The following is a 141,958-nucleotide window of genomic DNA, read 5'->3' on the forward strand; positions in this document are numbered from 1 at the left end:
TTGGAAGAAGTAAAGGCATTTATCACCTGACCGGCTGAGGAATCGTCCCAAGGCGGCCAGGAAACCGGTGAGTCTCTGTACTTCCTTAACAGTGCGGGGTGACTTCATGTCAATTACCGCCTGTATCTTCTCAAGGTTAGCCTCTATCCCCCTTTGATCAATCAGGAATCCAAGAAACTTCCTAGACTCAACACCAAAGACGCATTTCTTAGGATTTAACATAACCTTATGCCGCCTGAGTGTGGTGAAGGTTTCTCGGAGATCAGCAAGGTGATCCGCCTGCTGCTTGGATTTGACTATCATGTCATCAATATAAGCTTCTACGTTCCTCCCAATTTGACTAATGAAGACTGTATTAATCATCCGTTGGAACGTAGCCGGCGCATTCTTCAAGCCAAACGGCATCACAGTATAACAGAATAGCCCCAGATCAGTGACGAAGGCCGTCTTCTCTTGATCTTTTTTCCACAGGGGTATCTGGTGGAAGCCGGAATAGGCATCCATGAAACTCATCAAGGCATGATCGGCTATTGAATCAACCAAGCTGTCAATTTTTGGAAGTGGATAACTATCCTTTGGGCATGCCTTGTTGAGGTCTGTGTAGTCTACACACATCCGCCAAGTACCATTTGGCTTCTTTACAAGCACAACGTTTGCCACCCAGTCGGGGAAATTACAAGGCCGAATGAACCTGGCATCCAGCAGCTTTTTTACTTCGGCAGCTGCCGCCTGACTTCTTTCCTCACCGTGGTTTCTCTTCTTTTGCCGGATGGGCTTCATTTTTGGATCCACGGCAAGTTTGTGGACAGCAAGATCCGGGCTGATGCCTGGCATCTCTTCCACTTCAAAGGCAAACACATCTTTGAATTCTTTAAACAAAAGGTGCAAGTCTGCACCCAAAACAGCATTAGCAACCGTCCCAACCTTAACAGTTCGCTCTGGACGGCTATCGTCCAGAACAAGATCAATACTTTCACCAGCCGGTTGGGAACGGAGCTCTTCTGACCGTTCACCGGTCAGTGATTGCTATTTTTTTTTCTTTATTCACCTCCACCAGCTCTGCAGCTTTTCTCTTTTTTCCGGCTGCTGGTGGGGGTGAATTGGCATCCTTGACATTGTCAAGGTCTATTGGTTCCTTCCCTTGGCCGTCTGAGGCCACAGTATCTTTGACGGCTCAGAGATAGCACTCCCGGGCCGTCTTCTGATCCCCATTCAGGGAACCAACAGAACCATCATCCCTCTCATACTTGATGAGCATAAGAGACGGGATGATTACCGCCTTGGCTTCGTTGAGGGTTGGCCTCCCAAGAATAATGGGATAGGCGGTCAACTCCTGTCCTTCTCAGTAATGAGGACATCCGGAAAAGTGGAGCTGGTAGACGCCTGCTCATCATCATCATTATCCATCTTTCGAAGATGGCTTTTGGTGCCCCGGATGGTAGGGCCACCACAAGAGAATCCGCCTGCTATGGTGTAGACCGGATCCCTGTCGGTATCCGAACTACTAGTAGGCTGTGGGGTAGCCTTGGAGGGCTGACCCTTGTTTTTCTTTTTTGCCCCGGTTGGGGACTTAGAAATGTAGGACTTTAGAAGCCCTTTGTCAGCCAGACGGTCCAACGTCCGCTGTAGACTGAAGCAGTCGTTGGTGTCATGGCCAACCTCCTCATGGAACTGGCAAAATTTATTTTTGTTCCGTGACTGGACGGAACTTTTCATTGGATTCGGCTTCTCAATGGACAGCCGGTCCTTTACCTCCATGAGGATGGAGTTACAATCTTTGTTAAACTCGTACTGGGGAACGTACGGTTTAAACTCTTTTTTCTTTTTCTGGGACGGCTGCTCAGAATCACTGACCGCCCAGACTTCTTTTCTTTTCTTGCTCTCTTCTTTTTTCTTTGCCGGCTGAGCAGACCAGCTCTCTTTTTGCTTGTCAGACTTTTTGGAGTCCGACTGGCTACCAGGCGTGCAGAGGTCAGTTGCTTGAATATAGCTTTCCGCCTCCCTCAGGGCCGCCTGTAGCGTAAATGCCCCTTTTTTGACAAGGTCGAACTTAAAGGTCGACCCGTCTCTCAGACCCTTGAAGAAGTCTGCAAATGCTACCTCGTCAGACAGCCCCTGGATCTGAATCCTGACCAGGTTGAACCGCCTGACATATGAGCGTAGCCCTTCTCTCTCTCCCTTCTTAATGGTGCTCAAGTCTAAACTTGTTTTCTTAGCAGGGATGTTCATTGAGAAGTTGGTGGCAAACAAGAAGGCTAGCTTCTTGAAGCAATCAATAGACCCGGCTGGCAAGTTGCCAAACCATTGTTGGGCAATGCCCTTAAATGTTGCCGGGAAACAGCAACACCAGGTGGCATCGTCCCAACCTTGTAAACACATTAGGTTGGTATATGCCATCAGGTGGTCTTCTGGGTTAGTGGTGTCATCATAAGCACCAACCAAAACATTTTTAACCTTGGCCGGCTGGGCCGCCTCGGTTATATTGGCTGCAAAGGCAGACGGCTGTTCGCCTAGCCTCATCAGCCGCAGCTGCCAGTCCAGTGGCTGGACATTGGTATATGCCGCCTGACCTCCAAATGGGGGTGGCTGCATAAACTGGAGGCCATATTGCCCATACTGCGCCTGGGGTGCGTATGGCATAAACCCTATCATGAGTTGAGGTTCGGTGTTGACGGATTTACCGCCTGTCCGACTCTCATGCAAGGACATGGAATTCCTTGCAGAAGCTTCCTTGAAGCTGTCTGGAAAGCTTGAGGTAGAAGCTGACTCAAACTATTGCTGTCTCCTTCGATTAATGACTTCTCTAGCATCGAAGGTAGACGCCTTTTTGGCCTCCGGCTGGGGTTGCCGGGGCTACCTCTGGGGCATCAGAATCTTGCTCCAGTCAAGTTTTGCGTCTGCCTTCTCCTTTGGATGAGGAGTTGGCTGCCTGTCCTTGACCGGCTTCTTCTTCTTCCCATCATTGGGAGTCTTTTTAGCCGGCAGACTCTTACTAGAGCCAGCCTTGTTGTTGATCATCTCCTTAATTTCACCCTTGAAGGAGTTCATGAATTTCATGAGCTCATTCCGGGTGACTGGAGCCTCTCCTCTGGTCTTCCGGGTTTCCCCGTCTGACCTCCCAGTGGGCCACCTGCTTGGACCCGCCTGGTCTAGATTTCGCTCCAGTTGATCTCTGGAACGAATGGATTTAGAGATGAGGGAGCCATCTTTGGTTATGTAGGTCTCCACATCATTGTCTTCTTCTTCCTCCTCCTCAGTGAATACCTCTGGTTGAGGCTGAGGCGGAGGTTGAGGGATTTCAAAGCCTTCCGGTGGAATAACCGGTTATAAGTCCTCTTGGTTACCCGCTTGAGTAACCGGACGCAGAGAAGTAGAGTTAAGAATTGGTACAGAATTTTGAACCATCTTGAGGTACTCTCCCCACAGACGGCGCCAAATGTTTTGGGTGTTTTTGTCCCTTGGGAGAGTTACAACTCGAAGACTGGTCCTGCTGGCTCTGTACCTTCAAAATCAACGAAGACACCGGTTGGGTGGTGTTCCGCCTCCAACGCTCAAGTTAGTAACTTGAAGGAGAATAAAAAGTGCGGAAATTTAGGTGGGGATCTGCTTGGATTCCAAGCTCAGGAGATCTCTGATGAGAGAGAAAGTAGGATATAATAAATGATAGTAAATTTCTGAATGTCCCCCAAATTAGGGGAATATCTCCCTATTTTAGGGTCATTGGGAAAAGTGCCCCTCACTGGGTCAGAATGACCTAGGACTGACGGGATGCGCCGCCAAATAGAGGATTTTGGGGAATTGGGCCTTTGAAGGCCGCAATTCTAAGAAAGTATCTGGAGAGGCCACGTGTCAGCTGGGGATTGGTCAAGGGTGACCTGCCAGCCTCTGACACGTGGCACCTCCTCATTGGTCCACTTGTCTAGGGTAAAAATACCCTAAACATCTTCAGCTTGTTTTAAATTCAGTTCAGGTCAGTTCAGCTCCACTCAGTTTTATTCAGCTCAGTTCAGTTTAGTTCAGTTCTTAATTTCCTTCTCTCATAAAATATTCAGTTCACTTCAGCTCAGCTCAATTCAATTAATCAGAACGTGCCCTAAAAAAACTTAAATAATTCAAGTTTAACAAAGAGAATTTCCACCGTTAAAAAAAAAAAAGAAAAAAAAACATTTCTTCTTTCCCCTCCTGGCCTCCACCAACCCATTACTACTTGGGTAAAGCTTAGCCCAGCAAATTGCTGGGGCAACTTTTCCCAACACAAACTAAAAATGAATAAACTAATAAAAAAGTGGGGTTATGTAATGTATGCCTATACGTATATACGTATATCGTGGTAATTTATACCAAATGGTGGGCTTCGTAACACTGTTGGTTTTTTCCTTTCCCGTTCTTTGTCTTGGACTCTCCGTTATACCCAAGCTTTTCTCTCTCCACTAACCAGTAACCCACCACCACTCATCGGCAGCTCCAGCTACTCTCCGGCACCACGCTTCAGCCACTCTCCGACCCCCTCCCCCGCTCCAGAACGGCACCGCCCTTCCCCCTACCACCTGTCGTCGTCCCAAACCCCAAAACCCCCGACATCCCTTGAAAGACCTTCCCCGAAATCCCTTAAAAACCTCCCCCAGTGGAAGTGGCGATGGGCGGTATAAGCGAAGGGAGTTTTGAGGTCGGTCTATGGTGGTTTAGGGGGAAGGGTGATGGCGGGAGCGGCGCAGGGGGGTGGGTCTCGGTGCTACCTTGGCTGGGCGGGGTCCGGTGGGTGAGGGTCGGGGAGGTGGCTGACACTTGGTTTTTTTTTTTTTCAATTAGCATTTTTTGTAAAGTGGGTAGTTAAAAATATTAGTTTTTTTTTTAAAGTTAAAATTTAATTAGTAACTAAATAAAATTTAAACTTATTTTGACCAATCATGTAGCGACACATGTGCATTAAACGTAAAAAAATTACCTATTCAACATTTTAAAGGTCACTTGGGACCATTGAAAGCAAATTGATATTAAAGTTCGGAATATTAAAAAATAATCAAAAGTTGGAATTATTTTGAGCGAATAACGTAAAGGTGAGATTATTCTTGTCAAATTTTCCTTTATTTTAATTAATAAAAATAACACTTTTTCCTGATTTTCGTAACGAAAATTGCTCGTCTAAGGTTCTTTTGGGTAATTTTAACAAAAAATAAAATAAATGCTTTGTTTAACGTATCGAGAAATATCTCAATTTACCTATTGCTATTTTTAATTGTCAAAATTGTTGGGGTAGGGTTTTAACTTTTATGGGTCTTTTTGACCCTAACGGGCACAAATTAAGCTCGAAATTGGAAAGAAAAAAAAAATGCCCTGTTTTTTGTGTCGAGAAAAATCTCGATTTGAGTGTCGTTTTTTTGAACTATGTAAATTGTTCAAGTAAGGATTTGGGGGTCATTTAGGCCATTTTATGGGTCCAAATTAAGCGTTTTGCTTGTCAATGTCCCGTGTTGCGTGTTAGATCGTTATCTTATACCGTGAAAACTGCAAAACGGGGCGATTACATTAATTTTTTTGCCAAAATAATATAACCCCTAAAACCTTATCTGATTAATTTTCATGGTTAAAAAATAACGACATGCAAATTGAGAAATTTCTCGAAACACAAAGCGGAGGGCATTTATGTTTTTTCTTTTGCCAATTTCGAGCTTAATTTATGCCCATGAAGGGTCAAAATGACCCACAAAACGAGCAATATTCATCACGAAAATCGAGAAACAAATGTTATTTTAATAAATAAAAATAAATTATTAAAATGAACCAATCATATCATGACATGTGTCATGTTTAATCCTAATTGAATCTAATTGAAAGTCAAATGCATTCACCAATCCTAATTGAAAGTCAAGTGCATTTAGCAATCCTAATTGAATCTTTTGAATCAACTTCATTTAACAATCCTAATTGAAATTCAAATCCAATTAACAATCTTAATTGAATCTAATTCAAAGTCAAGTTCCCATTTAGTTACAATCCTAGCTAATTGAATCTAATTGAAAGTCAAATGCATTTAGTTGCAATCCTAATTGAAAGTCTAATCCAATTAACAATCTTAATCGAATTAATTGCATTTAACAATCCTAATTGAATCTAATTGAAAGTCAAATCCAATTAACAATCCTAATTGAATCTAATTTAAAGTTAAATCCATTTATCAATCCGAATTGAATCTAATTAAAAGTCAAATCCAATTGACAATCCTAATTAAATCTAATTGAAAGTCAAATCCAATTGATCATCCTAATGGAATCATCTGCATTTAACAATTATAATTGAATATAATTGAAAAGTTAAATCCAATTAACAATCCAAATTTAACCTAATTGAAAGTCAAATGCATTTACCAATCCTAATTGAATCTAATTAAAAGTCAAATCCAATTGACAATCCTAATTAAATTTAATTGAAAGTCAAATCCAATTGACAATCCTAATTGAATCAATTGCATTTAATAATTATAATTGAATCTAATTGAAAAGTCAAATCCAATTAACAATCCTAATTTAATCTAATTGAAAGTCAAATCCAATTGACAATCCTAATTGAATGAACTGCATTTAACAATTATAATTGAATCTAATTGAAAAGTCAAATCTAATTAACAATCCTAATTTATCCTAGTTGAAAGTCAAATGCATTTATGAATCCTAATTGAATCTAATTAAAAGTCAAATTCAATTTACAATCCTAATTAAATCTAATTGAAAGTCAAATAATCTAATTAACAATCCTAATTGAATCTAATTTAAAGTCAAATGAATTTAGCAATCCTAATTGAATCTAATAAAAAAGTCAAATCTAATTGACAATCCTAATTAAATCTAATTGAAAGTCAAATCCAATTGACCATCCTAATTGAATTGTAACACCCCCAAATCTCCCTCTACGGAAATACTAGTATAATACGTTTAATTATACCGTAGAGATAGACTTAAGCGTATTATCGTCGCGTGATTACGCAAGGCTACTCAAAACTTACTAAATAAAAACCAATACTTTGCAGTGGAAACAACAATACTCTTTCTTTTATTAATACTTATAAAAATAGTAACATTGTTATGAGTACTCAAAAAAAAGACGAGACCAACATTCCTAAACTAGGTGAAGCAAATCCCGGGACTCCTATATGCTCATTCATGATTCCACCTGAAAATAGTTAACACTGCTTACCATTACGGTAAACAGGGCGAACCAAAACAAATAGGAAATATGGATTAGCAAAATATGCTAAGTACGATAAGTGCAATATAATGTAAACTAAATTCATTTGCAAACATGCTTTTAAAACCAATTCCAATGATTAATCCAATAATTCCAAAACTCATGATTCAAAACCAATTCTCAATAATCTCAAAACAATTCCAATAACTCAATAAGTCAATAGAAATGATTAATAAAACCAATTTCTCTTTTTTAAAACCAATGATCTCAAGATACTCAAAAATAATACCAATAACTCTAATTCAATAATAGTGATTATTAAAATCAATTCTTTTCAAAATCTCAATTTCCTCTCTAAGTGTGCACACCCCCCAAGCTAGTCTCCTACTATTTCAAGGCTATTCTTGGAGAAAGACTAGGTCATACAAAGTCCATAGTCTTCAATGAATCCGCATAGTGGGATTAATATAATAATCATGCTTGTAAAGCTTTTATAATAATAATTCAATAATTCTCGTGAAATTTCCCTTTGAATTAAATCAACCTTTATTATAGTTTAAATCAAAATTCCTTTTGTATTTAATTCAATCAAGCTTTCAAAAACCCTTTTAAAAACTCTTTAAATCAATCCAACATACTTTTAAAAATCCAAATTCCTTTGAACATAATAAATAATTTCAAACCATTCAAAACATGATTTTTAAAATAAATCCTTTTATTAAAAACAAATATTAAAATCAATTCCTCCAACCATACTTTATTCCATAAATCATAACTCAAATCAATTCAATTCAATCACTAATAAAGTCATATGAAACATGCTATTCAAACCAATCACTTTCAAAAGTATCTAGTCACCTAAACGTACCTTGATTCCGAATATCAATCAATACTTTGCACTTTCAAAGTTTAATCACGAATACACCTTGCAAATAACATAACCATAAGGTTATCACAACATAAACTTAAATCTAATGTGCATGGACTATAAAACTCTTTTAAAATAATACTTTAATATAAAATTATTATTGTAATACGCATCGTAATGCGTACTATGAACGCATTAAGGATACCGCCAAGCATCACCGTTTAGCTTCCCATGCAAAAGTAAATATTGCCGCTCAAAACCTCATGCTCGATTAGACATTTCACTGAATGTTTAATATATCGAGTAAACACTGTTCATGCAAGGGTACTATAAATCCCCGCATAATCTGAAGGAAATATACACAACAATTATCGGAGTATCTACAAGCTTTCTTTTGATCTCTTTGAAATCCTTTGTTGTAAAACACGTTATCAGCACCAATTTGCTCAAATTACTCAAAAGGTAGTTTTGCTTTTTCAAATTTTAAATTTAACTACCAAAATTATTCATTACTCAAAAATGGAACACTAATATAATGGCGTTAATACATTTTTGAATAATATATCACTTTCACATATATATTTCGTAGTAGAGCGTAATGACATACCTTGCGGTACAATACAACCAGCCCGAGGAAGTACAAATCAAGCCCGAAACACTAACGCCGCCGAAGCTGTCGAAATTCCACAAGTTGTCCCTAACCTCAATGAAAATCCCCTATTACCACCAACCGAAACAAAACCCCCTCCTCCAAATACTAATAAAAGAGGAAGAGATGAAACAGATACCGCCACCACCGCTACTACTCGTAGTAAACGTCGCCAAGACGACTAATTGGCCACTTTAAGCAAATTAGCCACCTTTATGGAGGGAAAGATTTGCATTTTAAGCCACCTATATGGACGGGCCAAACTCTCAAAATGCCGCCTTGATGGTCGACTTACGTTTTATTTTGAGAACAAGGCCACCTAAAATGGTAGGCAATTTATGGCCAGAAGTACGAAGACAAATTTCTGTTTATTACATAAATTTAGTTTTGCCTATTATTTCATGAAGCAAATTTATTTTTGACTATAAGCAATTTTCTTCTCCTAATTATTTTGTATGAATATTTTTTTTAAGGAGGAAGAAAGAGAATTAAGATATTATTAAGAAGGAAGAAAAAGAATAGGATGACTATAGACGCATGAATGAATGATACCTACCTTTTAGAGTTCACAGTTAAGAGATAAGGATGAAATTACATGCATACTCATCTACATGTGGCAAATATATTAGAAGACAGGAAATAAATAGCTGATACATGTTACAAGCCTTTCGGATTTTGCATGTACATGCAAATCTGACAAAAAAAAACACACACACACACACACACACACACACACACAAAGACCAATAAAGAACTATTGAAATGCATGTAAACGGGATTATCAAGTTTTTGATGTTGGAGAATTTGGTTGGCTGCATGCCAACGGTTATCTTAGTTATTGGGTTTTTTTTGTTTTTGACAAAAGTAGTAATTAGGTTTATGGGGAATGATTTGATAAGTATAATATTAATTAAACTTTAGTTATTTGGGTTTTTTGAAATTTATTTTAGTCATTTTATGTTTCGAGTATTATTCATGTTCATTGTTCGGATAACTGATATTGTATAAAAATAATAAGTACCATATTAATTAAAGTTAATAAAAAAAAATATGCAGCCTTTATTAATTTTGCGGGGTTTATGCTTTTACCAAGTTTCGAACCCCCAACCTCTTATTTGTAAGTTGGGTACTCGGACCACCACAGCTTGCATTCCATAGTGATATTTTCTAATCTTTAAAACCTTATATATGAAATACAAAAATATTTGACTTCCCTTTTACTAATCTCTAAAAATTTTCGTGTAATCAGAAATGGCTCGAATTGCAAACCGGGACTTTGAAATTTTAGACATTTCCGGAGGAAGATACCTGGAATGGCGGGTGGACGCAAAAGCCTACCTAAGGGCACAAAGCCTAGAACACGCTATCGTCGAAGAGGGAAACCCTACTCCTCTAGAACAAGCTAAAGCTTTGGTGTATATCAAACACCACATTCATGACCAATTAAAAACTGAGTATATTCTCATTGAGGATCCTAGAGAACTTTGGGTTTGCCTCCAAGACAGATTCGAACACTTATATAGAATAATTAGGCCAAGGGCCCAGCATGAATGGTCTACCTTGAGACTTCAAGATTTCAGCTCAGTACGTGAATATAACTCTGATGTACTCCGCATAACTTCACAATTAAGATTATGTGGAGAACCAATCTCTAAAAGAGCCATGATCGAGAAAACTCTAACTACAATGCACGCAAATAATATGGTACAACAAGAACAATACCGAGAAAGGCATTGTGAAAGGTTTTGTGACTTAATTTCCATAATGTTAGTCGCAGAACAAAACAGTCAAATCATGCTGTCTAATCATAATTAGAGACCAGCAGGTACCAGTGCAATACAAGAAACAAATGCCACAAAAACAGGCAAACGCTGGAACAACAATATTGTACGAGGAGCTTTTCAAGGCAGAGGTCAGTACCACAATAGGGGTAGAGGACGTTAAAACTAGCGTCAAAATACTTCCAATACTCCCACCCTGAGAGGTAGAGGTAGAGGAAGAGACGGTAGAGGAAGGGGAAATTTTCAAAACCAATGAAGGCCATAAGAAAAGTGTTTTAAATGTGGAATACAAGGCCATTGGGCTAAGGATTGCCGTACAGAAAAACACCTTGTGAACCTATATGTTGCCTCAAGAGGAGGCCAAGGGAAAAAAGCAGAAACTAATTTTGTCACACAAAGTTCCCCTAACCCAGAACTCGATGTAGCCGATTATCTTGTTGATGACATAGAAAATGTCTAGACTACATTGATCATGTGCTTGTCCCGTGGTGTTTGCTTCATCGACATTGTCATATATTTTTCGATTTGTTTGTCCGTTGTATTTGTTTTTCCTTTTCATCCAGAATCCTAAGTTTTCTTTAAGCATGTTTTTCCTAGTATCAAGTGTGTTTTAATATTGTAAAATATGCTATAATAAATATGTGTTTTTCTCATACGTGTTTTTATAGATGATAGTTTTACTAATCCTTTCTTTATTCATGTGAAGACAATGGAAAATAACAACACAAATGCTGAAAAATGCCTGATTGATAGCGCAACCACACACAGCATTTTGAGCAACAAGTCATACTTTACTCATATCAAGCCAATAAATACCAATCTCAACACAATTGCTGGCACCGTCAATATGGTTGAGGGCTCGGGAAAAGCTTGCGTAATATTACCAAAAGGTACAAAAGTAACAATAAAAAACGCATTATATTCTAGCAAAACACGACGTAATCTATTGAGCTTCAAAGATTTACGTTTGAATGGTTATCACATGGAAACCATTAATGAAAATAAAAGGGAATATATGTACCTCGTCAAAAGAAAATCTGGCAATAACAAGACTTGAAAAATTAGAAGCATACTCCTCAGGATTGTACTTTACTTATATCAGCCCAATTGAAACATATTTGGTGTCTAACTACAAGGTAGACAACCAGGAAATGTTTAATATATGGCATGACCGCTTAGGTCATCTTGGAACGAGCATGATGATAAAAATCATTAAAATTTCAAATGGACATTCGTTAAATAATATACGGATCCCACAATCCAATGAACTTCATTGTAAAGCTTGTTCACTTGGCAAACTGATTATTAGACCTTCAAAAAGTAAACTTGAAAGTGAAAATCTTGCATTCCTAGAAAGAACACAAGGAGACATTTGCGGGCCAATACACCCGACATGTGGACCGTTCAAATATTTCCTCGTGTTAATTGATGCCTCAACACGTTGGTCACATGATAGTCTTCTCTCCACCAGGAATGTTGCATTTGCAAAACTTCTTGCGCAAATCACACGTCTAAGGGCTCAATTCCCGGATTATCCGATCAAAAGGATTAGGCTAGATAATGCCGGAGAATTTACATCCCGAACATTTGATGACTATTGTATGTCAATTGGGATAGATGTGGAACACCTAGTAGCCCATGTTCATACACAAAATGGCCTTGCAGAATCATTAATAAAGCGATTACAATTAGTCGCTAGGCCATTACTCATGAAATCAAGACTCCCATCTTCTGCATGGGGACATGCAATAATACATGCCGCTGCTCTGCTACGACTAAGACCGAGCGCGACACATAAGTTACCTCCAATGCAACTAGTAGTTGGAAAGGAACCTAGCTTGGCACATCTAAAAACATTCGGATGTGCAGTCTATGTTCCCATAGCACCGCCCCAACATACTAAAATGGGCCCACAAAGAAGGTTGAGAATCTATGTTGGCTATGAATCACCTTCCATCACACGGTATCTCGAACCATTGACTGGTGATCTTTTCACAACTCGGTTCGCAGATTGTCACTTTAATGAGACATTCTTCCCAACCTTAGGGGAAGAGAAAGAGGGCCCATGCTGGAAAGAAATATCATGGAATGCCCAAAATCTATCATACCTTGATCCAAGGAAAAATGCGTGCGAACAAGAAGTGCAAAAGATAATACATTTGCAAAACATCGCAAATCAATTGCCAGACGCATTCACTGATACAAAAGGAGTGACAAAGTCACATATACCTTCAGTGAATGCCCCTGCTAGGGTTAAAATCCCAGCAAAGAAAATGGATAATCCACTTCCAGATAAAATTGCAGCATGCAAAAGACGTGGCAGACCCCTCGGAGCTAAAGATCTAAAGCCGAGAAAATCCAAAAGAGTGGAAATGAGGAATAAAAAGAGTGAAAACTCCTCAAATAGAGTGGATCAAATCCAAAATGATGAAAATATAATCAACCCCTAAGATGAATCTAAAGAGTCAGATGGTACATCTGAGGGGGAGCGCGAAAACAAAATCGTCGACAATCATGAAATTTCAATAAATTACGTCCACACTAGAAAACAGTGGGATAGAGTAAAAACCTATGTCAATGATGTATTCGCATACTCAATTGCCACAGAAATCATCACTGATGTTGAGGACACCGAGCCATCATCTGTAGATGAATGTCGACGAAGGAGTGATTGGCCAAAATGGAAAGAAGCCATTCAAATTGAATTAAAATCTCTCGCAAAACGCGAAGTTTTCAGTCCTGCAGTCCAGACTCCAAAAGGAGTGAAAACTGTCGGGTATAAATGGGTGTTCATACGAAAAAGAAATGAAAAGGACGAAATTGTAAGGTACAAGGCTAGACTTGTTGTAACACCCCAATAATTCTCTCTTTAAACCTGGGAGTAACCTGAACAATATTCAAGAGAATTACTGGCGTGCTACCGCCACGTGTTAAAACGTTCAGGCTATATCAGAAATTAGCAGCGGAAAACTAAATCAGTTATAAATAAGTTTCAAAACCAATAATAAAAACTAAATTAAATCTTACAACTTGGAACCATTAAGGCCCTTACTCAAAACCCAATTTAGTTAAAATAGTATAAAATGAAATTGAGTTTAATGAATTCAAAAGTAAATAGCAAAATGAATAGTGAAAAGTAACCAACACTCCACTCAAAATCCCACAACCTTGATGCGAATGCTGAATATGTAAGAACCTGTGGTTAATCTGCTCCCCAATATTACAAGTGTAAAAATTGGATCGTCACAGGGTCATTGAAAGGCGAAGGCCGTGACCAAAGAAAGACACACACAAAAGTACGCAATCAGCAAAGCTGAGTACATACAAGCTGCGAAACATAATAAGAAATCCCTAGCATGCTATTAATAATCAATCAACACACATCATTAATTTGTAGACTCAACACATGACTCAACTATCAATTTACTAAGACTCCATTAGTTAAAAGTAGTTAACTCATCATTTTTATTCATTGGATTAAGCAATAGACAAGGTGGTCCAACCCATGCTCCATTTGGAACATCAATAAAAGAAAAACCCCATGCCTCCTTTCGGAATCATCAATAAACATCCAACGACCACGGGCGCGACTCCGTGATCGCAGTTAGTATGAGATCTCACCTAAATCCTAGTTTTTTGAAAATTATTTGAAATAAGAGACTCGTAGATCAGACGGCCTCGGGAAAAGTGCACGGCTAATACCCCGTGTACCCCAACCCCTGTTTGTCATTACTCTAGATGTGCACAAATCCAGAGTTTTATTGCTCATCCATCTTACACTTTACGTGATTTACAAGTTTAGACTTGGTGATGACTCATATGCATAACAATACAAACATTCCAATATCAATTCAATCAAGCAAGGCAAGTTTCCAATTTCAATTCTTGATTTATAAGTGACAAACAACATTTATTATTTAATCCTTTAACTACCTCGGTGTATAAACACCTTGAGTGCATAAGGCACCCCACAAACTTAACATCGTCTCATAAGACTTGAATTCTTCCTTTACTCATTCTATTTCAATAATCATGAATGAGTAATAAATAAATCATTCCACATATTCACATACCTTTGCCTCTAAGCGCATCTTGAAAAGTTAATGCATAAATAATATTTGCAAAGTAAAATAGTGCACATCATATGGAAATCACAATGTATAACCAAACAATTATTCCCAGTCTTCTCTATACATGATACTAAGTTCTTGATACATCCCTAAACATGCATCTAAAGGCAAGGTTTCATAACTCGTACGTACCTTGAGTAAACAAATTGGTATGCCACTTTACTCACTAGAAATCACCTTCTATAAACTCCTCTCCTAAACCAAACAACGAGAATTAAAGTAATACCCAAGAAAATAAATTTACAGCAATACTAACTTACGTAAAAACCTTCAAAATCCAATTAAACAACACTTTAAAACCTTCCCTTTAGTTAAAATTGAAGGCTTACATATAGTTCTTTAAATTTTCTTCATAAAAACCTTAAAATATACTCTTATACATGAAATTACAGCAAGTTTAAAGTTTAATAAAAATCTGAAAATTATTTAAAAACCCCTAATAATCTCCCTTTTTAATGGGTGATTAAACCCTCTTTATAAAACATCAAAAGTAGTACTTAGAAACTATTTCCAGCACTTTAGATTAAATAAAAAACCCTTCAAAACTTTATCAACACATCACTTTAATACTCAATTAAAAGTCTCCTAGGAAATAATCACTTCCTAAAAAAAACAATAATTAATATTACTAACCCACGTAATTTCCAACAATATAATATGATGAAAAACCTCTTAAAACTTCAATAAAACATATATTTATGCTTAATTAACTTTAAACATAATTAATTTTATTAATCAAACTCAAGTAAAAAAATTTTAAGCATAAAAAACTTCGTTAAAAATAAAAAACTGCCCGAAAATCATATTTAGAGGCTGAATTTGGCCACGAGAGGGTGGTGCTCATTACCAAAGGTGTGAGTCTTTCTTAAAACGTTGTTTACACATGGAAAACACTACTCTTTTTATCAAAATCGGATGAGTTCAGAACCTGATCGGGATTAAAACTGGATTAATATTAACGAACGAAAATCTAAAAATTAAAACATGAGTTTACGTGTTCAAAATAATCTGGAATTAAGTTAAACTAATCATTAGTTATAATCACCAAAATTTCAAAACATCATTACTATAAAAGCCCTAAATCAATTGTTCATAAAAACCCTAAAATCATGATTTTCAATAATTAAAAACCCTAGGTTATAAAATTTACAAAATCTGAAAATTATGACATTTATAAAATCTGAAATTATAAAGTTTAATCATCAAAATACAATTTGATACTAATTAAATTAATTTCAAACAATAAAATCAAAACCCATAAATCAATAATTATAATTACACAAATTAATAAAACAAAGGAGAAAGAAAATAAGACTAACCTTTTTGTGTAGGAAATTTTTGGGGATTCATGGTGTATTTATAGAGTAGGGAGTGTAGGGTTAAATTTGGGCTTATAAAAATGTGGGTTTAAGTTATGGGTTTTGGAATGGGTTATTCCAATAAGAGTATGTAGGAATAATTTACATTGTCCAATAATTAATAAACGTTTGGTCCAAAATATATTTTACTTTTATAAAACCTTATATTTAAAATACTTTAACCCTTTAAAATATTTAATTAAAATACTTGAGCCTTTAACAATACATTTTATTAATACTTAAATACTTTATAAAAATGCATAAAAATACGGGGTATTACACTTGTAGCCCAAGGTTTCTCTCAAAGACCGGGAATCGACTATGAGGAAACATATTCACCTGTGGTAGATGCCACAACACTAAGGATCCTCATAAGCATATCAGCATGCAAAGGACTACAAATGCGTTTAATGGATGTTGTGACTGCATACCTTTATGGTCACTTGATACCGACATCTATATGAGAGTCCCCGAATGACTTGAACTACCTGAACCTTTGAGGTCACAACCTCGAAAGCTACATTCCATAAAATTGAAAAAATCACTCTACGGTTTAAAGCAATCTAGGAGGATGTGGTTTAACCGTTTAAGTGAGTACCTACTCAAAGGAGGGTATAAGAACAACCAAATTTGTCCATGTGTATTCATCAAAAGGTCCGAAAATGGTTTTGTCATAATAGCGGTGTATGTTGATGATTTAAACATCATCGAAACACATAACGAAATCGAAGAAACCGCTAAATGTGTGATGAAAGAATTTGAAATGAAAGACCTTGGAAGAACAAAATTTTGTCTCGGATTACAAATTGAACATCTAAGAGATGATATCTTAATTCATCAATCCAATTATGCTGAGAAAGTATTAAAAAGATTCTATATGGACAAAGCACACCCATTGAATTCACCAATTATTGTTCGTGCTCTAAACATCAAAGATGATCCTTTTTGACCCCGAGAAGAAGGTGAAGCTATACTTTGTCCAGAGTTGCCATACCTAAGTGCAATAGGAGCTTTGATGTACCTGACCATCAACACTAGGCCAGACATTGCATTTTCGGTGAACTTATTAGCAAGGTATATCTCTGAACCTACAAGCAGACACTAGAATGGAGTGAAGCACCTACCTCGCTATATACGTGGAACAATCGACTTAGGGCTCTTCTATCCAAGAAATGGAAATCATACTCTCATGGGATATGCTGATGCAGGTTACCTGTAGGGAATATTTCAAGCATTACCCCAAACTTGAACCCCACTGTGATCATACACTTAAGCATGGTGGCGTCCAAAGGGAAGGAAGCTAGAGCAAAAGAGTCGCCAACAAGTTTTAGGAACTTGTAAACCGTTCACAAGGTGAAGGTTACACCCCTTAACGATCCAGGAGATCGTCAACTCCAAATAAGAATCAAGCAACATAATAATTATCATCATAATTATAATCATAATCATAATAACAATCATAATAATCATAATTATCATAATCATGTTAAAGCATAATATTAATAGCAAGATCCTAGGCATGATACTAACAAGATTAACAACAAACCCCTAGCATGTCACTAAACAATAAAGATCAAAGCTTTAGACCTCGCATGATACTAACATGATATTAGATATGATATTAGAAAGCATAGGAAGCACCCTAAACATGATACTAGAAACAATAAAGACATCCTAAGCATGATACTAGGAATTAATAAATAATAAACATGCTTTCTACAAGAATAGAGCAATAAGACTACATACTTTGATGCCTCGTGCCTCTTTCTAATAACAAAATACACGCGTTAGTAACTTCAAGGAAAATATAAATCAAAACAATCAAATTAAATAATTGAAATAGAGATTTGGGACCAACCCTCAGAAATTATAACCTTTCACGTCTAGGGCGAAGGCAACTTCGAACTTGGCTAGGTGTGTCTAGATCTTGTGTATGCGGAATTGTGTTTGTGAAAAGCTAGAGAGATGAGAGCATAGAGAGAATTAAATGATTGTAGAATCAGAATTGATGGTAATTGATGATTGTCGATGAATAAAAACGGAGGTTCAGGACCCTATTTATAAGAAAACAGTCTGGAAATAGGTAGAATTTGATAAGGAATAAAACTCCACTCTGTCGCCGCAAAACCGACTTTGTCCCTTGGCGACAAGCTCTGTCGCGTGGCGACAAGGCTTGTCGCGTAGCGACAGGCCTGTCGTTTGGCGACAGCCTGGATTCCTACGCGCTTTCAAACACGAAGTCCACTTATCAATCAAAATTGACTTGTAAAGTCCGTATGAAAACTGAAATCGTATTTTTCATAAAATAATATTTTATTCCAAGTAAAACTTATCAAAATATAATTATTAATTCTAATTTTATTAGGACTTAAAAGAACCTTCTAGAGAATTCTAGAAGACTATAATTAATTCTAATAACTTTAGGAATAATAATTAACATTGGGCCCTCCCCTAAATCATTGGGCCGCATATAAAGATGAAACCAGGCCCAGTTTAGTATTTTGGCCATAACTTCCTCATTATTCATCGGAATTGGGCTTATAATATATCGTCGGAAAGCTCTTTGCAAGCCCCATCCAACTATACTATTATTGGACCCTTGTCGTGAACCAAAATAAACTGGAATGCATGTTTTCATAAAATAGAGTGAGAAAAGAAATATTTTCAAAAATAGAAAGAAGAGATATTTTAATAAAAACATCCTCATCACTAGACTTTTCACACTTTCGCTTTGTTTGATAATCAAATGACATGAAAGGTATTCATCACTGGGTTTGGTTTTGGGGAGACACATTTGGGTGTCTACATTACCTATCAGATCTAGTAAAATCAAAATCACAAACTGGTTATCTTTTCAGCTATGGCAATACATCAATCTCTTGGAAGTCAACCAAGCAGACACTAACAGCAACTTCATCAAACCAAGCTGAATTGATTGCCCTTTATGAAGCTGGTAGGGTATGTATATGGTTGCGATCTGTGACCCAACATATACTAAAAGAAAGCAGCATCAAAACAGTCGAAGAACACCCAACTACAATTTTTGAAGACAACACTGCTTGCATCTCACAAATTAAAGGAGGCTACATCAAGGGTGATAGAACAAAACACATCGACCCCAAGTTCTTTTCTACTCATGATTTGGAAAAAGAAGGCAAGATCGATGTCAAGCAGATCCAGTCATGCAACAACTTAGCCGATCTATTCACAAAGGCATTACCACCTAACAAATTTCAAGAACTCGTGAATATGACCGGCATGCGTCGTCTTTGTGATCTGTGCTAAATTAGGAGGAGTCCTATATGTGATGTACTCTTTTCCCTTCGTCCAAGTTTTTATCCCACAGGGTTTTTCTTGGCAAGGTTTTAACGAGGCAGATAAACATATAGGTACAATAGCGGTAATATTTATTTATTTATTTATTTTATTTATTTTTTTATTTTTTTTACATAAATGTAAATTTTAGATAGGAGTCATCCTATAGAAATCTGTTCAAGGGGGAGTGTTGTAATACGCATCGTATTACGTAATATGAACTGATTAAGGATACCGTCAAACCTCATCGTTTAGCTTCCCATGCAAAAGTAAATATTGCCGCTCAAAACCTCATGCCCGATTAGACATTTCACTGAATGTTTAATATATCGAGTAAACACTGTTCATGCAAGGGTACTATAAATCCCCGCATAATCTGAAAGAAATATACACAACAATTATTGGAGTATCTAAAAGCTTTCTTTTGATCTCTTTGAAATCCTTTGTTGTAAAACAATTATAACTTTGAAATAGGTATTTGTATTTTAGAAAACTAACCATGAAGAAGATAAAGGAATAGAATTAAAGAGAATTGAATTTTCGTTGGAAAGAATAGGCAGAACTTTCAGAGGCCATAACTCCTTCAATATAACTCCGAATCGGGTGATTCTTGAACCTAACCTCAAGGATTTTTCGAGACAAACAATCTTTAGTGAAACATTAATACCCCAAAAACTGACCAGAAGTGTCTGAAAAATGGCTTCAAAGGTATACGGGTTGATTTGTGTAAAAAGAGGAGAAGAAAGTATGAAAAAGTTTAGGGAAAAGAAGAAGAATAAGAGAGAAGAAGAGAATTGAGTTTTGGTGTGAAGAATATGAGAGGTGTGAGGGGGTATTTATAGGCTCACGAATGAAAGAATTATGGTAGGAGAATGTAGGAAGAATTATGGTAAAAAGTATTAAGGAAATTACTTGGAGAAGAGAGTTAAAGGATTATGGAAAGTTAAATATTAAGGTGATTAAGAATAATATAATTAAGGAAAATGTGTTGTCATGAAAAATAATATGGCAAAAGAGATTACTTGGGGAATAATCAAGGATGAAATAAGGTAGGGAAATAAGATGATCAAATCTTTGTGAGATGAAAAATAAAATTAAGGAAAATAAGAGATTTTAAGGAGATAATTAAAAATACAATTTACCAAAATAAATCACCCAAAAATCCATCATGGTGGCCAAAAATTTGAGCTTTCCCAAGCTCATAGTTTCGGACCTCCCTTTAGATATTTAGGGAATTAATTTACTAGTTTTAAGGAAACAATTGTGTAAATAATATATATTGTATAAAATAATTAATTAAGAAAATATCAATTATTCACTAAATAAATTCACTAAGAAAATAAGATTTTCTACACTTAGAAAATCCGAAAATCACAGCTTATTATTTAGGAAATTCAGACCTCCTAAAATAATTAAAATATAATTTTTTCTTAGTTAAAATATCCGAAATATATATAAATAATCAGGGGTTTTAAAATAAAATAAATGTATAATAAATCTTATCCAAAATCAAAAAATAATAATTGAATTTTAAAATACTTTTGGCACCAAAATTTAAATATCATTTTGGCTCCAAAATTCAAATAGTAAAATAAATTACTAAAATACCCTTTTGAGAGAATACTAATTAATTAATTAATTAGATAATACGTTTCAAAAATACGGGGTATTACTGTCTACCCCACTTAAAAGAAGTTTCGTCCCAAAACTTAGCCAAAATAAAAAGAAATTGATTTTAAATTCTTAGACTCATGCACATCCTAACCAGACTCAAGATCATAACTAAATCAAGAAAGACTCAAATTTACTCAAAAATGACTCGAAAAGCAAACGCGCGAAACTCTATCGCCCTCTACCCCCTTTAAAAGGAGTTACATCCTCGTAACTCGACCAACACTTTAACTCATTAAATCAACTATATTAACACTTTATCAACAATCATCAATCAAAGTAAGGAAAACCTGAAAGTTTCAAATCCAAAGAACTTAGGTTTTAAAATGATTTGTTTACAAAAGTAGCTAGTGAGATTACTCGTAAAATATTTTATGAGTCATTCGAAAAATTTAAAATACTTACATTAGGAGAAATCATTGAAAACACTATAAAAGTCTCATATATATTTAATTACAAGGTATGAACTGAAATCAAAATACTTAATACAAATGTTAAAAGATCTATGAAAGTTTTCAATCTAAACAATTATTTAAAAACAAGGAATACAAAACTTTATTTTGAAAATTGTATATTCGAAAATTCATTTTATATACTTGTAGTAAAATACTTGTTTCAATAAAATTCTTACTTTTTCGTAAAGAAACTCAATAATCACATATTCAACATCAATTCATAGCAAGCATTGTCATAGGTACCAAGCATAAAAGGAACACGTCTTATCTTGACTTTCTTATTGGCCATAGATTAGTAACTTGTCCCAAGGTATCCTCCAAAAGTATTTACAATTTCCCCAACGCATTCATAAATCCTGGTAATACATCCTTAAATCGTAATCATTAACTTTGATCACTTCATAATACTTCGGTTTAAACATTCCAAACTCGATCATCTTTTCTCATAACTTCAAACTCCTCAATCTGGTTGCTATAATCCATAACTCATTTTTAAGGCAATTCATTAATAATGCAATCATTGATTATTCCACCATTAATAACTCCTCACCTATATCAATTAACTTTGTCGTCAATCCCTTAGAGTAAAATCCTTTAAGTAATCATCTAAACAATTATTCCTTTAACTAAATTCAATAAATCCCTTCACAAGGTATTATTTCTTCAAAATAAACTTCGATTTAAAACAAATATCTTTATCTCAAATACATCCTTTCACTTTAATTGACTCAAAATCCTCTAACTTTTGTATTAAGTTTCTTCAAAGATTCAACCATCACAATTTTTGCTTTAAATAATCACCACAATACTCATCATCACACAATATGGAATACTTTCCACCTTTAGATATAAACAATCATAAATTAATGCTCAACACTTATCGTATCTCCCAAAAATACATACCTTACTCCAACACTTATATAGAACTAATTCAACTCATCATTACCACAAATAATATTTCCTTGCTCAACGTAAATTATATTCTAAAAATTAGGAAAGACTTGATAGCACAATTCCTCCAAATATAACTTCTCATTTATCCCATAGTAATCATCAAATCCTTTAATCTCAAAATAACAACTCAACCATATTGACCACATGTAAAACTTGTTCCAAATACTTGCCACATATCACATACTTATACAAAATTCACACTTAAATGGATAAACCAATACAATAATTTATTGAAACTCACAATCATTCCAAGATACAAAAGAAATTTTCACAAAAACACATAACATCTATTTCCATATAAGGAAATTATTTACCAAATTCAACATTAGGAATGCTTATTAAATAATTCTCATTCCACCAATAATCTTGGAATTCATATATTCCGTCATATAAACCATGTAAAAATCACACAATTTCATGATGTGCACATAATTATTTCCATCTTCCACTTGATATAAATATGTATCTTCCACCTTGGAATAAAATTCCGTAAAACTTCAACCTGCACTCAGAATTCGAACAATTATGTTTCTCATTCAAATGCTATCATAGTTCAACTTTTATTAATGAGAGTCGCATAGAAGGATTCAAAAAGCTTAAAATTCTAAAAACATAGAGAACATATTAAATCATTCAGAGCTTTCACGTTCACAATTATTCATTACGAAAACACGCCCCTTAGGAACATTCCCTCCATTATTACTGGTTCCAACTTGTGGTCCACTAGAGTGAGATGGCTTGAATGGATTCCTACTCTCTTGAATTTTCCCTGCCTTGACATCAGATTCCTTCTTAAAGCACTCGTATTCACTATGTCCTAGCTTTTGACAATAATGACAAGTCACTAAGTTACCTTCGCAGTCTTTTCCAAGGTGGTTCTTCTCACACTTTCTACAAAAATACAATCTCTTGGGTTTTTCACTGTTTCCTTGATCCCCATTTCCTCGAACAATTGTTTCTTGTCCATCATTTCCTTTCCCAAAGTTTCCTTTTTTGTCTCTCTTATCTCCATAGTTCCCCTGGTGGTTACCGTTGGGCTTATGGCTCTTTTCACCCCCGTGGAAAGAGTCTTGGTTCTTCCTTTTTTCTCCAAAATGCTCCATCTCTCTCCCTTTGATTCCGTACAGGTGGGTTGCACGACCATAGACTTCATCTAGGGTCTCAAAAGTAACTCCCCCTAGCTTCCCTTGGAGGGTCAAGGTTAGGCCTTGCTCAAATCTCTGAGCTTTGATGGTTTCAGTGGGAACTACTCCCGAGGCAAATCTTATCAACTCAATGAACTTGTTGTAGTACTCATTTATAGTCATGTTCCCTATTTTCGGGTTGGTAAACTCCATACACTTCTGTTTTCTCAGGTAAGAAGGGTAAAACTTCTCTCTCAAGGCTTCCTTGAACTCATCCCGCCCAAAGTTTGGTCTCTTCAGCAACTCATATTTTCTTTGGGCCCACCATAAGTCAGCATCCGCCCTCAAGTAGTATACCCCATTGTTCACCCTCAACTCACTTGGGTAATTGATAGCATCAAACAACTTATCAAACTCCCTAATCCAATTTTCAAGGCTGGCTGGGTCCTCCTTTCCCAAGTAAACAGGTGGCTTAGATGCAACAATTGTCTTAAAGACTTCATTGTAGGAGTCATGGTCAGGATTTTGATTTTCTCTGCTCACCACTTTCGTGATGTTTTCAGTAATATGGGCTAATTGTTTAAGGACCTTTCCTACTTTGGAACCAGATCACTTATTTCCCATTCTTGAAGACATAATTCCTGGTTATTCATACCATTCTTGAAAATTAAAAGGAATACACCATGAAAACACTTAATTCATTCCAAAATATAGAATAATCGAACAATAATCACTTCACTTAAGACATTTATTGAAAACATATAAAAGTAATTCAACCACTTAATCAAAATTCTCATAATCAAAGTCTTTATTGGAAAGATCATAATCTGGATCATCGTAGTTTGCCTTACCATTCACTTAATAAGCTTTAATAACTGGGCCAAGTGTATAGTAGGAATTTTAGTTAGGTAAACTGGGTTGTAATCACTGTAATTTAGAGTATGGCTTGAGCTTTGAATTGGGTTATAAATTGGGCTACAGTGTGGGCTAGCACATCCATAAATTGGCTTTGAAGAAATAACGTTGGACCTTTGGAGGAGGTGGATGATAATTTAGACTTGGTAATCTTAGATATGAATATGAAGCATCATGAACTTTGGGCCTTTTGCAATGTGAAAATTAGCTTTTGGGCGTGGATGCCTGCATGAGGTAGGAGTCTCATAACTTGGAGTAAGAGAAGGAGAAGGATATTTCTTATGCTTTTCAAACGGTAATATGGATTCATCAATGGAGGAAACAAACTCCTTGTGAAGTCTTGGATAAATGAAAGGGTAATTGGGAGTTTAAGTAATGAATTGAAGTTGGTAAAGTTATTTCAAGGTTTTGTTCTTCCCAACTTTGGTGGTTCCACAATTCTCCTCTTAGGTTCATAGTCAGATTTAAGGTAGTAAAACTTACTTTTGAATCGATTCAAGGTTGCTAGCCACTTTCCCTCATGATGGTGCTTCTCATTCTCAAAGAAAGGTTTATACTTTTTAGCTTTAGGTAAATGGGTTAGATATAATAGAACTAGCCATGGTGGTTGAGTAAACACTTTAAGGTCAAACTTCTCAATAAGGTATAGAACAAGGGTGGTTAATTTAGTCACAAAATCATTAACATGTACTAATCCCTTCACCTTTCAAATAATAAATGAGCTTGTCCCCATTAATCTCAGGGATAAACCAAAAATGTTTATCTCATAGTTGTTGGCCCACTTTATGTTGACACATGTGCGAAAAAGTTGAATGGTCTTTGAATGTAGGCAGTGTGGTCCCAGCTCAGGATTTGATGCCCGTTCTTCCGTTATTTTGCTTCTTAACCATGGTTAGAATCTACTTTTCTAATTCCCTTCTTTCAATTTTTGGTGGTTTCATAGTCATTCTCTTCAAGTGTTTCCTGAGCTGTTTAATGGAAGATTCCGGCAAGTGAATGCTTCTTTTCAATTAATCTGTGGCGAACGAATGTTAATTTAGGTATGTCCTTTATGCATTGACTTGTTCTTATGGTAGTATTACTTCTCTGCTTCTATGTTCTTTGCTGGGTTTCAGATGAATTCGTTGGTCGTTTAGGGTTTGTTTGAATAACATTAATTTCTTATTGTTTCTACTGAGTTGGGTTTTATATCAGCTTTGTTGGTTTCTACTCAGTTGGAGTATTAGTATTTGTATATGTTTGCATTTATGAATTCAATTAGATTATCCGTGATTAGTTTGCTGATTCACATTCTCTATTAAATGTAATTAGGTTTGGATAATTTATTATAATTTATTAGATTATCCGTGTTTAGTTTAGTAATTGATATATGTATGTTGTGCTTATTTTGTTAGTTGCACATCATATATTAAAGTTTGAGATTTATGTATGTTGCTATTTGACGCATTCACATATACTGGATACAATTTTTGTGGGTAGTGGTGTATTTGATTTGTTAGTTTGATTAAGTAGTTGAAATGAATGGAAGCAGTTTTGATGTTGACTGCTCTCCTAATCGGGGTTGTGTTGAGGGGGTTCCATCTATTTCCCCGATAGTAGATGGTGGGGGTTATGTAGATGGAAGTCGTGGTTGTTATAGGACGCAAGTTAGGACAGTAGAGACTGTCCACACCGTTGTTTCGAGTAACAAGGTTACTGTTGTGTCTTATGTGGAACCCCCCATGGAAGGAATAGTTTTTAAAACATGGCAGGATATTGAAGCATATTACAAGGAATACGCCGAACAGACAGGTTTTGGGGTGACCAGGATTCAGGGCTCATACACCAAGGAAAAGGAACGTAGGGGGATGAAATGGCGTTGTGAGTGTTGGGGTAGGCCTGATATGAGGGCAGTCAGGGAGGCAAAGAAGAGAGCAAAAAAATTATAGGTCTGTGGTACTGGTGGGGTTGTTGGAGGTGTAATTGGGGAGGATGAGCTGAGCCGTTGTAAGAGAAAAACAAAGAAGTGTGAGTGCGAGGCAAGGATTTATGCAAGTATGAATGGGGAGGGTGTTTGGGAGATTAAGACTGCAGAGTTAGAACATAAACACTTAACAAGCCCAGGTAAAGCAAAACTGGTTAAGGAGTACAAAATAAAGAATTACTCATCTAATGTTAGGAAGAAGTTGATGAATTACTATGAGCAGGGTGTTCCAGTTGGTAAAATTCACGGTTGTTTTGGGACTAAAATGGAAGAAAACATGACTAGACTATTGTTTTGGGTAAAAATACCCTAAACATGTGGACCAATCAGAGAGGGCCACGTGTCAAGCCTGGACAGGTCCACTTGGGCCAATTATCAGCAGACACGTGTCAGCCTCAGATACCTGCTAGAATTGTGGCCTTCAAGGCCCAATTCCCTAGAACGCTGCAAAATGGCGCATCCCGCCAAATCTAGGTCAGAATGACCTAAGAGAGGGCACCTTTCCTGATGACCCTATAAATAGGGAGATATCCCCCATTTTTGGGACATTCAATCATTTATTACACCTACCTTACATTCTCTCACAATAGAGAAAACACCTGATCTCGGAATCCGAGAGCATCCCACTTTACTTTCCGCATCTTTTTCATTCTCCTACGAGTTCTAACTTGATCGTCGGAGGCGGAGCTCCAACCAACCGGAGTCCCCGTTGTTTTGCAGGTACAGGCGTAGTCGGACTAGTCTTCGAGCCGTAACTCTCTCGAGGGACAAAAACACCCAAAACATTTGGCGTCGTCTGTGGGGAGAGTACCTCAAAGATGGTATAAGAGTTTGTACCACCTCCAGACCCCAAGGATCATCAGTCGGAGGTCTTTACAGACCAGGAGGATGATGATCCTTAGGTCAAAACATATGTGGCCAAAGATGGGTCACTCATTTCTAGGCGCATCCGTCCCAAAGATAACCTAGAACGAAGTGACAGCCAGGCGGGTACAAGTAGGCCCCCTGGGCAGCCGGAAGGGGAAACCCAAACGGCAAGAGGTCAGGCTCCAATCACCAGAGACGAGCTCATGAAATTCATGACAAGTTTCAAGGGTGAGATCAAGGACCTGGTCGAAAAGAAGACAGTTGGCTCTAGCAAGAGTCAGACGGCCAACAAATCTCCTCGAACTACGAGGAAGAAGTCAGTCAGGGACAGGCAGCCTACTCCACATCCCAAGGAGAAGACTACGCCTGCCCTTGACTAGACTAAAATCCTTATGCCCCAGACGGGCACAAGGAAGGTCATCCGTGCAATTCAGCCGGATGGCAGCAAGAAGACTTTCACCAATGCTCTGCATATCATCGAGCGAAATCGGAATCAGCAGCTGTCTGAGTCAGCCTCTACTTCGAGCTTTCCAAACAGCTTCAAGAATACATCCGCAAGGAATACTCAGTCCTTGCATGAGAGCCATACAGGCGAAAAGTCCGTCCATTCTAGCCCTCAGATGATTGGGAATGCCCCATATGTGCCTTAAATGGTATACGGCCCATATTCCCCTCATTTCATGCAGCCGACTCTCTTTGGAGGACAGGTGGCGTACAATGTCCAACCTTTGGACTGGCAGCTCCATCTGCTCAAACTTGGTGAACAAACTTCTGCTTTCACCAAGAAAATAACCAAGGCGGCACAGCCGGCCAAGGTTAAAAATGTGTTGATAGGTGCCTATGATGGTACCTCCAACTTAGAGGACCACCTCATGGCCTACTCCAACCTTATGCACATGCAGGGGTTGGAGGATGCTATGTGGTGTCGCTGTTTCCCGGCTACCTTGAAGGGCATAGCCCAACAATGGTTCGGCAACCTGCCAGTCGGGTGCATTGACAGCTTCAAGAAGCTTGCCTTCCTGTTTGCATCCAACTTCTCAATGAACATCCTGCCAAGAAAACAAGTCTTGACTTAAGCACCATACGGCAGGGAGAGAGAGAAGGTCTTTGCTCCTACGTTAGACGGTTCAATCTGGTGAGAATCCAGATGGGGCTGTCTAACGAGGTAGCCTATACAGACTTCTTCAAGGGTCTGAAGGATGGGTCGACCTTTAAGTTCGACCTTGTCCGAAAGAGGGTTTTCACCCTTCAAGAGGCGTTGATAGAGGCAGAGAGTTTTATTCAAACCACCGACCTCTGCTCGTCCAGCCATCAGTCGGACTCCAAGAAGTCTGACAAGCAAAAAGAGAGTCGGTCTGCTCAGCCGGCTTAGAAAGTTGAAGAGAGAAAAAAGAGAAAAGAAGTTTGGGCGGTTGATGAGCCTGATCAGCCATCCAAAAAGAAAAAGAAAGAATTCAAACCGTACGTCTCTCGGTACGAATTCAATAAAGACTGCCACTCCACCTTCATGGAGATAAAGGATCGGCTGACCATTGAGAAGCCGAATCCAATGAAGAGTTCCATTCAGTTGTGGAACAAGAATAAAAAATGTCACTTATATGAGGAAGTAGGCCATGACACCAAAGACTGTTATAGTCTCAAGCAAACGTTGGACCGTCTAGCTGACAAGGGCTTGCTGAAGTCCTATGTCTTGAAGTCCAAAGCGGCTTCCAAGACGAATCTGGGGCAATCGTCTAAGACTGTCCAGCCTACTAGTAGTTCGGACACCGACAAGGATCCGGTCTACACAATAGCAGGCGGGTTCGCAAGCGGTGGCCCGACCATTAGGAGCACCAAGGATCATCTGAAGAAGATGATCCACTCGGTTGATGATGGACAGGCGTCTATCAGTGGTACATTTCCAGACGCCCCCATCACTGAGAAGGACTGGGGTAAAGTTCGCCGGCCACATAACGACCCAGTCGTCATTGAGTGTAAGGTCGCCAACCAGCTGGTTGGTCGGATCCTTATAGACACGGGTAGCTCCTCTGATCTCATCAGCTACAAGTGTCTGTCCAAGCTGAGCTATAAGCTGGACAACCTGCGCGACGTCTCCCATCCACTTGTTAGCTTTGGGGGAGGGGTCGTGCACCTAGTCAGACAAATTTATCTACACATCCGGATAGGATTTAGGGTTACACTGTTCACATGCCCAGTCATCGCCCAATTTTTTTAATAAAATTAAATCACGAAATTCCTCTCTATAAATACCACCAGCAACACCCCATAAAACTTCACCAAATCCTAAATCACTTACAAAAAAAGTCAGACAATCCTTCAAATCCCTTACCTAGCAATGGCCTCCTTCGACCCAACCAACCCCACTTTCCCTACTGGTTGCTACCTTGGCACAACAACAGAAGAGATGACTTTTTAGGAGCCTAACTGGAACAACATCAATGAGGTTGATTTCAACTCTTACAGGTACTACGTGGAAAAAGAGAATGGGTTGCTCCTGCGTTTGAAGGATGAAGTCCTCCATGACATTTTCCGATCGCCTGAGAGTCCATGGGAGGAGAGGCTGAGCACTATGGTCATGATTTCGCCATCAGGTATTAAAAAACCAATCCACTTGCCTAATTTGTTTGACATAGTTGGGAGAGTTAACCTGGATGAAGTTTTTTTGAAATTACATAATTTTAATTTCGAGTACAAAGGTGTTTCCAAAATTATTCCAAACTTCTTGAAGGACATAGTTGACCCAGAGCCAGTCCTAGAATTTAATGGTCCCGTGTACTGTCTTCGTGACCAAAAATTGAAAATTGAACTAGGTTGTTACACTCATGCCTGAGGTCAGTAAAGGGGAGATTAATTTCCCTTTAGGTAGCACATTTGTAGTTTGGAATGCTCGGGGGGTTGACTAGGCCCTCGTTTGAAAGAAACTTTTCTAAGATTTTGTCCATCCACAACCCTGTTGTGGTGATTGTTACTGAGGTTCGAGTAACCGAAAAAAATTTTAAAAAAATGATGACTAAGCTAGGGGATCCTCTCGAGTGGTCCATGTATGAGAGTGTTGGTCTCATGGGCGGTTCCATTGTGATGTGGGATAAGAGTCGTGCATTTGATAAGGAGATTATGATCTCAGGGACACCAACTTATCCACTCCGTGTAATGGCATCAATTAAGGCAAGTGTTATGTTATACTTTAAATTATTTAGATCATAATGACATTTACTGAGCATATTTTGACTCATATTGTACGTTTTAATGTGCAGGCTGGTCAGGAAGCTAAGGGTAAGGGAGCTTAATCGATGATCGAGTGACCGTGGGTGGAGGAGTAACCACTGCTGGGTGGCTGGAAGTAGGTGTGGTGTTTCAGCGGATCGCTAGTTATGTAATAAATTTAGATTAATGTTTTTGATGGTTATTGTACTTAGTGCTTCCTATCCTAGAACAACTTCTGTTATCTGTGATTTAGTACTTGAACTCCTTATTTGATGTATTTCAGACTATTAATTAATATGTATTGTATATATATTGGGGACATAAATTATAGTTGTGTATTAAATTGTTGTTATTTGAATTGGTGAGTACTTTAAGTAATTGGTTAGATGGTTATTAAATAAATAACATAAATTACATGCACTAATTAATTTACCGGACTTGTAAATTAATTTTTTAATTGATTTCCCGTAAAGAAATTTTTTTTTCATTCAAAACAAAAATAAAATTCATTAAAAATAAAAAAATTAATTAAGCAACTAAAACAGACCATTAACACTAAACCAACTCGTGTTAATTAAGCAACTAAAATTAATACGTGCACGAATTTTGAAACGTGATTGTTGTGAATTTGTAAAGGTTAATTTTCTTGTTCCTCGAATTGTGACACGTGTTGCTCTACTTGGACAAATTTTCTTGTTGTCCCATTTTTCACAAACTCTGTTTTATGTTCAAATTCCTATTTTTTATTTTTAAATATTACCGTTTGCTAAGGATATATCTTTGATGTTGCTTAATACCAGGACAAAATATTTGATTCTCTCTGTGTATACGAGTATCACTGCCAACAACAGTTGTTGATATAACTATAAAAACTTTATCTGAAAGTACTATCCTAGCTTTTGTATAAATTACACACTTGATGGAGTTGTGGTTTTGAGCAATTTCATATTTCTTTAAGAAAATTAAACCCCATCTTTGTTCAACCATAGAAATGAGTTACTACCCATCATCAATATACAGACAGGTAACGGGGTTAGAGTTGTCTAATACTAACCCAAATTGTATTTTATTACACCCTAATCAACCAACAACCTACTTCAAAACGGTGGTACCAACTTCCGAGGCTGAACTTAAATTCAACGAGATTGAATACTACTACCGTGAGTCGGACGTTGACGTTGTTTCAAAGAAGATGGATGTGAGGACACTGCATGTTTCTTTGTGTAGTCCTAATGAAGGCGGCCCTAGATTTGTTTTTCCATACAAGGCAATGAAAGTCGGGCTAAACGATGTCAGACCAGCTTACATGCCTAACGTTTCCAATTGTGAAGCATACATGCATAAGGGTGCAGTTGTGTTCATGAGATGGTTCTATAAGCTTCAATGCCCAACAATTCCCGAATACATCCCAAGGGAACTCGTTCTAATCTTTGATATAAAAATTCTTATAAATCCGGAAGAGTTGCCTGTGTTTACGTTGCCCGTTCAACCCCGTGATTTATTCTTTGGGTCAAATAAGCATGGTGTTCATGTCATGGAGATCAAAACCAACTTATCTGTTGTGACCTTGTAAGTTCAAGCTCATATTACGGAGGTAAGTAAATCGCAATATTACAAAGTTAATGTTAGTTCTGAAATTGCAGATACGTACTCTAACATGAAGAAATTTCCGAAAGGGGCTGTCGTTGTTGTATGGAATGCTAGATGCGTGCATAGGCCTTCCTTTAAAGAAAATTTTAAGTGACTACATGACAATTTTGAGCCTATGATTATTTTGATGGCTGAGGCTAGGACTATAGAAAACCGGATCGAGAGTGTAAGGAAAACAATGGCTGGTATGTATAGAATTGAGTCCTTCGGAGCGGACTGCGACCTGGGTGGTGTATTATTAGCTTGGGATAACAGGGTTGAGCCGTATTTTACCCACAGGCAAGCAACTCTGTACGGCAATATCCTATCATTAACAACGCTGGTTGTAGACACCTAAAAATGTCTCCCCAAAACCAAACCCGATGATGAACAACCATTCACTGCCATTGTTGGTCGGGTTGAGTATTTAATCTTGGAGTGATTAAATCCATGTTCAATCCCAATACATTTCATAAACCAACCCAATTCCAAGCCCATTTCCCCAAACCATAACTTATTTTCCTCTTTTCGTGCCTTTAAACCCAAAATAATCTCATTTCGTGTCCTTTAAAATCATTCATTTCGTGTCCATTTTATAAAAATGTTTAGACCAGTTTATTTTTGTCCATAATATGAGTCCAATGATTTAATAGTTGGATGGGGTTTGAAAAGACCTTTCCAACGATATATTATAAGCCCAAATCCGAGTTATAACGAATAAGTTATGGTCAAAATACTAAACTGAGTCTAAACCGAACCTAAGCCCACCTTACCTACGACCCAATGATCATGTGGAGGGTCCAAAGGATTTAATCTCATTCCTAAACCAATTAGGATTAATTGGAAGCTTCTATAAGTTTCTAAAAGATCTTAATTATCCTTTATGAAAAGATAAAATTAAAGAGTTTGAAATTGAATAAAACTTTTCTTTTTAAAACTCCTAATTCTATTCGAATTGAGAGATGTTCAAAGATAGTCAAATATGATTTTTGTGCCTCATATTTTTTATCCAAATCTTATATGGTGGATACCCCTTGAAATTATCTTTCCAAAGATATATTACAATATCAATTCTGAGGTATAATGAAAAAGATATAAAAGAAATACCAAACTCTATCCAAAACTGATACCGTCCCACTATTTCGGCTATATCTTTTATTCTACAAAATATTGTAATCTGATTTCAATTGGGTTAGAAATTAGACTTCAAGAGATTTCCAACTACATATTATTTATCATATTCCGGTTTCTGGATCAAAAGATATGATAAAAACAAAAACCGCAAAAACTGTTGTCTATCGCAAGATTATTATTCTGATTCGAATTCTTATCTTTTCTTAATTCTTCGACCCTTCTTTTTTCCCTATAAATAGAGGTCATATCACCCCTTTTTCAATCATCAACAAGCTTGATCACCAAATCATTCTCTCTTCCTCTCTTCTACACCAAATCATTTTCTCTTCCTCTCTTCTACACCAAAAATCATTTTCTTCTCTCTCTCATATTCTAAACCTTAAACATGTATTTCTAATTTTATTATTCCTTCACTAAGCACTCCAAGGAGTCCATACTTAACCCGAGGTTCCGTCCTTAAACCAAGGCGTGAAAGGTATAATTGACTGAGGGTTTGGATCAAATCAACTCTACTTTTAATTTAATTTAATTTCAATTTGATTTATACTTTTATTGAAGTTACTAACAATGTATTCATGATGTAGCAATTTTAAGGAATAGGCGTAATGTGAGTAATTAATTAATTTAATTACTTATTTTATTTTCTTATTGCTAGTAACATGATTAGGGTTATTATTATTATTTTATTTGACTAACGTTATTATGGTTAAATTGCTTCCAATATTAATGTTAATTCTATTATATATTTATTGATCACAATATTGCATGTTTAAAGGGAATATGTAATTGAAAATCACACCTAATAAGATAATTTGGATGACCGGTTTAGGTTCCTTTAATCTTGTTATTAATTCAAGTGATCACAATATTTTAGAATTATATGTTGCATTAATATTCAACTAATTTAGCCTAATAATAGTTTGGAGCGAATTGAATCTTTGTTTGCATGCCTTTGAGATCGCAGGAATCACTTTTCACTATAAGAATCGAGTAGAGGCCAATACGGGCGAATGTGACTCCACGACTCACTTCGTACCATCATCCTTGATCCTCCTTTCGTGGTTCCGAACCATATGGAAATAGTAATCTCATGGATTATGAATGGGGTGTAACCTTCACGGGTCAATCGTTGTTGCCTATCATTGTCCCTTTATCGTGGTTGCCTTAAATGATCCGTGAATGGTTTACAAGTTCCTTAAAAACTTGTTGGCGGCTCCCTACTTTCCTTGTCCCTAATCGTATATGTCAATTCCCACTTCCTATGAGTGCCAAGCATATTCACAACATGCTTAACGTAGGCGCGCTTCGAAGGACGCCTACACTCGTAAAGACCATAATTGCTAGTTTACTGATTTACATGTTTTAATTATGTTAAATAATAAAAGTAGTCTTATTTGTTGACATCTAATGTTGCAGCCAAGTTACAAGCTATTTCTTCAACCACCGGGACTACTGCCACTATGAGGAGATAATCACCATGTCTACCAAACAAGAGTTATCATGGACACCCTAGTTTATCTATGTCTCTTCTGTTTATTATGTATTAAGACTAGTATATACACTTGTAGTACGAAATGGTGTAGTATTCTTATGAAATAGTTGTAAGAACTGATGTTTTCTTCTAATTATTGTGAACCAAAAAATATATTTGGTGCAGTGAGATCTGCACTGTACTTGGTTCCTTCCTTTTATTAAAAAACTGTTAATCAATTAAAGGTGTTTTGCTAATACTTTTGTCTTAATTTGGTTCTAGTGGGTCCCAATGATAAGTCAATCTTATATTTTACTTACAAACAATGAAAATTTGGCGGCAAAAGTTTGTATAATATCCCGCCTTATTTTCTAACATCTTATAAGCATATATAAGTTACATCATATGCAACAATGTGATTACCACACAAACCCATTCAAGTTTTAAACCTCTTTCTCCCTCAAAATATAGCAATGGAAGAATATCCAATTACATTACACGCATCCATTATTAGAACACTAAAAAGAACCAACACCCCAACAGTGCACGATAATATCACTCTTTTGTCCAATAAAAAAGTGAGACCAAATCGATATTTTTTGGTGAACACTGAACAACTACAGCCTACAATAGCTTAATCGCACCCGGTTATCAGTTTTCCTGGAAAAGGGCTCATAGCTGCAATTAGAAGCCCCCTGCTTAGTCCACATGGAAATCTAGAGCTGAAGGTGGTTGCTGCCAAAGAAGTTGCTGGTTGGATTGCAAGTGGTAATACTCCACTACACGACTTGGTCATCATAACAACAGATAACAAGGTGTACCCAGCACACTTGCCAGACCTCTCTGATTTAGCTCTCTTACCTACCACATAGAAGACTCTTATCCGGAAAGTTATACTGGAACAGGATGGTACGAAAGGCTTAGGTGTGCAGCACTTAATCCCAAGGTCTATTAAAGGATTGGTAGACCCACCTTCACAGATTCCAAATGTAATTGAAAGTTGTTGCTTGAAGCCAGGTAAACACTGTTTAGTTACAAACAGTTACAGTAACACCTTAAATATGTTTACGACTGACTGGGGTATACGGTTAACACTTATGGAGATGACATCTACATGGATGTCTAAGAATCCAATAAATGGTAGAAGAACTTGTTTGGAATTAACGGTTACAGCGACAAGTGAAGAAACAGCTAAGGCTAAAGCTACGTTTGTTATATGGAATTGTAGGGATATGGCTTGTGAAAGTTTCTTACCAAGTTTTTCACGGTTGTTTGAGATGCAAATGCCGGATGTGATTGTGTTGGCAGAAACCCGTGTTTTGATACACATGGCTCAGGTAATCTGTCAAAAGGTTAACACGCAAAGGATATGTGGGAGGTCAAGGGTTGGTGTCCTAGGTAGGTTGGTGATAATATCATTCAACAAATCATTGTTCTTCGAAAAAATTCAACAGAGTCCAAATTCAACGTCATGGAAAGTATGTGTCTAAGTGTGGGACTAGCTGGGTTTAAGGTGGGCTGGAAAAGGGATGGATCAGTTAGTAAAAATATCCACAGTTGTGGGCTTTTTATGTAAGGTAGCCTAACTAAATTGGGGCGTTGTTTTATTAAACTTGTAATGTGTTTAGTCGTGAAAGAATATTAATGAGAATTCCAGCTTTAAAACCAAAAAAAAAGAATCGCCAAATCTATTTATGTAGCCCATATGACTAAGGCCCATTTCATATGACTTATGACTAAGGCCCATTTCATATGACTAGGCCTAGTTAAATACACTGATTCGAAAACAAGAGGGAATATATCATACATATAAGGACTTAAAACTGGTGTAAAGTAAATAATAACTTATAAATTTATTAAACTTAGATGCATAACATGACATACATGACATACAGAAACCCGTAATTTCTAAAGCAACAAACAAGAAGTTCAGACAATACTGGAGTCTTAGGACATAATTGCAACATCAATATCTATCCAATGGAGTTACTTATGTCTTAAAGGGTTGTTACATATTTGCCTAATCCTCCAATACGAGCCTACGTTGCACCATAAGTAAAGCTGAAGCAGTCTGACCAAAGAAGGGACCTATCCAAGCTGCGACAAATTATCAAACAAACCGGTTAAACCAGAGTAATGAAGGATTAAATCACAATGATCATGAGCCAATACAAAGAAATGATGGATTAAATCAGAATGATTACCTCATTTATGAGGAATGCAAGAGTAATGGAATGCATCCCCGACTGCAAAATGATTACTTCGTAATGACGTAGTGATATGAACACAACTGACGGTTTAAAGGACATACTGTTTGATGATGTTATGAATACAACCTTCTTTAAACAGTTGGGAAAGAACACTGTGATTTCACACCAATCAATGATAGGATGAATTTCATGCAAACGCCCTATGAGTAATTTGAAAAGAGGGCATAAAAAAGACCCAGCGCATATGATGCTTTCACCAACCTGACAATACACACACATAGGCAACGTCAGTGTTCAGTCACAAATACAAACAATGTTAAAAATACAAACAATATTCAGTTAGTTACACAACTAATTGAGGTGTGCACATACCGCAAAGTTTGCCTTATCACGCTTCCGCATGAACGGAGTTTTATCAGTTGTTTCTCGCCTCCTCTTACTTAACCTCACGGATGAAAGACAAGCACCCTGTTCATTGGTCCTGGGGCTTCAATGTCTTTGGCACACCTTGGGTGATGCTCACCATACACGACATCTAACATCTGCAATCTCCAAACAGCAATATAACTAATATCAAATATTGCCTTTACAAATACAATTAATAACAAACATCTTACACTAACCCCCAATTTCCCATAGTCTCCATTCAGGGTAGTTCAATCAGTTGTACATGCACTGCAGATTATCTTCGTACTCCAACCCTTAATACGAGGAAACACTCCCCAATCTACAGGGTTCCTGTTCAACCTGTCCAAATAGAATAACTATACAGAAAAATAGGGTTATGCAATGCGTTAAGGGCTTCTTTATAACAATCAAACACAAACTTAGACATGTATGCAACGAGTACATATCACGACAAATATAGAACATCCACCACATCCAACCGTAAAACCTGAACCATAAAACAGGCATGCAAAACTAGAAACCGATTCCATCAAGCTATCGAGTACAAGACCACACCAGTCACAGCTTGCACAGTTTAGGGCACAAGTAAGAACAAGAATCAAGTCAACTGCTAGTCGAGGTGACTGTGTGGGACACAACACCAAATCAAGAGCTACTAATAGAAATAGAGTCTTAAATTCTTCTTCCTGATCATCTTCCCAAACACCCTCTAACAAATCCATTATCTTTGAATCAACAGCAATACTCTTAGAGTAATAAACACAACCACAATCCCCTGAAGATTTTCTCTGCGGCGACTTACCATACTTGCGAAGTATTTCATCAACTTTTTCCCTCTCATAAAAATTCATAATTTTGTAGCTAAGAATAGGGAGACCACCATTGGGTATACCAAGGACCCATTGCACCTGATTCTTTGAATAAAAAGAACTCTTTCCCATCACAGCCAATTAATTTCCTAGAGATAGGATCTATACGCAACATTAACCAATAGCCAATCTGCCTAGGAAGTTGCAAGTCACCAGGGATGCTCAACAAGCCACCAAAACCCATCTCTTTAACCCAACCACAACGTCTAGAATCAAATCTCTGAAGTATCCTCCCAAAAGTCTTAATTCGACATGTCAAGTTAGGAGGCTGAAAAAATCACCAAAAAAATTACTTCAGCCACAACAACAACCATTGATTAAAGAGTAAACAACAATAACCAAACATTACCCGACTACTCCGTCTCCTACGTTCTAAAAGGACGGCCTGATTTTTTTCATGCTACCACCCACAGACAATTCATTATCCTATAACACAAGGGAACACATTACTACCTTAATGAAAGACATCATAATACACATTCACCAAAAAAGCACATAACATCGAAAAATACCTAGAACAGTCCTGGAACTAATTAGGATTTTCGAAAACACAAGTCAGTGCCTAAAACCTTACCATCTCGCGCCTACAAAACAACATAAGGTTTACTTAAGGTGAGCGATTGCATATTAAAAAGGTAATCATATACATTCAAAATATGCATACAACAATGACAAAAAAAGACAAAATATACAATGCACACCCATGAATCAGATCAATACTTGTTCAAGAAAACAAATGAATATCTGATCACTTCTACTCCAAATGGAATACAAGTAAAGAAATCCAAAACTTAAAAAAAACAATTAAAGTATCAAAAAAATCCAATTCGGAACCAGCAAAATCAGGTCAAGATCATCACATTCAACTACTTCAAACAAAACGCTTCTGTATTATCAATTCGCAATCAACTACTTCCAATTTTCAGTATACAATCCAGAATTACAAATTAAATATTCAAACAAAACGCTTCTGTATTATCAATTCGCAATCAACTACTTCCAATTTTCAGTATACAATCCAGAATTACAAATTAAATATTACCAATTCACGACAAGCACAATTAATCAATTAAAACCAGACATTTCGGATTTCAATTTCAATAATTGCAAATCACAATCATCAAATTCAACAATTAAAGCAAGACAATCCATATTGAAAATGATTCAAAGAATGAAGAACGAAGAAAATCGATATTTCAGTACCTGTTCTCTTGCGTTCTCCATGGAAGACAACGATGCCGCTCGAAATACCAGTGATTTCAAGCACGGTTAAACAACGCAAAGGATGGATATTAAATCAGATGAATAGTTTGGTAATTCTTCAAGGATTCAGGAGAGCAACAGAGCTCATTCAATGCAACCAGCGTTCTGTATGGAATCAGCCACAAAGCTCATTCAATTCGCTTAACCAGGGTTAGATGTAATGGTCCCTACAAGCAATAACATGTAGTACACGGGGGTTACCATACGTTAACGGGAATAACCAAACGTTAACAACTGTAAACCACTAATTCCAAAGGTACCCCTTATACTTTCGAATAAAATGACTTTTCTACCCTAAGATAAACAACAAATGTTTATCCCTGTTATAAACTTGAATTTCCTCAATAATAAATATTAAAGAATCTACTTCTTTACTTCATCCAACATCTATTTAAACATATAAATAAATAAACACATTAATAATATTCCACATAAGCTCTGAAAATTAAAACTCAATGAATTCCTTGTATATGAAGTAATACGTATAAATAAACAAGTATAACTTAAGATGACTCAACTATGAGCATCAAAACACCATAATTTTCGAACTTCCCATCACCTTTCAAATAATACAAATCAAATAATTTATTCCTCATATCATCAACCATTTAAATTATCAATTCAATGGTATTTCACATAAGCAACTCAACTCATAAATTCCATTTGCATTAAGCAATTCATAACTCCATAATAAACCAAGCATACTCAAGATCACCCAACCATGGGTAATAACTCAAAAATTCGGACCATATGACCATACTCTATGGTGTTTTAACACCAACTCTAATGCACACATAATCAAACCACTCAATTTCAAATAGCTTCAATTCTTTTTGTTTTCTAAAATAATAATAATGTATTTGAGTCATGATATAGGACGGTCGAGCCTGCGTCTCCCAGGAAAGTTACCTACGACGTCGAGACGAGCCTTTCCTAGACAGAGAGTCGTACCCATTATTGGCCTCCGTAGAGAACTCGAGAATCCTTTTCTTATTCATCTTTCCGCAAATAGAAAAATAGTTTTTATGTAAAATAAAGCTTTTGACTCTCACACAAATGCGAAACTCTATATATCCTAGATGCCCTTCTTAAGTCTACCCACAATTTTTATTATTACTCCAATTTTAATCTTTTTAGGATCGTTAAAACTGATACCACTTTGTAACACCCCCAAATCTCCCTCTACGAAAATACTAGTATAATACATTTAATTATACCATAGAGATAGATTTAGGCGTATTACCGCCGCATGATTACGCAAGGCTACTCAAAACTTACTAAATAAAAACCAATACTTTGCAGCGGAAACATCAATACTCTTTCTTTTATTAATACTTTAAAAATAGTAACATTGTTATGAGTACTCAAAATAAAGACGAGACCAACATTCCTAAACTAGGTGAAGCAAATCCCGGGAATCCTATATGCTCATTCATGACTCCACCTGAAAATAGTTAACACTGCTTACCATTATGGTAAACAGGGCGAACCAAAACAAATAGGAAATACGGATTAGCAAAATATGCTAAGTACGATAAGTGCAAGATAATGTAAACTCAATTCATTTGCAAACATGCTTTTAAAACCAATTCCAATGATTAATCCAATCATTCCAAAACTCATGATTCAAAACCAATTCTCAATAATCTCAAAACAATTCTAATAACTCAATAAGTCAATAGAAATGATTTATAAAACCAATGATCTCAAGATACTCAAAAATAATACCAATAACTCAATAATTCAATAATAGTGATTATTAAAATCAATTCTTTTCAAAAACCCAATTTCCTCTCTAAGTGTGCACACCCCCCTCCCCAGCTAGTCAACTACTATTTCAAGGCTATTCTTGGAGAAAGACTAGGTCTTACAAAGTCCATAGTCTTCAATGAATCCGCATAGTGGGATTAATATAATAATCATGCATGTAAAGCTTTTATAATAATAATTCAATAATTCTCATGAAATTCCCCTTTGAATAAAATCAACTTTTATTATAGTTTAAATCAAAACTCCTTTTGTATTTAATTCAATCAAGCTTTTAAAAACCCTTTTAAAAACACTTTAAATCAATCCAACATACTTTTAAAAATCCAAATTCCTTTGAACATAATAAATAATTTCAAACCATTCAAAACATGATATTTAAAATAAATCCTTTTATTAAAAACAAATATTAAAATCAATTCCTCCAACCATACTTTATTCCATAAATCATAACTCAAATCAATTCAATTCAATTCAATTCAATCACTAATAAAGTCATATGAAACATGCTATTCAAACCAATCACTTTCAAAAGTATCTAGTCACCTAAACGTACCTTGATTCCGAATATCAATCAATACTTCGCACTTTCAAAGTTTAGTCACGAATATACCTTGCAAATAACATAACCATAAGGTTATCACAACATAAACTCAAATCTAATGTGCATGGACTATAAAACTCTTTTAAAATAATACTTTAATATAAAATTATAACTTTGAAATAGGTAATTGTATTTTAGAAAACTAACCATGAAGAAGATAAAGGAATAGAATTAAAGAGAATTGAATTTTCGTTGGAAAGAATAAGCAAAACTTGCAGAGGCCATAACTCCTTCAATATAACTTCGAATTGGGTGATTCTTGAGCCTAACCTCAAAGATTTTTCAATAGGAACAATCTTTTGTGAAACATCAACACCCCAAAAACTGGCCAGAAGTGCCTGAAAACTGGCTTCAAAAGTATACGGGTTGATTTGTGTAAAAAGAGGAGAAGAAAGTATGAAAAAGTTTAGGGAAAAGAAGAAGAATAAGAGAGAAGAAGAGAATTGAGTTTTGCTGTGAAGAATATGAGAGGTGTGAGGGGGTATTTATAGGCTCACGAATGAAAGAATTATGGTAGGAGAATGTAGGAAGAATTATGGTAAAAAGTATTAAGGAAGTTATTTGGAGAAGAGAGTTAAAGAATTATGGAAAGTTAAATATTAAGGAGATTAAGAATAATAGAATTAAGGAAAATGTGTTGTCATGAAAAATAATATGGAAAAAGAGATATACTTGGGGAATAATCAAGGATGAAATAAGGTAGGGAAATAAGATGATCAAATCTTTGTGAGGTGGAAAAAAAATTAAGGAAAATAAGAAATTTTAAGGAGATAATTAAAAATACAATTTATCAAAATAAGTCACCCAAAAATCCATCATGGTGGCCAAAAATTTGAGCTTTCCCAAGCTCATAGTTTTGGACCTCCCTTTAGATATTTAGGGAATTAATTTACTAGTTTTAAGGAAACAATTGTGTAAAAAATATATATTGTATAAAATAATTAATTAAGAAAATATCAATTATTCACTAAATAAATTCACTAAGAAAATCAGATTTTCTACACTAAGAAAATCAGATTTTTTCTAACTTAGAAAATTCGAAAATCATAGCTTATTATTTAGGAAATTCAGACCTCCTAAAATAATTAAAATATAATTTTTGCTTAGTTAAAATATCCGAAATATGTATAAATAACCCGGGTTTTAAATTAAAAAAATGGATGATAAATCTTATCCAAAATCAAAAAATAATAATTGAGTTTTAAAATACTTTTGGCGCCAAAATTTAAATATCATTTTGGCTCCAAAATTCAAATAGTAAAATAAATTACTAAAATACCCTTTAGAGAGAATACTAATTAATTAATTAATTAGAAAATACATTTCAAAAATATGAGGTATTACATGAATCAACTGCATGTAACAATTATAATTGAATCTAATTGAAAGTCAAATGCATTTTACAATCCTAATTGAATGTAATTAAAAGTCAAATCCAATTGACAATCCTTATTAAATTTAATTGAAAGTCAAATCCAATTGACAATCCTAATTGAATCAACTGCATTTAACAATATAATTGAATCTAATGGAAAAGTCAAATCCAATTAACAATGCTAATTTAACCTAATTGAAAGTCAAATGCATTTTACAATCCTAATTGAATCTAATTAAAAGTCAAATCCAATTGACAATCCTTATTAAATTTAATTGAAAGTCAAATCCAATTGACAATCCTAATTGAATCAACTGCATTTAACAATATAATTGAATCTAATGGAAAAGTCAAATTCAATTAACAATCTTAATTTAATCTAATTGAAAGTCAAATGCATTTATCAATCCTAATTGAAGTCAAATCAATTAACAATACAGTTTAAATCTAGTTGAAAGTCAAATCTAATTAATAATCCTAATTGAATCTAATTAAAAGTCAAATCTAATTGTCAATCCAATATAGGAAGATTAAAATCACGTTAATATGAATTTTAAATGAAATCTAATTATGCACACATATTTATTCTACTGAAAAAATGACTTCAGGATGATTCTTGTTTCTTTGTACTCTATTATAGTTTTGTGACTTTTGTTCATTCGCCATATCAGGTTATGCTGAATTATTAATCCAAACATAATAACGTTACTAATCTATTTTGTTTTAGGCTATAATATTTGGACCAAAATAATCTCATTCCCCATGTCCCTAAATTTCTGAATTATTCCTCCCCTTTTTATTGTTGGTTGGCCCACTAATTTTGGCATTTACTCCTCTATCTCTATGCCATATTCTCTATCTCTATGCCATATTCTCTCTCTCTCTCTCTCTCTCTCCCTCTCTCTCTCTCTCCATCATCAATAATTTTGGCTCTTGAGCTAAATCCGTGTACTTCTTTGTGAATAAATATGATTGGTTCTTTTATTTTATTGAATGAATGTGATTGGTGTATTTTAGGAGGTATGGATTGCTGCAATGGATTTTCCTCTTTTTTCTGTTTTCACCATATAATAGTCCCACTTGCTTTGGACTTCCAATTGTTTATTTTAAGGAATCTTTGTCTATCTTGATTTTTGTGTATGTATAATGAATTGATAACTATCAATAATTGTATGAGATGATTAGAATTTAAATGCTATGTGTATGTATAATCAATTGATAAATATAAATTTTTATGGAGTAGTGACAATATTTTAATACTGTTGTATGACACAAGTAACTATAACTAAAGACAGATACCAAATAGTCAATCTAAACTATACTTCCTTCGTTTCTTTTTAGTTAACACGTTTCTTTAGTCATATTTACCAATGCACAAATTAAATCATTAATATCTTTAATTACCGATAAGCAAAAATTATAAAAGAAGTTGATATTTTGAAAATATACATTATGACGAATTTAACAAGATCCCACTTAACTATAATTTTCCTTACATATAAATCACAAAACGTGGGCAAAGGAAGGTGTGTGAATAATGCTAAAGTCAAAACGTGTCAACTAAACGGAGGTAGTATATGAAGAAAATTAATTAGAAATAATGACAATAAACTTTTTCAAATGACTACAATGTTTAAGCAAGTTTATTATGTAACTTAACCACTACAACAAAAATAAGCTTTAGTGGCGTTTATATAGTGGCATTTATATCAAATGCCACCTAAGCCCGTGAGTACCGGTCCAAAAGAATAGCTTTGGACGGCATTTGTAAATAAAACGCTGGCTGAGCCCAAATTTCAATTCGCGGGCTCGTCAACCTTGTGGCGCCTGAATTAAATTTTCACGCTCCTAAAATAAAAAGTCCCAAAATTTTACTTTCTCTCTCTCTCTCACTCACACTCCTTGCTAGTTCAGGTACTCTCTTCTCCCTCCATGGTGTTCATCATCTTCATCCTTTCCTCTACCATCTTTTTCCCCTTTTTTCTTTGATTTTAACATTCTCATTTATATGCTTCTTTAAATTTTGATCTTCTTTACTTCTAATTTCGAAAATTCATTTTCTAGGGTTTGGGTACTTGTGGTCTGCTATTGGAATTTTGAAGGTAAACTTATTAATTACTCTTTTTCTCCTACTTCTATTGTTTTTCATACCCAATTGCATTTTTTTCAATCCCCTGCATGTGAAATTTATGAAAACCCCTTTCTAGCAACATACTAACGGAGTATTAAATTAAGGCTCCATAAAAATCAGTATAATTTAGCCAATAACTTACAAATTCATAGCTCATTATAATTATAATGTCGTTCTTTAAATATTACAGGAAATTGTTGTTGTAAAGTGAACAACTTGGACATATATTTAAAGATTAGTAGATTATCAAAATTTCCCAAACCCCTGATGTTTTCGTGCATGTTTTGTGGTTATGTTTGACTTTTTTTCCTTTTTTTTCTCCAAAAATTGTGGGTAGGTGGAAACTACTTATTTTGTAGATTACAAGTTTCGGAAGAGGTTATTTTGTAGATTAAGAGTGGTACTAGCAACAAGATTGTCAAGGTATATTCACATCCTTTGTCATTTTAATATTGAGAAATTCTATACTTTGTTGTTATTTGAGATATGCTACTGTGCAAATTAATATTTGATAGATTTGTTTTGCATTGTGTTTATAAATTAGCATTTAACTTTATGTAGAAAAAAATTGTATACATTTACTCAAAGTGTACATTATATAATATATGTTATATGAAAGTTGATTTTAAGTTGTCGTTGTTGTTGTTATTGGTTGGGAATATCTCAATGTTGTGTATTCTATTAATATATAAAAATTTTATAGTTAGTCTAATCTTTTTCCATCTATGTGTTGTTGCCTTGGCTTTCTTGTGTAAACCACCCCATATTACTATTATTGAGTTGTTAACTTGCATTAGATAGAAATAAAGAAAGATGCGTATAATTTATTTATTATTGGGTTGTTAACTTGTAGGCATGTGAATATCTACTTTTTAAATAAGCTAAAGGTGAAGAGTGTGCTTGTGTGATTTGTTGTGGTAGCCACAACATTATCATAGTAATAATTTCAGGTGTTCTCACTCAAATTGTATGTGATGCATGTCTGACATCTAATATCTCTTTTGACTGCTCTTATGCTTTAGCTTTAGTCCTTTATCATTGTTGGAACTAGTGTTTGTGATTTATTAGAGTTTTGTTAGGAGACCTATAAATGTATATATATAGGTGAGCTTGTTTAACTAATTAATTATACTTGTTAATTAACTATATTGCTTTTAAAAGTGTCGTTTCCTTTTTGTTAGTTTTGATAATTACAAGAATTATAAACATATAATTAATCAATTATACTAAATATCAATGAATCATCTTAGTGTAAATAGGATTCATTTGTTATTGTTAAAAGCTTTGCTAGTTGGTGTTATGAGTTTAAACTCCCCATTATATCAATAATAGCATATTCTTATATTTTCATATCAACCAGTGTGACTAATGGATCATAGGAAGCACAAATGGATTGTTAGTAATAAGTGGGATGAGTATTTGAGTGGGGTAAATGAGTTTTTGAACTTTGCTTTTAGAGATGATGAAAATGGGAAAGTTCCATGTCCATGCCAAAGGTGTGTAAATCGGTTTTCTAGATCTAGAGAAGAAGTATTTACCCACCTAGTGGAGCATCGGATGCTTGAAGGCTATGATACATGGTATTGTCATGGGGAATCTTTATCTGATTTTATTCAAGTGCAAAATTTGAATGTAGATGAAGGAGTAACTGGTCATAATGATAACCAATCTACAGACAAAGATATGATGGAAATGTTACATGATATTTTTGGAGCTCCCACTCAACCTCAAAATATGGACTTGGATGAAAATCTAGTTGATGACTTACAGTTAGGAGATGTGGCTGAAAATAGTAGTGCTTTTCTTCCTCATGATATTCAGAGATTTAATGATTTTATTAAAGATGTTGATTCAGAATTATATCCAGGGTGTAAAAAATTTAACCGCCTTTCATTTTTATTACACTTGTACCATATCAAATGTCGTTATGGATGGTCAAATACGTCTTTTGATGCGTTGGTGAAGTTATTGAAAGAAGCTTTTCCTGATGGAGCTACTTTACCAAGTTCATTTAGAGAGTCCCAAAAGATAGTTGACGGATTAGGTCTTAATTATGAGAATATAGACGCATGTCCAAACGATTGTATGTTGTTTTGGAAAGACAAGGTTAATGACGAGGAGTGTTCTATATGTCATGCTTCTAGATGGAAAGACGGTGATAAAAATGAAAATGCCTCTGTTAGGAAGAAAAAGAAGATACCTGCAAAGGTGTTGCGCTATTTTCCTTTAAAGCCCCGGCTACAAAGGCTATTTATGTCATCTAAAATAGCCAATGACATGACATGGCATGAGAATGAACGTAAGAAAGATGGAGTGTTAAGGCATCCAGCAGATTCTGAGGCTTGGAAATGCCTTGACACTAATTTCCCCGATTTTCATGCTGAGCCTCGTAATGTGAGACTAGGGCTTGCAACTGATGGTTTTAATTCATTTGGAAGAATGAACAGCACACGTAGCATTTGGCCTGTAATTGTTATTCCCTACAACTTACCTCCTTGGTTGTGTATGAAGAAAGAAAATTTCATTTTGTCCTTACTTATTCCGGGCCCAAAATCACCGGGAAATGACATTGATGTGTACTTACAACCTCTCATTGAAGAATTAGTTGAATTATGGGAATTAGGAGCTCCTACACTTGATGCTTCAACTGGAGAAGTATTTCAAATGCATGCAGCACTTTTGTGGACTATAAATGATTTTCCAGCATTGGGAAACTTATCAGGTTGGAATGTCTATTCAGAATTTGGTTGTCCATCTTGTAATGTGGAAACTCATTCTAAGAGATTAAAATATGGTCACAAATTCTGCTTTATGGATCATGATCGTTTCTTAAACGATTTAACTGCATCTAGACCACCTTCAGGGGAGAAAGTATTGGAGCAACTAAAAAACATCAATTTTACTTTTGGTAAATTAAGTGATGAAGCTTCAGGTGTACCTGATGGAACATGGAAAAAGAAGAGCGAATTTTTTAAACTTCCTTATTGGAAGCATCTTTTGATCCGTCACAACCTTGATATGATGCATGTGGAAAAAAATGTCTGTGACAATATTGTAAACACTTTGCTGAATATTGAGAAGAAATCAAAAGATAACTTGAGTGCCCGGCGTGACCTTAAAAAATTGCGTATAAGGAAGAGATTGTGGCCTCAACGACGTGGTCAATCTGGAAGGTGGTTCTTACCGCCTGCTTGTTTCAACATGAATAAGGAGCGAAAAAAGATTTTCTATCAAGTTCTGGAAAATGTTAAATTTCCTGATGGATATGCATCCAACATATCACGTTGTGTAAAAAAGCATCGAACTTTGGCTGGTTTAAAAAGTCATGATTGTCATGTATTGATGCAATGTCTTCTTCCGATTGCTCTACGAGGGAATCTTGATGACAAGGTTGTCTCAGTCCTTGTTGAATTGTTAACATCTTTCGAGTGTTGTGCGGGAAAACCCTTTATGTCCATGAACTTGATTTACTCGAACAGAAAGCTACAAGGGTGCTGTGTTGTTTAGAGAAGATTTTCCTACCTTCATTTTTCACAATTATGGTTCATTTAGTTATTCATTTAGTATACGAAGCTAAAGTTGCAGGTCCGGTGCATTATCGGTGGATGTATCCAATTGAAAGGTAGTGGTAATATACTCTATTTCTAATTCTAGTTTTTAAACTTGATATATACAATTGAACCTTATATATATATATATATATATATATATATTTATTTTTTTATTTTTTTTGTTTATCTACTAGGTATCTGAAAACTTTGAAATCCTTTGTGCGAAATAAAGCTCGACCAGAAGGGTCTATTGCTGAAGCTTATCTTGCTGAAGAGTGTCTCACCTTTTGTTCGAGATACTTGAAAGGTTTAAAATCTAGAAGTCATTCTAGAAATAATGTTGACAATGAAGAGGTTGAACACATTGAAGATAATGAACCAGACATTCTTTTCCCTGTAGATGGGAAGCCATATGGTAACATTCGTGGTTTTAAAATGGATGAAAAAATGTGGAAGCAAGCACATAGATATATTTTATTTAATTGTGAGGACCAAAATATTGATTCATTAAGAAAGTAAGTGTATACATTATGTTTTATTGTTGAGTTATGATATTATATATAACTAATATATGTCATCTAAATGTAGGGATCATATGTCTCACATAAATAGAATAACACGTAGAAGGCGCCCATCACAACGTGAAAAAGAGCTATTACATAATGAAGAATTTAGTGATTGGTTGAAGGATTATGTATGTATCAATAATTTCAACTTTAAGATTTTTGTTAGTGATTAAATATATATTGATCATTTTTTCTGTGTATAAAATAGGTTAATGATCCTCAAAATGCAAATGATGAGCGAATCACAAGCAAAGTGAAATCACTTGGAAGGGGACCAAATCACATTGCTAGAAAGTTTCAAGCTTATGATGTCAACAATGGTTATCGATTTCGAACTAAAGAGTATGAGAAAGAAATGAGTACTCAAAATAGTGGAGTTGTGGTGGTTGCTAAGACACAGAGCTATGCTAGCTCTAGTGATACAAGGCCTTTGCTAGGGGATTTGACTTATTATGGTCGTGTTACTAGTATTATTGAGATAGACTACTTTGGAGACTTTAAGGTAGTTCTATTTGGGTGTGACTGGGTTGATGTTGTCCAAGGGAGAGGAGTTAAGAAAGATAGTTTAGGTTGCACATTAGTTAATTTTGGTAACCTGATCCACACTGGTGCTCGAACGAATGACGAACCCTTTGTATTCCCATCCCAAGTGCAACAAGTTATATATGTGCAAGATCCCAGGGAAATAGATTGGTTTGCTCCAGTACCTATGAAGCCAAGAGACATATATGACCTAGGAGAGGATGACGATCAGCTTTATCATGAATCAACATTATTTTCAGGCAGTGAGCCTTTTTATTTTGGTTCAGGGGAATATTTGGAGGATGTTGATAATGATCTCACAACTATTGTTGGATTAGAAGGGACATATGTTGATGACAACAGCATACAAGAATCTGATGAAGAAAATGAAAATTCTTAATAGTATTGTATGATTTTCCTGCTTCAAAATAACTTGTTGAAATTGCATTGAGTCCCTTAATTCTTTTTTTTTTTTTTTTTTTTTGGCAACCTTTAGAAGATTTGTATTTATGTATCTTTTCTTATATGATTTTATTTTGCATTTTTTTTTATCTATTTGACCAAAATTTTATGTCCATTTGATATATAGTAAGCAATGGGAAGAAGAAAAAGGCCACAACTAGTAAATGTCACTTCTGTAGCAACACAGGAAGATACCATGGAAGTAAATGGAATAACAGGAACATGCTCTAACACTCAAGCAAATTCTCCCAATGAAGACAACGAAGATCATGACCTTGAAAATTTTAGCAATGAAGACTTACAAGGTAAAAACTTTTTCTTTAAAAAAATTTATTATTATAGTTAGCAAATTTGGTAAATAATGGTCATATTGAAAAAATGAATTGTGTTACTGTTAGGGTCTCCAACTCCAAAGCGTAGGGGAATTACATTAATGGCCCACATTTGGAATCAACCTAAGGAGAAAAGAATAGTTGTGGAGTGGAATAAATATTGGCAGCCAATTAGTGGTGAACGATCAGATCTTGCTCATTTTTTGGGAACTATTTCTAGAAATCCTAATTTATGCTCAATGGCTTACAATGACTGGAGGTTACTTCGTAAAAAGGAAGATGGAGGATTACTGAAAATTGTTAAGGTATAATTATATTCCATTAAGCTGATTAAATATATAATTTGCATTGTACTACTTATTAAATGTTAAACTTGAAGGGACTTTCTTTTTCCTATTTTGAATAGTCAAAGTTCATCATTCCCCACCCATTAGCAGAGAAGTTTGTGATGTCATCTATGGGAAAAAAGTTGAGCAACTTTAAAACTGAACTCAAACTCCAATATTGTGAACCATGTCGTGGAAATATAACCAATGTGCTTAGCAATAAACCTGATATTGTGCCTAAAGATCAATGGGTCTCTCTGGTTACATATTGGTTTTCAGACAGTGGAAAGGTATGACATTTAACTCTATATAGAAACTTATAATATGCATGTCCACCTTAATGTTCTAATTGTTTAATTTTAAACTTAGAGACATAGCTTAATCAATCGGAAGAGCCGTGAGCAGCAAGTGATGGTACATACTGCTGGAGCCAAAAGTTTTGCTGTTCTATATGCTGAAAAGGTCAGTATTTTTATTTAAATTTCTACGTAATGTACATTTTATGTTGCTAAACTTAATGTGCTGCTTTCTTTTACTAGACTGTTAATGGAGTACCACCATCACGAGCTCATGTGTACTTGGAATCTCACAAGGACCGAAAGACTCGACCTGCTCCAATGGATGCAAAATCACAACAAGCTGTGGTATGATTTGAACTCTCAATTCAACTCTTTTCCTTAGTATTACCAATATGATTACACATCTCATTGTGTTAAGAATTTGAATAACGATTTTCAATACATAATAAAGAATGGTAAGAAACTTAACAAAATAATTAATTTTGAAGACTTCTATGGATGTTATCCTTTATGTATCTTCTAATAATTTCATTTCCCTAGTTAAATTAGTTGCAACATCTAGCTTCTTCGGCCATTAAAATAGCATATTCACTCATTAAACATGTTTAGGACATGATAAAGGAAAAGTTGAGCCAACTTCCGAATGGCATTGAGGTTACGAATGGAAATGTTGCATGGGATGGTGATGTATATTCTCAAGTGATGAAGGAGGTAATAGGTCCAGAGAGAAGTGGTCGTGTTCGTGGCCTTGGTAGAGGTCCATCATCTTTGGTATCTATGTCACCTAATCAAGAAGAGCACATAGATACTGAAGATCATGACGTATGTGATGAAAGAATTGAATTCTTGGAAGTTCAAATTGCAAAAATGAAAGAGAAACAAGAAGAAGATGCTGAAATACAAAATCAACTTCTTAATGAACTGTCAATTATAAAAGCTATGTTGCTTGGAAGGACCCCAAATGATCATGTCCCAAGTTGATGAAGAGGTATGTTCCTCATATATTGAAATTATGAATTTTTTTGCGAATGTTAAATTATTATTCATAGTATTTTTCTCCCATAGATTTGAAATTGGTGCAGTATATATTATTGAAGGTGCTGCAAAACAGATTCATGTTAAATAATTTAGTTAGCACAATAAAACATATAAATCTTCTCCCCAACCCCTCTTAAGTTATTTTGGCATTCTATGGGTCCCTCTTCCTCTATTAGCCATTTGAGCAACATTATATTTTGGTTATTGATATCAATATGCATAATATTTAGCCTCTGCATCTTATAAGCAATTAAAATGCATAAAGCTTCTATCATACTTGGCTCTTTACATGCTACGTTAAGTAAATTCTAATGTTGTATATGAATTCAAAGTGTATCCATCATCAGTGTACCTGATTTGTGCCTTTTCCTTAATTGGAGATTTCTTTTTAGGTAGCAACTAATTAGAAACATGTCTTACATATCAAATTGAAAGACTAATAATTTTTTTATTTTCTTTTACAGGTCATTAGGATTCGAGTGATGAAATTGCATCTAAATGAGCATGAAGCTGTTTAAAATATCATGCCTTAAATTTTTTGTTAAGTTACGAACTTTATTGGGAAGTGCAAGGCTTTTATTATTTTTGAGAAAGTCGTACCCATAACTTATTTAGGGTCCAGAACGTTGCAATGATATTAAATGCAACGTATTTTGTATATGAAACTACCGAAAAAAAATACCAAAGTTTGATTCTTTGGATTATGTAATATATTTTAATATTATAATGAAAATTTAAGCACTTGTTTATATCCATTCAAAGTTTAAACATTCTGTTTTCATAATTGTTTCTTATAGATTGCACCAGACTAGTAGAGTAGTAGTAATGCAATTTATATTGATGTTATTGATTATAGGTGATGAGAAAAAGTATTATTAGATCATGAAATATAGCAGAATAGGGTGAAATTAGTTAGAATTGAAAATAGGCTTTAGGCGGCATTTAACTAGAGCTTTACCAGCGAATCAAATAAATCCCGCGTAATGTTTAGGCGACATTGGATCTAGCGGCATTTTTTTAAATGCCACTCCAGGTTTTCGCGGCATATATATATGCCGCCTAAGACTAAAATAAATGCCGCTAAAGCTTATTTTCGTTGTAGTGAACCCACTGATAAAGAGTTAAGATTTCTAGTATTTTGACTCAACAGATTCATGTCAATCATTTCCATGCATGTACATACAAAGTCATGAAATGACAATTAATATACAAAACCTGACAATGAATCCTGCAAAAATGACATCATACATTTTGAAAAATGATATCAAACATATATTAAATGATAATAAACTTTTATCAATAGATAATAAAGATTTATCAAATGACAATAAAAATTATTAAAATAAAGACAAAAGCTAATGAACGCCCCGAGGGCGTTAGATAAGCTAACTAAAACTATAAATATTAAATTAAAATGAACATTAATCACACTGATCGAAGCATAATTTTGGCATGCATTCCCAAATTAATACGTACTAATTTAGAAAATGTATTAAATGCTTATCTAAAGTCATGGGGGCGTTTATTAGCAAGATCCTAAAATAAAATAAACTTTTATTTCAAATCACACTACATATATGTAGTATATTATTTCAACCCTAAACCGTAAACCCTAAACCTCTTAAACTCGAACCCTTAAACCCTTTCAAACCCTAAGTAACTTCTTATTGTAAATTTTAGAATGAAGCTTATGAAAATGTGAAGGGTAATTAAGAAGATATGAATGGTAATTATTATGATGATATCCTTATAAGGGTAATAAAGATATGCTCTTTTAAAATGGATAATGAAATAAATGAATATATATGGGAAATATATTAATATAATCATAAGTAACATAAATTGACATATGATCATAAGTAACTTAAATTGGCATATAATTACTAAGAAATTTGGCCACATAATAGAAAATAATAAGTTAACAAACTTTTCATGATCTCACTAAAACAAAATTTAATTACAAGGTGTTTTACAATGATTACCACAAAATTTAAGTAACAGTATAATTTTCGTTAATGACAATCATTTAAATCATTGACAATCAAACTTTTGTTTATGATAATAATACTCTAAGACAATCATATTGTTGCTATTGACAATAATATTCAAAATGGATTACAAGGGTAATGAGTGTATTTGATACTTGTATAAGATGGTCATTTATAAATTTGTGTATTTCTTAACCATTTAATATATTCAAAATGGATTGTTGTACTCCATTTGAAGACAATTACAAGGTTAGATAACTATTTTCTTAACCATTTTGAATATATAAGAAGATTTCTTAACTATACAATATTTTTGTTTTATTAATCAATATTAGGTATAAATGTCCGTAAATGTATATTAAGTGATAATAAACTTTTATCAAATGACAATAAATATTTATCAAATGACACGAACTATATATTAAATTATAATAAACCTTTTATCAAATCACACTAAATATATATTATTTCAACTCTAAACCTTTCAAACCCTAATTAACTTCTTATTGTATATATCAGAATGACTTATGAAGATATGAAGGGTAATTATGATAATGTCTTTACAAGGGTAATTAAGATATGCTCTTCTAAATGGATTAAAACTATGTTGGATTATAATGAATTATTATATATGGATAATATATTCAAAACTAACTAACACAAATTGGCATATAATTATTAAGAAATCTTGTCATATAATGGAAAATAATTATTACGTACTAATTAACAAACTTTTCATGATATGACTAAAACCAAATATAATTACAAGGTTTTTTTACAATGAGAACCATATTGTTGCTTAAGGCAATATAAGTAACAATTAAGATAATTTTGCTTATGACAATCAAATTTTTATTTATGACAATATAAATATCATAATTACAATTTATTTTACTATGAGAACCATATAATGGTTATTTAACTTTAGAAGTTTTAAAAATGAATAACAAACAGAAACAATATTACAATATGACAATCATTTTTTTATTGACAAAAATATATATAGATTGTTGACAGTTATAAGGCAATTTATAACAATATAATAAAAAGCATGATAATAAAACAATAATATATTAAAAAAATACTTGATTCTCATTTAACATTTGTTAAACTATTTGTTTCACTAAACACTGATTATTTAGGCCTTAAAAGGCACCCAATTTGTTGCATGCCTAAGTGATTTTTGCCTTTTCACATTTAAGGCACCAATTCTTCTTGAATGCCTTAAAATTTTCTTTCAATTAAATTGATAAACAAACATATACACAACCTAGATATTTTCATTAATAAATTCTTGTATTATTACAATTTCATCCAAACATAAATAAAAATTCAATATTTTAAGGCTGGGTTTAAAGCACATTAGAAGCAAAATAGCAGTATCGACACGAGTAGTAGCATCATTGCTCGAGCAGCAGCAGTATCATTGATGGATTATGTAGCAGCATCACCATCAAGCAACATCATCATCGAGCAGTAGCAGTATCATCAACGCGAGTAATAGCAGCATCGCCTCCGAGCAACAGCATCAAGGATCAACCGGCAGATCAACAAGGATGTTCAGTACATTGTTGAATCACTACACAAATAAAAAAGATTTGACAGCTAAGGACAAGATTGGATGTCATCAACAAGAAAGTTAGTGTCTTCTTCCATTAATTATTTGTTTTATTTAGTTTCAACTTTGATTAGCTATTTTAAAGCTAATCAAAATGACAGTGAACTGTGAGGCAGTTTTAATTTCTTAATATGAGGAAAATACCTCTGGGAGATTAGGACTCATGGTATTTGTCGAGTAGAGACACAAGGCGTCTCTCCTGTGTATTCTCTTCCAGGGCCTATAAAAGAGAGCAAAATTAAGAGTTGAATTACAACAAAACCTACACTATTTTTATTTAACAAAACCACAAGCCAAACCTCTACTATTTGCATGGCACTGTGATTGACAACCAAATTCAAGAGCGAAGCATTCCATGGTAAAAAAAAGACTTGGGTTGAGACTTGAGACTTTAAGATTATGCAATTGATAATCCAGAGCAGCTTATCTAGTTCACATTTCACATCTCCGGCTTAGATATCCTAAAACAAGATGCTCCTACAACACCATTGACCATACCATAATGATACTTTTTAATTTTTTAAAAACCATATCATAATAGTTTAAGATTATCTCAAATTCTCAATTCTTCAAAGTTTCTAATATACTCCTAATCACAAACCTAAGTGTAACATCCTAGAAATTCCTTTCTTTTAAAATACCTGTTTTGCCCTGTTTAAAACTTTAAATAGGAATATCTAAGACATTACCGCCACCGTGAAAACGGCTAAGACAACTATCAAAGACACACAGCGGAAGACTAATTTCAAAACCATTCAAAACAAGTCAACTTGAAAAGTCAATCAACGAAAGTAAAGTCAAACCAAAGTCAAACAAAGTAAAATAAAATCAACCTACAACTTGGAACCATTATAGGCCCTTATTAAAACCAAAACTGAACTCAAAACTCTTTTCGTTAGTCACGCATAATATTCAAGTCATAAATAATTAAAGCATTAAACACATCATATACTTATAGAAACTAGCATGATTCGCTCTTCACTCATGCCCATTCATGAAAATGCTTCATCACCTGAAAAGCTTATCTCTACTTATTTCCACTACTCTCCATTAAAAATGGGTCATCATAGGGCCAAGATAAAGACAAGGCCAACAAACACACAAAACACACAATCAGCAAAGCTGAGTACATAAGCGTAATTAACACACTAGCATACAATTCCCTATCAATACACAACTTACCTCGTTGCACCTGTTTTTCAAACTTACAACAATCAATAAAAGTTCTCACTAGACACTAAACAATTTATTTAGCGTTGATTACGCATCGAACGGGTTTCCCACTAACCTCCCTCAAATAAATTGAGGTTACTGACACGGGAGCTAACCGTGCCAGCATCAAAACCACTCGTAAGTGGCGAAATTCCTGCGCATAATAATAATAAAAGGAATGTACAGCGTCCTGTACTACAGTAGAAGTTATGGTTAAATCTAAAACCCCATAACCCCCCCCCCCCCATAAGTTCATACTCAAGGTATATACGTTCCAAGAGTTTTGGTGCGTAATCTCTTTCACTTTACGTTATTTACAGATTATTAAACTCGGTGATGACTCTCAAATTATAATCATTCAATCAAAAATAATTAATCAAACAATTCAATATACCAATTTAATTCTTGAATAATTAGTGACCATATAATATTTAATGTTGAACCCTTTTTAATTCTACCTCGGTGTCAAAGACACCTTAAACGCATAATGCGCCACAAATCCTATCCCTCGGTGTTGAAAACACCTTAAGTACACTAAGGCACCAACATACAATTTATTCCTCGTGTACATAGACACTTATATAGCTCCTTCCTCATACTTAAAGCATCAATAAAAATTATATGAACCATAATAAAGTTCCTTTTCAATATCTCAAACCAAATTAAACATTTAGTTTAATTAAACATGCTCTCTAACATGCCCCAAATAAATATGAGGTTCATAAATAATACTCCAAACTATTATTTTCCAATCAATAATCCATCACAAATAAATCATGCCTCATAATCCATTCACCAATAACATCCAAATCATAAATTCCATTCCAAACCTAGCATGATACTACTTATAATCAATCAAAAACATTTAGCATGCTACTACATCAATATAATTATCCTAAGTACGCGAACATACCTTGTATACGATCTTAATATCGCCACAATTAATAAAAATCGCTCACTTCAAAGTCTCCTACAATTTAAAATTATAGAAGAGTATTAAAATCCACTCTACACAAATTTCCAGTAATATATACTATTATAAAACCCCTCATGATTTATTTAAAATAAGCTGAAATTATATTTAAAACATCATACTTTAATCCCAATCAATGGGTAATTAAAATTCCTTAAAGAAACTTGATTTTTAATGCTTTACCGAAAATTCCAGCACTATATTTTAATTAAAACTTGCTGTAATTTAGTCTTAAAATACTTTAATCGAAGTTTTACACCATTATATATCATAATCCTTCAATAATTTATAAATCAAGAACCTAGGGTTTCAAAAATTAGGGCTTTTTAATTAAAAACATAATCTGAAAATTAATTAACATAATACTCATAATCAAACATCAAAAATCAAATCCCAAAACTCATAATTAACAATTAGATTTAAGCATAGATTATTTTTTAACAATAAAGATTAATTTTTTTTCTTTTTTCTTTTTTACATTCGAAAAAGGGGAGGAAGAAGGCAGCGGCAACCACCATGCCGGCTGCCAGCGCCGGTGGCTGCCTGCTATCGGCGGCTGATGTTGCTGGTGGTCGGCAGTGGTGGTGGGAGGAGCAACCGAAAAAAAGAAAAGGGGAAGGGGAAAAAGGAGAAAGAAAAAGAAAAGAAAAATAAAGAGAAAAGGGAGAGAAGTTTACCTTGGGTTTTCTCCACTCTAGGCAAAGTTGATTTACCTCATATGTGGGATATTTATACCCCTTCTCTAGAAACCCTTCTCCCAAAACTTTTCTCTTATAATTTTCCTAATCCCTTCCCTAATAAAACTTTACTTATAATAAAATTTTCCTAAATTAAACCCCAACTTAATTAAAATAATTAATTAAATAAACTTTCCTTTTATAAAATATTTCCAAGCTTATTAAAATAAATAATTAAAATATTTTAAATAAAACATTTCAATTTAATTAAATACTTCTCAAAATACTTATTTTAATTAAAATACGTATAAAAATACGAGGTATTACACTAAGGGTGTCTAAATACTCCTATAATCATATTACTAAATCCATTATCATTACGCAATGGCTTATAAGAGGTAGACAAAATAGAAGGATATGTCACTGTTCCACTTGAATTAATGGCAACAATAATTCAAAGCTAAAAATATACTCCATCATATTACTCTATAATGACTATTGACTCGCTTAGCTCCATTAGCTCACAAAATGCTCCTCTAATCAGCAACTTGTGCTATTGTACTTTAATCCACCAGAGCTTTAGTTACACATACATTAGATTGCCTCACATACACTAGTAGTAATTAAAGTTACACATTAACATGGGTATTAGCAAATACAATTGGACCAATCTATTGGTAAACCTTCAATCAAATTCCAACGACCCCAACTCCCAACTAGTTCTAAGCAATCAGTAAAAACTTCACCTAATTACCACTAATTACCAATTATCTTATCAAATCAAAAAAATAAAAACTTCAATAAAAAATCTCACAAATAAAAAGACATACTCCTTCCGTCACTTTATTACATGACTATTTCTCATTTTGCACGGGAATTAAGAAAGTTAAAATTCTTAAAACTAATAATTGAGAGTATAAATATGCATGTGGTGTTAGAAAGAGATAGAGGGAAAGAAAAAGTGGGTGGGAATTAGGAGGGAGAAAGTATTGAGAATTGATGTTAAAGTACAAAAAAGAAAAAGAAAAAGGATGACAAATCATCAAAAAGAGAATAATATTATAAAAAAGTACAACCTATAAATGGAAATAGACACTTAATTTTGATGACCCAAAAAAGGAATACAGACATGTAATAAAGGGACGGAGGGAGTATTACTTTACCTTATACATATACAAGCAGAGACATGAATTTGAATTAATCAACAATAAATTTTCGACCATGTATCCAATAAGCTTGTTAAATTTCATAAACTACAACTATTTTTTTCAAGTTCAACAACAAATCGAAAGAGTATAGAGGAGAGAGAACAGAACTAGAAAACAAATAAAATTGGGGAAGATGAGGAACGGGAAACACAAAGCCAAACAGGTAGAAGAGTTATATAGTTATATATAGTTGTATAATAATACGTACGATGTATTTCAATACCAAAATAAAACCAACTTAACCCACCGAAATGACAACACTGCCCCTATGCTGGGAAATTTTACCCCAGCAATTTGCTGGGCTGAGAGCCTGAGACCGACTCATTACTGCTCCTCTCTATCTCATCCCTTTGCTAATTAATTTTCTGTCTCTTAGAATTCTCCCCCAAATTGTTTGATGAAAGGTGGATGATCTAAGCGTCTTCCTTGAAGCTTACTCTGACACTCTGAGTTCTCCATGGAAGCGGCGTTTGAGCTTTCTCTCTTCCATTGAAATAGTTTGTGAGGTAAGATGGTTTTTGTAATCATCGAATATCAATTTCCCTTTGAAGCGTAATCCACGTTCTCCTTGGTGGTTCTATTCCTATGTGGGGATTGATTGGGCTAAAATTGGAGCTTGCGGTGATTCTCGGTAGTGCTGCTGGTTGCGAGTTGGTGCGACGGTGGTTGATTGTTCGGCAGCTACTATGTGGCGGTTGTGGGGAGCTGCCCGGTTGCTGGCTCGGTGCGTGAGGGAGCAGGGGAGGCAGCAGGAGTATTAGTGTGGAGGGACGGCTGGGGTGTCGGGAATGAGGCGCAGGCGGGAAAGGGCGGGCCGGCGCCGCCAGCGGAGGGGGTGGCTGGGCTGGTTGGGGGAGGTTTTTTTTGAATTAATCAAATTATAATCTTTGTTAAATATTTTTAATTTTTATAAAACTAACCTCACTTAAACTTTCTTAACAGCCAGTTAAACTAATACAAAGCACTATATTGCCTATTGAAGCGCACTCAACGTTCTCCATTGAAGCGCAGTTGACGTTCTCCGTTGAATCGCACGTCGCCTTCTAATAACTTGTATCCCCCATTGAAGCAGCTTCTCAGGTAACTTGTTTCTTTTTGTTATCATCGTATCAATTTCACAATTTTAGGTTTATCTTTGATCTAATATAATTTCATTATTAGTGCATTGAGTGTTCGAAAATCTCAACTATTGGTTCTAATTACTAAGATTATGAAACATCATAACCAAAAGAAAAGAAAATTATGAGCCTAATTTGATTATTTAATCAAATCTCCCTAAATTTATGTATTTTTCAAGATAATTGAATCAAATTTGGTTGCAAATGCATTGCACAACCCTTTAATCTTACTTTCAACTATGAAATTTGGAGTTTACGGCCTACGGCAGTGTGTTTTTATGATTTTGTGGAATACTAGTTGTGCGACCGCGCGCGATAGATCACTAATGTGTGATTAGTTAGTGTTATTAACAAGTATGTCGTATATATGTTGTTTGTAAAATGTACTAACAACTATACCATATTAAAATGTCCGAGTTTGGTTTATGTTAATTGGATTTGTTTTAATGATTGTAATGTTTAGGTTTGTACGTGAATGGTAGTAGCAACCTACTGGTTAAAGTATTTATCTAGGACTTCCTATTTTCTAAATTAAATTCTTCTGATTTGAAAAATTTTACATTTCTTTAACTGTGATTGTTCTACAGCATCTGATACGTAATGTGTTTCTTATTTGTAGTCATCAGAAATGAGTTCAATAATTTGTTCATTATTGAGTTTTATTTTTGTTTTATTTTGATAAAATTGTATATTGATATTATAGTGTTTTATAATTCATTCTTATTTTCACTCTAAATCTCTTAAAATTTAAGTGATCCTCTATTTTTCTCTCCATTTATTTTTTTTATAAATTTGCAAATATTACAGTAAATCCCTACTTGCATATATACCTTCTTCAATTCGCATGATTTCATAAATATGAGACGACTTATCTCTCTTAGTCTTATTAAACTTATCAAAGCTCTCGCCCTTACACACACACACACACTCTCCCTCTTTCTCTAATCTCTCCCTTCCTCCTTTTATTTTTCGAGATATATAGCTATTTATGGTATTCTTATCAAATTTTTATGAAATATGCAAAGCCATATCTTTCCATATTAGTGGCTCTACCAAAGTTGACAAATTGAAGACAAATCTTCATGCATAGCCCCCCAATTTGGTGAAATAAATTGACCGCTTGCTCTCGGGAAATGAGTTTAGCGATTGAGCGTCTTCCATGTATAAAAATCCGTAATTTTTAATATATGTTTATTTAGATTTAACATGGAAGGCATGATGATTTGTTTTTTCCTCATATAACTACTCATTCATTTTCTACAATTTTGCAAATTTCAAATAACCTTCTAAGATTTGTTCACATCCTTCCACCTCACTTTCATTCTTACTCGTTCTTTATGGTTTTGCATATTTCATAAATATTTGATTGTGTATTTTGTTTAGAATTTAGTTTTCATGAAACAAATCATTTTTTTCTCCCTGCGTTGCTCCCTACTTCCTTTCTTTATCTTATAAGTTGCAAAATTTACAAAGGTAATCCTTATTTGCCTTCTCAGTCCCCCTCCTCATCCTTTTTCATCTTCCTTTACATTTAACACTTGACTTGTATACTTTTATAAAATTAAGAATCATTTCAATAATTTATCCTTGATTACATAGTAAAGATGGTCTTCTAAAATGTTCTTCATTTCTTTCTCCTTACTTGAAGCCCTTCACTATTTTTTTCCCTTCATTTCACATTTCTAATTTCTCTTCCTCCATAGCTTCTCTCTTTCGGCCTACCCTCTCTCTCTCTCTCTCATGGCCTCTTTTTTTTCTCCCAACCCTTCTCTATCTCTCTCTCTCTCTCTTGGTTGGCTCCCTTTCTTTCTCTCTCGACACATCTTTTCTTCCGACCCCCTCTCTTCCTTTCCCATCCCACCTCTTTTTTTTGTCTTTCTACCTCTTTCTTCCTCTCTAAATCTCTTTCCTTCCTCTCTCAAGTCTCTCGCACTCCTTCTCCCCCTTCCTCCCTCCTATCATCTATCTTTATAAAGTTGTCTATTACTATGGTTGTACAAACATAAAAAAAGCCGTGACTCATGAATCTAATACGGTTCTATCTTAATGTTGAAAAAATTATTTTAAAGGTGCTTCTAATTAGTTGAATGTCTCATAATTGTCACAAAATCATGTTGGTTAATTAATAACATTTTGTTGATTATTGAAAGAAGTTTGTCCAAATCTAGTTGTCAAACTCTACTCTTTCCATCTTGCTCTTTTTTTTCCCCTTTCCCTTTAGCTTTCTCTTTCACTCGTTTATTATGAATTTGCCCATTTTAGAAAGTTTCTAAAACGTATTGTCATCTCCTTACTCAATTACACTCTAAAAAGTACTTCTTCTCCTTGCTTTAATCCCCAAAACTCTCTTTCTCTAAAATTTAAATTTGGTATAATTTATGATTATCAGACTAAACTTAATTTTCAAATTTATCTTATCACACTAATTTTAAAGTGGATAAAACAAAGCTTATGCCTACATTTTTCATATTATAAAATTAAGAATAAAAATAAATCTATGAGCTCAATCATACTCCTAATTGGATTAGCCACTTCATTTTTTTTTTTTTCCCTTGAAATATAGCATTGACTTACCAAATTAAAAGTATGCCCATAGATTGCCTAAAAAAATATTAATTCAAGGGTTCATGGTTCTACACTTCTACTTAGTTTAAACAAGATAACATGCATGGGATGAATGAGTCAGGTTCAGATTAGATATTGTCTACAGTGGAAAAATAGTTTTAAAAAATTATCAATACTGTGATAATTGAAATTATTGTAAATACCTGTGTAAAAAGTTCATGAAAAAAAAAAACAAAGCAAAACCCCCAATCAATGTATAATTTTGCCCCAAGGAAAATTGAACAAATACTGAGATAACTTGTAAGAACTCTTATACTCAATAAGAAACAGAGAGTAGTACAATGATCCTTGAAAATTTTAGTGTTCTACAAAATGTTCCCGAATTACATACGTTGAGATTTATCCAACAATCCAACAAAACAATGAACGGATAAAGAAATTGAAGTTACATGGTTTGTATACATATGCTACTGGTTTCTGCATACTGCTATAGATGCATCTAATAATCAAAATAGTGACTCACTTTAGTTAATCACTTAATTGCAATGAGAGGAAGCCTGGGGTCTCTTACAGACTGAGAACCCTCTTGTCCGTAAATATAATTCACATCACCGCTTGTCTGCTTTCTAGACTTAAGGTCCCAAAATGAATTCAACAAGTCTTCGAAAGCAGGTGTTCAGAGTTCTTCTATTGATGTCATGCTTGGTAGGTTGATTGATTTCTTCCTTGGTGTTGAGCAAGTTGGCTTATCCTCCTATTCAAACAAGAAGAATTAGGGATAGTCTATAGATTTACTGTTAAATTACAGTTAAAAATGATCTTATTCAAACAAGAAGAATTAGGAATCTTACTCTTCATAGAAAGAAGCAGTGACTTGTTCAGAGTTTCAGCCGTGAGTATTTCTCATAGAAAGAAGCAGTGACTTGAGAATTTAAAATCCCTGTTTAGAGAAATACCTCGACTTTCAAGTTGGAAATTGCTACTCTAAAAATGTAGGACATGTAGTATAGTAAATCTATTCATGTTAACAATTACTATGCTAAGTTCACAACTTAGGAACTGTACCAATATAATATTATTTGCTTTACAGTAAATCAATATCAAATCATTCAACAGGACAGTGCTCTTTTTAGTAATGCTACAAAATATTTACATTGCTGCAATCATTCCCATGACATGAACTTCAAATCACCACCACTTTTCCTAAACCCTAAATCCCCAGACATCTGCAGCAACCACCTATCAACAGCAACCCTAAACTCAATCACTTCCCTCCTCTTCTCATGGTAGCCTTCATAATTTCAATTGAGCTCCTCACATTCAAATTTCTCAAAATCAAAAGAAATTTCTCAATTTTGATCACAATTCAGTTGAATCAAACTTCCCAATTTACCTAATCTTTCTGCTCAGAAAAGCTAAAATTCCCTTTTAAACTCCCATATTTTATCCTATAATTTCTCACCAGTCCAAGAAACCAAACTACTTTACATTAAACACCATTACACCACTCCTTGGCTTTCCCTTCTCAGCTGCAAACAATCAATACAACCTGTTTATGGGAGTCCTCTCCAATGTTTGACAATACCATGGGAAAAGAAGAGAGCATATTTAGGGGAGGTGCAGAATATATGTAAGAAATAAAACATTCACCCCAACCAGAGTAGAAAAGTGTAGGATTTTTACGCTCTACCTAAAGATAAGAGTATAAGACAGTTTAAAATAGAAAATCAGGATATAGCTAAAGTAAAAAAAGAATTTATCAGTGAGAAGGATAATTTGTGCTGAAATTGCAAGTTTCTTACCTACGTGTCCAATCCTTCAGCAATAGCAAGTCTAGCTAGAAGTGACATGGAAATTTGAGTAACGGCATGAAAGAAATTAGAAAGTCATTAATAACAAAGAATAAAATTAAGTAGCCATAAGTTAGTAATCATAGTCAAATTTAAATCAGGTCCATATAAATAAAGAAAATCTTCAATACTTTGTATATGGGATCACATATCAGACTTCATTAGCAAAACAAGAAATTGCCTCAGAAGCATATCCAAGATGATAAGTAGGAAATTTTTTTTTTTCCTATTGATAAATGTAAGAAAAAGGCGCTAGCACAATGGGGAGCATGAAAATTTAGTGCAGAACATGGCTATGGTAAATAGGAGATAACAAATTAGAGAAAGATGAAAGAACCATATGTAAGTATACCAAATTTAACAGCTCCGCATACTACTACCCAAATCAATAGAGGCCATGTAATAGGTTGTTGAATCTCCCATATGTTCTCTAGCAATAGAACTTGATAGTCAAATTGTGATAAGCATACATTAGACTAATAACAATTATAATATTAAGCACTAATTATCAAGAACATGCTTCTTATTGTCACTATGAACACTTATTGTTGATATATAATGAAATTTCACCACTTTCAATCATATGCAAATCACATGATGAGATGATAAGTCATACCATGTAATTCTGCTCAGAATTTGTGACTGCAATCGAAAAGAGTCGAATTAGTGGCCAGACCAATATTTCTTCTGTCCAAATCCAATAGAAAGTAAATAACATTTTCCACTATGACACAATGTAGGAATTGTTAAAATCACCAAAAATCCAAAAGAACTTTATATTTCACAAGACACATACAAATAACCTAAATAACCATTCAAACACACATTAAGTGTAAATATCATACTTTGTATGATCCTGCATCCTTTTTTTTAAGCGAAAGTAGTAAATTTATAAGCCAATTGCAGAATCCTTGTAAATTCACAGCCTTGACCATCCAAAGAATCTGCATGGGCCAAAACTCACAGAATAACAATGTTATAGAATAACAATGCTGTACATCACAAAACAACATGCACAACAAGAACTCAAAGATTAAAAAAAAGAAAAAATTAAGAATGATACTTAACAGCGTGAGTTATCAAATCTCATATATAGCCATTTAAATAAATAATAATGAACATATTGAAAAAGAACCTTGACCACCAATTAGATATGGATGCCGAACTCCCGATATCCCGCCCACAAACTAAACAAGTGCCCTTATATGTGATTAGTACTAATGACACTAACATAAACTTCAACTAACAAGCTAATTAAGAAGGAAATAGAAACCTCGGGTGATTAATTAACTATATGCATACCGATGACTATTATTATTCCCTTACCAAACACAAAATTCAAACCCGCAATATAAAAGTCCAATAAATATACTTCCACTGTAAATACAAAAATAAGTATTACTCTGACAGACAATTCTGAAATTATATACCTATATATATTTGCTGAGCTTTGGATACCACATAGTATATAATTTCAATAAAAAGGTAATACTCCTTCCTCTCTTGAGCTTTAAAAACACACACATAATTCATTCATTAGTCAGTTCTTTCCTCAACAAAAAAATCACATAACATAATTGATCAAGCTCCTAAAACACAATATCATAATTTTAGTTGTTCCGGAAACATTCAACAGTCTATCCATACAAAAATTGATCAATAGAACCCCTCATGAGACTGGAGATGCAGAAATTGTCAGGCTCATCATAAGTGCAGGACGGTAGTAACTTCCATGAGCAAAAATTACAAACCAGCCACAATTGGGAATCAACAAGATCAATCCACCTCTGTGAAGCTTCCTTTTCTACAAAGCAATCATTATCATGAATGAAGATACATGACATCACTTTCAAAAGCTGTTTTGCTCGCATGAGCTAAAAATCTAAAATTTATGTCTCGAATCAGCTGATTGAAATATCTGTCTTAATAATTGTGCATTATTCACTTCAATAAAGTAAATATGTCAAAAGGGAGGGAGCTACATTGCTGACAAGTAAATGAGGTTTAATCTTCTGTTAGTGTAAGTATGACAAAAAAAGCATTATGTGGATTTTGATCCATAGCTTCTTAAGTTTTCATCATACAGGGAACAAACTGAAGAGAGGACAAACCCAGAGTTTTAATTGCAATTAAAATAAATAGCAAACAGTTTTTGGATGCAATCCATAATAAACAGAACACTTGGAGGCAACTTATATGGTATGAGGTCCCTGGCTAGCTCATCTCATTTGATATACCTTATCTTGCACTTACTTTGTCATCAACATGGCTTCAAAACCTCACATACAAGGCATTATTAATTAACAGGAGCACATAGCCACAATATTGACAATATTTCTATGGCAATACCAATAAAAAAAAAATCACACAAATTAGAGACTCCAGGTTATGAAAAAAAAATCAACAGCCAGACATTATTGTTTTACTGAAGTTGACAATAACAGAATGTGCAAAGGTAAATATCATACCTTCTTGCCAGGCCTCACAAGCCTCAAAGCAACTTCAGTAGCAGTGTTGGTTGCTGCAAGAACATCAGCTTTTCTGCCAGTTATCGGGCCTTCTTGAATGATATAAGGGATATAAGGGTGTGCGACAACAGCAATGAAGCCATAAATATGACAACCCATATCACTGCAACAAAACAAACATCCGACTTTCAGTACTCAATCAACAAAAACTCAATAAGTTTATACTTAAACACGATTAATTGAAAGAACAATTACGCATTAAAAACCTTACATTTTCACTAAGTAACCTCCTTCGAGAGCATTGAGTCGTCACTCGCAAGGGGTGAAATATGACAAACAACATTGTTGACAGATAGATAAGCATGTTGGGAAAGCAACACCTCATTCTATCTTCTTTTTCACATTCTTGTACATGTTAGTATGTTATCAGTTTGCCTATACATTATAAACAAACACCATTCAAAACATTGCATAGCCACTCAACATTCTATAGATGTCATTAAAACAGAATAAAACCTTTACAGCAAAAGTCTCATATTAGTACAAACATTGTATAAGACCAAAAAAACCAACATTACAACCAAGGATACCACACTTTCAATCAAACAAAATATTCCAGAAAAAATAAAGGGAAATTCTCAATGGTGACCCCTAACTTCTGCTATGCGTACATGGTGACCCTCTCGAAAATCAATTATACAAAATGACCTTTTTTAGAACTTTAGCCCGATTATAACCTTATTTCATTAAAATGCTAATTAAAATTAACTATGGTAAGATTTATTTTTTTAAAAGAAAAAAAAAAGAAAACACTTATGAAAATCAACAACCACCAACTGTCTACCTCCTTCACCGAAACCCTAACCCTACCACCTCACCTAAGCCATGGCAAAGGGCTAGGTTATCAGAGGAGAGAGGAGGGAGGTATTCAGGAGGAGAGAGAGAGGGGGGAAGGTCGTGGGTTGGAGGAGGAGTGGCACGGTTTGAAGGCTGCGATGGTGGCTGTAGTTTGGGGCAATGGTGATGAATTAACGACTGGTGGTGCTGGGTAGATGATGACTGCTGATTGGTGGCAGCGGGGTTGATGTGACTACGTCTGTCGCTGCAATTTGATGTGGGGAGCAGGGGAATGGTGTATGCAGTTCGGAGGTTGGTGGTGGCTGCGAACTTGGTTGTTGCGGTGGAGATGCAGAGAGGTTGCAATTAATGTTGAAGCAAGGCAATGTGAGATGGTGTTTGTGTGATGGAGGTGGCATAGGAGGAGGAGGAGGAGGAGGAGGAGGAGGAGGAGGAGGAGGGCTATGGGCAGAGTTTAGGGTTTTGGGTTTTGGCTGGCAATGGTCACGTGGAGCTGAGGCAGCGCCGCCGACTGTTGGGGGAGTATGGGGTAGCGTCGCTTAAAAAGGGAGGGCAAATGGGGAAGTTCGAAGTTGGTGTTGGGGGTGGCTGCTTTGGTGGTTGGATTAATTTTATTTTACTTTATTGATTTATTTATTTTTTTATATAAAATAAATCTAACCAAAGTTAATGTTAATTAATTATTTAATGAAATAAAGTTATAATTGGGCTAAATTTCTAAAAGGTCATTTTGTATAATTGATTTTCAAGAGGGTCAGCATGTGTGCCGTGTGCGTAATAGAAGTTGGGGGTCACCGTTGAGAATTTTCCAAAAATGAATTATAACCCAAATCAAGAAACTATTATGAGAAGGTATATTGCTTAAAGGAGAGAGAAAACAAATGGAAAATTGCCTATACATCATTAAAAAAAAAACCATTCAAAACATTCCCTTTGTTTCTCGGGATTTCGGATCCTCCAAATTCAACCTCACCGGAATTGGCTTCTCTTCGACGTGAAACTATACCCAATTCTGCAAAACCATCACACTAATTGTCACCTAGGGTGCATCGAGCAAAAGGAGTATTGTCCATTAAATAGTTGTGAAATTAAACCAAACCCTAGATTGTCAAATTGATATTCCATGATTATAAAAAAAAGCTAAAGATCATACCTCTGCTTCAATGAAAAACTTGGACTACGCTTCAATGGAGAAGAAACTACCCTAATATTCTCAAAGTTTCTGTTTTCGGTGTTGTGTTAGGTGTTGTGTTAGGGTCCTGAGATATGTGGAGAGTGAAGAGAGAGAAAATGAAGTGAGAAAGGAGATGGCAAAAAGAGAGAAAGGAGAGATGGAGTGAGAGTGGGAAAGACCGGTTCAAAACATAGAGAAAGCAAATGGAAGAAATGAATGGTGGAACATAAAAAGGGGAAAAGGCAAGACTGAAGGACGACTAAGGACACAAAATGCTGAAATCAAGTATCAAAAAGCACGGAGGGCAATTTCGAAAATAAAAAATAGCTTGAGGGCATAAATGGAAGCACACTATAAATTTCAAATAGTAACACATATTAGGGCTATTGAAAGGGTTGTAGAAGTAATTTTATTTTTTTATTTTTATTTTTTTTTTTTTTTTGTGTTTTTTTCAGCATTCTTGTGTTTTTGATGATTTTTTTTTGTTAATTTATTAAAGATTTGAAGCGTGTATTATTAGATTGAATTGAAGTATGAAGTTAATGTTTTAATGGGTTAAGTTGAAATTATATACGATATAATTTTGTAAGTTGATGAGTTAATTGATTGGATTAGATTGTTGCAAACTTGCTTACTTGTAAATATAAAACATTTTCTAATAAAACATAGGAAAATTTGACAATTATCACCTACAATTGTTGCTATTTTAGCAATTACCACCTACAGTTTTTATTTTATTTTATTTATTTATTTATTTTTTATTTATTTTTAAATTTACCACCAACTATTTTTCAAAACATCGAAACTTCCCACCTACTTGGCTCTCAATTCAAATGTAACGTCATGTGGGGCCCACTAACTACCTTTTTCCTCCCTTTCTTCCTTTCTTTCTCACTCGGTTTCTCATTCCCATGTATTGTATTCCTCTTAAAATTGGGGAAACACTTCAATTCGTGAAATAATTAACATAAATATATAATTTAATTTGAAGTTTTTCCTTGATTGTAAGAGGATTACAATATAGGGGAATGAGAAACTGAGTGTGAAAGGAAGAAAGTGAGGGAAAAAGGGTGGGAAGGTAGTTAGTGGGCCCCACATAATCACATTTGAGTTGAGAGCCAAGTAGGTGGGAAGTTTTGATATTTCAAAAAATAGTTGGTGGTAAAATTCAAAAAAAAAAAAAAAACTGTAGGTGGTAATTGCTAAAATGGTAACAATTGTTGGCGGTAATTGTCAAAAAATCCTAAAACATACTAATAACTAATAATGCTACATATATCAGAAGTCTAATTAAATGAAGAGATCACAAGAAAGAGGTATTTCAAGTTTTTTTTTTTTTCAAAATGAACACAAAGAGAAAGTTCTCATCCGCCTAATTATCATCCTTCCAATCATCAGAACCAACACTTTTTAAATTTAGTTTTGTATTAATTAATTTGTCTTAGCTCATTTTGAACTTATTATACGTTGCGTTACCCCTCTCTCCGGATCCACCACTATTTTATGAGCCTTATTGTTGGAGTCAATCTGTAATTTGCTAGAATTTAATCAAAATTTTTTTGCTATTGTGTTGCAGGCTGTTGTTTGCCACCCTTTATTGTAGGACGGAACTATGAAAATAGGCCTTTGCTCCGACCCAGGGCGGCTGCCTGTCCTGACCCGGCTCAGGGGTGGGCCACAATGTTCCGTTCGCTTTCGATCTTGCATCGGCCGCCCTAGGCCTAGGGGCGGGCCTCAATGTTCCATTCGCTTTCGACCTTGCATTGATATACACAAGGTTCATATTCTTTATTTTTAAGACTTCCAAAATTTATGATGAAAGTTGTGAAATAGTTGATTTTATTGGTAAAATTATGGTGATTTCATGTATTTTTGGTAAATTAATGGTGGAAATTCTTATCCTTGTTTATGTGATTGTATGATTTACAATGGTTTTTGATGGGGTTAATATACAGACACTGTTATTGGCCTAGTTTCGGAATTGCTATTTTATTTTTAAATGGTGTGCACTTTGATTCTTTTTGAGTTACACTATGACTGATTTGTTGGTTTTATGTTGTTTTTTCTTTTCCAAATTGATGGTGGAAATTGTGAACCTTGTTGATAAGAATGTAAGATTACCGTAGGTTTTGATGGTAGAAGTGTCAATTCTTATTTCACTTTTTGTTGGTTTGATACATTTCACAGGGAAAAGTGAAGCAAATTGTTGGTTCCACCCTTTTGGATTTGAAAGAAGGAGGATCATCATCATCAGCTCTTGTTACCAATTTTGTTTCTGATAAGCCGTCAGCTGAATATGCTAGGTTGTACAAGGATGATGGGCTTTTGGGTGGTCATGTTATCATGCTTGGCGCAGACCCTTTGAGCGAAGCTGCTGCAATTGAAGCCTTGCATGCTTTTCCTGGTGGGTTTTTTAAATTTTGATGGAAATTACTATAATAAGGTTAACAATAACAAGATTATCGATGTTACTATTATAATACATAGGTAGTAATTAATTCCATTCTATTCAACAGTTTCTCTTTCTCAATTGTTTTTGGACTATGTCTTCTTTATTAGTCTTGGCCTGATCTTCTCAAAATATGAGATTCTATTGTCCTTTGGGAAATAGCAGCTTGCTCCTTACAAAGTTTCTTAGTAGCCTCATCTAGACAACCTATTTATCTTTCTTTTGCTTCATAAACTTTTCAGTATATTTTTTGTTCTGTAAAAATGTTATATCTATAAAAGAGAAATTTAATGGCTAATTTCATTATGACCACCTTCTCATTGTTGATCAATATCAGTTCATAATCTGATTATTGAGGGGATTGTTACGTGTGTATTTATCTCAACTTGATTCGGGTCTTTGGCCACACAGTTTCAAAATCGTATCTCTAAAGATATGCCAAGAAAGATATTTCATCTACTGAACTAGAATGGTAACCTTCTAGGTGGTATGCAGGTTGGAGGTGGGATTAATTCCAAAAATGCGTTAAGTTATATTGAAGAGGGAGCCAGCCATGTCATCGTAACATCAGTAAGTGATTTCAGTTTGGTACTAACTTTATGCACCTTTTGTTTTTATGCATTGTTGGTGCGGAGATGGGGCAACCTAGATAGGCGTAAATTTTGCCTCACTGGGATTTGAAACTGATTTGAGTTGAGCTATTGAAAAGTTTTGTTGACTCACATTCTGGGTGTCATTGCTTTATTTATGATGACTATGGTTGTAACTCTTGCAAGTGTTATAGTATGCGTCTGCTGTGTGGGATAACTTGCTATATATAAAACTAGCTGCAATATATCTGAACGAATATTTGTAATGAGTTGACTTATAAGTTGAGTGGAAAAAGAGACAAGGCAGAAAAAAAAAAGAAAAAGGCTATGCAGCTTAGCCTCGACCTATGTTAGATGGACTCGGGAGCGGGTGTTAGACACAGACACAAATCCAATTGTCTGTCCGGCAAGTTCCAGAATCCAGAATTTTAGGATATGGGGAGTTGGGGACTCTGCCCAATGTATGGACATACGTAATTTTACCTCCGTTTGAAAAGAAAAAAACAAAAATCCTGTCCTTTCTTCAAAATAGAAAAGCCCACTAGCCCAAGCTATTACCTAAATGCCACCCAATAAAAATAAAATGAAACACTCCTGATACCTTCTAGCCCCACTTATCCATTAAGAACCTTCACAATTGAAAGCACATAAATCTAACCCATGTGACTTTTTTACTCTTTGAACTTCCACTACTAATTTATTTTGTCTTGTTTTGTTTTTTGTTTTTTGTTTTTGTTTTTTTTATATATTTATTTTATCTCTTTCTGTAAATGTGTTCCTATCTTTCCCCCAAATATCCTATTTTCTCCTCCTCCTCCAAGAAGCATTTTAATTACATTCTTCTCTTTTTTCCACTCTGAATGGAAGTGTCCAAATGCACAGTGACAAACACGGATTTCGTACCCATGTCTGTGTCATGTTGTGTCGACATAGGTACTATGAGCTATTTGCCGTGTCCTTGTAACTTAGACCCCAACCACTAAGGGTAGTTATAAAATGTGCATAGAAGACTCACAATTGGCCGTCGCATTTTGTCCTCACTCTTGCGCACTTGGATCTTAAGCGTGCTTGGCTTGGAGTATTCTTGGGATGGATGACCTATTAAGTTGCGTGAGTGAGTACAAAATGTGTGGGAAAAACTTATGTTGGTTTGTGGGCCAATTGTCACTATGCACATGTAGTAGATAACAAGATATCCTTGGTTGTTGGGGTGTCACACTTAAAATGTTTGATTATTTTTATGTAAACATTTTTGTAATTATTAAATTATATTTGAGCTTATTCACTAGGCTTTTGATGTAGGCTTACTTAATTTGGTTTGTTAATGTTTTGAGCCAAACATGAACTCAAGTGAGCCAAGCTTTATTAAGTCGATCTCAAATAGTTCACGAACACGTTAGGCTCATTTTCACCCCTAGTTGGATGGGTGGGGTATTGCATACATATTTCAATGTTCATACCCATGTTAATGTTAGTGCTTACCAATACTCCTAATATTTAAGTAGTTAGTGTTGCTATGTACACCCAGCACCATGAACTTAATTTTTAGATGGTGTCATATAGGTTAATAATCCTTGAATTAGAGGGGTATTTGTAATTTGTTTTATTTATTTATTTTAATAGTTTTACAACAATAACAAAGCCTTAATCCCAAAATACTTGCTTTTTTAACAAGTGAAAATTATTGACTTTTGGAGGGCCATGATATAAGAATCTTTTTATGTTTGTGTTTCACCAAAAATGTTTCTACCGACGTGAAGTTTCTTATTACTTCTTGTTCTTTTCCATCAGGTGTCTATTAAAACTTTGCAAAGAGCTAAATGATTATATTTAGACTATTTAAGTTGAAAATTTTAATTTTTTGTTACATGCAAATGGGAATTTAAAACCCTAATTGTAGAATATCTCTGCAAAAGTTTACAGACTACTAGCTGAAGATGTTCTTTTTAATGTTTGCTATCCGGAGAACTAGACTTTCTATAAAATGATTTTTGATTTGAAGCACAGAAACAATTAGATTAAGTGATTTTGTCCTTTTTAACTCGTTATATTATAGTGCATTGTTAGATGTATCATGTATGTAATGCCACTTGCTTATCCTTTTAATGCCATTAAATAAGGATTTTGTGGCAGCTATGTGTCATTTAATAGACGAATTGACTTTTTAAAATGCAAGTGAGTTGGATAAATTTTACAGTATCGGGTTTGAATATCCTGTTTTACCACTGCTTATATGTATGTGATTGCTTTTTAATCTCCGCTAATGGTGCTATAAAATTTGCCATGATGCTCTAAAATTTTCCCTTGTGTTTATTGCAGCTTTCTTAGACTGTCTTATTCAATTCATTATTTGTTCCATTGATTTTATTTGTTCAATTGTGCTTAACTTCTCTTAAGCAGAAACTAGGTAGCTTCAAATGACTACTGCACAGTATTTCTTCTATTTTTGGTTTCTTGAAAATTCCCTTTTCAAAGCGTATTATGCACTACATGTTGACTTTACCTTACACGTGATTGCAGTATGTGTTCAACAATGGGCAAATGGACCTTGATAGGCTTAAGGATCTGGTCTGCACTGTTGGAAAAGAAAGGCTTGTGTTAGATTTGAGCTGCAGAAAGAAGGTACAGCTCTCGTGTTAGATCCTCTCAAATCTAAAAAATGTGATATTCCTTCCGTGTTTTTTTTTTACAAGCTAGAGTTGGGATTTTCCACTATTCATATGTCATTGACTTGATTTTTTTACCCATATATAAAACATAAATATGATCATATAATATCTTGTTGGATTTGTTATAATGTCTACTTTTAAAAATTAATTTTTTCATAATGTTTACTAACCTCTAATTAAAGATATTGATGGTCAAAGTTGCGTCTCGGCAAATATAACTCTAGCTTAAAAAAAAAAAAAAAGGTTAAAGGAGGCTCACTTGATTAAATGAAAGCAATTTTGATAACATTAATTATTATTGAAATACAAATGAAGAGGAAAATATCTCGACTTCTCATTTATTTGAATTAACTAGGCGGCTAACGTGCGAGATGCGCGCGTCATAGCTAGCCATGTCCGGATGTTCTTTCGGTTTGGAATTGTTAGTAGCGCTAATTAGGGAAAATATGTGAACAAATATTTTTAGGGTTATAAAATGTCCACACACTATTTTTAAGAGTTACAAAATAAAAACCAATTAACATTAATGAGGGCAAATATATAAATAAATATTTTAGGGAAATTATCATCCTATTCATAAAGTGTGGTCATTACTTTAAGGGGTATATATATAAATAAACACTTTTAGGAGTATAATAGTCTTAAAAAGGTAGGGATTAAATAGATTAAAAAAATTGACAATGATATATCATTTTACTATGATATAGTAAGATTGAAACAACAACAACAACAATAACATCAACAAAGCCTTAGTCCCAAAATGATATGATATATTAAGATTGACAATGTTACAAAATTATACCTATGTTAGAGATATATTTATTCACTATGTTCTCGAGATGGAATAAAATTTGCACATTAAATAAAGAAAAATTTGCAAATTGCAGCCATTTAAAGTATAAGTTTTGCAAATTGCAGTTTTTTCTTCTCCAGTAACATTTTATTTATTGTTATAAAATAAGGGGAAAGGGAGAATATAAGAGAGAGAGAGATGTAGATTGTAATTGTGTTATATCTCCTTTGATTTGCCCATGCTATATATATATACATAATGTAAGTATGTAACCTTCATGGAAATTAAGATTCCATTTAAGTGGGGGTTACAATAGAGGTAATTACATATGGGGGTTACAATGGGTGGCATAATACTAGGGAGTTACAAATGATAATAAACATCCACATTGAATATATTTTGTAACACTTCCCCTTGGATGGACATTATCTAAAATAGATTTAATGCACATATATGCTGCCTCATTAAAAACCTTTCCATTGGGGAAAAACCATGGATAAGGGAAAAAGAGTGCAGTGTGCAATTACTCCCCCTCATTATTATATCACTAAAGATCTTTGAGATGGCGCAATCCAATACGATAAACTAACTTTTTAAATGTTGCGGTCGGAAGAGCCTTAGTGAATAAGTCTGCTAAATTCTCACTTGAACGAATCTGCAATACATTTATATTTCCATCCTTCTGAAGATTGTGAGTGAAGAAAAATTTGGGTAAGATGTGATTTGTTCTGTCACCTTTGATGTATCCTTCCTTAAGTTGAGCTATACAAGCTGCATTATCCTCATGTAGAGTTGTCGGTGCCTCTTTCTCAGATGATAACTTCTTTTATATGTTGAACTACCGACCTTAACCATACACATTCACGACTAGCCTTGTGAATTGCTAAAATCTCAGAATGATTGGAAGAAGTAGCTGCAATGGTTTGTTTCATAAAACGCCAAGAAATGGCTTTACCACCATGTGTGAACACATATCCAGTTTGCGATCAACCATTATGAGGATCAGATAAATAACCTTCATCTACATCCGCAAAACCAATCAAATTTTCTTTGGATAACTTTGGGAAAAATAAACCTATATCCTTCGTACCTTGGAGATAACAAAGTAAATGTTTAATTCCATTCCAATGCCTTCGGGTTGGACATGAACTAAACCTTGCTAATAAATTAACTGAAAATGATATGTCGGGTCGTGTATGACTTACAAGGTACATTAGTGCTCCAATTGCACTAAGATATGGTACTTCAGGACCAAGAATTTCTTCATCATTTTCCCGAGGTCGGAATGGATCTTTCTCTACATCAAGTGATCTTACAACCATAGGGCTGACAATGGATGTGCTGTATTCATAGAAAATCTTTTAAGAATTTTTCCTATTTATGTTGATTGATGCACAAGGATTCCATTCTCTAGGTGCTCTATTTGTAACCCTAAGCAAAATTTTGTCTTTCCAAGATTTTTTATTTCGAACTCTTTCTTTTAATAATTGACGGTCACCGAAATCTCTTCAGGAGTTCCAATGATATTCAAATCATCAACATACACTGCAATTATAACAAATTCCGATCCAAATTTCTTTATAAAAATACATGGGCTAATAAGATCATTCTTATAACCTTCTTTTAACAAATACTCGCTTAGACGGTTATACCACATACGCCCAGATTGTTTCAATGCATAAAGGGATTTGTTCAATTTAATACAGAAATGTTCTCGAGAACCAGACTTTGCTGCTTCTGGCAGCTTAAACCCTTCTGGGATATTCATATAAATATCATTATCCAGTGGGCCATATAAATAAGCAGTGACTACATCCATCAAACGTAAGTCAAGTCTTTCTCTTATTGTCAGACTAATCAAAAATCTAAAAATCGTTCATCCACCACAGGAGAATATGTCTCCTTATAATCAATACCGGGTCTTTGTGAGAATTCTTGTGCAACTAATCGTGCCTTATATCTTACAACTTCACCCTTTTCATTTCTCTTTCGCACAAAGACCCATTTATATCCCACTGGCTTTACACCTTCAGGTGTACGGATTACAGGTTCGAATACTTCTCTTTTTTGAAGAGATTTTAATTCTGCTTTAATTGCTTCTTTCCATTTTGGCCAATCATTTCTTTGTCTACATTCTTCAATAGATTTTGGTTCATGATCCTCATTATTATCCATAACATCTAATGCTACATTGCATGCAAAAACATCATCGACGTCGATTTGATTTCGGTTCCATGTAATTCCAGACATGATATAATTTATTGAAATTTCTTCATTATCAGGTACCTGAATTTCTTCTTGTATCATGTCTAAATTCTATTCGGGAGATCCTTCGGAAATTGTTTCTTCAATTTGACCATCATCAATCAATGCTCCTTTTCTTTTCCGAGGATTCTTATCTTTGGAACCTATTGGTCTTCCACGTTTCTGACGTGGTTTAGACTCATTAGCAAATTTATTCTGTCCTTCCGGGACATCTATTTTAAATGGAGCATTTACAGCTGGAATATGTGACTTGGTCACTCTTTTTGGGTCAGCAAACGAGTCTGGCAATTGATTTGCTAAACTTTGTAAATGAATTATCTTTTGAACTTCCAATTCACATTGTTTAGTTCGAGGATCAATATAAGATAATGATAATTCATTCCATTTAATTTCTTTTTCCAGCTCTCTTTTCTCCTCCTAATGTTGGGAAAAGTGACTCGTTAAAATGACAATCCGCAAAACGAGCCGTAAATAAATCCCCTGTTGTAGGCTCAAGATATTTAATTATTGACGGGGATTCAAACCCAAAATATATTCCCAACCTCCTTTGAGGACCCATCTTAGAGCGTTGTGGTGGAGCTATTGAAACATAAACCGCACATCCAAAAATTCTGAGATGGGAAATATTTGGTTCCTGACCATAAACCAATTGTAATGGGGAGAACTTGTGATAACTTGTTGGCCTAATGCGAATTAGTGCTGCTGCATGTAATATAGCATGTTCCCAAGCAGAAATTGGGAGATTGGATTTCATAAGCAATGGTTTAGCAATTAACTGAAGACGTTTAATTAATGATTCTGCCAAACCATTTTGTGTATGAACATGTGCTATATGATGTTCAACATTTATCCCAATGGACATGCAATAATCATCATTGAAAGCTTGAGATGTAAATTCACCAGCATTATCAAGTCGAATAGTCTTAATAGAAGTATCTGGAAAATGTGCCCGTAACTTAATTAATTGGGCAAGTAATCTCGCAAACGCCAAGTTACGAGTTGATAACAAGGACACATGTGACCATCTAGTTGATGCATCAATTAAAACCATAAAATATCTAAATGGTCCACATGGAGGGTGTATGGGCCCACAAATATCTCCTTGTATGCGTTCCAGAAAACTAATTGATTCAAAATTAATTTTAGCCGGTGATGGGCGAATTATCAACTTGCCTTTTGAGCAAGCAGCACATGAAAAATTATTATGAAGAATCTGTTGGCTCTTCAAAGAATGTCCACATGAATTTGTAATTATTTTTCGCATCATTATTGAACCGGGATTGCCTAACCGGTCATGCCAAACAACAAAATTATCATTAAACTTGCATGAGTTTCAATAGTATTAATTTTTTTGTAGTACAAACCAATGGAGAAAACATGTTTTGTGCCTCGAGTTATATTCGTGATTTGAAGGCATTCGTTATTTTCTTCATTAATTGTCTCAATATGATAACCATTGTTGCGAATATCCGTAAAACTTAATAAAAGGTTTTGAGACAATGGGGAGTATAAAGCATCAATTATTTTAATTTCAGTTCCCAAGGCAATTTTATAGTGGCTCTTCCGAAGCCTTCAATGATATTTGTACTACCCGATATGGTACTCACATTAATCCTTTTCATCATCAAATGAGAGAAATATTTTTTATTTTTAAGTATTGTATGAGTAGTTGCACTATCAGCAAGACATAATTCTTCACCATTCATAGCAAACTGAACTTGAGTAATATCCATGTTCTTCATGAAATAAAATATATGTCAAAATATTACTCATAAAAATAAAGATGATAAATAAATAAATCAATAAAAACACCCAAATAGTTCATAAATTCATAAAACATATAAAGTCCTTATTACAACCATAGAAAATAACTTAAGTAAATCATTAGAATAAGAAAACTAAGTCTAATACTTAAAACTGACACAAATCAATATAATTTTAATTATTCCCTTCTAGCAGTGAAGAAATCAGCAACTTCTAAGTGAGTTGTACTGCCAAAATCAAAATTATTTCCTTCCAGGGAAGCAGGAAATCAGCAACATCGAAATGATTTGCATTTCCAAAATCAAAGTCACCTTCACCATCTTCAAGAACAAGGTTTGCTTCAACTTTCTTTCCTTTCTTCAATGATTCTTGGTAAAGTTCAACAAGATGCTTTGGAGTTCTACAAACCCGAGACCAATGGCCTTCTCCTCCACAATGGTAACATATATTGGTCTCACTTTTCTCTTTATCATCCCTATGTTCCCACTTCCGGTGAGAATGTGAGTTTGTGAAATGACTTCCACGACCTCTACCATATCCACTAAAACCGCGCCCACGACCGCGACCACGCCATTGGCCACGACCGCCATCGCGACCTCTACCTCGACTAGTACTGCTGGAATGGTCTTTGTTTTTAGTTTATTTCCCGTTATGGGTTGTCACATTCATTTCAGGGAATGGAGTAGAGCCAGTAGGACGTGATTCATGATTTTTCATTAACAACTCGTTGTTTTGCTCGGCCACAAGAAGACAAGATATTAATTCAGAATATTTTTAAAAGCCTTTTTCTTTATATTGTGTCTGCAGGACAATATTATTAGCATGGAAAGTGGAATATGTCTTTTCAAGCATTTCTGCGTCAGTAATATTTTCTCCACATAATTTCAATTGAGACGTTATTTTAAACATAGCTGAGTTATAGCAGATTTAAAATCTTGCAATCTCAAATTCAACCATTCATAACGAGCTCTAGGGAGTATCACTGTTTTTTGGTGGTCATACCTTTCCTTTAGATTACTCCAAAGGATTTGTGGGTCTTTCACAGTTAAATATTCATTTTTTAGCCCTTCATGGAGGTGATGGCGAAGGAAAATCATGGCTTTAGCCTTATCTTGAGGTGTTGCCTTATTAGCCTCTTTGATTGTTTCACCAAGCCCTTTAGCATGTAGGTGTATTTCAGCATCTAGCACCCATGATAAATAATTCTTTCCGGTAATATCAAGGGCCACAAATTCAAGCTTGGCAAGGTTCGACATTTTTCACTATACAAAATATTGTTCAAAATTAGATCTCATAAAGTACCAAACATATACATATCAAAACATAATGGTTGATAATAAAAGTGTATACAAATAAAATAAGGATAATACTTAAAATAAGAATAAAAGCATGAAATAATAAAATAAAATACTACTGTATATTATAAAACTTGTTTACGCATAACCTCCAAAATTCCAAAATCATTGTAATGAATACTATATGATTCATGAATATATTACGGCTGTTTTCATAGACATGATTCATTAATAATTAGAACCTTGTATTGCTAAATTCATGAATAAATTGCCTAATTCACAATGTATACAAATAATCAGATTATTAGTGCACACAAGTCAAACATAATAATTCATCCAGAATATTAACATGATTATTCAACTCATAATTATTTAAGATACCAACAAAGAACAACCAAAATCTTCAACACGAGTATGTAACTTTATCCAAATTAACACTCACTACACCTATTGGAATAAAATGTCATCAACCAAAATAACAATTAGGACCAAAAATTCATGATTATAATCAACGCATGATAATGATAATTGTATCTATGATAAAATAATGATAATTGTAATCAACTCATACAATATTTATCCATGATAAAATAATCTATTAGAACAAAATAGCTTAATAATACAAAGTGAAGCTTACCTCAACGGGAGAAAAAAAAAATGTGTATGAAGTAGTGTATATTTCGTCAGTAACTCGGTTGATCCTCGTTATATTGTTTGATTAATGTTTTCTGCGATTCCTGATAACTAAAGTAATGGTGCTGATAACGTGTTATAAAATAAGGGGAAAGGGAGAATATTAGAGAGAGAGATGTAGATTGTAATTGTGTTATATCTCCTTTGATTTGCCCATGCTATATATATATACATAATGTAAGTATGTAACTTTCATGGAAATTAAGATTCCATTTAAGTGGGGGTTATAATAGAGGTAATTACATATGGGGGTTACAATGGGTGACATAATACTAGGGAGTTACAAATGATAATGAACATCCACGTTGAATATATTTTGTAACATTTATGGTAATGTAATAATCTTTTTTTTTTTTTTTTTCTCTCGAGTAACATTTTTTTTTATGGTAATGTAATCGGATGTAGCTTATTTTGGATATGTATTTGAATTACGACAATGATTTCATTCGACGTTGTGTATTAAAAATGCACATGCTATCAAATAAAATTAAACTATCAATGGAGTTTTCCCCTGCTAACATTGAATTTTCAAGAAATTACATTCCAAATGTGACGTAGTAGGATAGTACCTCAAAATCATACCAAAAAAAAAAAAAATCTATTGAAAGTTACATTAAACATACTACAGCAACAATACTGCATTAGATTTCAAAAAGATTACGCCATCCTTTTAGCAATACTCTGACATTAAATGACTGGGCTTTGTGGCGGATGTGAAGAACTTGCTGCGTATGCAACTTGGGAGCACGGTTCTACAATTATTTGTTGGGAAGGAACCTCATTGATAGTTTTTGCAGTAGGTTGGGCAGCCTATCAAGAAGATTGACAGTTTAGCTTCTGTTAGTTTATAGCATATAATTCATAAAAGTAATAGGAATGTATGTATCTATATGATTAGTTACCTGATAACGTTGTTTTTTCTCTCTTCTATGCTTGCATCAGGGATCATTAGAAAGGGGTTTTCCAGACTTTTGGATAGGTAATTCAGCTTGTGGATTTTTGCATGTTTTGATATTATGACCCAATTGCTTGCAATTACTGCACCTATTTTGCTTCCCTCCCAACCTAGTGGCTTTTTCAGTGGCATTATCTCCAATTGGTTGCTTCCCTTTTTTCTTTTGTGCGGCCTCCTCCGCTTCTCCTGGTGCAATTTTCCTCTTCTTCTTAGATGGCCTTCCAGGCATATTTTTGAAAGGTGGGGGTAAAGGCTCGGGAAAAGGTGTTCTCTCCCACTGTTTGGGACCGGGCATTGGTGGAACAACCTAGCTCATATGTGGCCGTGTACCTCTCCTTTGAATACCATTGCTCAACATAGTCCTCAGGATCAAGCCTAGTGTACACAATGCAAGCATATGCATGGTGACAGGGAATACCCGTCAATTCCCAACTATAACAACTGCATTTCTTTTTACCCAAATCAACAATAAAAATGTCATTAAAATACTCCACTTCAAACATAGTGTCACTGCTCTTAATCAACAGACAATACCTCCTCTGCTTCTCAGCCCACTCAAACTGTTTAGAAACATAAGGCATGTACCTCCCTAACATGCCTTTAACTCCCTCCCTTTTTTTACAAAATCTTTGCATTGTATATCTCCTCATCCATTCCATGTGGGTTAATATTGGTTTATCCCTAGCTGGCTTCAATACGTTGTTGAAACTTTCACACATATTATTACGCAACATCTTTGATTTAGGGATTGAGCTAAAGGCATGCCTACTCCAACACCTATTAGGAATTGCATCCATGTAGGCATGTGCAGCCTCAGACATTTCTTTTAGCAACTGCATTTGCTTATTAAACTCACACTACATCTACAAACAAACAAAATAATTAATCTCTTTAAAAAAAAAAAAAATCACCTTGATTAATTTGCAACAATTTCAAATAGTACCTCTGTTGTTGCTGTAGCACAACTCCACAATTGCTCTTTAAATGCTTGTCCTGGGAACTTGTCTTTGAAATTGGACCATATATTCCTCCAACAAAATCTCACTTCCGCCTTAGGCACAACATTTTGGAATGCTTCAAGTAAACCTTTTTTACAAATACATTGAAACATGACATTACCTATTGAATTTTTGTTTAAGAAAAAAAATTATTAATACAATGCAATTTGCGCAAAAACAAAACTTACTTTTTGTCTATCTGACATAAAAGTCCATCCGGCACCATCAATTGTACCGAGAGCAGAGGCAAGCAAATCAATAAACCAAGTCCAAGTATCTGTCTTTTCCACATCAACAACAGCCCAAGCAAGTGGATATATGTTGTTATTTCCACCGGTACCCACAGCAACCAAGCAACCAAACAAATCCCTGGATAGCTTCCTGCAAGGTGACACCCGTCCAAACCTATTATAGGCCTACAATCCACCATAAATCCCTCCAATACAGGTTTAAGACATATAAACATTCTTTGAAATATAGGTGGAGGCCTCTCAATGGACTCTGTATAGCAAATTGCCATACTCACTTCACAATATCTCTTAATGGCATGCACATAATCCCATACTCTCTTATACTGCTGTGCCCCATCCCCGTACAATATGTATTTTGCCCTAGCTCTAGCATACCATAACTTATAATACCCACATTGAACACCAAAATCTCTCATTATAGCTGCTCCGAACCCTTTAACTAGATGCCAATTTGGATCAGATCTCCATGTCTCTAAATACCTCTCAGCCAAGAACTCAGAAGTTACCTTCTTATTCCAGTTTTGAAACCTACAATTATGCTTCAGTCTCTGGCTTCTTATTTGAATTGTTTCCTCACCCTTCAATTTCCTTGCAACGATCTTAAAACTACACACATTTTTTCCACAAGCACACTCAACCCTTTTAGCTCTCTTTTCGTTCCAAGGACATGCACATCTATTGACACAATATGTAGTGAGCCTACTGTTATTATTGTGTAAAAGATAGTAGTCATAATGCTTTTCGACAGCATGTTGCCTTAATGCCTTCCTAAGGACTTTAACAGATGAAAATCTAAGGCCAGCTTTAAGATTTATAGGTTTGTTGAAATCTACCTCGGGATTGAATATAGGTGAGGGATCCACTTCTTCATCAGATCCACAAATACTCTTTGGATCATCAGATGCATACTCTACTTCACTTTCAAAGTTGAATTCACCCTCGAGATCTGCATTCAACCGAGCTTCACTTCTACTTGTTTGTCTCACAGGTTCAGTTAAGCCTATACTACACTAAACACCATCTAGTACATCATCAACAATGCTAACAGAAAATAAATCTTCCTGGAAAATATCGTCAAAGTCTCCCTCCTCAAATGGTACATCAGATTCACTATCTTCCGCTTTAGAGTTTGTCTCCCCTTCTTCACATTTATTAATTGTAGTTTGCTTGGGAGGTGCAGCCTTAGGCTTTCTAGGACTCCTCCTAGGAGGTAATTTAGTTGCGGGTTGCTTCTTTGGAGTTATCTTCTTCCTTGGAGTAAGCTTGTCTGGTGAGTTTGGGATGATGGTTTTCACTGGTGGTTCTTTTTGTGAGTTTGGGATGATGATTTTCACTGGTGGTTCTTTTTGTGAGTTTGGGATGATGGTTTTCACTGGTGGTTCTTTTTGTGAGTTAGGGAAGCTGTGTATCACCTCAACATGGTCAGGGACATGTTCTTTTTGTGAGTCTTGGTGGTTGGAAGCACATTGGGTTTTTGAACATTTATCCCAACCTGTTCCTTTTTCACAGTCAATAAAGGATGAGTTTGAGAAGGGGCTTTATGTGTTAATAAAGAGGATGGGTGGAAGATATTGGGGCCCACAAGATTTATATTCATAATCTCATCCTCCATAACAACAAATACAGTCACATATCCACTCTTATCTATGCTTTTTAATACATCCACAACATCATTGTCATCACACATCACCTTTCTTCCAGTGGTTAAATTTTTACCATACTTCCTGTACCAAAGCTTATATCTTCCATTAATTTTCAGTTTATCCCTAACAAAGTCATTTAAAAACCGTAAGCTAAAGCTCTTATAATTAAGTTGACCTTCCAACAACATTGCCCCCCCCCCCCCAGTCCATTCCACCATATTTTTATTAGTCTTAAAATTTCCACCATAAAACAAGCGTAGTCCAATCACATCAGGAGGAGGTTTAGTAATCAAATTCCTGTACAAGTACCAACATGCGATTGAAAACTATAAATTAACAATAACCAACCATTATTTGTTGTACTTACAACATATTAAACTAATAGAGTATACTGCAAAGTATATTCACACACCCAATTGCAAATATTAAAGTGCGAACCATAGATTAAAAAAAAATTAGGGCTTGTAATTAATTTAAATGTTGACATGCGAACAATATAATACTCCTACTGGGTATTAAAATAAAATTGACTACTTACTTTGTGCAAATCATGGCTTTATTTGTTGAAGAGCTTCCTCCAAAAGTGGTCCCTTTCTGTTCTCCATTGTAGACCCAATTGCATAGCATCGAAAGAGAATGAGAAGTGGAAAGAAGAAGAGAGGAGAGAGAGAGGAAAAGACCCGGCTCAGGGGTGGGCCACAATGTTCCGTTCGCTTTCGATCTTGCATCGGCCGCCCTAGGCCTAGGGGCGGGCCTCAATGTTCCATTCGCTTTCGACCTTGCATTGATATACACAAGGTTCATATTCTTTATTTTTAAGACTTCCAAAATTTATGATGAAAGTTGTGAAATAGTTGATTTTATTGGTAAAATTATGGTGATTTCATGTATTTTTGGTAAATTAATGGTGGAAATTCTTATCCTTGTTTATGTGATTGTATGATTTACAATGGTTTTTGATGGGGTTAATATACAGACACTGTTATTGGCCTAGTTTCGGAATTGCTATTTTATTTTTAAATGGTGTGCACTTTGATTCTTTTTGAGTTACACTATGACTGATTTGTTGGTTTTATGTTGTTTTTTCTTTTCCAAATTGATGGTGGAAATTGTGAACCTTGTTGATAAGAATGTAAGATTACCGTAGGTTTTGATGGTAGAAGTGTCAATTCTTATTTCACTTTTTGTTGGTTTGATACATTTCACAGGGAAAAGTGAAGCAAATTGTTGGTTCCACCCTTTTGGATTTGAAAGAAGGAGGATCATCATCATCAGCTCTTGTTACCAATTTTGTTTCTGATAAGCCGTCAGCTGAATATGCTAGGTTGTACAAGGATGATGGGCTTTTGGGTGGTCATGTTATCATGCTTGGCGCAGACCCTTTGAGCGAAGCTGCTGCAATTGAAGCCTTGCATGCTTTTCCTGGTGGGTTTTTTAAATTTTGATGGAAATTACTATAATAAGGTTAACAATAACAAGATTATCGATGTTACTATTATAATACATAGGTAGTAATTAATTCCATTCTATTCAACAGTTTCTCTTTCTCAATTGTTTTTGGACTATGTCTTCTTTATTAGTCTTGGCCTGATCTTCTCAAAATATGAGATTCTATTGTCCTTTGGGAAATAGCAGCTTGCTCCTTACAAAGTTTCTTAGTAGCCTCATCTAGACAACCTATTTATCTTTCTTTTGCTTCATAAACTTTTCAGTATATTTTTTGTTCTGTAAAAATGTTATATCTATAAAAGAGAAATTTAATGGCTAATTTCATTATGACCACCTTCTCATTGTTGATCAATATCAGTTCATAATCTGATTATTGAGGGGATTGTTACGTGTGTATTTATCTCAACTTGATTCGGGTCTTTGGCCACACAGTTTCAAAATCGTATCTCTAAAGATATGCCAAGAAAGATATTTCATCTACTGAACTAGAATGGTAACCTTCTAGGTGGTATGCAGGTTGGAGGTGGGATTAATTCCAAAAATGCGTTAAGTTATATTGAAGAGGGAGCCAGCCATGTCATCGTAACATCAGTAAGTGATTTCAGTTTGGTACTAACTTTATGCACCTTTTGTTTTTATGCATTGTTGGTGCGGAGATGGGGCAACCTAGATAGGCGTAAATTTTGCCTCACTGGGATTTGAAACTGATTTGAGTTGAGCTATTGAAAAGTTTTGTTGACTCACATTCTGGGTGTCATTGCTTTATTTATGATGACTATGGTTGTAACTCTTGCAAGTGTTATAGTATGCGTCTGCTGTGTGGGATAACTTGCTATATATAAAACTAGCTGCAATATATCTGAACGAATATTTGTAATGAGTTGACTTATAAGTTGAGTGGAAAAAGAGACAAGGCAGAAAAAAAAAAGAAAAAGGCTATGCAGCTTAGCCTCGACCTATGTTAGATGGACTCGGGAGCGGGTGTTAGACACAGACACAAATCCAATTGTCTGTCCGGCAAGTTCCAGAATCCAGAATTTTAGGATATGGGGAGTTGGGGACTCTGCCCAATGTATGGACATACGTAATTTTACCTCCGTTTGAAAAGAAAAAAACAAAAATCCTGTCCTTTCTTCAAAATAGAAAAGCCCACTAGCCCAAGCTATTACCTAAATGCCACCCAATAAAAATAAAATGAAACACTCCTGATACCTTCTAGCCCCACTTATCCATTAAGAACCTTCACAATTGAAAGCACATAAATCTAACCCATGTGACTTTTTTACTCTTTGAACTTCCACTACTAATTTATTTTGTCTTGTTTTGTTTTTTGTTTTTTGTTTTTGTTTTTTTTATATATTTATTTTATCTCTTTCTGTAAATGTGTTCCTATCTTTCCCCCAAATATCCTATTTTCTCCTCCTCCTCCAAGAAGCATTTTAATTACATTCTTCTCTTTTTTCCACTCTGAATGGAAGTGTCCAAATGCACAGTGACAAACACGGATTTCGTACCCATGTCTGTGTCATGTTGTGTCGACATAGGTACTATGAGCTATTTGCCGTGTCCTTGTAACTTAGACCCCAACCACTAAGGGTAGTTATAAAATGTGCATAGAAGACTCACAATTGGCCGTCGCATTTTGTCCTCACTCTTGCGCACTTGGATCTTAAGCGTGCTTGGCTTGGAGTATTCTTGGGATGGATGACCTATTAAGTTGCGTGAGTGAGTACAAAATGTGTGGGAAAAACTTATGTTGGTTTGTGGGCCAATTGTCACTATGCACATGTAGTAGATAACAAGATATCCTTGGTTGTTGGGGTGTCACACTTAAAATGTTTGATTATTTTTATGTAAACATTTTTGTAATTATTAAATTATATTTGAGCTTATTCACTAGGCTTTTGATGTAGGCTTACTTAATTTGGTTTGTTAATGTTTTGAGCCAAACATGAACTCAAGTGAGCCAAGCTTTATTAAGTCGATCTCAAATAGTTCACGAACACGTTAGGCTCATTTTCACCCCTAGTTGGATGGGTGGGGTATTGCATACATATTTCAATGTTCATACCCATGTTAATGTTAGTGCTTACCAATACTCCTAATATTTAAGTAGTTAGTGTTGCTATGTACACCCAGCACCATGAACTTAATTTTTAGATGGTGTCATATAGGTTAATAATCCTTGAATTAGAGGGGTATTTGTAATTTGTTTTATTTATTTATTTTAATAGTTTTACAACAATAACAAAGCCTTAATCCCAAAATACTTGCTTTTTTAACAAGTGAAAATTATTGACTTTTGGAGGGCCATGATATAAGAATCTTTTTATGTTTGTGTTTCACCAAAAATGTTTCTACCGACGTGAAGTTTCTTATTACTTCTTGTTCTTTTCCATCAGGTGTCTATTAAAACTTTGCAAAGAGCTAAATGATTATATTTAGACTATTTAAGTTGAAAATTTTAATTTTTTGTTACATGCAAATGGGAATTTAAAACCCTAATTGTAGAATATCTCTGCAAAAGTTTACAGACTACTAGCTGAAGATGTTCTTTTTAATGTTTGCTATCCGGAGAACTAGACTTTCTATAAAATGATTTTTGATTTGAAGCACAGAAACAATTAGATTAAGTGATTTTGTCCTTTTTAACTCGTTATATTATAGTGCATTGTTAGATGTATCATGTATGTAATGCCACTTGCTTATCCTTTTAATGCCATTAAATAAGGATTTTGTGGCAGCTATGTGTCATTTAATAGACGAATTGACTTTTTAAAATGCAAGTGAGTTGGATAAATTTTACAGTATCGGGTTTGAATATCCTGTTTTACCACTGCTTATATGTATGTGATTGCTTTTTAATCTCCGCTAATGGTGCTATAAAATTTGCCATGATGCTCTAAAATTTTCCCTTGTGTTTATTGCAGCTTTCTTAGACTGTCTTATTCAATTCATTATTTGTTCCATTGATTTTATTTGTTCAATTGTGCTTAACTTCTCTTAAGCAGAAACTAGGTAGCTTCAAATGACTACTGCACAGTATTTCTTCTATTTTTGGTTTCTTGAAAATTCCCTTTTCAAAGCGTATTATGCACTACATGTTGACTTTACCTTACACGTGATTGCAGTATGTGTTCAACAATGGGCAAATGGACCTTGATAGGCTTAAGGATCTGGTCTGCACTGTTGGAAAAGAAAGGCTTGTGTTAGATTTGAGCTGCAGAAAGAAGGTACAGCTCTCGTGTTAGATCCTCTCAAATCTAAAAAATGTGATATTCCTTCCGTGTTTTTTTTTTACAAGCTAGAGTTGGGATTTTCCACTATTCATATGTCATTGACTTGATTTTTTTACCCATATATAAAACATAAATATGATCATATAATATCTTGTTGGATTTGTTATAATGTCTACTTTTAAAAATTAATTTTTTCATAATGTTTACTAACCTCTAATTAAAGATATTGATGGTCAAAGTTGCGTCTCGGCAAATATAACTCTAGCTTAAAAAAAAAAAAAAAAGGTTAAAGGAGGCTCACTTGATTAAATGAAAGCAATTTTGATAACATTAATTATTATTGAAATACAAATGAAGAGGAAAATATCTCGACTTCTCATTTATTTGAATTAACTAGGCGGCTAACGTGCGAGATGCGCGCGTCATAGCTAGCCATGTCCGGATGTTCTTTCGGTTTGGAATTGTTAGTAGCGCTAATTAGGGAAAATATGTGAACAAATATTTTTAGGGTTATAAAATGTCCACACACTATTTTTAAGAGTTACAAAATAAAAACCAATTAACATTAATGAGGGCAAATATATAAATAAATATTTTAGGGAAATTATCATCCTATTCATAAAGTGTGGTCATTACTTTAAGGGGTATATATATAAATAAACACTTTTAGGAGTATAATAGTCTTAAAAAGGTAGGGATTAAATAGATTAAAAAAATTGACAATGATATATCATTTTACTATGATATAGTAAGATTGAAACAACAACAACAACAATAACATCAACAAAGCCTTAGTCCCAAAATGATATGATATATTAAGATTGACAATGTTACAAAATTATACCTATGTTAGAGATATATTTATTCACTATGTTCTCGAGATGGAATAAAATTTGCACATTAAATAAAGAAAAATTTGCAAATTGCAGCCATTTAAAGTATAAGTTTTGCAAATTGCAGTTTTTTCTTCTCCAGTAACATTTTATTTATTGTTATAAAATAAGGGGAAAGGGAGAATATAAGAGAGAGAGAGATGTAGATTGTAATTGTGTTATATCTCCTTTGATTTGCCCATGCTATATATATATACATAATGTAAGTATGTAACCTTCATGGAAATTAAGATTCCATTTAAGTGGGGGTTACAATAGAGGTAATTACATATGGGGGTTACAATGGGTGGCATAATACTAGGGAGTTACAAATGATAATAAACATCCACATTGAATATATTTTGTAACACTTCCCCTTGGATGGACATTATCTAAAATAGATTTAATGCACATATATGCTGCCTCATTAAAAACCTTTCCATTGGGGAAAAACCATGGATAAGGGAAAAAGAGTGCAGTGTGCAATTACTCCCCCTCATTATTATATCACTAAAGATCTTTGAGATGGCGCAATCCAATACGATAAACTAACTTTTTAAATGTTGCGGTCGGAAGAGCCTTAGTGAATAAGTCTGCTAAATTCTCACTTGAACGAATCGGCAATACATTTATATTTCCATCCTTCTGAAGATTGTGAGTGAAGAAAAATTTGGGTAAGATGTGATTTGTTCTGTCACCTTTGATGTATCCTTCCTTAAGTTGAGCTATACAAGCTGCATTATCCTCATGTAGAGTTGTCGGTGCCTCTTTCTCAGATGATAACTTCTTTTATATGTTGAACTACCGACCTTAACCATACACATTCACGACTAGCCTTGTGAATTGCTAAAATCTCAGAATGATTGGAAGAAGTAGCTGCAATGGTTTGTTTCATAAAACGCCAAGAAATGGCTTTACCACCATGTGTGAACACATATCCAGTTTGCGATCAACCATTATGAGGATCAGATAAATAACCTTCATCTACATCCGCAAAACCAATCAAATTTTCTTTGGATAACTTTGGGAAAAATAAACCTATATCCTTCGTACCTTGGAGATAACAAAGTAAATGTTTAATTCCATTCCAATGCCTTCGGGTTGGACATGAACTAAACCTTGCTAATAAATTAACTGAAAATGATATGTCGGGTCGTGTATGACTTACAAGGTACATTAGTGCTCCAATTGCACTAAGATATGGTACTTCAGGACCAAGAATTTCTTCATCATTTTCCCGAGGTCGGAATGGATCTTTCTCTACATCAAGTGATCTTACAACCATAGGGCTGACAATGGATGTGCTGTATTCATAGAAAATCTTTTAAGAATTTTTCCTATTTATGTTGATTGATGCACAAGGATTCCATTCTCTAGGTGCTCTATTTGTAACCCTAAGCAAAATTTTGTCTTTCCAAGATTTTTTATTTCGAACTCTTTCTTTTAATAATTGACGGTCACCGAAATCTCTTCAGGAGTTCCAATGATATTCAAATCATCAACATACACTGCAATTATAACAAATTCCGATCCAAATTTCTTTATAAAAATACATGGGCTAATAAGATCATTCTTATAACCTTCTTTTAACAAATACTCGCTTAGACGGTTATACCACATACGCCCAGATTGTTTCAATGCATAAAGGGATTTGTTCAATTTAATACAGAAATGTTCTCGAGAACCAGACTTTGCTGCTTCTGGCAGCTTAAACCCTTCTGGGATATTCATATAAATATCATTATCCAGTGGGCCATATAAATAAGCAGTGACTACATCCATCAAACGTAAGTCAAGTCTTTCTCTTATTGTCAGACTAATCAAAAATCTAAAAATCGTTCATCCACCACAGGAGAATATGTCTCCTTATAATCAATACCGGGTCTTTGTGAGAATTCTTGTGCAACTAATCGTGCCTTATATCTTACAACTTCACCCTTTTCATTTCTCTTTCGCACAAAGACCCATTTATATCCCACTGGCTTTACACCTTCAGGTGTACGGATTACAGGTTCGAATACTTCTCTTTTTTGAAGAGATTTTAATTCTGCTTTAATTGCTTCTTTCCATTTTGGCCAATCATTTCTTTGTCTACATTCTTCAATAGATTTTGGTTCATGATCCTCATTATTATCCATAACATCTAATGCTACATTGCATGCAAAAACATCATCGACGTCGATTTGATTTCGGTTCCATGTAATTCCAGACATGATATAATTTATTGAAATTTCTTCATTATCAGGTACCTGAATTTCTTCTTGTATCATGTCTAAATTCTATTCGGGAGATCCTTCGGAAATTGTTTCTTCAATTTGACCATCATCAATCAATGCTCCTTTTCTTTTCCGAGGATTCTTATCTTTGGAACCTATTGGTCTTCCACGTTTCTGACGTGGTTTAGACTCATTAGCAAATTTATTCTGTCCTTCCGGGACATCTATTTTAAATGGAGCATTTACAGCTGGAATATGTGACTTGGTCACTCTTTTTGGGTCAGCAAACGAGTCTGGCAATTGATTTGCTAAACTTTGTAAATGAATTATCTTTTGAACTTCCAATTCACATTGTTTAGTTCGAGGATCAATATAAGATAATGATAATTCATTCCATTTAATTTCTTTTTCCAGCTCTCTTTTCTCCCCCTAATGTTGGGAAAAGTGACTCGTTAAAATGACAATCCGCAAAACGAGCCGTAAATAAATCCCCTGTTGTAGGCTCAAGATATTTAATTATTGACGGGGATTCAAACCCAAAATATATTCCCAACCTCCTTTGAGGACCCATCTTAGAGCGTTGTGGTGGAGCTATTGAAACATAAACCGCACATCCAAAAATTCTGAGATGGGAAATATTTGGTTCCTGACCATAAACCAATTGTAATGGGGAGAACTTGTGATAACTTGTTGGCCTAATGCGAATTAGTGCTGCTGCATGTAATATAGCATGTTCCCAAGCAGAAATTGGGAGATTGGATTTCATAAGCAATGGTTTAGCAATTAACTGAAGACGTTTAATTAATGATTCTGCCAAACCATTTTGTGTATGAACATGTGCTATATGATGTTCAACATTTATCCCAATGGACATGCAATAATCATCATTGAAAGCTTGAGATGTAAATTCACCAGCATTATCAAGTCGAATAGTCTTAATAGAAGTATCTGGAAAATGTGCCCGTAACTTAATTAATTGGGCAAGTAATCTCGCAAACGCCAAGTTACGAGTTGATAACAAGGACACATGTGACCATCTAGTTGATGCATCAATTAAAACCATAAAATATCTAAATGGTCCACATGGAGGGTGTATGGGCCCACAAATATCTCCTTGTATGCGTTCCAGAAAACTAATTGATTCAAAATTAATTTTAGCCGGTGATGGGCGAATTATCAACTTGCCTTTTGAGCAAGCAGCACATGAAAAATTATTATGAAGAATCTGTTGGCTCTTCAAAGAATGTCCACATGAATTTGTAATTATTTTTCGCATCATTATTGAACCGGGATTGCCTAACCGGTCATGCCAAACAACAAAATTATCATTAAACTTGCATGAGTTTCAATAGTATTAATTTTTGTGTAGTACAAACCAATGGAGAAAACATGTTTTGTGCCTCGAGTTATATTCGTGATTTGAAGGCATTCGTTATTTTCTTCATTAATTGTCTCAATATGATAACCATTGTTGCGAATATCCGTAAAACTTAATAAAAGGTTTTGAGACAATGGGGAGTATAAAGCATCAATTATTTTAATTTCAGTTCCCAAGGCAATTTTATAGTGGCTCTTCCGAAGCCTTCAATGATATTTGTACTACCCGATATGGTACTCACATTAATCCTTTTCATCATCAAATGAGAGAAATATTTTTTATTTTTAAGTATTGTATGAGTAGTTGCACTATCAGCAAGACATAATTCTTCACCATTCATAGCAAACTGAACTTGAGTAATATCCATGTTCTTCATGAAATAAAATATATGTCAAAATATTACTCATAAAAATAAAGATGATAAATAAATAAATCAATAAAAACACCCAAATAGTTCATAAATTCATAAAACATATAAAGTCCTTATTACAACCATAGAAAATAACTTAAGTAAATCATTAGAATAAGAAAACTAAGTCTAATACTTAAAACTGACACAAATCAATATAATTTTAATTATTCCCTTCTAGCAGTGAAGAAATCAGCAACTTCTAAGTGAGTTGTACTGCCAAAATCAAAATTATTTCCTTCCAGGGAAGCAGGAAATCAGCAACATCGAAATGATTTGCATTTCCAAAATCAAAGTCACCTTCACCATCTTCAAGAACAAGGTTTGCTTCAACTTTCTTTCCTTTCTTCAATGATTCTTGGTAAAGTTCAACAAGATGCTTTGGAGTTCTACAAACCCGAGACCAATGGCCTTCTCCTCCACAATGGTAACATATATTGGTCTCACTTTTCTCTTTATCATCCCTATGTTCCCACTTCCGGTGAGAATGTGAGTTTGTGAAATGACTTCCACGACCTCTACCATATCCACTAAAACCGCGCCCACGACCGCGACCACGCCATTGGCCACGACCGCCATCGCGACCTCTACCTCGACTAGTACTGCTGGAATGGTCTTTGTTTTTAGTTTATTTCCCGTTATGGGTTGTCACATTCATTTCAGGGAATGGAGTAGAGCCAGTAGGACGTGATTCATGATTTTTCATTAACAACTCGTTGTTTTGCTCGGCCACAAGAAGACAAGATATTAATTCAGAATATTTTTAAAAGCCTTTTTCTTTATATTGTGTCTGCAGGACAATATTATTAGCATGGAAAGTGGAATATGTCTTTTCAAGCATTTCTGCGTCAGTAATATTTTCTCCACATAATTTCAATTGAGACGTTATTTTAAACATAGCTGAGTTATAGCAGATTTAAAATCTTGCAATCTCAAATTCAACCATTCATAACGAGCTCTAGGGAGTATCACTGTTTTTTGGTGGTCATACCTTTCCTTTAGATTACTCCAAAGGATTTGTGGGTCTTTCACAGTTAAATATTCATTTTTTAGCCCTTCATGGAGGTGATGGCGAAGGAAAATCATGGCTTTAGCCTTATCTTGAGGTGTTGCCTTATTAGCCTCTTTGATTGTTTCACCAAGCCCTTTAGCATGTAGGTGTATTTCAGCATCTAGCACCCATGATAAATAATTCTTTCCGGTAATATCAAGGGCCACAAATTCAAGCTTGGCAAGGTTCGACATTTTTCACTATACAAAATATTGTTCAAAATTAGATCTCATAAAGTACCAAACATATACATATCAAAACATAATGGTTGATAATAAAAGTGTATACAAATAAAATAAGGATAATACTTAAAATAAGAATAAAAGCATGAAATAATAAAATAAAATACTACTGTATATTATAAAACTTGTTTACGCATAACCTCCAAAATTCCAAAATCATTGTAATGAATACTATATGATTCATGAATATATTACGGCTGTTTTCATAGACATGATTCATTAATAATTAGAACCTTGTATTGCTAAATTCATGAATAAATTGCCTAATTCACAATGTATACAAATAATCAGATTATTAGTGCACACAAGTCAAACATAATAATTCATCCAGAATATTAACATGATTATTCAACTCATAATTATTTAAGATACCAACAAAGAACAACCAAAATCTTCAACACGAGTATGTAACTTTATCCAAATTAACACTCACTACACCTATTGGAATAAAATGTCATCAACCAAAATAACAATTAGGACCAAAAATTCATGATTATAATCAACGCATGATAATGATAATTGTATCTATGATAAAATAATGATAATTGTAATCAACTCATACAATATTTATCCATGATAAAATAATCTATTAGAACAAAATAGCTTAATAATACAAAGTGAAGCTTACCTCAACGGGAGAAAAAAAAAATGTGTATGAAGTAGTGTATATTTCGTCAGTAACTCGGTTGATCCTCGTTATATTGTTTGATTAATGTTTTCTGCGATTCCTGATAACTAAAGTAATGGTGCTGATAACGTGTTATAAAATAAGGGGAAAGGGAGAATATTAGAGAGAGAGATGTAGATTGTAATTGTGTTATATCTCCTTTGATTTGCCCATGCTATATATATATACATAATGTAAGTATGTAACTTTCATGGAAATTAAGATTCCATTTAAGTGGGGGTTATAATAGAGGTAATTACATATGGGGGTTACAATGGGTGACATAATACTAGGGAGTTACAAATGATAATGAACATCCACGTTGAATATATTTTGTAACATTTATGGTAATGTAATAATCTTTTTTTTTTTTTTTTTCTCTCGAGTAACATTTTTTTTTATGGTAATGTAATCGGATGTAGCTTATTTTGGATATGTATTTGAATTACGACAATGATTTCATTCGACGTTGTGTATTAAAAATGCACATGCTATCAAATAAAATTAAACTATCAATGGAGTTTTCCCCTGCTAACATTGAATTTTCAAGAAATTACATTCCAAATGTGACGTAGTAGGATAGTACCTCAAAATCATACCAAAAAAAAAAAAAATCTATTGAAAGTTACATTAAACATACTACAGCAACAATACTGCATTAGATTTCAAAAAGATTACGCCATCCTTTTAGCAATACTCTGACATTAAATGACTGGGCTTTGTGGCGGATGTGAAGAACTTGCTGCGTATGCAACTTGGGAGCACGGTTCTACAATTATTTGTTGGGAAGGAACCTCATTGATAGTTTTTGCAGTAGGTTGGGCAGCCTATCAAGAAGATTGACAGTTTAGCTTCTGTTAGTTTATAGCATATAATTCATAAAAGTAATAGGAATGTATGTATCTATATGATTAGTTACCTGATAACGTTGTTTTTTCTCTCTTCTATGCTTGCATCAGGGATCATTAGAAAGGGGTTTTCCAGACTTTTGGATAGGTAATTCAGCTTGTGGATTTTTGCATGTTTTGATATTATGACCCAATTGCTTGCAATTACTGCACCTATTTTGCTTCCCTCCCAACCTAGTGGCTTTTTCAGTGGCATTATCTCCAATTGGTTGCTTCCCTTTTTTCTTTTGTGCGGCCTCCTCCGCTTCTCCTGGTGCAATTTTCCTCTTCTTCTTAGATGGCCTTCCAGGCATATTTTTGAAAGGTGGGGGTAAAGGCTCGGGAAAAGGTGTTCTCTCCCACTGTTTGGGACCGGGCATTGGTGGAACAACCTAGCTCATATGTGGCCGTGTACCTCTCCTTTGAATACCATTGCTCAACATAGTCCTCAGGATCAAGCCTAGTGTACACAATGCAAGCATATGCATGGTGACAGGGAATACCCGTCAATTCCCAACTATAACAACTGCATTTCTTTTTACCCAAATCAACAATAAAAATGTCATTAAAATACTCCACTTCAAACATAGTGTCACTGCTCTTAATCAACAGACAATACCTCCTCTGCTTCTCAGCCCACTCAAACTGTTTAGAAACATAAGGCATGTACCTCCCTAACATGCCTTTAACTCCCTCCCTTTTTTTACAAAATCTTTGCATTGTATATCTCCTCATCCATTCCATGTGGGTTAATATTGGTTTATCCCTAGCTGGCTTCAATACGTTGTTGAAACTTTCACACATATTATTACGCAACATCTTTGATTTAGGGATTGAGCTAAAGGCATGCCTACTCCAACACCTATTAGGAATTGCATCCATGTAGGCATGTGCAGCCTCAGACATTTCTTTTAGCAACTGCATTTGCTTATTAAACTCACACTACATCTACAAACAAACAAAATAATTAATCTCTTTAAAAAAAAAAAAAATCACCTTGATTAATTTGCAACAATTTCAAATAGTACCTCTGTTGTTGCTGTAGCACAACTCCACAATTGCTCTTTAAATGCTTGTCCTGGGAACTTGTCTTTGAAATTGGACCATATATTCCTCCAACAAAATCTCACTTCCGCCTTAGGCACAACATTTTGGAATGCTTCAAGTAAACCTTTTTTACAAATACATTGAAACATGACATTACCTATTGAATTTTTGTTTAAGAAAAAAAATTATTAATACAATGCAATTTGCGCAAAAACAAAACTTACTTTTTGTCTATCTGACATAAAAGTCCATCCGGCACCATCAATTGTACCGAGAGCAGAGGCAAGCAAATCAATAAACCAAGTCCAAGTATCTGTCTTTTCCACATCAACAACAGCCCAAGCAAGTGGATATATGTTGTTATTTCCACCGGTACCCACAGCAACCAAGCAACCAAACAAATCCCTGGATAGCTTCCTGCAAGGTGACACCCGTCCAAACCTATTATAGGCCTACAATCCACCATAAATCCCTCCAATACAGGTTTAAGACATATAAACATTCTTTGAAATATAGGTGGAGGCCTCTCAATGGACTCTGTATAGCAAATTGCCATACTCACTTCACAATATCTCTTAATGGCATGCACATAATCCCATACTCTCTTATACTGCTGTGCCCCATCCCCGTACAATATGTATTTTGCCCTAGCTCTAGCATACCATAACTTATAATACCCACATTGAACACCAAAATCTCTCATTATAGCTGCTCCGAACCCTTTAACTAGATGCCAATTTGGATCAGATCTCCATGTCTCTAAATACCTCTCAGCCAAGAACTCAGAAGTTACCTTCTTATTCCAGTTTTGAAACCTACAATTATGCTTCAGTCTCTGGCTTCTTATTTGAATTGTTTCCTCACCCTTCAATTTCCTTGCAACGATCTTAAAACTACACACATTTTTTCCACAAGCACACTCAACCCTTTTAGCTCTCTTTTCGTTCCAAGGACATGCACATCTATTGACACAATATGTAGTGAGCCTACTGTTATTATTGTGTAAAAGATAGTAGTCATAATGCTTTTCGACAGCATGTTGCCTTAATGCCTTCCTAAGGACTTTAACAGATGAAAATCTAAGGCCAGCTTTAAGATTTATAGGTTTGTTGAAATCTACCTCGGGATTGAATATAGGTGAGGGATCCACTTCTTCATCAGATCCACAAATACTCTTTGGATCATCAGATGCATACTCTACTTCACTTTCAAAGTTGAATTCACCCTCGAGATCTGCATTCAACCGAGCTTCACTTCTACTTGTTTGTCTCACAGGTTCAGTTAAGCCTATACTACACTAAACACCATCTAGTACATCATCAACAATGCTAACAGAAAATAAATCTTCCTGGAAAATATCGTCAAAGTCTCCCTCCTCAAATGGTACATCAGATTCACTATCTTCCGCTTTAGAGTTTGTCTCCCCTTCTTCACATTTATTAATTGTAGTTTGCTTGGGAGGTGCAGCCTTAGGCTTTCTAGGACTCCTCCTAGGAGGTAATTTAGTTGCGGGTTGCTTCTTTGGAGTTATCTTCTTCCTTGGAGTAAGCTTGTCTGGTGAGTTTGGGATGATGGTTTTCACTGGTGGTTCTTTTTGTGAGTTTGGGATGATGATTTTCACTGGTGGTTCTTTTTGTGAGTTTGGGATGATGGTTTTCACTGGTGGTTCTTTTTGTGAGTTAGGGAAGCTGTGTATCACCTCAACATGGTCAGGGACATGTTCTTTTTGTGAGTCTTGGTGGTTGGAAGCACATTGGGTTTTTGAACATTTATCCCAACCTGTTCCTTTTTCACAGTCAATAAAGGATGAGTTTGAGAAGGGGCTTTATGTGTTAATAAAGAGGATGGGTGGAAGATATTGGGGCCCACAAGATTTATATTCATAATCTCATCCTCCATAACAACAAATACAGTCACATATCCACTCTTATCTATGCTTTTTAATACATCCACAACATCATTGTCATCACACATCACCTTTCTTCCAGTGGTTAAATTTTTACCATACTTCCTGTACCAAAGCTTATATCTTCCATTAATTTTCAGTTTATCCCTAACAAAGTCATTTAAAAACCGTAAGCTAAAGCTCTTATAATTAAGTTGACCTTCCAACAACATTGCCCCCCCCCCCCCCCAGTCCATTCCACCATATTTTTATTAGTCTTAAAATTTCCACCATAAAACAAGCGTAGTCCAATCACATCAGGAGGAGGTTTAGTAATCAAATTCCTGTACAAGTACCAACATGCGATTGAAAACTATAAATTAACAATAACCAACCATTATTTGTTGTACTTACAACATATTAAACTAATAGAGTATACTGCAAAGTATATTCACACACCCAATTGCAAATATTAAAGTGCGAACCATAGATTAAAAAAAAATTAGGGCTTGTAATTAATTTAAATGTTGACATGCGAACAATATAATACTCCTACTGGGTATTAAAATAAAATTGACTACTTACTTTGTGCAAATCATGGCTTTATTTGTTGAAGAGCTTCCTCCAAAAGTGGTCCCTTTCTGTTCTCCATTGTAGACCCAATTGCATAGCATCGAAAGAGAATGAGAAGTGGAAAGAAGAAGAGAGGAGAGAGAGAGGAAAAGACAAAATGGGTATAAGTGAATTCAAAGGTTTTTTTTTTTTTTTTTTTTTTTTTTTTTTTTTTTTTTTTTTTTTTTTTTGACGTGTTGATACAGTATTAACTAAACTATGGTTAAATAAGATAACAGTTTACATTATTTTGGGGTTAATTTGGATGGAAAATAGAATCGGGCTGCAATTAACAAGTTAGTACAACTTTTGGGCTGCAATTTACAATTTTTTTTTTTTTAAATGGCTGCAATTTGCAAAACTTATACTTTAAATGGCTGCAATTTGCAAATTTTCCTTAAATAAATAAAAAGTTTAGAAGAAATTAGCATTGGGGCTCTTTTTTCATGGGATGTAGGATCCTGCAAATGTCCATTATGTCCGGCCTTGGTCTTGGTTCCTTGGGAAGTCAGCTGCTGCACTTGATCTTCCTAAGATATTGTAATTTCTGTTCTGTCAAAGTCATTCCACCTTAAGTTGATCATAAAGTCATAACCTTGCCAAGGGCTGAATGTTGATTGGTCTTAAGGCTGGGTTAATAGCCCATTTTTTCTCATTTGTCAAGTGGCCTATGCTCACCCTTTCAAGATCCAAGGCTGCAATTAATCTGGTTGACTGTTCCCTAATTTCGTTTTATTCTAATAAAGAACTGCTGTGCTGATTCTCTTGTAGGAAGGTAAATACGCTATTGTAACTGACAGATGGCAGAAATTTAGCAATGTATATGTTGATGAGCAGACTTTGGAATTTCTTGCTGCCTATGCTGATGAATTTTTGGTACATGGTGTGGATGTTGAAGGCAAAAAGTGAGTCTGAGTTTTGTTTCTTCTTTGCTCTAGTCATTTCATTATCCTTGGGCTTGATCAACAAAAAGCCTAATTTTATTTCTACGTAGTACATATAATGGACAAATAGTCTTTAGCCTGAAGACTTGTTAACTGTCACTTAGAAATTTTCCGAAGACTTGAAGAGTTAACTTTAGTTCTTGCTACATTAGATTGAGTATGGTATAATTTGACTGCTTGATTATTGCAGATTGGGAATCGACGAAGAGCTTGTTTCTTTACTTGGAAAATACTCACCAGTAAGTAAACAGTATGTTTGGCTATGTTCTATATTTCTGATATTTAAACACTCATATGCTCAGCAATTAGGAATAACTTTTCTTTGCTTTTCCATATTGATTGAAGGGAAGGTATGTTAACAACTGCATTTATATTAATGCGTTATGATGAGTTGTTCTGAAGTACACTTATGTGTAGACGGAAAATAAGGAGAATGTTTTCAATCTTGGTCTTTCTTTTGGGTTCTGCATACGAAATTATACTACCAGACCACAACATTATCTTGCAGGTGGTGTTAAAAAATAAGGGAAACACAAGATGAAAGAAAAACCTCCGTCTAGAATTGATACATTTATACTTTAGTTTAATTGATCTGTCGCTGTGATAATGCTCAGAATTAATACCATGAAAACGTTATTGCAAAAGGACCTCTCAGATTATCAGATCTTAACTAGGGCTGTTAAGCCATTCACATTGTTTACCCTTGGTCTTGGCGAACAACTCCATTTCGGTGAAGCATTTTTGACTCATGGTTAAGTGGTTCATTGGCATGAGCAGTCTTATTCATTTTTGTTAAAACATGACACTAACACACTATATATGGTAGTTACATATATCAGCTTGTCTTAGGGGTCAAGATACACAATTTCGGGATAATGAGTTAAATCTTCCTGCAAGGTTCTTATATTATGGTGTAGAAATTGTACTATTTAAAGAGCATCTATAGATTATAAAATATATAGAACCAGATAGGTATTATAAATTGCTAAATAGTTATGTTCGATTTTTGCCTTTCACCTGAACTAGATGTAGCCAGCCCCATCTTTGGGAGGCTTCAATTGCTGTTGTTTTACCTTACGAATATGAGCATGCCACCAAATTTTGTACTGTATATGCTGATATGGTTTTTTCTCAGATTCCAGTTACCTATGCTGGCGGTGTGACAGTTATGGAGGATCTAGAAAAGATTAAGGTGGCTGGCAATGAGCGAGTTGATGTAACTGTTGGTAGTGCTTTGGATATATTTGGGGGTAGTTTACCCTACAAAGATGTCATTGCATGGCACCTTAAGCAGGAGTCCGGCAGCTAGTTTTCTATTTTTTGTCATCTTTGAACCGGTTCTCTTCTAACACCATTGTTAAAGACACAGATCCGCTTCACTAGTCAAATTCACCTGCTGCAAAGACCTTAATTTGCTTAACAAGGTGTTGTTAATGACTCAATGTTATTGTTGTATTGTCCCTTTAGTCTTGTTTCGAATTGGCCTTGCCATTCTAAGTTCTCAATTTTGATGTTATGCTTAGCTATTTGATTATTATGTTTTTGGCAAGGATTGAATAAAAAAGAATTTATTTTGACTTTTTATTGAAAGCTATTGAGAAAATATTAGACTGGGATTCTTAAACCGGATTGGCCCAGACTAGACTCGGAATGGTCTATGAAGTGTAATTTTTTTCATTCCAATCTGGACCTGAAATTCTGGTTTGATCTGGTTTTGGATCTTTTGGACTTGATTTGTTAGTTTAAAAAAAATTGCTCCAACATCACAAATTCACATTGATGTTCTAACTGCCAAGTGAACCTAAATATGTTTACTTTTCAAGGCTTCAATAAAATAAAATAAAAAAATAAAATAAAAGACATACAAAAAGGGAAAAATAATGTTCAGAAAATTTTGCAAAAACCACCTTTTAAATCTTGTTTTTTTGCATATAACAACCTTTTAAAAAAAATGTTGCAAAAGAACACCAATTTAAAAAAAATTTGTTGCAACTTACCACCAATTCAATGTAAAATAATTGATAAATTTGGCTAAAAAAGTGGTAATTTGCAACAAAATTTTTAAAAGTGATGGTTTTTTACAACATTATTTTTAAAAGGTGGTTATATGCAAAATAAAAGGTGGTTTTTTGCAAAATTTTCTAATGTTTACGAGTAAAACTAAAGTGCTATATATGGTCTCTAATTAAATATGATGTGCATATTATAAAAAAAAAGGGTTTTTCACCAAATGCCCTCGACCGTTTGCAAAATTCACCAAATACCCTCAAGTTTTTCAAAATTCACCAAATACCATTGACGTTTGTTAATATTCACATTGTGACCTCAAAATACCCCTGACGTTAAAGGTCCGTTAGCAACAAAATTTAATTCACCAAATGCCCTGATTTTGTTGAATAATTACACAAAATACCTCTATTTTTTTAGGTACAACGACTAGTTTGAAATTTAGGAAACTAGCCGTTAGTTTTGATTCTCACCCTTTTTTGCATAAATACTCAACACATACCAGTCCTCTTATTTGCTTAACCACAATTTTAACATCATGAGTTATATGTCCAAATCATCTTCCTCAATGTATGAGTACTCTTATGTAAGAGTTGCAAACAAATATTGCAGTTGTAGCAAAAAATTTGCAACTAGAAGCTCTAAGTCCGTTAGCCCGCAGACAAGCCCAGACCGTTTACTAGGGTGGGTATGAACAAATTGTCAAGCCCGCATAAAAGGGGCATGGGTTTGCTATATTAAGCCCGTTGGAAAATATATGAACTATAAGCCCGATCCATTTCATGTCCAAGCCCGCAAAATTATCATCTCTACTTCGTTTGACCTTTTTTTTTTCCTATGTTTTCCTGGTCTCCAACACTTCTTTTTATGAATAGTGGTTGTTTGCAACTCTTACGCACTCATACATTGAGGAAGAGGATTTAGACATATAACTCATGGTGTTAAAATTTGTGGTTAAACAAATAAGAGGGCTGCTATGTGTTGAGTATTTATGTAAAAAAGGGTGAAAATAAAAACTAACGGTTAGTTTTCTAAATTTCAAACTAGTCGTTGTACCTAAAAAAATAGAGGTATTTAGTGTAAATATTTAACAAAGTTAAGGCATTTGGTGAATTAAATTTTATTGCTAATGGACCTTTAACATTAAGGGTATTTTGAGGTCACGGTGTGAATAATAACAAACTTTAGTGGTATTTCGTGAATTTTTAAAAACTTGAGAGTATTTGGTGAATTTTTCGAAAGGTTAAGGGCATCTGGTGAAAAACCCGTAAAAAAACTCCAAATACTTACGCAAACATGTAACCATATATCTTAAATGCTTAACGTGATTCACGCCGAGTTACTAATGGAGAAGTTTATGGGGGGAGGCTAAAGCAGTTTTTAAGGATGGCTTGGTGTGGCGGGTTGGTAATGGGTCCAGCATCATGGTTTACTTTGATGACTGGTTGCTTAAGGAGGGTGTGGTAATGCGATTTGAGGTGACTTCGGAGAGTAATCAATGTTGTGAGTGGTTGACTTGATTGATCATCATAGTGGTGAATAGGACTAAGATTATTGAGAGTATTTTTGCCCCGATACCTGTCGTATTATTCGTGCACTCGTTGCCTGGTGACAAAATGTATTTGAGATTGACTAGGGACGGGTTAAATGCTTAATAAATTGGTGATCAAGGGGTTAGTGGTGAAGTGTGGCGTGTATTCGAAATATGGAGTTATGGATGCCCCTCCAAAGCTCTGACACTTTTTTGGAATGCTTTTAAAGGTCATCTAGTTGTGAAGGAAAGACCTATGTATCAACACATTGTTGGGGTGGCGAGTTGACAGGTTTGCGGTGCACAAAGTGAAACCATATTACATGCTTTGTTCGACTGTAAAACAGCGTTAGAGATTTGGAACCAATGTCACCTGAATGACAAAGTTATAGCTACGCCTGCTACTTCCTTCTCTGATCGATGGCTATGGCTTTCCAAGGAGCTCTGTGCTTCTGCCTAAGATTAGTTGTTGCTTTCATGTGGGCAGTGTGGTGATGTTGCAGTATACAAGTATATGAGAACAAATAGCCTTGCGCGGTTATGGTGGCCTCATGCTTCTCTAGCTATGTTACGGAGTACTGTAACTATTCAAAGAAAGTTATAGTTGTTGGCTGAATTAAAGGCTCTTGTCAAATTGCTACTTGGTCTGTCCCCCCACCCCCCCAAAGGGTGTGTTAAACTCAATGTGGATGGTTATGTGCCCAATGACAATGATGTTGGGTTAGGTGTGGCTGCTTGTAATCATAGGGGTGAACTATTGTCTAATGTTGTTAAGATCAGCTCTTCTACTCAGTCGGATATAGCTAAAGCCCTTGCAATTCAACATACTTTACAAGTTGCTAAGAGGCTAGGGTACAAATGCATCTGGATTGAGAGCGATGCGGCACCTGCTGTCTAAGCCATTAAGAACCCGAGTGGTGGTGCGCAGTGGTGGATCTTGAAACTTTTTCTTTCAAGGGCCAATATTTCTGGCATAAGTGTACGTTTAAAACAAGAATCTAATAACATAAATATCTGAAAATTATTTACAAATCCAATGTGAGATTATATTATAAAGATTAAGGAGTATAAATATATAGCTAAATATGATACGTGAAATAATCAATTATTGACTTAGTTACTAAATGACTTAGAAATCTTCCTTTCAATAGAAATAACTAAACTATCAGCCAAGAACTCATCTTCCATCTTGTTACCCAATCTTGTTTTCATGATCTTCATTGTTGAAAATGCTCTTTCTATGGTAGCTGTTGAGACAGAATCGTGTCAAAACTAAACGTGTTTATTAATTATTACTAAAATAAAACATTGCTTACATTGTCAACTCTCAAACTATCTTATGTGTCATCCTTACATTAAATTTTTTTTCTCCAATTCTATATGTGATGTCATCAATTATTAATGATTTTTTATTTTCATTTTTAGGTTACACTTTTGACTTCAATGCATAAGTGTCTATATAAAATTCAGTTAACCAAGTTTCTCTCCTAAATTATAGTATCACATACCTAATTTGTTTGATATTTGATCGTGGGTTCAATTCCTTTTTTTTCTTTTAACTTTCTTTAAATGTAAATTATTTTTATATCTAATTCTAATATTCATATACAATGTCATGCAACTAAACATAAATTACAAGAAAGATTATTCATCGAAATTGGACTTATAATATATCTTTGGAAAGCTCTTTGCAAGCCCCATCCAACTACACTATTATTGGACCCTTGTCGTGGACCAAACTAAACTGGATTGGTTATTTTCATAAAATAGAGTTGTTTTTCGAAAACAGAAAGAAAGAATTTTTAATAAAAACTAACCGCAACACCTGACCTTTCACACTTTCACTTTATTCGATTATCATTCGACACAAAAGGTATTCATCACTGGGTTTGGTTTTGGGGAGACACAAATGGGTGTCTACAGAAGCCCCCACTTTGACTGAGTTTGGAGAAACACAAGTTTCGAAAACTAAAGTCAAAGTAGCGATAGGGACGGAGAATAATTCAGAACGTTCTGCGATCCTAAATCATTCTTGTAACGCCGGTACCTGTAAACTAGCGTTAGTTAAACAGATAAAAGAGTTAAGAAACGCGTATCTTGCACCGTTGAGCACACGTCTCTGTAGGTAACCGATTTGTTGCTGCATTGTTGTTGTGACAACTTTCCACAATCTATGGAACGCCATCTTGCTGTTTTGAAGTTCACTCGTCTCTAAACAATAGAGCTTTTTTTTTTGTTGATATGTTCACGCGCTTCTGAACAAAGAGCTTTTTAGTATGTCCACACGTTTTTGAACAAAAGAGCTTTGATAGAAATGTCCACGCGTCTCTGGACAAAAGAGCTTTGATAGAAATGTCCACACGTCTCTGAACAAAAGAGCTTTGAAAGAAATGTTCACGCGTCTCTGAACAAAAGAGCTTTGATAGAAATGTTCACGCGTCTCTGAACAAAAGAGCTTTGATAGAAATGTCCACGCGTCTCTGAACAAAAGAGCTTTGAAAGAAATGTCCACGCGTCTCTGAACAAAAGAGCTTTTATAGAAATGTCCACGCGTCTCTGAACAAAAGAGCTTTGAAAGAAATGTCCACGCGTCTCTGAACAAAAGAGCTTTTATAGAAATGTCCACGTGTCTCTGAACAAAAGAGCTTTGAAAGAAATGTCCACGCGTCTCTGAAAAAAAGAGCTTTGATAGAAATGTCCACGCGTCTCTGAACAAAAGAGCTTTGATAGAAATGTCCACGCGTCTCTGAGCAAAAGAGCTTTGATGATACTTTAATGTTTGTTGCGATAATATTCCGAAGAAAACTCCCGAAGACCAGCGCTTGTCGATCTTTAAAGCTTGCTTGAACTTTGCTTCCGTTATGCCAGTACGTCAGCGCTTTTGCTGCTTGTGAACCATTATGTCGGTGCCTCTGTTGTTTATGAACCAGTATGTCGGTGTCTTGCGATGAACCAATGTTTAGGCGCTTTAAGCTAAGTGAGACGATCTTTCGTCAGGTCGATCACTTATTGCGATTGTAATCAAGCCGACTACTTAATCATGTCAATTTGCTTATAGGGGCTAACTGGCGTACCAAGGAACCTGAAATTGCTGAAAGAGGTTGAAATAATTGCTCTGAGTGGTTGAGCGTTTTGAGCGTTCTGTCGCCGCTGCAATGCCTCTGGCGCCGCGATTTGGCTCTATAGCCAGACGCTGGGATCTAGCGCCAGGCGCTGAAATCTGTTGCTAAACACTAGATGTTGTCGTCTGGCGCTAGAGTAGGGTCTTCCCTATTCTGCTCTTGCTTCCGCTGGGATGCACCTGTATTTATCTTTGACTATAGGACTTTGCTAATTTCTTTAATTATTTTAGGGTTGACCTAAGGTTTGATGTTGCTTGACTCATTGACTTGACACGACTCGAGGTATAAACTTGACTCGCTGTGATTGACTCGAGGTTGACTCGACTCGAAGTGAAATGACACGTGTGACTCATGACCCGTGTGTGCATTGTATTGTGAAAAGCGCAAAAATTTTGTGGAGGGTACCGACTTTCTCCCGGAAAAGAAAGACGCGAAAAAGAATCGAAGTGAAGTTTTTTGAAGGTGTATGTTGAATGAGCTTAATCCGTTAATGTTGTCCCTCACAGTACAAGGGTTGTAACATCTTAGAATATCCTAGTTGACTTGATAATGAAAGTATTTAGGTAGCTTAGGCGCCGAGGCTAATTACTTCCTACTTTGTGATGCAATGATGATTGATCTTGATTTTGACATGACAAGACATGCTTCAGCATTGTGTTAAGATTTCATGATAAAGGGTTCCTAAGGGAAGTATATTTGGTCATGTATCTGTGATGTGTGTGAAAGTAACACTAAAGTTAGGCCGCAAGGGCTAAGTGTTTGGAAAAAGTATTTTGAGAAGAGTCAAATGATGATGACTCTTAGGCTAGGTAAGCTAATAATGTAGGGATCAAGCCCCCAAGTCTAGCTCTAAATGAATAGGGATGAGCATAGGAGATCCCTTAATATGATCAATTATGGTGTGAGTGTGTGAATGTGAATATGAATGCATGTTTATTACGGCCGCACCCCTTAGTGAGGTTGCCTACGTATCCGTTAGGAATCAGGCCGAACGTAGCTCTAGCCAAACCTCGCACAAGTGTGTGTATACCTCAAAGAGGTCTATTGAGGGTTGTAACGTGGTTAGGATAAAGGTTGAAGAAGAAAGGGATAAAGGCTCAAGACCCTAGATAAGCCCCCAAGGTGTGCAACCTTGCTTTTGAATCTTTGTATTTGTATGCTTGAGGTTTTTCATTTTTGAGCTCTTTCTTTTTTTTATTTTTGCTCTCTTTTTTGCTTTTGCATTTTTTTTTTATTTTGAACTTTTTTTGATAAGTGTGGGCAATCCCGATCATGCGGTCTATCACTCACTTGGCATTCATGTTTCTCAGGCACGGTACCGAGCACTCGATAAGAGACGCAATCTGAGACGTGTTCATATCAAAGACATTTTCATATCAAAGACATTGGAACACTTGCCCTTTCGCCACTTGTATTGTTTTTGCTATTTTAATTTTTTGATTCACTCAAGCTTTTGAATTTGCATAAGTTACACACCATCCCATCCCAAGGTTAGGTAGATGTGGGTTGAAGAAAGAAAGGTCAATCGTTAGATGAGGCTCAAAGTGGTTTATCAAGAAAGGATTGCATATTTGAAGGGTAAAAGATTATATGATATGGCTACAAGAGGTGCCTCAAATCATTGATATACCTCGTGCTCAGTTTGACATGGATTTTTTTTTAAATGCAATGCAATGCGATGATCATATGTAAGGAAATAAATGCTCATTTTATTAAAAGGGGAAGGAATAATGATCCTACAAAATAAATCTAAGGAGAATAAAATGGTGCCTATGCTAGACTTATTGGGGAAAGGAATAAAAAAGAAATAGAAAAAGAGGTCACGAAATCTTGTCGTTGAAGCTCGCCTCTTATCTTGTGCCTTATCATCACTCTGTCTTCTTGCCGACTGGAGGTATAGGAAGCTTGTTATTGTCGATCAAATATTGGATTGCTTCCTTTAGCTTCCAACAGCTCTCGGTAGTATGACCCCTACCTTGATGGTACTTGCAGCGTACATTTGGGTTCCAACTAGGCAATCTCTTCTCAAGTGGGGGATCTTGAATGGGTCCAATAGGAGTAATGAGTTTCTTTTCATGGAGTCGATCGAAAGCATCATCGTAGCTAATTCCAATAGGGGTGAAATCCTTTCTTAGTTGCTTTCTAAATCCTCGATTATCCATGGCTAAGATTTCATTAAGGTCGAAAGTACCAACATTGTTGCTAGAGTAGGTGTTTTCAGAAGAAGAAGGATAATCGTTCTTCTTTCCTTTACAGCCACTGTTTTTATCGTTACTAATCCGAGCCTTCTTGTCGCGCGGAGGAACATGAAGGAGACTTGAATCAATGAGGTCTTGAACACGATCTTTGAGAGCGAGACATACTTCGGTGGTGTGACCACGACCTCTATGGTATCGGCAATAAGATTTTAGGTCCCAATTGGGATACCGTTTTTCAGGCGGAGGGTCTTGACTGGGACTAATGGGGTAAATGAGACCTTAATCGTGGAGACAGTCAAAAGCTTCATTGTAAGTCATTCCTATTGGTGTGTATTCTTCAATGGTCCGTTTTGCCCGTGGCTTAGGAGCATTGAGTTCTTCATTAGATACTTGGTGAGAATTTTGTTCAACAACCATCATCCGATTTGCTAATCCTTCTACCACATTCAAGAGCATGGCAATGACATCTTGCAGTTTTCGAACGTCTTCTTTTAAACTTGACGAGTCTTCCCTGATGTTATCTAAGAAAATACTTTCATCCTCCTCAATCACGGCCACTTCATCAAGAGAGGTTATATAAGCTGTCTCGATCATGGACTTACCTATAGGTGTGATAAGGAGTGAAGGATCGAAGAATGTTTGATCTTCTGCGATGGCTAGAATCTCGGAAGTTTTATTGTCATCGATCAGATCTTGAATAGCTTCTTTGAGTTTCCAACACTCCTCAGTGTCGTGACCCTTTCCTTGGTGATATTTGCAGTGCTTATTAGGATCCCACTTGGGTGGCCTGGCCTTTGGAACTGGATCTTTGATAGGCCCTATGGGCATGACTAGTCCTTTGTGGTGTAATTTTTCGAAAGCTGTTTCATAACTCATACCAAGCGGAGTGAACACTCTTTTCGACCTTTAGATTCGCGGTTTGGAGGTGATCGTAGCATGTACTTCATTAATGGGAGAGGAAGAAGAAGGATGGTCGTCTTCAATGTCAATGCCTATATTATACACAGCCTTGAAAGTATTCAAGTTGTGTTGATATTTTAAGTGCTTTGCATATTTTTCTTGAAGATTCTTGATGAACATCCTCACAGATTCTTTCTCGGTAGGAACCTTGACCATATTAGCAGAAGTTTCCCTCCATTTGTTGAAGAAAGGAGTGAACCCTTCGTTTTCTTTTTGTTTTAACATCTCAAGTTGTCTGTGGTCTGTTTCGTCTTGAATGTTGCACTTATATCTATCTATGAAAGCGTTTACAATTGACTCCCAACTAGAGGTTTTCTCTTTATCAAGAGAAAAGTACCATTGCTGACAAACAGTTTCTAAAGATAGAGAAAACATAGAATGAAAAGCTTTCTTATCTATTCCCTTAATATCCATTACAGTTTCAAAGGCTCTTAAATGAAAATAAGGGTTATCCATTGCCTTGAATTTCGGGATGACGTTGGCATTGAACTTCTGCGAAAGAAGATCCTTGTCCACCGAGACCCCTTGTGAGCTAATGCCCTGGAATCTATAGTCATTGGATAATCTGCTCAAACTTTCCTGGATGAGCTCCATTTGTTGTTGTCTCACAGGGTCATTGATTTGAAGAGTCAAACTCTTCAACATTTCAGCCATGTTAGCCACTTGTTCCTTGAGTTTGTTGACTTCTTCCTGACTTTCCATTATCTTCTTAGCTTTCCTTTTTTGACCGATTGGCTTATCAAAAAGTTGAACTTGAATAAAGGTGTTGTCTTTGATTAATTGTCCTTCTCTCCTTGACCAAGTACTGTGGAAAGGGAAATTAAGGGATATTCGTTGTTAATTATTTGACTCAACTCTATTCAACATGCAATGGATGGAAGAAGGTAGGAAAAATGAATATTGTGACATGGGGAAAGCATGTAGAGAATGGAAAGATGATGTAGATGGAGAGATATGAAAAAAATTAGGAATAGAATGTACCCCCAACTCAAATGACGGAAAAAACCGAATCATGCATGAACCTAAGACATGGTCATGGTGACTATATAAAGTGTGTGCTAACACTAGTGAGTGTATGTGACATGTTAAGGCTCTTGTGTAAGACCATGCGGCTAGACTATGTGACTAGACTCAATTAAGGACTTAACAAAGTTACTGTTTATTAATAAAATAATCGAACTGATTAGCAAACTGTTTAATTAGACTCGTCGTGATGACTCGAGTAAGAATCTGGACTATCGCCGGAACAACAGAACTGTCGCCACAGTTTGAAGCTTGTCGCCAAACGACAAATTTGTTGCCAGGCGACAAACAGTAAACTGCGGCGCCACATCCCAAAATTCTGCGCCATTGCTGGAACATTAATCTGGGACTGTTTCCAGTAAGTTTACTCTAAGGGGACATGCCTACAGTCGTACTAAGTCAGATTGATTGCTTTATTAGTCTTTAATTAGTCAAATTAATTAATTAATTAGTTAGACAAAGTCCTTTTTAGTCATTAATTAGTTTATTTAGACTTAAACACAAGTCAAACAAACGGTTAGCACATATAGCGTATGCACAAGCAAAGAATGCACAAATAGTTCAAATAGTCACAATATGATGCAATGAGTTTGCAACCTAACCATGGATCTAGTTCACTAAAGTTTAAGGATATGGGTTAGTCAAAGAGGGTCCATGGTTATGAGTCCGGATGCACCACGCGGAAGCCTTACCTTTGGAAGGGTTGGCGCGTGTGGATGGGACCCCGCGAGTTAAACTCGCTTCCACGGTTTGGTGAATTCAACATTCTCGGATGTACCCTTTGTTGCTCAGAGCGTTCAATCGGGTAGATGGAGCATGAATTCCCAGAGGGTTATGTCCATATGTAAAACACATATGGGTTTCAGAAAAAAGAGAAAAACTCAATCAGGAAGTAGAATCGAGCCAACAGTGCTAGAACTAGTCAAAACAAGAAGGCAGAGTTCTGGCTCGGTATTGGAAGAACACGGCGCCAGACAATAGAGTCTTTCGCCAGAAAATGACTCCGTCGCCAGACGACAGGATTGTCGCCAGGCGACGAGGCCATTTTTCAGGCGACGCACTCTGTTTTCTAGACGCTAGTTCCTACATGCCTCAGCAGCTTGCTGTGTTCTTAGAATTTTCCAGTTTTCGCAGTATTATTTCGATTCTAGTTGTGAAAGATATTTCTCAGATTTCCTACGTGTAAAAATCCTATGTTTTTGACTCATTACGGATGGTCTTTCCAATGAGAACCTTTTTTATGCATATGACAATAATGTTAATCAAAATTACGCACATGAAATACTTAGAACTTTTCGAGTCTCATCCACTCATTCTAAATCATTGCCAAAATAAATTTTAGGAATTAAAATAGAAATCCTCCCCAGTGGAGTCGCCAAAAACTGTAGGGAATATTTCAAGCATTACCCAAAACTTGAACCCCACTGTGATCATACACTTAATCATGGTGGCGTCCAAAGGGAAGGAAGCTAGAGAAAAAGAGTCGCCAACAAGTTTTAGGAACTTGTAAACCGTTCACAGGGTGAAGGTTACACCCCTTAACGATCCATGAGATCGTCAACTCCAATAGGTCTGGAACCATGACTGGAAGTTCGGGGATGAAGGTACAAATCCAACCTAAAAGAGATTGAACCTGCCCTAATAATAGGCCTCTACTTTATTCTTCTCGTATTCATGTGCGCTTTCTGACTAACATGCAATCAATAGATTAACCCTAAACCTGTTTATCTATGTTGGTTGAATTTAATTCACAAATAAACCTATTATTGGCGATCACTTGAATTATAATCATATTAACCCTAAACAAGATTATTAATTATTTTATTAAGCGTGATTACAAGTACAAATTCCCTTTAAACATGCAAGAGAGGGCGTGATCAAGCAATAACAATAATAAACATCAAGCAACATAATAACAATCATAATAATAATAATCATGTTAATAATAAAGCTTAAATATAATAGCAAGATCCTAGGCATGATACTAACAAGATTAATATAAATCCTAGCATGTCACTAAGCAATAAAGATCAAAGCTTTAAACCTAACATGATACTGACATGATATTAGGAAAGAGCAAAAGACACCCTAAACATGATACTAGAAAGAAATAAAAACATCCTAACATGATACTAGGAATTAAACAAATTCAAACATGCTTTCTACAAGAATAGAGCAATAAGATTACATACTTTGATGCCTCGTACCTCTTTCTAATAACAAAATACACGCGTTAGTAACTTCAAGGAAAAGTAATAAAATCAAACAATTAAATTAAATAATTGAAAAGTTTAGACTGGATTTGGGACCAAACCCTCAGAAATTATAACCTTTCACGTCTAGGGCGAAGGCAACTTCGAACTCGGCTAGGTGTTTCTAGATCTCGTGTATGCGGAATTGTGTTTATGAAAAGCTAGAGAGATGAGAGCTTAGAGAGAATTTAGAGAATAGATTCTAGATGAGATTTGATGAATAAAAACGGAGGTTCAGCACGCTATTTATAAGAAAATAGTCCGGAAATAGGTAGAATTTGATAAGGAATAAAACTCCACGCTGTCGCTGCAAAACCAAACTTGTCGCTTGGCGACAAGCTCTGTCGCGTGGCGACAAGGCCTATCGTTTGGCGACAGCCTGGACTCCTACGCGCTTTCAAACACGGAGTCCACTTATCAATCAAAATTGACTCGTAAAGTCCGTATGAAAACTGAAATCGTATTTTCATAAAATAATATTTTATTCCAAGTAAAACTTATCAAAATATAATTATTAATTCTAATTTTATTAGAACTTAAAAGAACCTTCTAGAGGATTCTAGAAGACTATAATTAATTCTAATAACTTTAGGAATAATAATTAACATTGGGCCCTCCCCTAGATCATTGGGCCGCATGTAAAGATCAAACCGGGCCCAGTTTAGTATTTTGGCCATAACTTCCTCATTATTCATCGGAATTAGGCTTATAATATATCGTTGGAAAGCTCTTTGTATGCCCCATCTAAATACACTATTATTGGACCCTTGTTGTGGACAAAACTAAACTGGATTGGCTATTTTCATAAAATAGAGTTGTTTTTCGAAAACAGAAAGAAAGAATTTTTAATAATAACTAACCGCAACACATGACCTTTCACACTTTCACTTTATTCAATTATCATTCGACGCAAAAGGTATTCATCACTGGGTTTGGTTTTGGGGAGACACAAATGGGTGTCTACAGTGATCAAAAGAAAAAAAAAATTGAGTTCAAAATAAAGGTATTCAAAATTCGTTTGATTTACTCAAGTTCTTTATTATTGTATTTATATGAGTGAAATTTTAAGTGTTTGGGAAAATTTTGATATGTTTGGATTTGTTGTTTGGTGAATTTTTGGTGAAGTTGAGTTATGTTGGAGATGTTGGTCAATATTTATTTTTAACCTTGGTTTTATTTGTTAGGTTTTGGCTCCCTAAAGCATAGCTTTACTCTCACATTTTCCCAAATATTTCCTACCCTCTTACCCCAGCCTTACATATTACAAGCTTTGAAGACCTTCCGAAATTTGTGCATAGAGTTGTATGGATGTAAAATTAGTTATTTATCAATGCAAAGAATGATTTGACATATTTCAAGTCGACTATTAGGTTGAGTGCTTGTCTTTATAAACACACGAGTGTTGTGAGTTTGGGAGGGCATTGTTCACAATAAAGGGGTTGGGTTGAGAGAGATCGGATACATTTTATTTTCGCTACATATATGAGTGAAGAGTGTGTGTGCACTAGTCATGAATTCCATATACACTTGTAGTTAGCTTTGTTTGACGATTGTTAGGGAGGATTAGTAGTTGGATGGAATTGATTGGTTGACTTTGATGCATATTTGTTGAATTTGCCTTGAATTTATTATACTTGGTTTTAGTTAATTTTGGGGTGAAGTATATTTTATTTGTTCATTGATGAGATCTTTGCTTCGATGTAAGCAAAAGTTTGGCTTGGGGGAGTTTGATATGTCCACTTTATGTAGTGATTTACCCCTGTCCCTTGGTCATATTTAGGAGTATTTTTGGCTCTACGGAGCTATTTTTATTACTAATATGCGTATTCTAGTGTTTTCGTAGCTTTGGTATTGTTTTATAGAAAATTGTAGATTTGGAGTATTTTCTCGGACTTATTTGAGCCACTACGAGCATTAGTTTGGGATCGTATTCATATGACCATATTTTGTAGCCCAAAACCGCATTAGAACAATCAAACCAGTGATTAAGGGCTTGACGATTAAGAAGGGACCGAGGCAATGAGCTGAGTCACAAAGATCCAAAGAAGAAATCCGGATTGGGCCAAGAAGGAGCTCAATCGAAGACTCCATGCTTCCCGGATGCTCGCGTGACCGGGGAGTGCCCTCGCCCTGAGGAGCGCCCGGTCGGGCGAGGCAGGAAGTAAAGAATTAGCATAATCCAGAGGCGCGCCCGAACGAGCGGAAACTCAACAACTGAAGGCAGGCCCGGCCGGGTAGTCAGGCACCCGATCGGGCGCGTGTTATTACTGGTGTTTTGCGAATTTTAATCTTTGTTTTAGTTTAGGAATTTCTAGATTGAGTATAAATACGCTTTTGTTAAACGAGACAATTATGTCATTCATTAGTTAATTTCAAATTTTAGTTTTAAGCTTTTGATTAATATTCTTGTTCTTCCAACTCTTTTGGTTTTATGCAATTCAATATTTCCGTTTATTTTCGTAACAATTTCTTTCCCTTTTATTTTCAGTAATTTAATTTCTTGATTAAACATGTCTTGTTTTATCGCTTTGTTTAATTTAGATTTCAATATGTGTGAGTAGTTTATTTAATTTCTAGGGTTCGTGGGGATCCATAAATAATATAAAGGGGTAATTTATTATTGTTGATTGTCAATGCATGATTAATTTCCGATTGATTGATTTAATGCTATGCAATTAGATTTGGCCAAGTTTAATTGTATGAGTAATGCAATATTGATTCGAGATTTGAGAGATGAGAATTAATGTTTAGGCTAAGCTTTAATAAGTAGGTTAATTTATAAATGGTTAAATCAATATTCGAGAGATGTGATTTAATACTGCTAGATTAATTCTGTGATTGTGATACATAGCGAAAGCCCTTTATGATATGATTAATTCATGCATTGATGATTGATTGTTATGCTTTACCCTGTAATATTATTTATTTGTGAACCTTTACCCTAGGCTTTGATTTATTGTTATTCCCCTTTATTTTATTTGCTTTAGTTTGTTTATTCTCTTTAATTTAATTGTCACAATAATAATTTGGTTACTTGATAATTTAGATTATATTAATTTATTAGTAATAGAAAGACTTTGTTTCCCTGTGGATTCGACCCTACTTCCCTATCTGCTTTAGTTAGAGGACTTAGGTAATTTTTTTGATTAGGTGATACAACTAGACCTGGGGCCTTGTCAATTATATAGTGAACCCTTATCGTTTCACTCTAAAAAATACCTTAACCCACTAAAAAAATCTCCAATTGGAACGCATTTGTTGAATTGTCTTGTTCAAAAGGACATTTTTGGTAATCACTAATAAGGGTGATTTGCCTCAACCAAGGTGGTTCATTTTACTTTTATGAGTGAATCCGTCAAAGATCACTAAAATCCCACTTACAAAAATGTGACGCTTATGTCAACTACCCAAATTGAAAACCCAATGGAATTGGTTATTTAAAACATGACACCTATCCGAAATACAATGGTTTTGACCCCTGAGTGGATTTAAATCCCACTATGATCAGTATGTAGTCCAACTTTGGTGCTCAAACCTACCTTATACTAATTATTATATCATTTTGTGTGTCTAACATGCCTTAAAATTTGATTTTATTTATTATACCTATGATAAATTTTTTTTTTAAACAATGCAATAGTAAGAGCCCGTTCTTTAGAGCGAAAGATAAGGCGAGTTCCAGACGTTCGATTCTCTTAATTTAAATCCCAAACCCAAGATTGTTTCTTATTTGTTTTTTATGCAGTTAGTAATTAATTTTAAGATTTATCTCTTGAAATTAACTGTTTTAAAATCCGTCCTTATTCGGGTAAAAATAAGGTGGCGACTCTAAGTTTTTAATTAAAAGTCTCACTAGATACCTAAGTTGAACCTCTATACACTAATTTGTCCACTAAAAACCAGGTACCATAGTCACAGATGGGACCGGAGTAGGAAGGGGGTCGTTTCCGATGGTTAGTTGGTTGGTTGGGGTGGGGGTGGGGCGGTGAGAGTGAGCGTTGGTGGCTGGTGGCATTAATTTATTATTTTAATTTTTATATTCATATTAATTTTTTGGACCACGTGCTGACACACACGTGTTCAAGTCACCTATTATAACAGGTTGATGATCAACTACAATTGAACAAAGAAAACAATTTGTTGGGATTATTCCAAAACAATCCAAAGTTGAGATTATTCAAAGTAAAGTAGCCAACGTTGGAATTATTAAAATGAATTTTTCCTTTACCTTTTATACATTTGATATTTTCGAGCACAAATTTGACTTAATTTCAGTCCACACATGAAACAATAAAAAAATCATAAGCTATATAAGGGGGCGTTGGTTTCGGGATTTTCAGGAAAAGAGTAAGGCCAGGGAAGCAATTTAGTGATTCCGTTAGGTTTTGCTTGTTAGGGCAATTGACAGGCTAAAGTCGTATCACCTAATAAAAAATAATTCCTAAGTTCTCTAGCTAAAGCAGATAGGGAAGTAGGGTCGAGTCCACAGGGAAACAAGTCTTTCTATTCCTAGTTAATTAAAATAATCTAAATTATTAAGTAATTAAATTATAGATATGACGAATTAAACTAAAGAGGATAAAAGTATGATGAAATCAATAAATAAAAGCCTAGGGTATAGGTTCACCAATAAACAATATTCCAGGGTAAACATAATAATCAACCACCAATGCAATAATTAATCAGATCATAAATGGCTTTCGCTACGTATTACAATCACAGTATTAATCTACTGGTATTAAATCGCATCTCTCAAATCTTGACTTATCCATTTATAAATTAACCTGCCTATTGAAACTAAGCCTAAACATCAATTCTCATCTCTCGAATCTCAAATCAATATTGCATAACTCATACAATTAAACCAGGCCTAATCTAATTACATAGCATTAAATCAATCAATAGGAAATTAATAAAGCATTGATAAATCAACAATAATAAATTACCCCTTCATATTATTTATGGATCCCCACAACCCTAGAAAATAATCTACTAACACATATTAAAATCTAAACTAAACAAAGCAATTGAACAAGACATAATGAATTAAAGCAATTATATTACTAGAAATAAAAAGGGAAGAAATTGTTGTCAAAATTAACGGAAATAATGAATTGCATAAACCAAGAGTTGTAGAGAGAGAAACAAGAGAGAAGTCTAAGCTTAAAAATTAAGTATGAGAATTTTAGCTAATGAAAGAGATAATTGTCTCAAAACTAAACTAAACATATTTATACAAAACCACAAAATCCTAATTAGAAACTAAGTAAAAAACGTCGAAAATCTTCTCTCCAAAACACGCGCCCGGTCGAGCCCACCTTTTCTTGAGGGGCTGCTTCTCTTGCGCCCGATCGGGCGCGAGACAAGGCGAAGAGAGAGGTCCTTCTTTCTTCCGCCTCGCTCGGTCGGGCGTGCCTTCGGGCGAGGCCGCATCCGATCGGGCGGACTCCTTGGGCAACATTTAGACTTCGTTTGGGCCACTATTCTTGGCCCAAACTCATATCTTCTCTTTGGGTCTTTATAACTCGATCCGTTGCCCCGTTTTCTCCTATGCCGAGCCCTTAATCACCGGTTTGATGATTCTAACCGGCCTTGGGCTATGAAAGATGGTCTTTCTTCTCTAATGCTCGTAGTGGCTCCAAATAAATCCGGGAAAATTCTCAAAACTTGCAATTTTCGATAAAACAATATCAAAACTACGAAAACACTAGAAAACACATATTATTAATAAAAGTGGCTCTAAAGAGCCAAAAATACTCCTAATTATGACCAAGGGACGGGGGTAAATCACTATATAAAATAGACATATGAAACTCCCCTAAGCCAAACCTTTGCTTGTCTCAAAGCCAAGAATTCATCAATGAACAAATAAAACATACTTCACCTCAAATCAATCAAAACCAAGCATATCCAATTCAAGGCATATCTAACAAGTATGCATCAAAGCTAACCAATCAAATCTATCCAACTACTCATCCTTCCTAACAATTGTCAAATAGAGCAAACCACAAGAGCATATAGAATTCACAACTAGTGCTCACACACTCAACTCTCATTTATGTGGCGGATATAAGATGTACCCGATCACTCTCCATCCCAACCCCTTTATGTGAACAATGCCCTCCCAACTCACTACACTCGTGTGTTTGAAAGACATTCACTCAACCTAAATAGTCAACTCGGAATATATCAAATCATTCTTTGCATTGATAAACAACTAATTTCTTATTCATACAACTCTATGCACAAAGGTCGGAAGGTTTTTAAAGCTTGTAATGTAAGGCTAGGGTAAAAGGTAGGAGATATTTGGGAAAATGTTAGAGAAAAATAATGCTTAAGGGAGCCAAAATCCTAAAAATAAAGAACAAGGTCAAAATAAATAATGACCATATAAACCATCTCCAACACTACTCAACTCAACCAAAAGTTTACCAAACATCAAATTCAATCAACAACTCCTAACTCTTACAAAATCACTCATAAAAATATAATAATTAAGAATTTGAGCGAACTGAACAAACTTTTGAAATAATTATTACTTGTAATTTTTCTCATTGAAACTCCAAATTCTTTGTTCTTTTGAACCTTCTCTTACAACATTTGAACATTATTCATTTTTTTCTTTTTTGCTCTCTTTTTGAAGTTTACTCATTCTTTTTTTTTTTTGAACTTCTCTTTTTTTTTTTCAACATCATGCTTTATTTTTTTTTCTCTCAAGAAAATTTCAACTTTCAAAATCTTCAAAAATAAACCACTACTAGTAGAAAAAGTCATTTGGGCACCGAGTAATGCCCACCGATTTTTAAAAACCAGTGGGGAAAAAATATGGGCGGGATTGGGTAGAGGACATTGGCATCGGTTCAAACCAAACTGGTGCCATTTTAACTAAAGGCCACCGGTTCAAACTGGTGGCAATTAAAAAAAAAAAACCCCGCCTTATTTTCCTTCTTTTTCGTTCTCTCTTTTCATTTCCCCCTAAAATTTAGTTCCCTCCTTCAAGCTTCCCTCCTTCAAACTGAAAACACCAGCAGCCTCCTCCACCACTGCCGTCCATCCTCCTTCACCGGCCACCCTCTTTCACCGGCCACCCTTTCTCTTTCATTCTGCTTCTCTTTCTCTTTCTCTTTCATTCTCTTTCTATTTCATTCTCTTCATTTGGTGTTCGAAAACACCAATAGCCCCCTCTACCATTGCGCGCGCGAGTACAGCCGGCTCCACCACTCCGCCACTAGAACAATAGCGTCGATCACTCTGCCACCTTCACAGCTGCATCCAGGCCCGAAAGCCACAGCAGCAAGCAGCCACAGGAGCAACAGCTTTCGCGCCGTAGCTGCCCCTCCTCCGCCACTACCGTCGCGCCGTAGCTGCCCCTCCACAGCCACGAGGTTCCTCCTCAACCGCCGCTGTCCTATGCCCTCCATCTCTCCTCCCCTTCCACCTCCAATTATGGTGGTAATTTTCACCTCTTCCACCTAGGGTTAGTTCCATTTTTTTGGCATTTTGAACAATTATTTTCAATGCTCTACCTATATTTTGTTTTGCATTTTTAACAATTGTTGGGTATATGAGCAAACTAAAGTTAGGGTTTGTGAATTTTAGGTGGTTTTAATGTTTAATTTTCAATAAGTTAGAGATTAGTAACCTTGTTAGTTAGTTGAATTTTGGTTTGTAGATTATAGACTTTCCTTTTGGGGGGAATGTTTACCCTAACTATTTTGGTGGTAGCTCTTCTGGTGGTGCAAGTGGTAGCGGCGGAGGTTTTAGAGCGATGGATGATGAGGATGAGGATTAGCCATGCTGGGCTAATTCCCGAGTCAATGAGGACATTGTCTGATTTTGGCTTGGGGGAGATTTTTGGATTTAGGTATCTTTTTCTTCTTTTTCTTTTATTTTTGGTGTGTTTAGTATAGATTTATTGCTTTCTAGTATAGATTTTATTGTTTTGAAAAAAATTAAAAAATACAAAAAAATTGGAGAGATGGGAATTTCCAGAATAGGACAGACCCTCGACTAGAATGATAGAAAAGACGACTCATGCATGGACCTAAGACATGGTCATGTTGTGAAGGAAGTATATACAAAGTGTGTGCTAAGACTAGTGAGTGTAAGTGATATGTTCAACACTCGTGTCATGACCATGTGACTAGACATGTGATTAGACTCGTACAAAGACTAAGTTAAGACTTTATCTGTATACACTAAACTGGATAGGCTGTAGTATTTTAGTCATAACTTTTAATATATGACTCTGAATTGGACGAAACTAACACCAAATGAAAGATAAAACTCAAGGCTACAGATCCATAGGTTTTACAACTTGTAACTCTTTTTAGAACTCCGGATATGACCAAAACAAATTGACGCTTGTGTAGTATACGGGAATAAAATCCGAGTTAACTCAAAGAAACTATCACTCGATTTTAGACATGTTTATTAGCTCAAATTAATTAATCAATTAATTAATTAAAGTCCTTTAGTCATTAGTTAGTTTATAATCACAAGTCAAACCAAACAGTTAGTTTAATCACATATAAATATGCACAAGTAAATAATGCACAAGTAGTCAAATAGTCACAACATGATGCAATGAGTTTGCCACCTAACCATGACTCTAGTTCTTTAAAGTTCAAGAATTATGGTAGTCAAAGTGGGTCCATGGTTATGAGTCCGGATGCATCACGCGGAATCCTTACCCTTGGAAGGGTTGGCGCGTATGGATGGGACCCCGCAAGTTAAACTTGCTTCCATGGTTTGGTGAATTCACTAACTCGGATGTACCATTCGTTGCAATGAGCGTTCGATTGGGTAGATGGAGCGTGAATTCCCAAAGGGTTATAGCCATATGTGGAAAACATATGGGTTCAGAAAAGAGGGAAAAACTCAATTAAGAAGTAAAATCGAGCAAACAGTGCTAGAACCGGTCAAAGCAAGAAGGCAGCCGTCTGGCTCGGTATTAGAAGAACTTGGCGCGAGATAACAGGGACCGTCGCAAGGAGATGGCCCTATCGCGTCACGATATCGTTATTGCATCGCGACAGAGCCATCGCACTGCGATGGGCACTGTTTTCTCAGCGCTAGTTCCTACATGCCTTATCAGCTTTCTGTGTTCTTAGAATTTTCTAGTTTTTCGCAGTATTTTTTCGATTCTAGTTGAGAAAGATATTTCCCAAATTTATTACGTGTAAAAAGCCTATGTTTTTGACGCATTACAGATGGTCTTTCTAATGCGGACCTTTTTACACTTATGCCGATAATGTCAATCAAAATTACGCACATGAATACTTAGAACTTTTTGAGTCTCATCCACTCATTCTAAATTGTTGCCAAAATAAATTTTAGGAATTAAAATAGAAATCCTTCCAGTGGAGTCGCCAAAAAACTGTAGGGAATATTTCAAGCATCCTACACTTGAGCCCCACTGTGATCATACACTTAAGCATGGTGGCGTTCAAAGGGAAGGAAGCTAGAGTAAAAGAGTCGCCAACAAGTTTTAGGAACTTGTAAACCGTTCACAGGGTGAAGGTTACGCCCCTTCACGATACTAGAGATCGCTAACTCCATAGTGGTCCTGAACCATGAATGGATATTTGGGGATGAAGGTACAAATCCAACCTAAAAGAGATTGAACCTGCCCCAAAATAGGCCTCTACTTTATTCTTCTCATATTCATGTGCGCTTTCTGACTAACATACAATCAATATACTAATCCTAAACCTGTTTAATCTATATTGATTAATATTAAGGCACAAACAAAACTATTATTGGCGATCACTTGAATTAAAATCATATTAGCCTAAATAAAATTATTAATTATCTTATTAAGCGTGATTTCAAGTACAAATTCCCTTTAAACCTGCAAGAGAGGGCGTGATCAAGCAATAATAATAATATCAAGCAACATATAAATATCGATACAACAAATCATCATCATAATAATATTCTCATCAAAGCATAATAATATTAGAAAGATCATAGGCATGATACTAACATGATTAATAACAAATCTTAACATGCCACTAAACGTTAAAAATCAAAGCTTTAACCATAACATGATACTGACATGATAGAAGAAATAGAAAACAACCTAAACATGATACTAAAAAGCAAAAAATAACATCCCAACATGATACTAGGAATTAAAATAATATAAGCATGCTTTCTAAAGATATAGAGCAATGAAATTACTCACTTTGTTTCTTCGTATCTTTTTCTATCAAAAGAATACACACGTTAGTAACTTCAATGAAAATATTAAATCAAACAATTAATTTAAATAATTGAAGTAAGGATTTGGACCAAACCCTCAAAAATTATCAACCTTTTATGTCTAGGGTGAAGGCAACTTCGAGCTTGGTTAGGTGCGTCTAAGACTCGTGAATGCGGTATTGTGTTAAAAAAAGGCTAAGCTTAGAAATCAAGAGAAAGAAAGAATAAGCGACTAGCTTAAAGAGAGAATAGAATAGAAAGATGATTGTTGGTCATTGAAAACGAAGGAAAAAGACTCTATTTTATAGAAAAAAATGACCAAAAACGATTAGAAAAGAGTTAGAATTCAAATCGGAATAAAATCCCTTTTGACGCGGCAAGATAAAAAGTGTCGCGGCGCGATAGGATTATCGCGTATCGCGATAAAAATAATCTTTTGTAGATTTTGTTTTTATCATAACTTTTGATCTACAAGTCTAAATAAGATATATAATATGTCGTTGGAAAGATCTTGAAGTCTACTTTCCAACCCAAATAGAATCAGATTAAAATATTTTTTAGAATAAAAGATATGACCGAAATAGTGGAAGGGTTTCAGTTTTGGATAGAGTTTCGTATTTCTTTCATATCTTTTTCGTTATAGCTCGGAATTAATATTATAATATATCATTGGAAAGGTAATTTCAAGATCTATCCAACCATCTAATATTTGGATAAAAATTATGATGCACGAAAATGATATCTGAACATATTCCATTTCGCACAAAACAAGGATTCTCAAAAGGAGAAGTTTATTCAATTTCAAACTCTTTGATCTTATCTTTTCAAAAAGGATAATTAAGATCTTTTAGAAACTAATAGAAGCTTCGAATTAATCCTAATTAGTTTAGGAATGGGATTAAACCTTTGCACCCTCCACATGATCATTGGGTCGTAAGTAAAATCCGATTTGGGCTCAGTTTAGTATTTTGGCCATAACTTCCTCATTATTCATCGGAATTGGGCTTATAATATATCGTTTGAAAGGTCTTTTGAAGCCCCATCCAACTATACAATTATTGGACCTATATTATGGAATAAAATAAACTGGAATGGACGTTTTTCATAAATAGAGTACGAAAAGTAAGATTTTCGAAAACAGAAAGAAGTATTTTTATAAAAAACAGAGAAATTCACGAGACTCTTTCACATTTTACCTCGTTTAATAATTAATGACGTGAAAGGTATTCATTACTGGGTTTGGTTTTTAGGGAGACACAATCAGGTGTTTACACCATGGTACCAACATCATTGCCTCATGTCCCACCACCACCCCCTAGACATGATCCTGAGACCATCTGGGACTTGCAGAGTATAGGTCAGGCTATAGGTCGTATTGAGCAGTCCCACGAAGACCTTAGGAGGATGGTTGGTTCCTTAGACCAATGGTTAGGGTATGTTGAGAGGAACCAGGGTAGAGCCCTTTTTCCTATGTATGATGACTATACTTATCGGAGTGATATTCCCGATAATGCTATTTACCTCGATTGGTATCAGCCTCTACCTCAGGGATATGTAGATCCCACTGCCCATGACCTTTACACTGATTATTCTTCTTTTTCTGGCTATGGCATCACCTTTACATACATTACATATCTCACAGTTTCCTTCTTAAACACTTTCTACATACACATTCCTTCATCTTACATGCTTCCTCCATACATCGTTCACCTCACCACACTCTTTTCCCATCCATGCATGTTAAATCGAGTTTGATTCATGTGATTGACAAGAAAAAAAAAGGGAAATGATGAGACAAAGTACGAGGTAGACTTTAATGACAAGATTTCTTTTCTTATTTTTGATTCCCCTTCCCCAATAAGTCTAACATAGGCACCTTTTGTCTTCCTTAAATTTATTCCATATGTTTTTCTTTTTCCTTCAATAAAATGAGCATTTATTTTCTTGCATATGATCATCGCATTGCATTTAAAAAAAAAAATCCATGTCGAACCAAGCACAAGGTATACTAATGATTTGAGGCACCCTTGTAGCCATATCATATCACCTTTACCCTTTTCAAATATACAATCCTTTCTTGATAAATCACTTTGAGCCTCGTCAAACGATATACCTTTCTTTCTTCAACCCACATCTACCTAACCTTGGGATGGGACGGTGTGCAATTTATGCAATTTTCAAAGCTAAAAAGCTTAAGTGATGTTATAAAAATTTCAAAAGATTAAAATAGCAAAATATAAAAGTGTGCAAAAGGGCGAGTGTTCCAATGTCTTTGATATAAACATGTCTTTGATATGAACACGTCTCAGATTGCATCTCTTATCGAGTGCTCGACACCGTGCTTCAGAAACATGAATGCCAAGTGAGTGATAGACCGCATGATCGGGATTGCCCACACTTATCAAAATAAAAAAAAATTCAAAAGCAAAAAAAGAGAGAGTAAAATATAAACAAAAAAAATTTTAAAAGAGAAAAATCTTAAGCATACAAATACAAAAATTCAAAAAAAAAGTTGCACACCTTGGGGGCTTATTTAGGGTCTTGAGCCTTTATCCCCTTCTTCTTCAACCTTTAGCCTAACCACGTTACAACCCATCAAAAGACCTCTTTAAGGTATACACATACTTGTGCGAGGTTCGACTAGAGCTACGATCGGCCTGATTCCTAACGGATACGTAAGCAACCTCACATTGAGGTGCGACCTTAATAACAATGTATGTAGTCATACATTCACATTCATACATATCAAGGGATATCCATTGCTCATCCATATCCATTTAGAGCTTGACTTGGGGGTTTGATCCCTACATCATTAGCTTACCTAGCCTAAGAGTCACCACTATTTGACTCTTCTCAAAATATCTTTTCCATACACTTAGCCTTTTGCAACTTAGTCTTAGTGTCACTTTCACACACATCACAGATACATGACCAAATAATCCTTCCCTTAGGAACCTTTGTCATGAAATCTTAACGTAACTTTGAAGCATGCCTTGTCATATCAAAATCACTCATCATTGCATCACAAAGTATGAAGTACTTAGCCTCTATGCCTAAGTCACCTAAATACTTTCATTATCGAGTCATCAATCAAAATAGTCTAGAATGCTACAATCCTTGCACCATGAGATACAACGACAACGCATACATTTGTCTAAGTTCATTCAACATGCACCCTCAAACACCTCACTTCGATTCTTTTTCACGTCTTTCTTTTTCGGAAGAAAGTCGGTACCCTCCACAAAAATGACAGAATTTTTTTTCTTTTTCTACATTTATCTTATTAACGCAAAATGGGTGACGAAGGCCTTTATTGTCCTTGTGTTGATCGTAATAATGTGAAGGTGGTAATAGTGTTGCAATCATTAGAGATCATGTATTTTGTCGTGGGTTTAGGCTTAAATACCATGTGTGGATTTGGCACAGTGAAGATGGAGAGTACAGTGGGGATCTTGATGGGAATGATGTGCATGATAGAAGCAATGAGATTCATGTGGACGAGGAATACGAGAATGATGAATATATTATTGATAATGGTGAGGATGAAACTGAGGATGATCAGGCGGATGAGATCGAGGATGAAGAGGTGGATGAGATGATGCAAGGTGTTGAAGGTGGCGTGTTTGAGTTACTATCGGAGGCTTCCAAAAAGCCTTTGTATCCTGGGTGCAAAAAATACTTCAAACTATCAGTCGTGCTAACACTTTTCTACATTAAGTCGAAGCATGGGTGAACGGACATTAGTTTTACTTCTTTGTTGACCGCATTAAGTGAGATGTTGCCTGATGGGAATGAAATTCCTAAGTCTTACTATTATGCAAAGAAGCTCATGTGTCCATTTGGTTTGGAGTATAAGAAGATACATGCATGTCCTAATGATTGTATTCTTTATCGAAATGAGTATGAACAATTGGAGGAGTGTCCACGTGTAATACCTGTATATTTTACGATTTGATAAAATATAAAATTAGAGCTTTTATATCTACAAATATATTATTTTGAAAAATTTTTAATAATATATTTTATTAAGGAAATTTAATCTCTTTTTGTGAGATGGTATAAATACACCTTCACTAGCTATAAAACCTGTTGCCGTGAGTTTTGAAGATTTATAGCCATTATTCTTTAAACTAATTTTGTTTTACTTTATTCTTCTATGGTGTAGCCGAGAGTTTCATCTAGCAGCCCTATATGTATTATCATATTTATTAGTTTGATAGATCGACATTCGCAATCAATATTTCACGCTTAATTATATTTGAAGCATTAGCATGGTAATTTCATGGTCCTAACCTTAACAGTGTTTCGATTGTTTGGGTATCGATCGGAAAGGTAATCACACTATCGATCTTTTGGAGCTGCTTGATTATAATGTGATTGTATTAAATTATTAGAATTATACTGTTTGGTTACAATTTGTTTATTGATTGTACTTTGTATTATTATTATGTGTAAATTTTATAATTGTAATTCGTGTGATCAAGTTTGTATAATTTATATGATTTATTATTGGTATTATATGATTTGATTGGATATGAATATCGTATTACTTTTATTGTTTATGATTGATTATTTCTAGGGTTTTAATGTTGTTGCTATAGGGAGTATTGTTTTATCAAGGTTTTAGAGTTGCTAATGAAGAGTATTATTTTTGGGTTGAGATTTGATTAATTTTGGGTACTAGTATTAGCCCTATAAGAGTTGAGATATTTATAAACCAAATATGTCGTCATATATAAATTGGGAACCTGTGCCAATATTGAGATATTATTTACTATCATGTGAAAGATTATTTGATCAAAGTATGAGATTAAAAGGTTGAAAATATTATTTTGTTACTGGTTTGAGGCTCGGTGTTATAGAATTTAGTCCTTGGCATGTTGGTAATGAGATGATAATCATCAGTTAAGAATAAGGTACAATTTTTATTTATATTTTTCTATGGTCCCCTATAGTGGGAATTGACCCATATGTGGTCTGGTTTAAGGTGTTTTTCTGCTTATTGAGAGTATTCAAGTTTTTATACTTGTTGGTTTGTTATTCGAATTACTCATGTCCAAGGCTAGGTATAGAACAAAGAGCATGGCACACTTATGGGATAGAGATTTGAGTAAAGAATTGTATTTTTATTCGAGGTTGGGTTTGACAATGGTTACTTTTCAGAGTACAAAGTTATCTTACCCTTGAGGTATCAATGTGTAATGTAGTTTTGAACTACATTATATTAAATGTTAAATTGAGCTAGTATTGTCAATTATTCTATTATACTCTATATTCTGATATGTGGTGATTACTCAGCTTTTTCCTGACATGTGTGTTTTGTTTTGTTGTGCTACTTGTGTTTACGGCCATGTCTTTTTCTTATGATGGCCCTGCGACGATCTATTTTGGAATTTGTCCTTAATGGTGAGCAGTCAAGATTGTAACAGGTTAATCAAGTGATGATCATAACTAAAGGAGCTCAAGTGTTTTGATTAGTTTGCTACGACGAGTTTGTAAAGTTGTATAAATAGCTCACCTAGTATATTGGGTTGTAATTATTGGGATTTTGTATGCCTTAACACTTGACAGGTTGTCGAGTGTGGCAGTAATACCTCCGATTTAAGTGTATGCTTCCAAAATTTTGTTTAAAGGTTTTCTATTTTTCCTTTATTTATTGTTTATTATTAGTTAGTAAATCGGGGGTGTTACACCATAATGCAAGCAGTCGCGCTACAAGCGCATGAGTTGCAATCCTGGTACGGAGGGACAACCTGCTAAGGTCTTGTGGTATCTTCCCATTATTCCAAGGTTTAAGCGTCTGTTCTCAATACCAAAAGACACTAAAAACTTGAGGTGGCATGCAGAGGGAAGAAAGAAGAACTGAATGCTAAAGAATCCTGCTGACTCCCTTTAGTGATGTATAATTTGCCACTCTTAGTACCCAACACATCACATGGCCGGTACTTTTAGTGATGTATAATTTGCCTCCTTGGTTGTGCATGAAACGTAAGTATGTAATGCTTTCACTGCTAATAACGGGGCCTAGGCAACTTGGAAACGACATAGATGTTTACTTTGCGCCACTTATTGACGATTTCAGAAAGATGTGGGACGAAGGGGTTTCCGTTTTTTATACACAAATAAAGAGATGTTCACATTGCGTGCAGCCCTTATGTGGACCATGAATGACTTCCCTGCATATGGCAACTTGTGTGGGTACAAGGTCAAAGGAAAAAAAGCATGCCCAACATGTATTGATGACACATCAAGCATATACCTTAAGAATTCTCGCAAAGATGTCTACTTGTGGACTCGAAGGTTCCTTAGGCGTGATCACCCGTGTCGTAGGCAGAAAAAGGCTTTTGATGGGACAGTGGAAGAGGAGACTACGCCTAGACCATTGACTGGTGATGAGGTTTATGCTCGAGTTAAGGGTATACGAATGGTGTTTGGAAAATCTGAAAAAGATGCGGTCTCAACTGCTCTCTTTAAAAAAGAATCAATCTTTTGGAAGCTTCCGTACTGGAAAGAACATGACGTTAGTCACTGTCTTGATGTGATGCATATAGAGAAGAATGTGTGTGGTGCTCTTTTGGGAATGCTGATGAATATTCAAGGCAAAACAAAGGATGGAAAGGGTGCACGTTTAGATTTGCAAGAGATCGGGATTCGTCCAGAATTGTGGGCTCGGGAAAAGGTTAGAAAGGGAAAGGAACCGGGAAAGGAAAATGAAAATGTTTCTAAAAAAGGGAAGGTGAAGAGCAAGGGAAAGGCCATGGATACGTCAAAGAAGAAAGATGAGGGTAAAGGCAAGGATGAAAATATTTATTTACCTCCGGCTTGCTACACATTGTCAATGGTAGAAAAACGGATGTTTTGTGCATGTCTGTACGGCATTAAGGTTCCATCAGGGTACACATCTAACATGAAAGATTTGTATCCTTGAATGGAGAATTGAAGATGATAATTATGAAATCCCATGATTGTCACATTATGATGCAAGTATTCTTACCGATTGCAATACGTGGTATTTTACCGAAGCACGTGAGGGAAGCTATTACAAGCCTTTGTTCGTTTTTCAATACAATCTGCAGCAAAGTGCTTGATCCTTGTACACTTGATGCTTTGCAAGAGGATGTGGTTGTGACTTTGTGCAAATTTGAGACGTATTTCTGATAAGTGGTTTATTTGACCACTTACTGTGTTGATTTAAACCCGGTTTTTCAATCTTTTCCCCTCTTTCTAACCCATTTTGAATGAAAATTTTGTATCTTGGCTTGTGTTTGTCCATGATTTGCAGGTATTATGATTTCCTTTGGCAAACAATCAAAGCTCGTGGGTGAGTCAAGGCATGAATTCAGAGAAGGGAGAGCCCGCTCCTGGAGGAGTGGGCGTGCACCTCTCCAGGAGCGGGCGCTCCTACCATTGCCACAACAATCTGCCCCTAGTCCAGTGCTATGAGGAGCGGGCGTGCTCCCTTGCTGGAGCGGGCGCTCTTAGCTTCTCCAGCACTTTCTGCCACAGCAATGAAGCAGGGAGGAGCGGGCGTGCACCCTCATTGGAGCGGGCACTCCTCCTATTGAAAGTTGAATCTTCCATATGCTGATTAACAAGGGAGCAGGCGTGCACCCTGTGTTGAGTGGGCGCTCCTCCTAGGCACTTTAGAATCTGCCTTTTTCTTAAGCCAGCAGGAGCGGGGGTGTAATACCTCGTATTTTAATACGTATTTTATTTAAAATAAGTATTTTGTGAAGTATTTAAATAATTTGAAATGTTTTATTTATAGTATTTTAATTATTTATTTTAATTAGTTTGGAAATATTTTATAAAAGGAAAGTTTGTTTAATTAATTATTTTATTTAAGTTGGGGTTTAATTTAAGAAAGTTTTATTTTAGTAAAGTTTTATTAGGAAAGGGATTAAGAAAGATTAAAAAGGAAAAGTTTAGGAAGAAGGGTTTCTAGAGAAAGGGGTATAAATATTCAACACTTGGGGCAAATCAAACTTTGCCCAGAGTGGAGAAAACCCAAGGTAAAGTTTCTCTCTCTTCTCCTTTATTTTTCTTTTCTTTTTCTTTCTTTTTCCCCTTCCCCTTTTTCGGCCTTCACCACCGCCGGCCACCACCACCACCACCGGTGGGCTGCTGGCCACCAGCAGCACCAGCCGGCAACAGCGACAGCCACCGGCGCTGGCAGCAGCTGACAGTGGCGCCGGCCAGGCGTTATTTTTGCAAGAGATGCAAGAATAACCATCTTGGAAGAGACTGTGATGGAAATCTGGTTACTTGTTGTGCTTGTAACAAGTTGGGGCATAGGGAGTACAAGTGTTTCTCCAAAGGTTCTAATGGGAATAAGCAGAATAATAATTCAGGAAGGACCCAAAGGAACTTTCAGGGAAACAATAATAACTTCCCTGGGAATAAGGGAAGTGCAGCAGAATTATGCAAAGAACAACAACGACAAAAGTGGGAACAATCAACAGAAGGGTGGAGCTACAGGAAAACTGAATGTGTTGAGTAGGCACGAAGCTGATTCTACGAAAGATGTCATCACTGGTACTTTTTCAATTCACTCTATTCCTGTTAAAGTTTTGTTTGATTATGGTGCAACCTTTTCTTTCATTTCGAAAAGAATCGTTTCAAAACTTAAAGACTGTTTGAAAACAGTAGAAGTAGTAGACTTACCAATAACCATTCCGACGGGTGGGGTAGTGAACTGTACCAAAACCTTTAGAGAAGTGCCTTTAGAGATCGAGGGGAAAGTGTTTCTGTCTGACCTCATCGAGTTTGGGTTAAAAGATTTTGATGTCATCTTGGGAATGGATTGGCTGAACAAGTACAATGCAGAAATCAGTTGTCAATTGCAGAAAGTGAAATTGAACGCGAGTGAGAATGAGTCAGTGACTTATTGGATGCATGGTGAAACCAAATGCACTAGGTTGATACCCGTTTTAAAGTTGGCAAAGTACATGAAAGTGAGGCATCCAGTGTACTTTTGCAGTGTGAGGAACATGGATCATGAGGAGTCAACTAAACCAGAGGATATAGAAGTGGTGAATGAATTCCCGGATGTATTTCAGGACGAGATCCCTGGAATGCCACTTAAGAGAGCAATTGATTTCACTATAGACTTAGTCCCAAGGACAACACCAATATCCAAAGCACCAAATCGAATGGCACCTGCAGAAATGAGTGAATTAAAGGAGAAACTGCAGGATTTGTTGGACAAGGGATACATTAGACCGAGTACGTCTCCTTGGGGAGCACCAGTTTTGTTTGTTAAGAAGAAGGATGGGAATATGAGGTTGTGTATTGATTACATGGAATTAAATAAGGTGACAATAAAGAACAAGTATCCACTTCCAAGGATTGATGATTTGTTTGACTAGTTGAAAGGTGCAACAGTGTTTTCTAAGATTGACTTGAGGTCCGAATATCACCAGTTGAGAATTGCAGATGAGGACATTCCTAAAACTGCATTTAGGAGGAGATATGGACACTATGAGTTTACAGTGATGCAATTTGGATTGACAAATGCTCCGGTAATCTTTATGGATTTGATGAACAGGTTGTTTCATCAAATTATGGATAAGTTTGTGGTAGTGTTCATAGATGATATATTGGTGTATTCAAAGAGCAAAGAAGAGCATGTAGAACACCTGAGGGCAATTTTGCAAACACTGAGAGAAAACAATCTTTATGCAAAGTTCTCTAAGTGTGAATTTTGGTTGGAAAAGGTATCATTCTTAGGTCATTTTGTGTCTAAGGATGGCGTGGAAGTAGATCCAACCAAGATTGAAGCTGTGAAGGGTTGGCCTACGCCCAAAACAGTGTCTGATGTTCGGAGTTTCTTAGGTCTAGCAGGGTATTCTAGGCGTTTTGTGAAAGATTTCTCAAAGATTGCTAAACCTATGACTACTCTGATGAAGAAGGACAAGAAATTCGAGTGGGATGATAAGTGTGAAGAAGCATTCCAACTCATAAAAAAGAAGCTGGTTACAGCACCAGCGCTTACACTGCCAGACGACAGTGGTATCTATGATGTGTATAGTGATGCATCAAAGAATGGCTTAGGGTGTGTGCTTATGCAAAGTGGGAAGGTAATTGCATACGCATCAAGGCCGTTAAAGACTCATGAAGTGAATTACCCACCCCATGATTTAGAACTTGCTGCAATTATATTTGCACTAAAGATCTGGCGTCATTATTTTTATGGAGTGAAATGTAGAATTTACACAGACCATAAGAGCTTGAAGTACATTTTCACTCAAAAGGATTTGAACTCTCGCCAAAGGAGATGGTTAGATTATATGACGGATTATGACTTGGACATACAATATCATGAGGGGAAAGCAAATGTAGTCGCAGATGCTCTAAGTCGTAAGACCAGTCATGAATTGAATATTTTAGTAGTGGCTGATGAGTTATGTAGAGAAATGAGGAAAATGAACGCAGAAGTTGTAGAATGGGGAGTACCAGCTGGCATTCTTGCGAATTTAACTATCTAACCAATGATATTCGATGAATTAAAGGAAAACCAAGTAGGAGATGTAAAATTGGATATGATTCGTGAGAAAATAAAACAAGGCAAGGGTACAGATTTCAAAATTCATGAAGACGGGAGTTTGAGGTACAAAGGTCGATGGTGTGTGCCCCATAAGTGTGAGGAAGTGAAGAGAAAGCTAATGGAAGAGGGACACAATACACCCTACTCAGTGCACCCAAGAGAGGATAAGCTATACAAGGACTTGAAAAAGGTGTATTGGTGGCCTAGAATGAAGAATGAGGTTGCCGAATTTGTAGCAAAGTGTCTAACTTGCCAAAAGGTGAAAATAGAGCACAAAAGACCCCAAGGGACTATGCAGTCATTGGAAATTCTTGGATGGAAGTGGGATTGCATTTCAATGGATTTTGTGACTTGCCTTCCAAAATTGAAGAGTGGAAATGACACCATTTGGGTAGTGGTGGACAGACTTACAAAATCTGCGGTGTTCATACCAATGAAGGAGACTTGGAAGATGGAGCAACTTGCAAAAGCTTACATCAAAAATGTTGTGAGGTTACATGGAGTTCCAAAGGATATTGTGTCTGATAGAGATTCCAGGTTTCTTTCAAAATTCAGGAAAAGTGTACAGGAAAACTTTGGTACGACACTTAAGATGAGTACAGCGTTTCACCCTGCCACAGATGGACAAACTGAGAGAACTATTCAAACCTTGGAGGACATGTTGAGAGCTTGTGTTATAGATTTCCAAGGATGATGGGAGGATAGCTTGGATTTGATTGAATTTTCCTATAATAATAGTTATCATGCGAGCATAGGAATGGCTCCATTTAAGGCATTATATGGGAGGAAGTGTCGTAGTCCAATTTGTTGGAACGACATAAGTGAAACAATGATTTTAGGGCCTCAAATGATTGAGGATACAATGAAGCAAGTAAGGGAAATTCAAGCAGAGATTCAAGCAGCCCAAGATCGCCAAAAGAGCTACACAAATTTGAAGCGTAGAGAAGAAGAATTTGAAGTTGGTGACAAGGTGTTGTTAAAGGTGTCACTAATGAAAGGGGTGATGAGGTTTGGAAAGAAGGGAAAGCTTAGTCCAAAGTATATTGGCCCATATGAGATACTGCAAAAGATAGGCAAGGTAGCCTATAGGTTGGCATTACCCATGGAACTAAGCAAAGTGCATGATGTATTTCATGTGTCTTAATTAAGAAGGTATATCCTTGATAAATCCCATGTGCTACAACTTGAAACTATTGAGTTAGACCAAAGTTTAACCTATGAAGAGAGACCTGTCAAGATCCTTGATAGTAAAGTGCGTAGTACACGCAATAAGAATGTTAAAATTGTGAAAGTGCTATGGTCTAACCAAGAATATGAGGAAGCCACTTGGGAGGTAGAAGATGAAATGAAAAAGAAATACCCAGAGTTGTTTCAGGTATGTTAAGTTATGGGGACGTAACTCGTTTTCTTTAAGGGGGTAGAATGCGGTAGAATTTCGCGTTTTTTCCCTATATTTTTAGTTATTTTTGTGCTTTTTGCACTATTTTAATGAGTATTTTGAGTCATGGTGTCCAAAGAGAGGCAAAAAGTTAAAGGTATGACAAAAAGTACAAGAATATTATACTAAGTGAGGAAAAAGTTTGAATTTCGTTTCCCAAGTTTCAAGACGAAACTTCTTTTAAGGGGGGGTAGACTGTAATACCTCTTATTTTAATACGTATTTTATTTAAAATAAGTATTTTGTGAAGTATTTAAATAATTTGAAATGTTTTACTTATAGTATTTTAATTATTTATTTTAATAAGTTTGGAAATATTTTATAAAAGGAAAGTTTGTTTAATTAATTATTTTATTTAAGTTGGGGTTTAATTTAAGAAAGTTTTATTTTAGTAAAATTTTATTAGGAAATGGATTAGGAAAGATTAAAACGGGAAAGTTTAAGAAGAAGGGTTTCTAGAGAGAGGGGTATAAATATTCAACACTTGGAGCAAATCAAACCTTGCCCAGAGTAAAGAAAACCCAAGGTAAACTTTCTCTCTCTTCTCCTTTATTTTTCTTTTCCTTTTCTTTTTTTTCCCTTCCCCTTTTTCGGCCTTCACCACCTCCACCGGTGGGCCGCCGGCCACCAGCAGCACCAGTCGGCAACAGCGGCAACCACCGGGGCTTGGCAGCAGCCGGTAGTGGCGCCGGCATGCTGTCTGGCTGCCCTTCTTCATTCGAACAAAAAACTAATTTTTGTTTTAAAAATTGATTGAATCCTAGATCTAATTATTAAATATGAGTTTTGTGATTAATATTATGATGTTTGATTACAAGTAGTATGTAATTTAATTTTTAGATTTTAATTCTAATTAAAAAGCCCCAATTTTGAAACCCTAGATTCATAAATTATTAATTATTGAAGTATTATAATATAGGATGGTTTAAACCTTTGATTTAAGTGTTTTAAAGCCTAATTACAGCAAGTTTTCATTAAAATATAATGCTGAAATTTTTGTAGTGCATTAAAAATCAAGTTTCTGTAAGGAATTTTAATTACCCATTAATTGGGATTTAAGTATGATGTTTAAAATATAATTTCAGCTTATTTTAATTAAATTATGAGGGGTTTAATAATGGTATATATTTCTGAAAATTTGTGTAGAGAGGATTTTAATACTCTTTTATGATTTAAAATTGTAGGAGACTTCGAAGTGTGTGATTTCTATTAGTCGTGGCGATATTAAGATCGTATTCAAGGTACGTTCGCGTACTTAGCATAATGTTTTTATGATGTAGTAGCATGCTAAATGTGTTTAATTGATTACAAGTAGTATCATGTAGATTTGGAATGGAAATTATGATTTGGTTGTTATTGGTGATTGAATTATGAAGCATGATTTATTTGTGATGGATTAATGGTTAGAAAATAATAGTTTGGAATGTTGAATATGAACCACACTTTTATTAATGACATGATAGAAAGCATGTTTAATTAAACTAAATGTTTAATTTGATTTGGAATATTAAAAGAGAATTTTATTATGGTTCATATAATTTTTATTAATGCTTTAAGCATGAGAAATGAGCTAGGTAAGTGTCTATGTACACGAGGAATAAATTGTATGTTGGTGCCTTAGTGCACTTAAGGTGTTTTTAACACCGAGGGATAGGATTTGTGGCGCATTAAGCGTTTAAGGTGTCTTTGACACCGAGGTAGATTTAAAAAGGGTTCAACATTAAGTATTATGTGGTCACTAATTATTCAAGAATTAAATTGGAGTGTTTATTTGTTTGAATAATTATAATGTTTGATGTTATTGTGACTTGTGAGTCATCACCAAGTTTAATAATATGTAAAGAACATAAAATGAAAGAGATTACGCACCAAAACTCTTGGAACTTATATACCTTGAGTATGAACATATGGGGGGAGTTATGCGACTTTATATTTGACCATAACTTCTACTGGGAGTACAGGACGCTGTATTTTCCTTTTTATTATGCGCAGGAATTCCGCCACTTACGAGTGGTTCTTTTATACTGGCACGGTTAGCTCCCGTGTTAGTACCCCTTTATTGGGGCAGGTTAGGGGGAAACCCGTTCGATGCGTAATCAAAACTAAATAAATTATTTGGTTTCTTAGTTGAGAGGTTTTGTTGAATGTTTCATGCTTGAAAAACAGGTGCAACAAGGTAAGTCGTGTGTTGATAGGTAAATGTATGTTAGTGTGTTTAATTACGCTTTTGTACTCAGCTTTGTTGATTGTGTGTTTGTGTGTTTGTTGGCCTTGTCTTTACCTTGGCCCTATGATGACCCATTTTTAATGGAGAGTAGTGGAAACAAGTAGAGAGAAGCTTTTCAGGTGATGAACATATTCATGATGGGCATGAGTGAAGAGCGAATCATGCTAGTTTCCATAAGTAATCGATGTGTTATTGCTTTTATTTATTTTATGATATTTCTATTGCAAGACTAACGTAAAGGTTTTAAATTGAATTGGTTTGTAAAGGGCCTACAATGGTTTGACTTTGCTTTACTTTGGTTTGACTTTACTTTCGTGAGTTGACTTTCTAAATTGAGTCGTTTTAGAATATTTTAAAGGAGAGTCTTCCGCTGTGTGTCTTTGATAGTTGCCTTAGCCGTTTTCACGGTGGCGGTAATATCTTAGATGTTCCTATTTAAAGTTTTAAACAGGACAAAACAGGTATTTTACAAGAAAGGAATTTCTAGGGTAGTACAGGGCGCGCATCACTTAGGAGCGGGCGCTCTAGTAGAAAAAATGCTATTTGTAACGCCTTATTTGTAACCAACATTATTTTATTAGTTACAAATACTATATTTGTAACCAACATTAGCTATTTCTGTTACAAATAGGATAGTATTTGTAACGGACAACATAATGTTGGTTACAAATACATCTTATTTGTAACGGACAACATAATGTTGGTTACAAATACATCCTATTTGTAACGGACAACTTATAGTTGGTTACAAATAGGAAGGATAATCGCCCAAAGCCCATTACGCCCCTAACCCTAATACCATACAGCCGCCCACTTCTTTCTCTCTCCTCTCTCTATCCTCCTTTCATATTCCTTCGTTCCTTGCTCTCTCCTCTCAAATCTCTATGTCCTCCACCCTTCTTTATTTCTTTCTCCTCTTTCCATTAATCTCTTAGTTCTTTACTCAACGTGTATCCACGAGCATACACTGCCGCCCATGAGCCGTCAACATCGCCACCCATGAGTCGTCATCATCTTTAACAATTGAGCTTCACAATCAACAAGCGAAAATATATCCACCGTCAACTGTAGTGCACACACCAC

The 141,958-nt window shown here is 35.3% G+C and overlaps 7 protein-coding genes across 7 annotated transcripts; 4 read left to right on the forward strand and 3 right to left on the reverse strand.

Annotated features, from left to right (window-relative positions):
* The first annotated feature begins 46,665 nt into the window (after positions 1 to 46,665).
* LOC145566630 (uncharacterized) lies at positions 46,666 to 48,804 on the forward strand. The gene has a single exon (XM_081625987.1). The coding sequence runs from the start codon at positions 46,666 to 46,668 to the stop codon at positions 48,802 to 48,804; it is 2,139 nt and encodes a 712-aa protein (XP_081482113.1).
* Positions 48,805 to 50,531: 1,727 nt separating this feature from the next.
* LOC145566632 (uncharacterized) lies at positions 50,532 to 52,336 on the forward strand. The gene is made up of 6 exons (XM_081625988.1): positions 50,532 to 50,703; positions 50,797 to 51,035; positions 51,137 to 51,346; positions 51,426 to 51,518; positions 51,596 to 51,700; positions 51,965 to 52,336. Exons 1-6 carry the CDS (start codon positions 50,532 to 50,534, stop codon positions 52,334 to 52,336), a joined length of 1,191 nt encoding a protein of 396 aa, XP_081482114.1.
* Positions 52,337 to 60,331: 7,995 nt separating this feature from the next.
* LOC145568905 (1-(5-phosphoribosyl)-5-[(5-phosphoribosylamino)methylideneamino] imidazole-4-carboxamide isomerase HISN3, chloroplastic-like) lies at positions 60,332 to 75,788 on the forward strand. The gene is made up of 6 exons (XM_081628285.1): positions 60,332 to 60,575; positions 61,052 to 61,149; positions 71,679 to 71,879; positions 72,290 to 72,506; positions 73,036 to 73,121; positions 75,662 to 75,788. Exons 3-6 carry the CDS (start codon positions 71,715 to 71,717, stop codon positions 75,779 to 75,781), a joined length of 588 nt encoding a protein of 195 aa, XP_081484411.1. The 5' UTR covers positions 60,332 to 60,575; positions 61,052 to 61,149; positions 71,679 to 71,714; the 3' UTR covers positions 75,782 to 75,788.
* A 6,973-nt stretch (positions 75,789 to 82,761) lies between these two features.
* LOC145566634 (uncharacterized) lies at positions 82,762 to 86,655 on the reverse strand. Its single transcript, XM_081625990.1, has 5 exons — positions 86,317 to 86,655; positions 84,762 to 85,834; positions 84,519 to 84,661; positions 83,523 to 84,438; positions 82,762 to 83,430 (listed from the first exon to the last, which is right to left on the reverse strand). Exons 1-3 carry the CDS (start codon positions 86,653 to 86,655, stop codon positions 84,652 to 84,654), a joined length of 1,422 nt encoding a protein of 473 aa, XP_081482116.1. The 3' UTR covers positions 82,762 to 83,430; positions 83,523 to 84,438; positions 84,519 to 84,651.
* LOC145566633 (uncharacterized) lies at positions 83,559 to 84,414 on the reverse strand. Its single transcript, XM_081625989.1, has 2 exons — positions 83,906 to 84,414; positions 83,559 to 83,793 (listed from the first exon to the last, which is right to left on the reverse strand). Exons 1-2 carry the CDS (start codon positions 84,412 to 84,414, stop codon positions 83,559 to 83,561), a joined length of 744 nt encoding a protein of 247 aa, XP_081482115.1.
* Positions 86,656 to 87,103: 448 nt separating the features above from the next.
* LOC145566635 (1-(5-phosphoribosyl)-5-[(5-phosphoribosylamino)methylideneamino] imidazole-4-carboxamide isomerase HISN3, chloroplastic-like) lies at positions 87,104 to 104,997 on the forward strand. Its single transcript, XM_081625991.1, has 7 exons — positions 87,104 to 87,265; positions 87,676 to 87,892; positions 88,422 to 88,507; positions 91,048 to 91,149; positions 103,193 to 103,326; positions 103,556 to 103,604; positions 104,501 to 104,997. The coding sequence occupies exons 1-7, from the start codon at positions 87,104 to 87,106 to the stop codon at positions 104,672 to 104,674; spliced, it is 924 nt and encodes a 307-aa protein (XP_081482117.1). The 3' UTR covers positions 104,675 to 104,997.
* On the reverse strand, positions 98,149 to 102,042 carry LOC145568013 (uncharacterized). Its single transcript, XM_081627459.1, has 5 exons — positions 101,704 to 102,042; positions 100,149 to 101,221; positions 99,906 to 100,048; positions 98,910 to 99,825; positions 98,149 to 98,817 (listed from the first exon to the last, which is right to left on the reverse strand). The coding sequence occupies exons 1-3, from the start codon at positions 102,040 to 102,042 to the stop codon at positions 100,039 to 100,041; spliced, it is 1,422 nt and encodes a 473-aa protein (XP_081483585.1). The 3' UTR covers positions 98,149 to 98,817; positions 98,910 to 99,825; positions 99,906 to 100,038.
* Positions 104,998 to 141,958: the final 36,961 nt, after the last annotated feature.

The sequence above is a fragment of the Chenopodium album genome, chromosome 11, assembly GCF_948465745.1.
Source record: "Chenopodium album chromosome 11, dcCheAlbu1.1, whole genome shotgun sequence".
NCBI lineage: Eukaryota > Viridiplantae > Streptophyta > Magnoliopsida > Caryophyllales > Amaranthaceae > Chenopodium > Chenopodium album.

Excerpts from the sequence above, each read along its gene's own strand:
- LOC145566630 (XM_081625987.1), top strand. The coding sequence starts at position 46,666 with ATGGATCATAGGAAGCACAAATGGATTGTTAGTAATAAGTGGGATGAG.
- LOC145566632 (XM_081625988.1), top strand. The coding sequence starts at position 50,532 with ATGGGAAGAAGAAAAAGGCCACAACTAGTAAATGTCACTTCTGTAGCA. Across the intron at positions 50,704-50,796 it reads TAGCAATGAAGACTTACAAG|GGTCTCCAACTCCAAAGCGT; the intron begins GTAAAAACTTTT and ends TGTTACTGTTAG. Across the intron at positions 51,347-51,425 it reads GGTTTTCAGACAGTGGAAAG|AGACATAGCTTAATCAATCG; the intron begins GTATGACATTTA and ends TTTTAAACTTAG.
- LOC145568905 (XM_081628285.1), top strand. The coding sequence starts at position 71,715 with ATGAAAATAGGCCTTTGCTCCGACCCAGGGCGGCTGCCTGTCCTGACC. Across the intron at positions 72,507-73,035 it reads AGCCTTGCATGCTTTTCCTG|GTGGTATGCAGGTTGGAGGT; the intron begins GTGGGTTTTTTA and ends GTAACCTTCTAG. Across the intron at positions 73,122-75,661 it reads GCCATGTCATCGTAACATCA|TATGTGTTCAACAATGGGCA; the intron begins GTAAGTGATTTC and ends ACGTGATTGCAG.
- LOC145566633 (XM_081625989.1), bottom strand. The coding sequence starts at position 84,414 with ATGCAGTTGCTAAAAGAAATGTCTGAGGCTGCACATGCCTACATGGAT. Across the intron at positions 83,794-83,905 it reads CAATGGTATTCAAAGGAGAG|GCCATCTAAGAAGAAGAGGA; the intron begins GTACACGGCCAC and ends TATGCCTGGAAG.
- LOC145566634 (XM_081625990.1), bottom strand. The coding sequence starts at position 86,655 with ATGTTGTTGGAAGGTCAACTTAATTATAAGAGCTTTAGCTTACGGTTT. Across the intron at positions 85,835-86,316 it reads TGACTGTGAAAAAGGAACAG|TGTAGTATAGGCTTAACTGA; the intron begins GTTGGGATAAAT and ends GATGGTGTTTAG.
- LOC145566635 (XM_081625991.1), top strand. The coding sequence starts at position 87,104 with ATGAGAAGTGGAAAGAAGAAGAGAGGAGAGAGAGAGGAAAAGACCCGG. Across the intron at positions 87,266-87,675 it reads CTTGCATTGATATACACAAG|GGAAAAGTGAAGCAAATTGT; the intron begins GTTCATATTCTT and ends TACATTTCACAG. Across the intron at positions 103,605-104,500 it reads TACTTGGAAAATACTCACCA|ATTCCAGTTACCTATGCTGG; the intron begins GTAAGTAAACAG and ends GTTTTTTCTCAG.
- LOC145568013 (XM_081627459.1), bottom strand. The coding sequence starts at position 102,042 with ATGTTGTTGGAAGGTCAACTTAATTATAAGAGCTTTAGCTTACGGTTT. Across the intron at positions 101,222-101,703 it reads TGACTGTGAAAAAGGAACAG|TGTAGTATAGGCTTAACTGA; the intron begins GTTGGGATAAAT and ends GATGGTGTTTAG.